General features: G+C 40.4%; 15 protein-coding genes across 24 annotated transcripts in view; 3 read left to right on the top strand and 12 right to left on the bottom strand.

Annotated features, from left to right (window-relative positions):
• Positions 1-3297, bottom strand: part of LOC115595615 (alpha-(1,3)-fucosyltransferase 9-like) — a 7744-nt gene extending 4447 nt beyond the window's left edge. Inside the window, exon 1 of the mRNA XM_030440286.1 lies at positions 3240-3297. The gene's annotated coding sequence lies outside the window, so the exon portion shown is untranslated. The remainder of the gene's footprint in view (positions 1-3239) is intronic.
• Positions 3298-4133: 836 nt separating this feature from the next.
• Positions 4134-8284, bottom strand: LOC115595611 (alpha-(1,3)-fucosyltransferase 9-like). Its single transcript, XM_030440282.1, has 2 exons — positions 8228-8284; positions 4134-6743 (listed from the first exon to the last, which is right to left on the bottom strand). The coding sequence occupies exon 2, from the start codon at positions 6734-6736 to the stop codon at positions 5591-5593; it is 1146 nt and encodes a 381-aa protein (XP_030296142.1). The 5' UTR covers positions 6737-6743; positions 8228-8284; the 3' UTR covers positions 4134-5590.
• A 3741-nt stretch (positions 8285-12025) lies between these two features.
• Positions 12026-15319, bottom strand: LOC115595612 (alpha-(1,3)-fucosyltransferase 9-like). Its single transcript, XM_030440283.1, has 2 exons — positions 15292-15319; positions 12026-14431 (listed from the first exon to the last, which is right to left on the bottom strand). The coding sequence occupies exon 2, from the start codon at positions 14422-14424 to the stop codon at positions 13282-13284; it is 1143 nt and encodes a 380-aa protein (XP_030296143.1). The 5' UTR covers positions 14425-14431; positions 15292-15319; the 3' UTR covers positions 12026-13281.
• Positions 15320-21815: 6496 nt separating this feature from the next.
• On the bottom strand, positions 21816-23836 carry LOC115595614 (alpha-(1,3)-fucosyltransferase 9-like). The gene is made up of 2 exons (XM_030440284.1): positions 23819-23836; positions 21816-23117 (listed from the first exon to the last, which is right to left on the bottom strand). Exon 2 carries the CDS (start codon positions 23108-23110, stop codon positions 21968-21970), a length of 1143 nt encoding a protein of 380 aa, XP_030296144.1. The 5' UTR covers positions 23111-23117; positions 23819-23836; the 3' UTR covers positions 21816-21967.
• A 2947-nt stretch (positions 23837-26783) lies between these two features.
• Positions 26784-31471, bottom strand: LOC115595610 (alpha-(1,3)-fucosyltransferase 9-like). Its single transcript, XM_030440281.1, has 2 exons — positions 31390-31471; positions 26784-29563 (listed from the first exon to the last, which is right to left on the bottom strand). The coding sequence occupies exon 2, from the start codon at positions 29554-29556 to the stop codon at positions 28411-28413; it is 1146 nt and encodes a 381-aa protein (XP_030296141.1). The 5' UTR covers positions 29557-29563; positions 31390-31471; the 3' UTR covers positions 26784-28410.
• A 9765-nt stretch (positions 31472-41236) lies between these two features.
• Positions 41237-42395, bottom strand: LOC115595616 (alpha-(1,3)-fucosyltransferase 9-like). Its single transcript, XM_030440289.1, has one exon. The coding sequence runs from the start codon at positions 42292-42294 to the stop codon at positions 41254-41256; it is 1041 nt and encodes a 346-aa protein (XP_030296149.1). The 5' UTR covers positions 42295-42395; the 3' UTR covers positions 41237-41253.
• A 9426-nt stretch (positions 42396-51821) lies between these two features.
• Positions 51822-57090, bottom strand: LOC115595961 (alpha-(1,3)-fucosyltransferase 9-like). 2 transcript variants are annotated; one of them, XM_030440810.1, is made up of 2 exons: positions 57065-57090; positions 51822-54270 (listed from the first exon to the last, which is right to left on the bottom strand). In XM_030440810.1, the coding sequence occupies exon 2, from the start codon at positions 54261-54263 to the stop codon at positions 53151-53153; it is 1113 nt and encodes a 370-aa protein (XP_030296670.1). In that variant the 5' UTR covers positions 54264-54270; positions 57065-57090; the 3' UTR covers positions 51822-53150. The 2 variants fall into 2 exon arrangements, with proteins under 2 accessions (XP_030296670.1, XP_030296669.1); XM_030440809.1 differs by lacking the exon at positions 57065-57090 and adding an exon at positions 56567-56688.
• Positions 57091-59199: 2109 nt separating this feature from the next.
• Positions 59200-63856, top strand: depdc4 (DEP domain containing 4). Its single transcript, XM_030440808.1, has 9 exons — positions 59200-59336; positions 59953-60376; positions 60525-60676; positions 60794-60989; positions 61118-61368; positions 61519-61661; positions 61877-62002; positions 62120-62198; positions 62374-63856. The coding sequence occupies exons 1-9, from the start codon at positions 59213-59215 to the stop codon at positions 62571-62573; spliced, it is 1695 nt and encodes a 564-aa protein (XP_030296668.1). The 5' UTR covers positions 59200-59212; the 3' UTR covers positions 62574-63856.
• A 1146-nt stretch (positions 63857-65002) lies between these two features.
• scyl2 (SCY1 like pseudokinase 2) lies at positions 65003-77547 on the top strand. 2 transcript variants are annotated; one of them, XM_030439858.1, is made up of 19 exons: positions 65003-65164; positions 66918-67114; positions 67248-67405; positions 67837-67981; positions 69136-69285; positions 69392-69613; positions 70137-70253; positions 70359-70484; positions 70626-70802; positions 71114-71125; positions 71330-71452; positions 71724-71837; positions 72010-72142; positions 73105-73223; positions 73382-73482; positions 73707-73776; positions 73874-73951; positions 74067-74189; positions 74902-77547. In XM_030439858.1, exons 2-19 carry the CDS (start codon positions 66932-66934, stop codon positions 75517-75519), a joined length of 2769 nt encoding a protein of 922 aa, XP_030295718.1. In that variant the 5' UTR covers positions 65003-65164; positions 66918-66931; the 3' UTR covers positions 75520-77547. The 2 variants fall into 2 exon arrangements, with proteins under 2 accessions (XP_030295718.1, XP_030295719.1); XM_030439859.1 differs by lacking the exon at positions 71114-71125 and having other exon boundaries at positions 65004-65164.
• Positions 77548-77604: 57 nt separating this feature from the next.
• On the bottom strand, positions 77605-84261 carry LOC115595418 (uncharacterized). Of its 2 annotated transcripts, none has more exons than XM_030439863.1 (12): positions 83902-84261; positions 83779-83815; positions 82425-82554; positions 82076-82220; positions 81867-81987; positions 81700-81778; positions 81481-81592; positions 80451-80556; positions 80239-80314; positions 79934-79994; positions 78943-79057; positions 77605-78819 (listed from the first exon to the last, which is right to left on the bottom strand). In XM_030439863.1, exons 1-12 carry the CDS (start codon positions 83902-83904, stop codon positions 78758-78760), a joined length of 1047 nt encoding a protein of 348 aa, XP_030295723.1. In that variant the 5' UTR covers positions 83905-84261; the 3' UTR covers positions 77605-78757. The 2 variants fall into 2 exon arrangements, with proteins under 2 accessions (XP_030295723.1, XP_030295722.1); XM_030439862.1 differs by having other exon boundaries at positions 79934-79997; positions 83902-84258.
• A 477-nt stretch (positions 84262-84738) lies between these two features.
• LOC115595417 (uncharacterized) lies at positions 84739-92067 on the bottom strand. Of its 2 annotated transcripts, none has more exons than XM_030439860.1 (10): positions 91945-92067; positions 90966-91060; positions 90673-90877; positions 89473-89617; positions 89269-89401; positions 89052-89172; positions 88866-88944; positions 87786-87888; positions 87584-87707; positions 84739-85408 (listed from the first exon to the last, which is right to left on the bottom strand). In XM_030439860.1, the coding sequence occupies exons 1-10, from the start codon at positions 91958-91960 to the stop codon at positions 85347-85349; spliced, it is 1083 nt and encodes a 360-aa protein (XP_030295720.1). In that variant the 5' UTR covers positions 91961-92067; the 3' UTR covers positions 84739-85346. The 2 variants fall into 2 exon arrangements, with proteins under 2 accessions (XP_030295720.1, XP_030295721.1); XM_030439861.1 differs by having other exon boundaries at positions 87584-87704.
• Positions 92068-92888: 821 nt separating this feature from the next.
• LOC115595747 (uncharacterized) lies at positions 92889-96784 on the top strand. Of its 2 annotated transcripts, XM_030440548.1 has the most exons (4): positions 92889-93070; positions 93550-93643; positions 94511-94598; positions 94691-96784. In XM_030440548.1, the coding sequence occupies exons 1-4, from the start codon at positions 92998-93000 to the stop codon at positions 95417-95419; spliced, it is 984 nt and encodes a 327-aa protein (XP_030296408.1). In that variant the 5' UTR covers positions 92889-92997; the 3' UTR covers positions 95420-96784. The 2 variants fall into 2 exon arrangements, with proteins under 2 accessions (XP_030296408.1, XP_030296409.1); XM_030440549.1 differs by lacking the exon at positions 94511-94598 and having other exon boundaries at positions 93045-93070.
• On the bottom strand, positions 96706-111793 carry epyc (epiphycan). 3 transcript variants are annotated; one of them, XM_030440544.1, is made up of 10 exons: positions 111586-111793; positions 108791-108989; positions 101147-101321; positions 100405-100809; positions 99753-99923; positions 98820-98954; positions 98149-98307; positions 97854-98056; positions 97665-97760; positions 96706-97461 (listed from the first exon to the last, which is right to left on the bottom strand). In XM_030440544.1, exons 2-10 carry the CDS (start codon positions 108980-108982, stop codon positions 97291-97293), a joined length of 1707 nt encoding a protein of 568 aa, XP_030296404.1. In that variant the 5' UTR covers positions 108983-108989; positions 111586-111793; the 3' UTR covers positions 96706-97290. The 3 variants fall into 3 exon arrangements, with proteins under 3 accessions (XP_030296404.1, XP_030296405.1, XP_030296407.1); XM_030440545.1 differs by lacking the exons at positions 99753-99923; positions 100405-100809 and having other exon boundaries at positions 111586-111789; XM_030440547.1 differs by lacking the exons at positions 98820-98954; positions 99753-99923; positions 100405-100809 and having other exon boundaries at positions 111586-111786.
• Positions 111794-113634: 1841 nt separating this feature from the next.
• On the bottom strand, positions 113635-119921 carry kera (keratocan). Of its 2 annotated transcripts, none has more exons than XM_030439334.1 (3): positions 119682-119921; positions 114809-115683; positions 113635-114685 (listed from the first exon to the last, which is right to left on the bottom strand). In XM_030439334.1, the coding sequence occupies exons 1-3, from the start codon at positions 119867-119869 to the stop codon at positions 114516-114518; spliced, it is 1233 nt and encodes a 410-aa protein (XP_030295194.1). In that variant the 5' UTR covers positions 119870-119921; the 3' UTR covers positions 113635-114515. The 2 variants fall into 2 exon arrangements, with proteins under 2 accessions (XP_030295194.1, XP_030295195.1); XM_030439335.1 differs by lacking the exon at positions 119682-119921 and adding an exon at positions 116869-116995.
• Positions 119922-126738: 6817 nt separating this feature from the next.
• On the bottom strand, positions 126739-131324 carry lum (lumican). 2 transcript variants are annotated; one of them, XM_030440749.1, is made up of 4 exons: positions 131306-131324; positions 130942-131025; positions 129113-129991; positions 126739-128199 (listed from the first exon to the last, which is right to left on the bottom strand). In XM_030440749.1, the coding sequence occupies exons 3-4, from the start codon at positions 129984-129986 to the stop codon at positions 128045-128047; spliced, it is 1029 nt and encodes a 342-aa protein (XP_030296609.1). In that variant the 5' UTR covers positions 129987-129991; positions 130942-131025; positions 131306-131324; the 3' UTR covers positions 126739-128044. The 2 variants fall into 2 exon arrangements, with proteins under 2 accessions (XP_030296609.1, XP_030296608.1); XM_030440748.1 differs by lacking the exon at positions 131306-131324 and having other exon boundaries at positions 130942-131054.
• Positions 131325-140438: the final 9114 nt, after the last annotated feature.

Raw genomic sequence — 140438 nt, 5'->3', positions numbered from 1 at the left:
GCACCAGGTCGGAGAGTCAGAGGAGTGTCATCTTGAAAATAGGGCAATGACTCACCGGATAAAAGGTAGACTTATTAGCTTAAAGAAAACTTATAATAGATTTTATAAGTTTGATAGACATTCGCAAAATATTGATGACCAGCTAAGGTTATGTAACATATCAGTAGCTTAATTAATTGGGCCCGGTGCCAACTCAACTTAGTGTCCCTAACGTGAGTAAACTAATTGATAGCATTGAGCGAATATATACACGCCATGATGTAACTGCTGACTGCATTTTCAGATGAGCTTGTTCAAATATTTCTCAAAACCCAGAAAAATTCCTTGTTCTGAGCCTGGGTGCAATCTTTGCCACTGATTGTACAGCCCCATCAAGAAATTATTATTGTCATATTTATTGTTTTTTAAATTTATTTTATTGTTATTATTTTCTATTTTTACATTCAGCCTTTAAAAAAGCCCTTTTCCATGCCAGCCATTCAACAAAAAGGGGGATTATGCTGGGCATAAAAGTAAAATCTGCAGTCAAGTGTCATTTGTTTACGGCGCCACGGCTCCCTGGAGAGCCTGCCCCCGCTGCTGAAAAAAATCCTAGAGGAAACACTGTACTGGACATGTATTTGCGCAGTATGTGATACAAAGGTGTCCTGGGTGAGTCTGACATGATGAAAAAAGTCCTGGCATACTAATATGCCAAAACTAATAAATGACTTAATGTCTCCACTTCCTTTGGAGTTGGTTACAGAGCAGAACAGGTTGCACTACATTAATGATTGACCCCACCAACTAATGGGCTGCAAAACTGCTGGTATTATTGGTAGCTCCAAATAACTGATTTAATGTTTGCTGGTCCCCTGGATAATCTTTCTCCTGGCAGCGCTGGGTTTCAACAGCTGCTTTAAAAAAAGGCGTTTAATATGATAAGCAAAACAACGCTATAGAGCCTGTTGGCAGGATGGTAGAACAAAAGGGATTTAAGGATTTAAGGAACTCAACTTTCCAGTTCTTTTCATCTGTTAGAGCAAGTCTTATGTAATTGTAACAAAACTGAAAAATATCTGGGGCTCTTCATTACAGATCAAAGGTCAGATGACGTTAACATTTTTTATTTTAAATACACATGTTTTCAATACTGGTTTATGAGGTTGATACAGGCTTCCTCCTATAATGCCTATAGACTGATATTGCTTAATGGGGTGATGTACTGCACACAAATTGTTTTGTAGTGAAAGATTAAATGCTTGATTATGAAGTCTGTTGTTTCAGCAAATTTGCTGAAGGAATCGTTGTCATGCCGCTTGCTATGTAACAGCCGTTATACAAATATATATGTATTGTGAAATATATACACTCCAGTCAGTCAGCAGATATACAACTGCAACTGTTCTAGCGCCGTTATTTTAGATTACACTACATTGCTCGGCTTTGACCCCCCACCCTGCCTCTGATTGGCCCGTCAAGTAATGCCTCATGGATGAGAGGTGAAACGTCTTTGAGAAACTGAAACAAGTCCTGTTGTCTCCGATATAGCACTTTGAAGTAGAGGGGGAATTATCGACAAAAAAGGGAGGAATCGTTACATGGTGGATAGAAGCACCAAAACTGGTATAGATACTCTTTAGGATGTATCTCATCATTTCAGAAGGGGTGCCCAAATGTTCCAGTCCATTAAGGTCATTTTTAAAGGGAAAATCCAAGATGGCTGCCAAAAAAGACCCAAGAGTAATATAATATTACTTGGCTTGGAAATTATGCTTTATTCTCCCAATTTATTTTTTGCATGTGATGTATATAGACCACTATCAAATAATATGTGCAATATATACCATGAAATTAATGTTACATGGCTTTTAAACAGCTTTAAAGAGCAAAAAATGATTTAAAAAAACAGTCAGAATGAGAAGTCAACAAATGAATCCTCATCTGAGTGGGAAATTATTTGTAAAATAAACCATTTCACAGTACGACAAGTGCAGTGCAGAAAATGTGTTCTAGATTGTTTGAATTACATTATTCAGTATAGGGTGCTCTGACTCGAATATTTGATACACTGATGGATATTTGATGGATGGATGTTCTATTCAACCCAAGGGAAATGTATACATCCAGCAGCAGCATATAACTGACCAATGTGGTAAAGTAAAGAAATCTACGAAGCTGCCTGTGTATAGTGATATTAGTGCAAAAGAAAAACATAAACACATAGAAAAGTTCTATTTGTGTCATCCCAGCTGCAGAATTAAGTAGATCTTCCTCACTGTGTTGTATAGGCTCTCAGTACACCTGTTTGTCACTGTTGTTTGGATGTTACTGCTCGGATGAATGTGGTCGGGGCAGTGACATCAAGACAATCATGAAGCACAAAGGTGGTAGCCTCAGGCGTGACCCATACCTGTTTATAAACCGGTTTTGTGACTTTTTTGGTCTTTATGCAGTCGCTTAGCATAACAGTGATTCATTCAGTGAGGCCAAGGTGGGTGTACTTTTAGTAATTCTGGCTTTAAGTCGACTTGCTTGAAATCTACAAGAATGAGAAATCAGGCTTGGTGTGCTGTCTCGCTGTGAAAGAAGAGACCGATGATAAGAGGAGAGCCTTTCCTCCTGTAGCAATATTTGACATACATATTTTGTTATAATATTTCACAACAGCCACAACAGTTGTTTTGGTTTGTTTCCTCATTTGTCTACTCAAACTGGATGAATCAGCCACTTTCCCCTTTTTTTTTTTAAGTACTATTTTGGGCTTTTATGGCTATATTCAAAAGGTCATATGACAGGAAATGGGATGACGCACAGCTAAGGGCCGCATCAGTCTTGAACACTAGGCCGCTTCAGAGAGAAAAAGGCCTCTGTACATGGGACACACGTACTACCGACTAAGCTACTTGGTGCTAGCAGCAACATACTTATTAATGTCAAACAAGATATGTCTCAGAGAATGATAAGCGAGTAGCACCAATACTACAGCAGTCACCAGGTAAATTATTGACTTCTACGATGACTGTAAGATGCATTAAATTAGCGGCCTACAAAGCATAATGCACAAATACAGATAAAAAACAAAAAGACAATAGGTTTATCATCCATCCAGTTACCTCAATTTAGATTCTATCATAATAGAAACAAATCCAGAGCTTTTTGGCATTACTCTCAATTGAGTTCATGTCACTTCAGACATGTAATATAACATAAACAACACACTTTGAAATATTATTGTTGTGGAGGCCCTGATAGCTCACCTAGTGTGCTTCTCATGTATGGAGGCTGAGTCCTCAGCAGCTGCCGGGGTTTGACTGCAGCTTGTGGCTGTTTGCTGTAAGTCTCCCTCACTTCCGCTCTCTCTCTCTCTCTCTCTCTCTCTCTCTCTCTCTCTCTCTCTCTCACGCTTTTTCTGTTTGATTCTACTGGCTGTCCTGTCAAATTAAAGGGATAGTATGTGTTTTTTGAAGTGGGGTCATATAAAGTGCATATCTATAACTTTAACTGTTATAGTTTTTTTTAGGTGAGCCTTGTTTTAGGTGGTTAAATTTCGCTTTTTCTCTGGACCCCGTTCACTGCATACAAAGCTGAGTGTCTGGGCTGGAGCGGTTCTCTACTTCTCCAAACTGAGGCTGCGCTGATCGGTGATTACGGTAGGGAACAGATCGACTATAGATATGTACTATATATGACCCCACTTAAAAAAGTATCCCTTTAAAGGCCAAAAATAAGCTAATGTCCACTATGACTCAGTGATGAACTGACTAGAATTTGGTGACCAGGGGTCAGAGATCATGGTCAAACTGACCTCACAAGACACATTTTTGCACATGACTCAAAGATTATTATGGTAGTTATGACAAAAGTTATATATTATTTCCTCAAAAATGTTGCAGATATGACATTTCCATGTCCAAAATGACATGTGGGGCAACACATTTGAAAATATTTACACAACCGTTATTATCAAAATGAAAATACATGTAATCAATTATTTATGCATTTTTTTGTCCAACTTATTATACATTTGGATATTGTACATAAAGGTTAGGTAAGAAAAACCTACTGCATATTATCTGACACCACCAGTTACATTTAGCCATGCAGACAAGCTTTGAAATGATGTTTCAACACTTTGACCAATGCCAACAAAATTCCATCCACCTTCATTTTATTAAAGGTTGCAGCAGTAATAGCAAAGTACATGATAATTAATTATACAACAACATTATATGACCTTAGATAACAACAACAGAGAAAACAATAAGGAATATGTGCAACTTCATACCACAACCACAGAATCCAACGTCACATTCACTGCAGACTTTCTGTTACATTTTGGAAATATCACAGCTGGCTGCATTACCTCCTCCAATAAATAAGTAAAAGCTACAATATGTATCTTCCCCTGACCACAGTATAGGTCACATAACACATTACTTTACCCTTCATTAAATTAGAAAAACTATACAGTATATTGTTCAAAAATTCCCCTCAGCCCTGAACACACTTTGGCAGCTGTTGTTCTCAGAGAACATTTCAAAAACACAAGTGCCCATTTTGACAGTCATACCTTTAAATTCTTTCAAGTTATATGACCACATGTTAGATGGATCAGAATGAACCAATTTACAATACACCAAACATTCTGTGAGGTAATTATTTTCAAAAAGAAAGAAAAAAGCAGATAACTGCCTACATTCAAATGCCTTCATCGTGTGGATGAGTCCCCAAGATTCTATAAGCATGACAGGAATAGTCCCCATTTCAAGTACAACTACTTTACAGGCCCGCTGAGTATGTAGTGCTAAACTGTAATCTGTTTAGTTTTCAGAAAAAAGATTACATCCCTTTGTCTGGCAGCATTAGATGAAGCAGTGATAGATTTTAAGACCAGCATAATTCTCCTACTGGTAGAAATAGATGTGAATGCAATGATGTCAGACCTGTTAGCATTTAAAGCCAAAACTGAATCTGCTGTACAGCTTTAAGTAGGCAAGGTCTTAAGGGCCGTCCACAGGTTGTTGACTTTATGTTGCTGATGTCTGGACATTCATGAACCGTAATGGAGGAAAGAATAATTATCACTACAATAATCAAGTCAATTAAGAGGAGACAAAAACAGAGCTGTGTGCAGAAAAGTGAGTAGGGAAGGCGGACTACCTGTGGATGAATCCAAACGTGAGTCCAAACCTCAACCATAACAAAATCAAGAAGCAGCCATTGTATTGGTGTCGTCACACCTAAACCACGCCTGTAGCTGCCAGTAGTTCCCTGAAAGGACGCTGATTGGTCTGAACAATTGTAGCTTGACCAGCCTGAGTGAGTTTTTTTTTTTTTAACAATGTGCAGATCAGGACATTATGTTGCAGTTCGGTTTGTCGAAAACAGGGATATTCAAATTCCGTTCCTACATCATGACTATTTAGGTAAAGAAATATTCCAAGGTACAATATGTAGATTTTTGATTGTGATTGATCATAACATCTTTAAAATGATTCACATGGCATTCACTTTTGTTCGTAGAAAACTGAGATAATTCAGGTGAAATAGCTGAAGTTCCAGCTTAAAATGCAGTTGGGCAATTTTTTTTGTTGTTGGTTGAGTTCTGTTAGCCCCAGTACCATTTATTAAGCCCATGAAAGGCTTGATACCCCTTGTTATGCTGTAAGTATCTACAGGCTTCACAAGCATGGGTGTGGCCAAATGAAGATCGTTGCACTTTAAACCTGTTGGTCCAATCAAAGTATGCTGTGTACTCTGTGTCGTTTTTGTCGAGGTACAGCAGCCTGTCTGCCAGCTCCTTTGGTGTGGAAAAGTCATCAACATGAATGAAAGAATCTCCTGGGACATGGTTCTCATAGTTTCGTCTCGAAGGGCCCATAACTACTGGTACAGTACCTAACTTCATTGGCATGTGTATCTTCTCTGAGAGGTAGTCTTGGTAAAGTGAGTTTTCAAAGGCAAGGTAGAATTTACAACTAGAAACTATACTTGTATACTCTTGGTCATTTACATTTTTACCAAATGCATTTCCATAAGTGTGAATCTCAATGTGTTCTTTCATTTCATCGTAGAACTGAACTCTCCTAAACTGTGTGTTCCAGTTGCTCACAATCCAACAGACCAACTTGTCCTTAACTGGCATTTTGAAACTCTCATCTTCAGGTGTCACAGGCTCCAAGTTCCCATAGGATACAGGGATATTTGAATCAAGTCGATAGGCGGATGTCAGGTTAAATAAGTCATCAAGCTCAGGGATTAGAGGTGAGTTTGCAGGTGACTCCATATTGTACCACACCCATTTCTGAAACCATGGACGTGGCTCTTTTGGCATGTTTTCAAGATTTCCATGAATGTCCCTGTGGTGGATGAGAACCCCGTGGGCTTTGTCGAAAAGGGCCTTGTCGTCAGTCAGTTGGCATTTTTTGATGTTGAATTTACTGCAACTCAGCTCAAACTCATAGCCAAACGGCCACATCCAGATCAGTACGATTGTGTCAGGCTCAGTGTCCACCTCTTCAACCTTGATCTCCTGGGTGGGATTGTGGTGCAGCTCTGTGGAACAGTTTGATTCTTCAGCTGCACACAGAACTGGAGGACAGGATTGAAGATTTCTGTCCGCGAAAATGTTAAAACTGGGAAACTTCATTTCAAAGTTGCTATATGTGAAGAAAAGAGTGACAAAACACAACACCAAGAGGCTGCTGAAGACATATGGGCGTAGAGTTGTCCACTGGCATGGTGGGGTCGACATGGCTCACCTTTGGAGAAAGAATAGATCCATTAATTGTAGAAAGATCTTTTGATACAGCAATTAACTGTGTCATCATTTACATAGGATGTGGTTCAGCAAAGAACAGATGTTCAGTATTGCGCTGCTATTGTTTCTGGTATAGTATACACAGTGCTTCCCTTACAACAATTTAGACAATACTCGAGCCTCCATACTAATACACTACACTGGAGGACGGACATGACGGGCTCTTGTGGCAGATTTAAGGAACTTGATGTCCAGTTAGTAATATGTGAATAAACCACCTAATAAATAGGGATGGGAGAAATAATCGATTTTTAGGTGCATCGTGACTCGGACGTGGACGATTCTGAATCGATTTACAAAAGTCAAAAATTGACTTTCTAAATGTTAATTGACAAAGTAATGTTGATGGAATGCAAGCGGCGGAACTCGTAATTGCCGAGGTGCCGCACCCGGACAGTCGATGGTGCGCACAAAGCAATAAAACATGAGATGGCTGAGCGCAACATTCAACCAGCAGCCTCTGCTTCAACAGGAATCTTTGAATCAGAATCGAATCGAACCATGAGATGCCAAGAGATTCCCACCCCTACTAATAAACAGGAGAAAGAAATGATGGATTAATTACAGCACTTGCTGTATCAATGAAGGTTGTTATCTGCTTCTGCACAAGTGTTTTTTTTTACTGACCATTTTATGAATTACAAGTTAAGATACAGAGTTGTGAAAAATCTTTAAGAAAGACCAAACAAGAACAACCAATAACATCAACATTAAACATGAGCAAACTTACATTTAAGAACATAAGTAACTGACAGAATAACTGAACAATAATTGCCTCAAAAGGAGTCGGACCAAGTGAATGTTATGATCTGATATCGTCGTGTTGGTGGTCTAAGTTTTGTTGCTCCATGACCATCATTGCAACTGACCAACAATGTTTTTGTCGTGTCATAGCTTTGTGACCAGGCGATAACAGCCTCAGAAAATGTCATGACAGCTCGATGTGAAACAAGGAATTGAGATCAAGTCACACTACTCGTGTTCACTGCAAACACTACAGTACATGATCCAACCAATGTCTTTTTTTTGTATCAATATACAACAGTTACCATGTAATTCCTCCAAGCTTACAATGTAAATTAGCTGTAGAAATCCATACATATAAAATACTTACTATTGGTACTTGAATGTAGGTAAAGCAGGACTGGGAATTAGGAATTTAAGAGGAAAGAGGAAAACCAATTACACTGTAAGTATTTTTGTACTGACTGTTGAATATTGCCTTTCAGTTTTGCCAAAAGTGGGTCTTTGTGCGCTGTGATATTCCCCCCATGTTGAGTGAATGTCTCCACAAATGCTTCCTTGTTTCACACAGAAAGTCACCATATTCTTCAGATAGTAGAAACATTTACAAAAATACCCCACTGAATATCTCAAAAATTGTATTTGAATTCTAGCCTGTACTTGATTAGTTTAAGGGCTTACCAGCATCCGTCCTCCACAGGTGTCTGTTTGATGAATGACAGCCTTTGCTAGTTGCTCTAAACAGACAGCAACCTGAAGGTGGATGAACTGGTATGAAATCCTGTCTTGCATGAGGAAGCACTTTTTCAACCTCAGCCATATGATGTTAGCAACAAGCCTTTGCAGATGTAAATAGATGTCTTTGTTTTCAACAAACACAAGCTGATATACTGCCATAACTTAAAGGATACACAGTGGAAAACACTTTAGTTCTTTTTTTTTTTACGATGTTGCATGGATTGGTGCGACTTCACTGTTATTAAATGAATGATTTCCCTCCAAAATATCACATCAGCATCTTTATGCATGAAAAATAGGGTGACCGTAGTTTCACCATCTACAGGAACATGAATTCAACCCAGAGAGGAACACACTGGACATATATTTGCGCAGTATGTGATACAAAGACGTCCTGGGTGAGTCTGACATGATGAAAAAAGCCATACTATGTCCTGGCATACTAATATGCCGAGACAAATTAATGACTTAATGTCTCCACTTCCTTTAAAGGTGGTTACAGAGCAGAACAGGTTGCAATACATTAATGACTGACCCCACCAACTAATGGGCTGCAAAACTGGCGGTATGATTGGTAGCTTCCAAATAACCAATTTATGGTTTGATGGTCACTTGGATAATCTTTCTCCTGGAAGCGCTGTGTTTCAACAGCTGCTTTGATAAAGGCATTGAATATGATAAGCAAAACAACGCTATAGAGCCTGTTGGCAGGCTAATAGAGCAAAAGGGGTTTAAGGAACTCAACTTTCCAGTTCTTTTCATCTGTTGGAGCAAGTCTTATGTAATTGTAACAAAACTGAAAAAATATCTTGGGCTCTTCATTGTAGATCAAAGGTCGGATGACGTTAACATTTTTTATTTTAAATACACATGTTTTCAATACTGGTTTATGAGGTTTATACAGGCGTCCTATAATTACTGTAGACTGATATTGCTTAACGGGGTGATGTACTTTGTAGTGAAAGATTCAAAGCTTGCTTAAAGCTCCTGTTTGTAAGATGGTAAAGCTGACGCTTTGGGTTTCCCAACTCGTCAGATACTGACGCTTTAGGATTGTGGGTCGGGTCTTCCACTGTCTGAAAGCGTCAGTATCTGACGAGTTGGGAAACCCAAAGCGTCAGCTTTACCATCTTACAAACAGGAGCTTTAAGAAGTCTTATGTACAAATTTGCTGAAGGAATCGTTGTCATGCTGCTGTTGAAAAATTAAACAAAAAAAAATTAGATAAAGGATCAGGTTATAAGTTGATGGCATCAAAGCTTACTGTTATGTGAAGATATTCTCATGTTATTGCTAAATACAAACTTATCATGTCATAATACAAAACTTATCTTTTTATAATGTGACTGTTGTGACATAAACGATTTCACAGTATGACAAGTGCAGTGCAGAAAATGTGTTACAGATTTTTTGAATTACATTATCCAGTATAGGGTGCTCTGACTCAAATATTTAACACACTGTTGGAGATTTGATGGATGGATGGTTTGTTGGATGGATGTTCTATTCAACCCAAGGGAAATTCCTACATCCAGCAGCAGCATATAACTGACCAATGTGGTAAAGTACAAACATCTACGAAGCTGCCTGTGTATGGTGATATTAGTGCAAAAGAAAAACACATAATACACATAGAAAAGGTCTATTTGTGTCATCCCAGCTGCAGAATTGAGTAGATCTTCCTCACTGTGTCGTATAGGCTTTCAGTACACCTGTTTGTCACTGTTGTTTGGATGTTACTGTTCGGATGAATGTGGTCGGGGCAGTCACATCAAGACAGTCATGTAACACAAAGGTGGTAGCCTCAGGTGAGACCCATACCTGTTTATAAACCGGTTTTGTGACTTTTTTGGTCTTTATGCAGTCGCTTAGCATAACAGTGATTCATTGAGCGAGGCCAAGGTGGGTGTACTTTTAATAATCCTGGTTTCAGGTCGACATGATTGAAATCTGCATGTATGAGAAATCAGGCTTGGTGTGCTGTTTGCTGCTCACTAGGGCTGAGTATTGTTAAGAACCTCACGATTCGATTCAATTTCGATTCTTTAGGTCGCGATTCGATTCAGTATTGACTTAAATGCTTCAATATCGATTCAGTAATAAGTGGTACTAAACAAATAATTAATTAGAGTACCTTTTGATAATTTTTTAATTAAAAAACGTCATCTTAAATTATAAATCTTTCCTCCAGGAAGTTCTAGTTCGAATTGAAATGTAAACAATGGTACTCAATGTGTTTAGTTATAAAATAGCGCAACCATAGTTAAGCTAAGAAAGTGCCATTGTTTCTGGGACTGACATAAACATAGACATGACCGCGGTCCCTCCGCCCTCCAGCTAGACACAAGGGGATAAACGTCGACACCGACCCCCCCCCTCTCCCTGGAGGAGAGTGCTACTCGCCGGCACACGGTTCTTAATGTCAGGGTGAGACCGGCTGCACTGGGAGTTTACAGTCTCCGAAAAAGCGGTGTGTCAGACATCGGCTACCTGCCTCCGCAGCTCCGACGGTGTTTCTGAGGTGCATCACCCTCCGACCCTCGAGCCTCCAACTGCTGGAGGCAGGGGCCGAGAGGTCTGGCGAGGGACAGCAGGTGGAGCTTGCCCGAATCGAGGATTTTATGAATCGATATTGAATTGGGAAAAAATATATTACAATGCATTGATGAATCGATATTTTTACCCACCCCTACTGCTCACTGATGGTGTAGTGCCCCATTTTTGTCTTTTCTATAGGAGGCACATAATTACATTCAATCGCTGTGAAAGAGGACACCAATGTAAGAGGAGAGCCTTTCCTCCTGTAGCAATATTTGAAATACATATTTTATTATAATATTTCACAAAACAGCCATATTGAGCCAGTTAAAATGATATGTGCAGTGATAATTTGTTTTGGGAGGTTTTGGGAGACAGGCAACCTATTCAGTTATTATAGTTTGTTTCCTTCTTTGTCTACTCAAATTGAAAAAACCGGCAACCATCTCCTTTTTAAGTACTATTTGGGGCTTTTATGACTATATTCAAAGGTCAGCTTGGGGATATGACAGGAAATGGGATAACACAAAGCTAAGGGCCACATCAGACTTGAACACTGGGCCGCTTTAGAAAGGACAAGGCCTCTGTACATGGGACACACGTACTACTGACTAAGCTACTTGGTGCTCGCAGCAATGAGTAGCAAAAAAACTACAGCTGGGGTTTGACTGCAGGTTGTGGCTCTTTGCTGTAAGTCTCTCTCTCTCTCTCTCTCTCTCTCTCTCTTTCATGCCTTTTCTGTGTGATTCTACTGGCTGTCCTGTCAAATTGAAGGCTAAAAATAAGCCAATGTCCACTATGACTCAGTGATGACCAGAATTTGGTGGCCAGAGGTCATTGTCAAACTGACCTCACAAAACACATTTTTGCACATGACTCAAAAATTATTATGGCAATTATGATAAAAGTTATATATTATTTCCTAGCAAATGATGCAGATATGACATTTCCATGTCCAAAATCACATGTGGGCCGACTCATTTGAAAATATTTGTACAACCATTGTTATCAAAATGAAAATACATACATGTAATCAATTATTTATGCATTTTTTTGTCCAACTAATTATACATTTGGATATTGTACAATAAAAGGTTAGGTAAACATAAGCATACTGCATATTATCTCACACCTCCAGTTACATTTAGCCATGCAGACAAGCTTTTAAATGATGTTTCAACACTTTGACCAATGCCAACAAAATTCAATCCACCTCTATTTTATTAAAGGTTGCAGCAGTAATGGCAAAGTACATGAGAATTAATTATACGACAACATTATATGACCTTAGATAACAACAACATAGAAAACAATTAAGAATATGTGCAACTACATACCACAACCACAGAATCCAAGGTCATATTCACTGCAGACTTTCTGTTACATTTCAAAAACACAAATGCCCATTTTCACAGTCATACCTCTACATTCTTTCAAGTTATATGACCATGTGTTAGATGGATCAGAGTGAACCAATTTACAATACATCAAACATCCTTTGAGGTAATTATATTCAAAAAGAAAGAAAAAACCAAATCAACGTCTACATTTAAATGCCTTCGTCGTGTGGATGAGTCCCCAAGATTCTATAAGCATGACAGGAATAGTCCCCATTTCAAGTACAACTACTTTACAGGCCCCCTGAGTATGTAATACTAAACTGTAATCTGTTTAGTTTTCAGAAAAAAGATTACATCCCTTAGTCTGGCAGCATTAGATGGAGCAGTGATAGATTTTAAGACCAGCATAATTCTCCTACTGGTAGAAAAAGATGTGAATGCAATGATGTCAGACCTGTTTGCATTTAAAGCCAAAACTGAATCTGCTGTGAATCTGTAAGCAGGCAAGGTCTCAAGGGCCGTCCTCATGTCTTGACTTAACGTTGCTGATGTCTGGACATTCATCAATCGTAATGGAGGAGAGAATAATAATCACTACAATAAACGAGTCAATTGAGACGGGACAAAAACGGAGCTGTGTGCAGAAAAGTGAGTAGGGAAGGCGGACTATCTGTGGATGAATCCAAACGTGAGTCCAAACCTCAACCATAACAACATCAAGAAGCAGCCATTGTATTGGTGTCGTCACACCTAAACCACGCCTGTAGCTGCCAGTAGTTCCCTGAAAGGACGCTGATTGGTCCGAACAATTGTAGCTTGACCAGCCTGAGTGAGTTTTTTTTTTTTTAACAATGTGCAGATCAGGACATTATGTTGCAGTTTGGTTTGTCAAAAACAGGGATTTTCAAATTCCGTTCCTACATCATGACTATTTAGGTAAAGAAATATTCCAAGGTACAATATGTAGATTTTTGATTGTGATTGATCATAACATCTTAAAATGATTCACATGGCATTCAGTTTTGTAAGTAGAAAACTGAGATAATTCAGGTGAAATAGCTGAAGTTCCAGCTTAAAATGCAATTGGGCAATTTTTTTTTTTTTGTTGGTTGAGTTCTGTTAGCCCCAGTACCATTTATTAAGCCCATGAAAGGCTTGATACCCCTTGTTACGCTGTAAGTATCTACAGGTTTCGCAAGCATGGGTGGTGCCAAATGAAGATCGTTGCACTTTAAACCTGTTGGTCCAATCGAAGTATGCTGTGTATTCGGTGTCGTTTCTGTCGAGGTACAGCAGCCTGTCTGCCAGCTCCTTTGGTGTGGAAAAGTCATCGACATGAATGAAAGAATCTCCTGGGACATGGTCCTCATAGTTTTGTCTTGAGGGGCCCATAACTACTGGTACAGTACCTAGCTTCATTGGCATGTATATCTTCTCTGAGAGGTAGTCATGGTAAAGTGAGTTTTCAAAGGCAAGGTAGAATTTACAACTAGAAATTATACTTGTATACTCTTGGTAATTCATTTTACTACCAAATGCATTACCATAAGTATGAATCTTGATATGTTTTTTCATTTCATTGTAGAACTTAACTCTCCTATACTGTGTGTTCCAGTTGCTCACAATCCAACAGACCGACTTGTCCTTTACTGGCATTTTGAAACTCTCATCTTCAGGTGTCACAGGCTCCAAGTGCCCATAGGGTACAGGAATATTTGAATCAAGTCGGTAGCTGGATGTCAGGTTAAATAAGTCATCAAGCTCAGGGATTAGACCTGAGTTTTCAGGCGACTCCATATTGTACCACACCCATTTCTGAAACCATGGACGTGGCTCTTTTGGCAAGTTTTCAAGATTCTCTTGAATTTCTCTGTGGTGCAAGAGAACCCCGTGGGCTTTGTTGTAAAGGGCCTTATCTTCAGTCAATTGGCATTTTTTGATGTTGAATTTACTGCAACTCTCAGCAATGTTGTAACCAAATGGCCTCATCCAGATCAATACGATTGTGTCAGGCTCAGTGTCCTCCACTTTGTCCACCACTGCAGCCTCCTGGGGTTGATTGTGCTGCCCCTCTGTGGAACAGTTTGAGTCTCCAGGTGTATTCAGAACTGTAGGATGGACTTGACGGGCACTCGTGTCAGATTTCAGGAACTTGATGTCCAGTTTGTAATAAGTGAATAAACCACCTAAAAAACCCAATACAATGAGGCTTCTGAAGCCAAATGGCCGCATAGTTTTCCACTGGAGAACTGAGGATGGCATGGCTCACCTTTTGAGAAAGAAAAGATGGATTAATTACAGCATTTGCTATATCAGTGAACGTTGTTATCTGTTTCTACAAGAGTTTTTTTACTGACCATTTTATAATATACAAGTTAATATACAGAGTTGTGAAAAATGTTTAAGAAAGACCAAACAAGAATAACCGATAAATTCAACATTAAACGTGAGCAAACTCACAATTAAGAACATAAGTAACTGACAGTAATACTGAACAATAATTGTCTGAAAAGGAGTTGGACCAAGTGAAAATTATGATCTGATATCGTCGTGTTGGTGGTTAAAGTTTTGTTGCTCCATGACTATCATTTTAACATCATTGCAATGTTTTTTTCGTGTCAAAGCTTTGTGACCAGACGGTAACAGCCTCAGAAGATTTCATGACGTCCCAATGTGAAACAAGGAATCGAGATCAAGTCACACTGCACGTGTTTACTGCAAACACTACAGTACATGATTCAACCAAAGTCTTTTTTTTGTATTAATATGCAACAGTTACCATATAATTCCTCCAAGCTTACAATGTAAATTAGCTATAGAAATCCATACATATAAAATACTTACTATTGGTACTTAAATTTAGGTAAAGCAAAACTGGGAAGTGAGAATCAGGAATTTAAGAGGAAAGACGAAAACAAATTGCACTGTAAGTGTTTTTGTACTGACTGTTGAATATTGCTTCTCAGTTTTGCCAAAAGTGGGTCTTTGTGCGAGGAAAAATTTTCCTTGTTTCACACAGATAAGTCAGCATATTCTTCAGATAGTAGAAACATTTACAAAAATATCCAACTGAATATCTCAAAAATTATATTTGAATTCTTGTCTGTATTGATTAGTTGAAGGGCTTACCAGCATCCGTCCTCCACAGGTGTCTGTTTGATGAATGACAGCCTTTGCTAGTTGCTCTTAACAGACAGCAACCTGAAGGTGGATGAACCGGTATGAAATTCTCTCTCGCATCAGGAAGTGGTGCACTTTTTCAACCCCAGCAATGACATCAGCAACAAGCTTATTTTAAATTTTACAATGTTGCATGGATTGGTGCAACTTCACTGTTATCAAATGAATGATTTCCCTCCAAAATATCATATCAGCATCGTGATGCGTGGAAAATAGGGTGACCTTAGTTTCACCATCTACAGGAACATGAATTCAACCCAGAGAGGAACACACTGGACATATATTTGCGCAGTATGTGATACAAAGATGTCCTGGGTGAGTCTGACATGATGAAAAATGTCCTGGCATACCAATATGCCAAAATAAATTAATGACTTAGTATCTCCACTTCTTTTGGAGTTGGTTGCAGAGCAGAACAGGTTGCACTACATTAATGATTGACCCCATCAAGTAATTGGCTACAAAACTGGCGGTATGATTGGTAGCTTCCAAATAACCGATTTATGGTTTGATGGTCCCCTGGATAATCTTTCTCCTGGCAGCGCTGGGTTTCAACAGCTGCTTTGATAAAGGCGTTGAATATGTTAAGCAAAACAACACTATAGAGTCTGTTGGCAGGGTTTAAGGAACTCAATTTTCCAGTTCTTTTCCTCTGTTAGATCAAGTCTTATGTAATTGTAACAAAACTGAAAAAATATCTGGGGCTCTTCATTACATATCAAAGGTCGGATGACGTTAACATTTTTTATTTTGAATACACATGTTTTCAATACTGGTTTATGAGGTTGATACAGGCGTCCTCCTATAATGACTGTAGGCTAATATTGCTTAACGGGGCGATGTACTGCACACAAATTGTTTTGTAGTGAAAGATTAAATGCTCGATTAAGAGGTCTGATGCACAAATTTGTTAAAGGAATCTTTGTCATGCTGCTGTTGAATCTTAGTTAAGGTGGTGTACGATATCAGTCGCCCCTGTGGAAACATTGGTATAACTGTCTTATTGCAATGTTTTTTTGTTATTTAATCTATGTATTGTACCGTGACTGTGTTGTATGCTGTTTTAAAAAAAAACAAAAGACTCTGACAATGAAGTTGAACTGAATATGTGAGATAATGGGACTCAATTATAAATGTGTCATTCATTCATCTGGATCACGTGCGTACTGAAGTGTACGGACACCAGAAACAGTAAAAATAGTAAAAATAAAGAATCAGGTTATAGGTTGATGGCGTCAAAGCTTACTGTTATGTTAAGCTATTCTCACATTATGGCTAAATACAAAATTATCACATCATAATACAAAATGTATCTTTTTATAATGTGACTGTTGTGACATAAACCATTCCACAGTAAAACAAGTGCAGTGCTGAAAATGTGTTATAGATTATTTGAATTACATTTTTCAGCATAGGGTGCTCCGTATCGCATATTTAATACACTGATGGAGGTTTGATGTGTGGATGTTCTATTCTATCCGAGGGAAATTCATACATCCAGTGGCGAAATAACTGACTAATGTGGTAAAGCACAAAAATCTACGAAGCTGCCTGTGTATAGTCATATTAGTACAAAAGAAAAACACATAATACACAAAGAAAACGTCTATTTGTGTCATCCCAGATGCAGAATTAAGTAGATCTTCCTCACTGTATCGTATAGGCTCTCAGTACACCCGTTTGTCACTGTTGTTTGGATGTTACTGCTTGGATGAATGTGGTCGGGGCAGTGACATCAAGACAGTCATGTAGCACAAAGGTGGTAGCCTCGGGTGAGACCCATACCTGTTTATGAACTGGTTCTGTGACTTTTTTGGTCTTTATGCAGTCGCTTAGCATAACTGTGATTCTTTCAGCGAGCCTGAGGTGGGTGTACTTTTAGTAATCCTGGTTTCAGGTCGACATGATTGAAATCTTGTGGATGAGAAATCAGTCTTGATGTGCTGTCTGCTGCTCACTGATGGTGTAGAGCCCCATTTCTGTCTTTGCTATAGGAGGTATGTAATTACATTCAATCCCTGTGAAAGAGGACACTAGTGTAAGACGAGAGCCTTTCCTCCTGTAGCAATATTTGAAATACATATTTCAGTGTTTCCCCTACTATTGTACAGGCCTGGCGGGACGCCAGGCCAAGGAGACCTGCCACCAGGCCCAAAAAAAATCAAAATGCCAAAAATAAGCCAATTATCAATTTATGTATAAATCAATAATCATTTACATTAGGAGCACCTCCGTGCAGCGCAACGCGAGTCAACCTGCTTCGTTGCCTAGTAACGATGCGAGTACTGCTGCTGAGAGCGCGGGCATATATTCTGGGATGTTTAAGGTTTGTTAGCTATCCAACTATGGCGCCGCCGAAGAAAAGAAAAAATATCGCTGGTGACAGACAACTTAATATAAAGAATTCTTCTGCCAGACTCCGGAGCCAAGGAAAATAGATGAAGGGAGAGTAACAGAGGCAACTCCAGAAAAAATGATAGGTGCAGGTGAGACGGAAGAAAGGAGGGCAGATTGCAGTGGAGAGGGGGGGTGCTCGAGGACCGTTACTGCCCCTGACACCGGTCCGACTGCCGACACCTGTCCAGCGGGTGACTGTGGGCCTGGACCAACTGGTAACGTTGACCCAGAAAAAAAAAATACAGCTAAACACAGAACATCTGGCTGCGATCCCAAATGGCTTAATAACCATAACTACAGCCCTTGGTTGTACCACACTCCCCATGGTGAGTTTACAATTTGTTGTTTAGCTTATATTTTTGTTCTGATTGAGGAGCTTCTCTCTCTCTCTTTTTTTTTTTTTTTGGTAAGCAATAATGATGAAAATAACACAGACAATAGGCCAGTTTTCCCAGGCATTGTCAAAAGTATGTAACTCTGTTATAATAAAATTAAAAAAAAAACGTATTTGTTTGTTAAAAAAAATATTTATAACTGATAGAATCTCAATTATGTGTAGGGATGTTTTGTCACTTATGCCGTCAGCATAAGCAGCCCGTTAAAAGAGCACCATCCCAGAGGGTTTTCATTAAGATCCCTTCTGCAATGTACAGAAAAGATGTGCTTGATGCTCATATGGGTTCAGACCACCACGCTGCAGCCTTTCAGGCCCATGCAACTTTGATTAAAGGTTAGATTAAGCCTAATGATTTCATTTAAGTGATATCATTCAGCAATATAGGCCTACAATGATTTTTAATGTAAATGTTTGTTATTGCTGTATTTCGCATCTCGTCTGTTTAGGGTTTTTTCGGTGGGTACCACCAGGCCTGAAAAAAAATTCAGGGGAAACACTGTATTTCATTGTAATATTTCACAAAACAGCTATACTGAGCCAGTAGAAATGATATGTGCAGTGATAATTTGTTTTGGGAGACAAGCAACACTATTCAGTTGTTTTGGTTTATTTCCACCTTTGTCTGCTCAAACTGGATAAACTGGCATCCATCTCCTTTTTTGAAGTACTATTTTGGGCTTTTATGGCTATATTCAAAGGTCAGCTTGGCGATATGACAGGAAATGGGATGACGCACAGCTAAAGGCCGCATCAGACTTGAACACTGGGCCGCTTCAGCGAGGACAAGGCCTCTGTACATGGGACACATGTACTACTGATTAAGCTAGCTGGCGCTCACAGCAACATTCTTCTTAATGTCAAACAAGACATGCTGCTTGTCCAAGGGAAGGGAATGATAAGTGAGTAGCAAAAAAACTACAGCAGTCACCAGGTAAAGTCCTCAGCAGGTGCCGGGAATTTACTGCAGCTTGTGGCTCTTTGCTGTAAGTCTCCCCCCTTTCACCTCTCTCTCTCTCTCTCTCTCTCTCTTTCATGCCTTTTCTGTGTGATTCTACTGGCTGTCCTGTCAAATTAAAGGCCAAAACTAAGCCAATGTCCACTATGACTCAGTGATAACCAGAATTTGGTGGCCAGAGGTCATTGTCAAACTGACTTCACAAAACACATTTTTGCACATGACTCAAAAATTATCATGGTAATTATGACAAAAGTTATATATTATTTCCTCACAAATGATGCAGATATGACACTTCCATGTCCAAAATCACACATGGGGCAACTCATTTTGAAAATATTTGCACAGTCGTTATTATCAAAATTAAAAAAACACATGTAATCAATTATTGATGCATTTTTTAGTCCAACTAATTATACATTTGGATATTGTACAATAACAGGTTAGGTGAAAATACTGCATATTATCCCACACCTCCAGTTACATTCAGCCATGCATACAAGCTTTTAAATAATGTTTCAACACTTTCACCAGTGTTAACAATCCACCTTCATTTTATTAAAGGTACAGCAGTAATGGCAAAGTACATAAGAATTAATTATACGACAACATTATATAACCGTAGATAACAACAACATAGAAAACAATTAAGAATATGTGCAACTACATACCACAACCACAGAATCCAAGGTCACATTCTTTCAGACTTTCTGTTATATTTTAGAAATATCACAGCTGGCTGCATTATCTTCTCCAGTACATATGTAAATCAAAGCTACAATATGTATCATCCCCTTACCACAGTATAGGTCACATAACCGATTGCATTAACCTTCATTTATTTATAAAAAATATACAGTATATTGTTATAAAATTCCCCTCAGCCCTGAACACACTTTTGCAGCTGTTGATTTCAGAGAACATTTCAAAAACACAAGTGCACATTTTCACAGTCATATCTCTACATTCAAGTTTCAAGTTATATGACCACATGTTAGATGGATCAGAATGAATTAATTTACAATACATCAAACATCCTGTGAGGTAATTATATTCAAAAGAACGAAAAAAGCAAATAACCGCCTACATTCAAATGCCTTCATCATGTGGATGAGTCCCCAAGATTCTATAAACATGACAGGAAAAGTTTCCATTTCAAGTGCAACTATTTTACAGGCCCGCTGAGTATATAATTCTAAACTGTAATCTGTTTAGGTTTCAGAAAAAAGATGACATCCTTTAGTCTGGCAGCAGTTGATAGATGATAGATAGAATCTAAGACCAGCATAATTCTCTTACTGGTCAAAATGGATGTGAACGCAATGATGTCAAACCTGTTTGCATTTAAAGCCAAAATCTGTACAGCTATGAGCAGGCAAGGTCTTAAGGGTCGTCCACACCAAGAATCACAACTATCATGGTGTTTTCCGATCAACAGCAAAACATTTTGCGCATCTAGATTACATCCCAAGCCAATGAAAAGACGTGAATAGGAGCAAATTTGTCTTTGTATGTTCTGGTAGGTGTGAATGCAAATGTACAACACACACAAATGTGTCAGATGCTGTGTCAAGAAAGCATCTACATCCACACTCATGTCTTGACTTAACGTTGCTGATGTCTGGACATTCATGAAGTGTAATGAAGGAGAGGATGATAATCACTACAATACTCGAGTCAATTGAGACGGGACAAAAACGGAGCTGTGTGTAGAAAAGTGAGTAAGGAAGGCAGACTACCTGTGGATGAATCCAAACCTGAGTCCAAACCTCAACCATGAGAGGCAGCCATTTTCTTGCTGTCGTCACACCTAAACCATGCCTGTAGCTGCCAGTAGTTCCCTGAAAGGACGCTGATTGGTCCGAACAATTAAAGCTTGGCCAGCCTCAGTGATTTTTTTTTAACAATGTGCCGATCAGGAGAATATGTTGCAGTTCTGTTTGTCGAATATAGGGATATGCAAATTCTGTTCCTGCATCATGACTATTTAGGTAAAGAAATAATACAAGGTACAATATGTAGATTTTTGATTGTGATTGATCACAACATCTTTAAAATGATTCACATGGCATTCAGTTTTGTGCGTAGAAAACTGAGATAATTCAGGTGAAAAAGCTGAAGTTCTAGCTTAAAATGTAAAGGCAGGAACACACTGGCCCAACCGTTGGACGTCTGAAGCGTTTGGAGAGACTCGGACGAGAACTGGAACAAATATGTTTGGTGTGTTCAGCTGCGTCGGAAGCTTTCGGAGCCACGCGGATGTTGTCGGATCCGACTGAGCATGCAAAGTCTGAGGAGGAGGGCCGTCGGACGTCTGAGCCATTGGATTCTCTGATTGGATGTGTGCCAGCTGAATGGCCGTTCTGATTGGCGGTGTGCTAGCGAATCAGCGCGATGTGTGGGAGGGACGGAATACTGTGTGCGCATTGTTTTTCTATGCGCTCCGTTCCGTCATTCCCCGTTTTCATGTCTTGCAGTACTGGCACCAGACTAGTTGTTATGTCCGTTCAGGACGAATTAATTTGTGTTCGTTTGGTAATGCCTCGCTGCATGTTTAGTATGCAGCTGTTTTTAGCGGAAATAGTTAAGTTTCGTTTTGATCGAAAGTAAAGAGAGTTGCGTGCACAAGGCTCTCGTTTACAACTCACAACACAAGCGCCACCCGCTTATTGCATCTCGCGCAAGCGCAGAACGTACACGCTACTGTGGAGTAGGCAGCACGTCGAAGCGGTGTGTTCAATGCCGCTTTTCTGCCGAATGGGTAAGACGAGAGGCAACGGAGTGGTCGGAGAGTGGTCGGATAAGGCAGTTGGACGTCTGGGCGGTGTGTGGGGGCCTTAAGGTGGTGAATGCTTTTTCTTATTGTTTGAGTTCTGTTAGCCCCAGTACCATTTATTAAGCTCATGAAAGGCTTGATACCCCTTGTTACGCTGTAAGTATCTACAGGTTTCACAGGCACTTCCCCTGCCATAAATCTCATCTTGTACTTTAAACCTGTTGGTCCAATCAAAGTATGCTGTGTACTCGGTGTTGTTTTTGTCGAGGTACAGCAGCCTGTCTACCAGCTCCTTTGGTGTGGAAAAGTCATCGACATGAATGAAAGAATCTCCTGGGATGTGGTCCTCATAGTTTCGTCTTGAGGGGCCCAGAACTACTGGTACAGTACCTAGCTTCATTGGCGTGTATATCTTGTCTGAGAGGTAGTCATGGTAAACTGAGTTTTCAAAGGAGAGGTAGAATTTACAACTAGAAACCACTTTTGTATAGTCTTGGTCACTCAGTTTATTACCAAATGCATTTCCATAAGTGTGAATCTCAATGTGTTCTTTCATTTCATCGTAGAACTGAACTCTCCTTAAATGGGTGTCCCAGTTGCTCACAATCCAACAGACCAACTTGTCCTTTACTGGCAATTTGAAACTCTCATCTTCAGGTGTCACAGGCTCCAAGTACCCGTAGGGTACAGGAATATTTGAATCAAGTCGATAGGTGGATGTCAGGTTAAATAAGTCATCAAGCTCAGGGATTAGATCTGAGTTTTCGGGCGACTCCATATTGTACCACACCCATTTCTGAAACCATGGACGTGGCTCTTTTGGCAAGTTTTCAAGATTCTCTTGAATTTCTTTGTGGTGCAAGAGAACCCCATGGGCTTTGTTGTAAAGAGCCTTGTCTTCAGTCAAGTGGCATTTTTTGATGTTGAATTTACTGCAACTCTCAGCAATGTTGTAACCAAATGGCCTCATCCAGATCAATACGATTGTGTCAGGCTCAGTGTCCACCACTGTGTCCACCACTGCAGCCTCCTGGGGTTGATTGTGCCGCCACTCTGTGGAACAGTTTGAGTCTCCAGGTGCATACAGAACTGTAGGACGGACTTGATGTGCACTCGTGTCAGATTTCAGGAACTTGATGTCCAGTTTGTAATAAGTGAATAAACCACCTAAAAAACCCAATACAATGAGGCTTCTGAAGCCAAATGGCCGCATAGTTTTCCACTGGGGAACTGAGGATGGCATGGCTCACCTTTTGAGAGAGAAAAGATGGATTAATTACAGCATTTGCTATATCAGTGAACGTTGTTATCTGTTTCTACACAAGTGTTTTTTTACTGACCATTTTACAAATTACAAGTTAAGATACAGAGTTGTGAAAAATGTTTCAGAAAGACCAAACAAGAATAACCAATAAATTCAACATTAAACGTGAGCAAACTCACAATTAAGAACATAAGTAACTGACAGTAATACTTAACAATAATTGTCTGAAAAGGAGTTGGACCAAGTGAAAGTTATGATCTGATATCGTCGTGTTGGTGGTGAAAGTTTTGTTGCTCCATGACTATCATTTTAACATAATTGTTCATTTTGTATCATTATACAACAGTTACCATGTACTTCCTCCAAGCTTAGAGTGTAAATTAGCTATAGAAATCCATACATATAAAATACTTTCTATTGGTACTTAAATGTAGGTAAAGCAAAACTGGGAAGTAAGAATCAGGAATTTAAGAGGAAAGATGAAAACAAATTGCACTGTAAGTGTTTTTGTACTGACTGTTGAATATTGCTTTTCAGTTTTGCCAAAAGTGGGTCTTTGTGCGAGGAAAAATTTTCCTTGTTTCAGCATATTCTTCAGATAGTAGAAACATTTACAAAAATATCCAACTGAATATCTCAAAAATTATATTTGAATTCTTGTCTGTATTGATTAGTTGAAGGGCTTACCAGCATCCGTCCTCCACAGGTGTCTGTTTGATGAATGACAGCCTTTGCTAGTTGCTCTTAACGGACAGCAACCTGAAGGTGGATGAACCGGTATGAAATCCTGTCTTGCATCAGGAATTGCTGCACTTTTTCAACCCCAGCAATGACACCAGTAACAAGCTTTTTTTTTTTAATTTTACAATGTTGCATGGATTGGTGCAACTTCACTGTTATCAAATGAATGATTTCCCTCCAAAATATCATATCAGCATCATTATGCATGGAAAATAGGGTGACCGTAGTTTCACCATCTACAGGAATATGAATTCAACCCAGAGAGGAACATACTGGACATATATTTGTGCAGTATGTGATACAAAGATGTCCTGGGTGAGTCTGACATGATGAAAAATGTCCTGGCATATTAATATGCCAAAATAAATTAATGACTTAATGTCTCCACTTCTTTTGGAGTTGGTTGCAGAGCAGAACAGGTTGCACTGCATTAATTATTGACCCCATCAAGTAATTGGCTTCAAAACTAGCGGTATGATTGGTAGCTTCCAAATTTACCGATTTAATGTTTGCTGGTCCCCTGGATGATCTTTCTCCTGGCAGCGCTGGGTTTCAACAGCTGCTTTGATAAAGGCGTTGAATATGATAATCAAAACAACGTTATAGAGCCTGTTGACAGGCAAATAGAACAAAAGGGGTTTAAGGAACTCAACTTTCCAGTTCTTTTCCTCTGTTAGAGCAAGTCTTATGTAATTGTAACAAAACTGAAAAAATATCTGGGGCTCTTCATTACAGATCAAAGGTCGGATGACATTAACATGTTTTATTGTGAATACACATGTTTTCAATACTGGTTTATGAGGTTGATACAGGCGTCCTCCTATAATGACTGTAGGCTAATATTGCTTAACGGGGTGATGTACTGCACACAAATTGTTTTGTAGTGAAAGATTCAATGCTCGATTAAGAGGTCTGATGCACAAATTTGTTAAAGGAATCTTTGTCATGCTGCTGTTGAATCTTAGTTAAGGTGGTGTACATCCAGTGGCGAAATAACTGACCAATGTGGTAAAGCACAAAAATCGACAAAGCTGCCTATGTATAGTCACATTAGTGCAAAAGAAAAACACATAATACACATAGAAAAAGTGTATTTGTGTCATCACAGCTGCAGAATTGAGTAGATCTTCCTCACTGTGTCGTATGGGCTCTCAGCACACCTGTTTGTCACCGTTGTTTGGATGTTACTGCTTAGATGAATGTGGTCGGGGCCGTGACATAAAGACAATCATGTAGGACAAAGGTGGTAGCCTCAGGTGAGACCCATACCTGTTTATGAACTGGTTCTGTGACTTTTTTGGTCTTTATGCAGTCGCTTAGCTTAACAGTGATTATTTCAGCGAGCCCGAGGTGGGTGTACTTTTAGTAATCCTGGTTTCAGGTCGACATGATTGAAATCTTGTGGATGAGAAATCAGTCTTGATGTGCTGTGTGCTGCTCACTGATGGTGTAGTAACCCATTTCTGTCTTTGCTATAGGAGGTGCGTAATTACACTGAATCGCTGTGAAAGAGGACACCAATGTAAGAGGAGAGCCCTTCCTCCTGTAGCAATATTTGAAATACATATTTCATTGTAATTAGGGCTGTCAGTTTACTGCGTTATTTAGATTAATTAATTACACAGCAAATTAACGCGTTATAAAAATTAACACAGTTAATTCTGAGATTCTGAGTGGCAATTCAATGCGCGAGCATGTTCGTCACTTCCCACCTGCGTCGCTAGTCAAAGCAGGGTGACAACAGACATCCTGGACGCGACTCAGGGGAGCGAGGCGAGCACATTGTTGCTAGGGCCTTTGAACGGCAAGTTTGTTTATAAAAAGAACGAAGATGGGACTATCAACAAGAACACGGTGATTTGTAGCTTTTGTAAAAAAGAATTCGCCTATCACCGAAGCTGCTCCAGCTTGACTTATCATTTAAACGCTAAACATGTCGGGATTGAGAGTCTGCTTAAGTGCCTATTTGAGACTCAGCCTTATTTTATTTCTGAATGTTATTTATATAAGTGTATTTGTATAGCATTTTTGAATAATGCACCTGGCCTAATTGGTTTGCTGGGATGTGCTTGACCATTTTCTTTTAAATTTCATTTATGAAACGCACTTCACCAATAAAAATGTGGATTTCAGATCTTCTCTTCTTAGTGTATTCAATTGATTAGTCATGCAATACAATTTTGTAATGTCCTAGAATTCGAATTCTTTATCTGGGTACCTTTAGCAGATATGAGATTAAAATGCGATTAATTAGATTAATTAATTACAAATCCTGTAATTAATTAGATTAATTTTTTTAATCGCCTGACAGCCCTAATTGTAATATTTCACAAAACAGCTATACTGAGCCAGTTAAAATGATATGTGCAGTGATAATTTGTTTTGGGAGACAAGCAACCCTATTCAGTTGTTTTGGTTTATTTCCTCCTTTGTCTGCTCAAACTGGATAAACTGGCAACCATCTCCTTTTTTGAAGTACTATTTTGGGCTTTTATGGCTATATTCAAAGGTCAGCTTTGATGACCAGAATTTGGTGGCCAGAGGTCAGAGGTCATTGTCAAACTGACTTCACAAAACACATTTTTGCACATGACTCAAACATTGTTATGGTAATTATGACAAAAGTTAAATATTATTTCCTCACTATTTATGCAGATATGACATTTTCATGTCCAAAATCACACGTGGGGCAACTTATTTGAAAATATTTGCACAGCCGTTATTATCAAAACATGTAATCAATTATTGATGCATTTTTTTGTCCAACTAATTATAAATTTGGATATTGTACAATAACAGGTTAGGTGAAAATACTGCATATTATCCCACACCTCCAGTTACATTCAGCCATGCAGACAAGCTTTTAAATAATGTTTCAACACTTTCACCAGTGTTAACAATCCACCTTCATTTTATTAAAGGTACAGCAGTAATGGCAAAGTACATAAGAATTAATTATACGACAACATTATATAACCGTAGATAACAACAACATAGAAAACAATTAAGAATTTGTGCAACTACATACCACAACCACAGAATCCAAGGTCACATTCTTTCAGACTTTCTGTTATATTTTAGAAATATCACAGCTGGCTGCATTATCTTCTCCAGTACATATGTAAATCAAAGCTACAATATGTATCATCCCCTTAACACAGTATAGGTCACATAACCGATTACATTAACCTTCATTTATTTATAAAAAATATACAGTATATTGTAAAATTCCCCTCAGCCCTGAACACACTTTTGCAGCTGTTGATTTCAGAGAACATTTCAAAAAACCAAATGCACATTTTCACAGTCATATCTCTACATTCAAGTTTCAAGTTATATGACCACATGTTAGATGGATCAGAATGAACTAATTTACAATACATCAAACATCCTGTGAGGTAATTATATTCAAAAGAACGAAAAAAGCAAATAACCGCCTACATTCAAATGCCTTCATTGTGTGGATGAGTACCCAAGATTCTATAAACATGACAGGAAAAGTTTCCATTTCAAGTGCAACTACTTTACAGGCCCGCTGAGTATATAATTCTAAACTGTAATCTGTTTAGTTTTCAGTAAAAAGATGACATCCTTTAGTCTGGCAGCAGTTGATAGATGATAGATAGAATCTAAGACAAGCATAATTCTCTTACTGGTCAAAATGGATGTGAACGCAATGATGTCAAACCTGTTTGCATTTAAAGCCAAAATCTGTACAGCTATGAGCAGGCAAGGTCTTAAGGGTCGTCCACACCAAGAATGACAACTATCATGGTGTTTTCCGATCGACAGCAAATCATTTTGCGCATCTAGATTACATCCAAAGTCAATGAAAAGACGTGAATAGAAGCAAATTTTTTGTGTGTGTATTCTGGTAGGTGTGAATGCAAATGTACAACACACATAAATGTGTCAGATGCTGTGTCAAGAAAGCATTGACATTCACACTCACGTCTTGACTTAACGTTGCTGATGTCTGGACATTCATGAAGTGTAATGAAGGAGAGGATAATAATCACTACAATACTCGAGTCAATTGAGACGGGACAAAAACGGAGCTGTGTGTAGAAAAGTGAGTAAGGAAGGCAGACTACCTGTGGATGAATCCAAACCTGAATCCAAACCTCAACCATGACAACAATGAGAGGTAGCCATTGTCTTGCTGTCGTCACACCTAAACCACGCCTGTAGCTGCCAGTAGTTCCCTGAAAGGACGCTGATTGGTCCGAACAATTAAAGCTTGGCCAGCCTCAGTGAGATTTTTTTAACAATGTGCCGATCAGGAGAATATGTTGCAGTTCTGTTTGTCAAATATAGGGATATGCAAATTCCGTTCCTACATCATGACTATTTAGGTAAAGAAATATTCCAAGCTACAATATGTAGATTTTTGATTGTGATTGATCACAACATCTTTGAAATGATTCACATGGCATTCAGTTTTGTGCGTAGAAAACTGAGATAATTCAGGTGAAATAGCTGAATTTCCAGCTTAAAATGTAAGTTGGCGAATGCTTTTTCTTATTGTTTGAGTTCTGTTAGCCCCAGTACCATTTATTAAGCTCATGAAAGGCTTGATACCGCTTGTTACGCTGTAAGTATCTACAGGTTTCACAGGCACTTCCCCTGCCATAAAAATCACCTTGTACTTTAAACCTGTTGGTCCAATCAAAGTATGCTGTGTACTCAGTTTTGTTTTTGTCGAGGTACAGCAGCCTGTCTGCCAGCTCCTTTGGTGTGGAAAAGTCATCAACATGAATGAAAGAATCTCCTGGGATGTGGTCCTCATAGTTTTGTCTTGAGGGGCCCAGAACTACTGGTACAGTACCTAGCTTCATTGGCGAGTATAACTTCTCTGTGATGTAGTCTTTGTAAACTGAGTTTTCAAAGGAGAGGTAGAATTTACAACTAGAAACCACTTTTGTATAGTCTTGGTCACTCAGTTTATTACCAAATGCATTTCCATAAGTGTGAATCTCAATGTGTTCTTTCATTTCATCGTAGAACTGAACTCTCCTATACTGTGTGTTCCAGTTGCTCACAATCCAACAGACCAACTTGTCCTTTACTGGCATTTTGAAACTCTCATCTTCAGGTGTCACAGGCTCCAAGTGCCCATAGGGTACAGGAATATTTGAATCAAGTCGATAGTTGGATGTCAGGTTAAATAAGTCATCAAGCTCAGGGATTAGACCTGAGTTTGCAGGCGACTCCATATTGAACCACACCCATTTCTGAAACCATGGACGTGGCTCTTTTGGCATGTTTTCAAGATTTCCATGAATGTCCCTGTGGTGGAAGAGAACCCCGTGGGCTTTGTCGTAAAGGGCCTTGTCGTCAGTCAGTTGGCATTTTTTGATGTTGAAATCACTGCAACTCAGATCAAACTTGGCACCAAATGGCCACATCCATATCAATACGATTGTGTCAGGCTCAGTGTCCACCGCTTCAACCTGGATCTCCTGGGTGTGATTATGGTGCAGCTCTGTGGAACAGTTTGAGTCTCCAGCTGCACACAGAACTGGAGGACAGGATTGACGAGCTCTGTCCACGAAAATGTTAAAACTGGGGAACTTCATTTCAAAGTTGATATACGTGAAGAAAAGAGTGACAAAACACAACACCATGAGGCTGCTGAAGACAAACGGGCGCAGAGTTGTCCACTGGCATGGTGAGGACGACATAGCTCACCTTTGGAGAAAGAATAGATCCATTATTTGTAGAAAGAACTTTTGATACAGCAATTAACTGTCATCATTTACATGGATGTTCAGTATTGCTGCTGTTGTTTCTGGCATAGTGTACACAGAGCTGCCCTTACAACAATTCAAACAATACGCTGGCCTCCATACAAATACACTTCACTTGACCATACTAAATACTGAATTAAAGCTGCAGTCTGGAGTTCTGAGAAAAAAGGACTTAGTTTGGACTTAGTCAGAATATTTGAATGAGTACAGCTGGCAGGTCCCTCCTTCTTCCTCTACCACGTTACCATGGTAACAGAGGATGCCAGATAACCAAGATGTCACATTCAAACAACAGCAACAACATAGCCCTGATTGTTGTCTTTCTGATCAATATAAGTAAATTACAATGACAAGTGCCTCATGCCGAGTCACTGTAGTAGCCCGCTTAACAAACAATATTCCTCACATTGTGGTAGACAATGTTACCAGTAGAGTAGAGTTACCAGATAATCATTACCCTGTGCAACATTTTTGCCATGCTATTTCTGAAGCATGAGTAACGTTATTTCTCTATATCAGTTCAACCACTTCAGAACGTACTGAACGTTATAACTGCCCAGTCACTTGAAAAACACTTTTTCTAACAAGTAGCCATAAAGGTAAACATCGGAGTTAGCATATGCTGCCAGCAGCATATGCACGAGAATGATTGACACTTCTCAGACACTCCCCTTGGCTCAGATTGGTAACGTTGATCTGGGAGCGGTGGGTTCTTGCATTCAAATTACAGCTACTGGGTGGAGCCAAGTCTTATTCTACTATCAGATCATAATGACAATTTGGTCATGCACTGAAACAGTCCAGCATGGAGCAGAGGATATATTAAGAGGTATAAGGAACCTAAGTGAAAGTCAATACGGGGCAACTCTTAGAGAAACAAGACATTTGTAGATAGAAACACATTAAAAAAGCAGGGGGGTCAACAGATAATTAGAATAAGGCTATAATCACAATAAAAATGTTCTTTCAAAGCAGAAATCTGGTCATCTTTTTGGATTGATTTTATTGTTATTATTCAATTTTGTTTTATTAATGTATCATCCCGCAACATATGAAAAAAGCATAAAGATTAAACATATGCCAGAAAGGTATCACAAAAAAAGCAATGAAGTTATAAATCAAAAGCCTACAAGATAGAGGCACAAAATAGACCAGAGCAAATGCATTAAAATGAAGTGTGTTTAAAATGAAACTTTGCAAAGGTAGAGTTGCATGTTCTAAGATTGTTACTGAATATGTATGATGACAAAATCTTACAAATGTATGCTGGACGTGAAAGCGCTTTAAAAGTAATGATGTTGAAGTGAAACTTGAAGCTCTTCACCTGAGGGCAACAATGGGAGTTATCTTTCCTGCTTTGTTTATACGATGAGACAATGAGAGAAGCACCTAAACAAGGAGTTACAAATGTCCATTTGAAAATTATATAAAAATAGAAGAAATACCATGCTCTGAATTAGAGAAAGATAAAAAAAAATGTAATAAAAAGAAGAGGAAGAAGAAGAGCATATTTCCCATGGTGATACATTATCCTCACTTCATTGTTTTATCTGTAGTTATTGTCAGGATTTTCTCTTTCATTTTTTTGTTTTTGTTAGATTGAACTACTATTATACTGATGACTCACTTTCTGATACAACGGTTGAGAGAGTAAAAACAAAAATGACTTAAAATTTTACTTTTAACTTTTAAACTTTAAGAGGTTGATAAAACAAGATAATCCATTCCATCGTGAGAAATCATTGAGGTACAGAGCAACAAACTCACCTTGGAGCAGAAAAAGTGCAGTAAAAGGAAAAGTAGAAGAAGTAGACCTTTTTCTGATAGTGTGGATCCTGTAAATGGCAGATCCACAAGGAAGCTTCCTTCTCCGCTTCTCTCTGAAACCTGAGTATGAGTCTCAAATGCCCATCCTTGTTGCACGAGTTCACACCTTAGTGTTGTGATAGGATGTTTTACACCGTCACCTGCCTATGGCTGTTGTTAGTGACACGTTGTTGCTGTGCATTCACACCGAAATTTGACCACGATGGTAAACAGAAAAGAAAATACAGTTTACTCTAGTTTCCTGTTCAGAATCAAGTATAAAGAGAACTCAGGGAAGCAGGTGGAAAAATACTCAGATGAGATTTAATTGTATTCAAAGTTCACCTTTTGATTTTGGGGAAGTGAATGTACAAATACTTCTGTCTTGACACAGATATATAGAATGATTACTTTCTCCAGGAGGTGATATGTAAAACTTGTGTGGTGTATTCAAATAGTGTTGGGCTGGTCAGACATGCTGCTATGTTTTCCTGAAATTGTCATATGCACTTTTATATTTTCCATTTTGAATGTACAGTACCCCAAGAGGTGAACATGGCAGTGAAAATCTACATTACAGTTGGTGAACCAGTCCCGGACCAGAGCAGCCCGATGGAAACTGACATTATCCCAGATGACAACAAACTGGGGCTGCTCTGGCCCATCCTGGACTACTGTGTCATGAAGTGTGTCCAGAAAGCGAATAATGAGGGCTGTGTTGTAGGGACAGAGGATGGAGAGGTGATTAGGGGTGGGGGGAAAAATCGATTCACATAAGAATCGTGATTCTAATCATCCCCAATTCTGAATCGATTCATGAACTTCAAAAATCGATTTTTTATTGACGTTCTCCCGTCTCTCTGTGCGCCCCCACGGGCTTCTGTACACAGCATTGCAGCAAGCTTGGGAAAAAAGGGAAAAAAAGACGCGGCACAACTCTACTGTGAAGAGGAAAAGGCAGCTAGTCTAAGCTTTTATTTAGGCAATTTTACATACCTGCAAACTTGTCGCTTTTCTGCGAGGGGGGGTGGGAGACTTGGACGGGACATGGGCGTGTACCAGAGATTATCAGTGAACTGCCGCTGCGAACATGAGCGCACCTGAAGGGAGCCTTGAATTCGATAAAAACAACTTTTATAAAATCTCTACAACTCATTTTCAAGACGTGTGGATGATTCTGAGGTGAGGCGACAGACTGGAGGATGAAGGTAAAGTACGTTGCATTCTCTGTCAGAAAGACAACAAATTTGTCTTCAGAATAAGAGCTTTACATTGCACCCCACTGGAGTTTAGAACTTGGTTCTTAGCGGGGGGCTTTTAATTGGAAAGTAGCGACCGTTAGTAGCTTGCCGCTACAACAACAAGCGGACAATGAAGACAGCTACAGAGACCGAGGAGACGCTAGCATCTCCTGGATCTCAGCGGCTGTCCAGTTGCTCATCTTGACGTCCGCGGATGAAGTGATGCACTGACTGCTGTGATCAGCTGTTTCCTGGTTTTAAAACTCCCCTCACCCAAACTCACCCATCTCACGCAATTTCCGGAATATCGACGTCTAGGATTTAGATCGCAATGGAGTTGGATAAAAGTGTTCCCTCCGAGGTGCTAAATTGGCTGACCAGGACAGACCTCCAATTTACCGGCTTCTGTCTAAATTCGCGGACCGACCCGCAAAAAGGATGGTCAAATTGGCGGCTTGCTGCCCAGTATATAAGCAGCTATTACAGTTTTTGCTGAATGCTTACACACATGTTGCAGACTTTGGCTCACTGTGTCATAACTTAACACACAGGTCGAGTAAGACACAGCACATGGAGATAAACTCCTAACTTATACAGCAAAATGAAACTCTTGAAACAAAACCCAACAATCCCATTTCAAAACTGTTTTTAGCATCAAAACATTAAACACATGCACCTTTGTTTGCACTCTTTCCTAGCAGCAACAACACACAGATGTGCTTTATGCAAAACACAGCTGGATTCAGTACTTTGGATGGTTTTTGACTTTAAAAGTCTCATACATTATTTTTTTTGAAAGATTGATCCACTACAGTTGATCTAGACACATAAAAACAAAATGGAGACACTTCTGGGTTTTTTTTTTTGTTCTTCAGGTTTTTGCAAAAGTAAAAAAAAAAACAAGAAACAAAGATGTGGTACAACTAGAATGTTCTACAAAACATAGTGTTGTAAGGGAACTATTGGAAGACATTTAGGCTATAGATCATTTGGCATTTGGCCACATCACCTCATCCACATCACTGGCATTGTCCTCCCTTGCCAAGCAACGGGGGAAATATCGCCTTGCATGCCGTATCCAACCCTGTATGGACCTCACCTCAATGTTGCTGCATCCCTCTTCCATGGCTTGTAGAAGAGGCATGCCGGCATGTGGCTGACGGTCATAAAATTTCCAGCGCCATGCTGAAAAGAACTCCTCAATTGGATTCAAAAATGGGGTGTATGGGCTGCGCAGGTAGTAAAGTGGTAAGAGCGCATGCCAGTACGCAGTGGACCCTGGTTTGAATGCAGCCAGAGGACCTTTACTGCATGTCACACCCCCTCTCTCTCCCCTTTCCTGTCTATCCACTGTCAAATAAAGGTATCTATGCCTCAAAAAAATCTTTAAAAAAATGGGGTGTATGGTGGCAAGTTGAGTGCAATAAATCTATGATGGTTGATGAACCAGTCCCGGACCTGAGCAGCCCTATGGGAACTGACATTATCCCAGAAGACAACAAACTGGGGCTGCTCTGGCCCGTTCTGGACTACTGTGTCATGAAGTGTGTCCAGAAAGCGAATAATGAGGGCTGTGTTGTAGGGACTGAGGATGGAGTGGTCCTGCTGTTGCTCTTACTCTCCCTCTTCCTCTTTCTGCCTCCATGTTTCCAAAGTTGGCACAAAGGATCTGAGCTCACATCAAGTGTATTTGTAGTGCTTTGAATAGATGTGTTTTCCCAATGATTGCATGAGTCTTCCTTTTTGAACAATGTGTCTTATGTAAAAAACAGTGTGTAGCGTTTTGCAAGAAGTGTGTTGGAGAATTTCAAACACAGTGCAAACCATATATTGATTTTGCAGGGTTGGTGCTTTTGTTTAGGGAATGGTCACCAAAGTTAGAGGTTGTGATGCTTTGGGCATAGCAACCACTTTTAGTGTTTAAGCGTTAGGCAAAAACTGTAACTATGCAAACAAGGGCAGCCATGCACTGCAGGCACAATGTCAAACAGAAGTGCACAAAAAGAAGGTGCAGGTCATAACATCCACACACAGTGTAGCCAGCACCTTCCTTCCAAGCAGAGAGACAGCAACTTTTTCAAAACCAATATTCATCTAGTCAAAACACACTCTTTAAGGGCTTGCGTTTTTCATTCTGCAGCAGATTGCGCTATTAAAGTTGTGCTGTTGCGCATTTCATGAGAGAAGTTCTCATTTCTTATATAGCATAATGTGACCATAGATAGATACACCCCCCCATAGTGTGTTAAGGCCATAATTTGCCTTAACACACTATGCATTGTATCAATTTTTGAATCGAGAATCAGCTGAATCGAGAATCGATTTTGAATCGAATTGTGACCCTAAGAATCGGATCGAATCGAATCGTGAGACACCCAAAGATTCACATCCCTAGAGGTGATGCAGTGTCACTGTTGCCTGCTCCCTTTCTTCATCCTCTTTCTCGTCCTGCTGCTGCTTCTTCCGCTTTCTGCCTCCATGTTTCCAAAGTTGGCACAAAGGAGCTGAGCTCACGTCAGGTATGTAGTGCTATGGCGTAGACTGATTGGTCTACAATTAGATTTTAAATGTTTTTATTTGTGTGATTCAGTGTGCTTTTCCAATTTTAGTTGTTTTGTATTTTAAATAGATGTGTTTTCCCAATGATTGCACAAGATTTCCTTTTTGAACAGTGTGTCTTATGTAAAAAACAGTGTGCAATGTTTTGCAAGAAGTGTGTTAGAGAATTTCAAACATAGTGCAAAGCATATATTGTGTTTGCAGGGTTGGTGCTTTTGTTTAGAGCATGGTCACCAAAGTTAGAGGTTGTGATGCTTTGGGCATAGCAACCACTTTTAGTGTTTAAGCATAAGGCAAAAACTGTAAAGTACATTTACTTTAGTACTGTACTTTAGCAAATTTTGAGGCACTTTACTTGAGTATTTCCATTTTCTAGTTCTTTACACTTCCACTCCACTACATTTTGCAAAACTTATAATGTACTTTAGTCTCACTACATTAATTTGATAGCTTTATTTACTGGTTACTTTTCAGATTGCATGCTGCATTAGAGCCAAATGTGTGCATGTTTAAATTAATTAGTTTGGTCGGCAACCAGGTTTAAAAAAAAAAACAAAAAAAAACCCTCGTTCCAATAATCAGAAAAATGCTGAACATGGGATCTGTTAATTGGCCAGGCCGATTGACCTATAGTATACAATACATGCATATGAATATATGTATAATTTACTTGAGAGTTTTATATGTACTTGCATTTTATATTACGTTCATTTTTTGTCAGAAAATTACTTTCTATACATGAGATATCATTCAATATCAGATGAGACTTTAAGACTTTTAAGTAGGGCTGTCAGGCGACAAAAGGATTTGTAATTAATTAATCTAATTAATCGCATTTTAATCTCATATCTGTTAAAGGTACCCAAATAAAGAATTCGAATTCTAGGACATTACAAAATTGTATTGCAGGACTAATCAATTGAATACACTAAAAAGAGAAGATCTGAAATTTTTTATTGGTGAAGTGCATTTCATAAATGACATTTAAAAGAAAATGGTCAAGCACATCCCAGCAAACCAATTAGGGCCAGGAGCATTATTAAAAAATGCAATACAAATACACTTATATAAATAACATTCAGAAATAAAATAAGGCTGAGTCTCAAATAGGCACTTAAGCAGACTCTCAATCCTGACGTGTTTAGCGTTTAAATGATAAGTCAAGCTGGAGCAGCTTCGGTGATAGGCGAATTCTTTTTTACAAAAGTTACAAATCACTGCATTCTTGTTGATGGTCCCGTCTTCGTTCTTTTTATAAATAAACTTGCAGTTCAAAGGCCCTAGCAACGATGTGCTCGCCTCGCTCCCCTGAGTCGCGTCCAGGATGTCTGTTGTCACCCTACTTTGACTAGCGACGCAGGTGGGAAATGACGAACATGTCTCGGTGCTACCGTAACGTGCTACTGCCAAGTAGCCTACGGATCATTCAATGGGCCAAATTTAAAATGCTCGCGCATTGAATTGCCACTCAGAATCTCAGAATTAATTGCGTTAATTTTTATAACGCGTTAATTTGCAGTGTAATTAATTAATCTAATTAATGCGTTAAAATGACAGCCCTACTTTTAAGCAAGTACTGTTTGTATGGGCGACCTTCACTTTAACCAAAAGTAATATTTCTACACGATCTTTACTTTTACTCAAGTATGTTATTTTGATTATTTATTTACTTCTTGTATATTTTCTATTTTCTCTCCCAGCTATTCCTTTTCATTTACTTACTCACCTGTAGTACTTTTTGTTACTTATGTCACAAAACAACAAAGCATAAACCAAAGATGGTTGTATTTTTTATATACTGTTTGCTTCACAATAAAAATATTTGCAGAGACTTTTACTCAAGTATGACTTCTGGGTACTTTATACAACACTGATATTGATATTAATATTTTTAAAGCTCACCTTACTATGTAGTCAAAGAGAAAAAAATGAAACCCGCCAGTGACCGTTCACACATAGCTGTTAATTTGTAGAGTATACAATATGTTATAATATTTAAATAATTTCCCAGTCTGGGATCATTAAAGTAATTCTATCTATCTATCTATCTATCTATGTGGAGCCAGGGCCGCTTCTGTCTTTTTTGGGGGCCCTGTTTTGTCAAACTACAATGGATAGATTCCTAACCCTTTTAGGTGATCCACAAAGATGCAATAATCTATTACATTTTAAGAGGAAAACATCTTAAGTTGACCCACCCTAGCAAGTAGAACTGATAGAAAATTATAATACAAGGTAAACAATAGGGATCCTCTATAGGTCAATAAATGAAACAGATGCAGTGTTCCTCAAAAATGTTTATTTAAAATTGTAAAACATTTTTAAACTTAAACATCCTGGTCGGTGGTGCTGAAGGTGGCCGAGCTGCTTCCTGGTCCGCGGCTCCAAAATATTGCAGAACTGATCCTGCAAAGACAAAACTCCTCAGGTTACCAAGCAATGTAGATCCTAAGCAAGTATTCATACTATATAATTGAGTTAAGTTACACTAAAGCAGAAATCTGTTTTTATATTAAACATTGCAATATACAGCCCAGTTTCTCTTTGAAGCATGCATCCAATTTAAAAATTGATAATGTTAAGCAGTTTTTCGACACATTGTACTTGTTAGAGTTATAAAACGAAGATAAATGACTGATAAGCACTTTGTGATACTGGAGGAATATTTTTATGTTTTGTGGACTACTTGTGCCTAACTGTTAATACGGTCTTAAGCTTTATTATATGGGTCACATATAGTATAGTTTACTTTACTTTAACTTTTTTTTATTATGATTCTTTTGAATAAAACAAGGTAATACATCAAAAACATAACTAAACTGTAGGAATGTAGGCAAATTTGTTCAAATTATATGGTCAAAATAAATATTCTCATAAATGTGTTAAAGAAAGATGCAACTTACTCAGTAGAGTTAACAATAATCCACTACCACAATAGTCCATAAAAATCCACAATAGGCCTTATATGTATAAGTGTTGTTTAGCACTCTTCACATTAGAGACTTATAAACTGCAGGCAACTAAAATTGATAAATTAATCATAAAAATAATCCTAAAGTAATGGGACGTGGCAAATATTTAACAGCAGAGGAGGTCTATGACGGAGCAGCAGCTCCAACTGGAAGAGGATACAGCAGACATGACAGACATCTGACTGACAACACACCCTCCCTCCCACATATAATGCCAACGTGCTGGACCTGCTATAATTCACTAAAACTGGTTTCACTTCAGTCATTCAGTCTGATGGCATTCACATGTGATACATAGTGTACCATATAGTGGTGTGGGGACCCTATTTACCCGCATTGTCCGCATATAGCAAGAAACGGCTCTGGGTGTAGCCCTTAGGAGGTGCAGGAGGAAACCAAGTCACAAGTCGATGTGAATTTGAATTGCAAAATTGTAGCCCTCAGGAAGTGCAGGAAGAACGAAAGTCAGCATATTTGAATTGCAAAATTCTTAATCTGATTATATCAGCTCATTTGTGTAGTGCAATGGAATATTCCTTGTCAAAGTTCCTTTTCTCATGTGCTCTCCTGTGCTCCATTGCTTGATACCATTTCAAACTGTGCCAAAGTGGTTCCACAACTACCTGACTAACCGTTCACAGATTGTCAAACATCCTGGTAGATCCAGTCATTGCTATGAACCGCGTCCCACAAGGTTCTTCCGTTCAGCCTACAAAGAATAATGTGGACATCGACATGGCCATTATCTCTTTGAGTTGTCTGTCTGTCTGTTTCATCCTTGTGAGCGCAATACCTCAAAGAATGCCAGGAGGGAATTTCTACAAATGTCCACTGTGACTCAGCGAGGAACTGACTAGAATTTGATGGCCAGAGGTCAGAGTATGGAGTTAGAATCATGCCAAAAACTCACACACATACACAAAACGTGTTTTACTCACGCCCAATGATTCACAAACAAACTCAGTGTGGTTTGCAAATACAAAACATTTTTCGCAAACTAATGCATTTTGTTTTGCAAATAAGAAATGTACCTATCAAACAAATAAATCATGCTTCAGAAACAAATACAGCATGTTGTGTACATACAAAGAAACATATTTCTTTAAGTACAACAAAATATCCTTCAAGTACAAACTAAAATCTTACAAGTAAAAAAATGAATCTTTCAAGTACAAACAACAATTCTACAAGTATGAAAAACTGGCACTAATTTTCCGCATTGCTGATCCACGGCCTTGAATAAAATAGAAAAATTAAAAACAAAAATTTGGGTGGAAAAAAATCGTCCTGCCAGCCATAATTGACTCAACATCAAGTTTACTGGCATTTGTTTTACATATCTGAAGGCATTTGTTTGTGGATCAGCAAGGTGGAAAATTTGTGCCAAAAGTGACGTGACAGTGGTAAAATTTGGACAGTTTTCGTACTTGAAGAATTGTTTTTTAGACTTGAAAGATTTAGTTTTGTACTTGAAAGTTTTTAGTTTGTACTTGAAGGATATTTTTTTGGACTTGAAGAAATATGTTTGCTTTGTATGTGTAAAACATGCTGTATTTGTTTCTGAAGCATGATTTATTTGTTTGATTTGATTTGATTTGATTTGATTTGATTTGATTTGATTTGTTTGATTTGATTTGATTTCTCATTTGCAAAACAAAATGCATTAGTTTATGAAAGATGTTTTGTATTTGCAAACCACACTGAGTTTGTTTGTGAATCATTGGGCGTGAGTAAAACACATTTTGTGTGTGTGTGTAAGGTTTTGGCATGATTCTAACTCCATATCAGAGGTCAAGGTCAAACTGATATCACAAAACACATTTTGGACATAACTCAGAAATTAATATGCTAAGCTATGCTATGCTGGTGAACTACTAAGAGTAATAATAGACGGATACGTTGAGGGGATCGCTATCTTTATTCCTCATTCACATCCTCTGTACACCTTTTCTTCTCTCTTTTCCTTTCTCTCTCCACCTTCCCTCTAGCACCTCTGATGGCTGGATGTTGTAACTAGTAACCACATACTTCATATGACGAACACGACATCTCCCCCTTTCAATAATGCTAACTTCTTCCATAACAGAACACTTCAAACTACTTACTTCAAAATGCATAAATAAAAGCAATATTAGCAACCAAACAGTATCAATGTGTACAATATATATATATATTTTGTAACATTACAACCAACTGAAACACAATTTCTAGCCTATGTAGGCAGGTGGCCCCTGATAGGTCTATCCCAGAACATAGTATTTGGTCCAAGCAGGGGAATTTCTAGTAGTGCAGACAGATGTGACGCATTCCATGGGACTCTGGTACAACAAGGCGGTAAGTGCCTCTGACAATACAGTCATCCACAATTGACAGTTCATCACGTATCATGTAATAAGGCTGAAAGGTGAGAGTCTATGGCCAAGGAAGTCCAGGGTAGTCTGGCAGAAGAGGCATTTTTTGATATTTAAAGACAGCTTCCATATTAATGTCATGATCTGCCTGTGAGGAGCCATAGAGGATGACATCGTCCAAGTATCACTGTACACCCTGCAACCCACTGAGAATGTGTGTCATCATTTTTTGGAATGCAGCAGGGGCGGAGCTTAGTCCATAAGGCACTCTGCAGTACTGATATAGACCATCATGTGTAATAAAACCCTCTGCTCTCCGTGTGCAATTCCAGTTGATGGTAGGCACTTTTCGGGTCCAAAGTGGAGTACATTCTAGATCCACGCAGCTCTGACAGCAAGTCCTCATTCAGTGGTAGGGGGTGGCTGTCAGGCACCACTGCTTTGTTAGGACATTATGTTGCAGTTCAGTTTGTCGAAATCAGGGATATTCAAATTCTGTTCCTACATCATGACTATTTAGGTAAAGAAATATTCCAAGGTACAATATGTAGATTTTTGATTGCGATTGATCATAACATCTTTAAAATGATTCACATGGCATTCAGTTTTGTTAGTAGAAAGCTGAGATAATTCAGGTGAAATAGCTGAAGTTCCAGCTTAAAATGCAATTGGGCAATTTTTTTTTTTGTTGGTTGAGTTCTGTTAGCCCCAGTACCATTTATTAAGCCCATGAAAGGCTTGATACCCCTTGTTACGCTGTAAGTATCTACAGGTTTCGCAAGCATGGGTGGGGCCAAATGAAGATTGTTGCACTTTAAACCTGTTGGTCCAATCAAAGTATGCTGTGTACTCAGTTTCGTTTTTGTCGAGGTACAGCAGCCTGTCTGCCAGCTCCTTTGGTGTGGAAAAGTCATCAACATGAATGAAAGAATCTCCTGGGACGTGGTCCTCATAGTTTCGTCTCGAAGGGCCCATAACTACTGGTACAGTACCTAACTTCATTGGCGAGTATATCTTGTCTGAGAGGTAGTCATGGTAAAGTGAGTTTTCAAAGGCAAGGTAGAATTTACAGCTAGAAACTATATTTGTATACTCTTGGTCATTTATATTTTTACCAAATGCATTTCCATAAGTGTGAATCTCAATGTGTTCTTTCATTTCATCGTAGAACTGAACTCTCCTATACTGTGTGTTCCAGTTGCTCACAATCCAACAGACCAACTTGTCCTTTACTGGCATTTTGAAACTCTCATCTTCAGGTTTCACAGGCTCCAAGTGCCCGTAGGGTACAGGAATATTTGAATCAAGTCGATAGTTGGATGTCAGGTTAAATAAGTCATCAAGCTCAGGGATTAGACCTGAGTTTTCAGGCGACTCCATATTGAACCACACCCATTTCTGAAACCATGGACGTGGCTCTTTTGGCATGTTTTCAAGATTTCCATGAATGTCCCTGTGGTGGAAGAGAACCCCGTGGGCTTTGTCGTAAAGGGCCTTGTCGTCAGTGAATTGGCATTTTTTGATGTTGAATTTACTGCAACTCAGATCAAACGGTACGCCAAATGGCCACATCCAGATCAGTACGATTGTGTCAGGCTCAGTGTCCACCGCTTCAACCTGGATCTCCTGGGTGGGATTGTGGTGCGGCTCTGTGGAACAGTTTGAGTCTCCAGCTGCACACAGAACTGGAGGACAGGATTGACGAGCTCTGTCCACGAAAATGTTAAAACTGGGAAACTTCATTTCAAAGTTGCTATATGTGAAGAAAAGAGTGACAAAACACAACAACAAGAGGCTGCTGAAGACATATGGGCGTAGAGTTGTCCACTGGCATGGTGGGGTCGACATGGCTGACCTTTGAAGAAAGAATAGATCCATTATTTGTAGAAAGAACTTTTGATACAGCAATTAATTGTGTCATCATTTACATAGGATGTGGTTCAGCAAAGAACAGATGTTCAGTTTTGCGCTGCTATTGTTTCTGGCATAGTGTAAATACACAGTGCGGCCCTTACAACAATTCAAACAATACGCGAGCCTCCATACTAATACACTACCAGTGTTCCCTTAGATTTTTTTGTAGCAGTGGTGCCCTGAGTCAGTGACCGAGCAACACTAGGGGGTCCAGGGGCATGCCTGGGTGAGAAATTTTGAAAAATAACCCTTTAAATGGTGACTACTGGTGAGACTTTTGAAAAAAAATGGACAGATTGATACTTACAAAATGAGTCCCATTCTTACAAATTACATAACAATCAACAGATTCAAGGCATCTGCTAAAACCAGATCATCGTACAAATGTGCCTTGAACTGGGCAGAAACAAAGTTTGTAATTTGTGTGAATTTTCAGCTTTTTCTTTGATATTCATCATAAGCCTTTTAAAAAAAAAGTGGCACAATGCGGAAACCTATTTGTTGAATTGAATTTATTTTAATAATGATAATGATAATAATAATAATACATTTAATTTTTATAGCGCCTTTCAGGGTACCCAAGGACACTTAACAAAATGGAACAAACAAAACAAAGAATAAATGGATAAACAAAAAATACATATAAGATAAAAAATAGAAAAGTTGATTGATTTGGCTGGATCTAGAGCTGATAGGCCTTACTAAAAAGATGGGTTTTTAAGTCTCTTTCGAAGGTCTCCAGAGAAGTCTGTTTGTGGATTTCAGCTGGGACAGTGTTCCAGAGAGTGGGGGCTGTCACAGAGAAGGCTCTGTCGCCAAAGGTTTGAAGTTTGGTGTGAGGGACGGAGAGCTGGTGTGTGCCTGATGAGCGCAGCGTTTGGGACTGGGTGTAGGGGTGGAGGAGGTCAGACAGATATTGGGGGGCGAGGGAATGGAGAGATTTATAGGTCAGGAGGAGAATTTTGTAGGTGATGCGTGATTTAACTGGGAGCCAGTGAAGGCGGATGAGAGTGGGGGTGATGTGTTGCCAGGGCTTGGTGCGGGTGAGGACCCTGGCAGCAGAGTTCTGCACATACTGGAGCCTATCCAGGGTTTTGGAAGGGAGCCCGCACAGGACTCCATTGCAGTAGTCCAGGCGGGAGGTGATGAAGGCATGGATGAGGGTCTCAGCCACAGGTTAAGAGAGGGAGGGCCAGGGTCTGGAGATGTTTTTGAGATGGTAAAAATCTGATTTAGTAATGGATTTTATGTGTGATTGGAAAGATAGTGTGGAATCAAGGATGACACCCAGGTTGCGGACTTCCGTGGATGGGGATATAGAGCAGCCGCCCACATCCAGGAGAAGATCTCCAACCTTGTGGAGCAGCGCCTTGGAGGCCACAATCATGAGCTCTGTTTTATTGGTGTTTAATTTGGGTAGATTTGATGTCATCCAGAGTTTTAAATCATGTAGGCAGTTGACGAGTGACTGTGGGGGTAGCTGGGTGGATGGTTTGGTGCAGAGATATAATTGAGTATCATCAGCATAAGAATGGAAGTCGAGACCATGTTTGCGAATTATCTGACCAAGGGAGAGCATGTAGATAGTGAAGAGGAGGGGTCCAAGCACAGAGCCTTGAGGCACGCCCTGGTTGATTGGAGCTGAGGTGGAACTGGAGTCTCCAATGGTGACAAACTGTTTCCTGTTTGTTAAATAGGACTGGAACCAGGAGAGCGCTGTACCGGTGAGACCAAGGTAGTCAGATAGGCGGGTGAGGAGGATGGTGTGGGAGATTGTGTCGAAGGCTGCAGAGAGGTCCAGGAGGATCAGAATACTGATGTGGCCAGTATCTGCAGTGATGAGGAGGTCGCTGGTGATCTTGATGAGGGCAGTTTCTGTGCTATGGCGTGCCCTGAAGCCAGACTGAAGGGGTTCATAGAGCTCATGGTTGGAGATGTGTTGCTGGAGTTGGGCGGCAACTGCTCTTTCTAGGATTTTGCTTAGGAAAGGAAGGTTAAAGATTGGCCGGTAGTTATGTAAGTCATCTGGGTCCAGACCTGGCTTCTTGAGGATGGGGGTGACTGAAGCTGTTTTGAAGGTGGACGGTACAATGCCAGATTCTAGGGATGAGTTGATAATTTCCATTATGAGGGGGCATTGGGCAGGCAGTGAAGATTTCACTGGAGTTGTTGGCATGGGGTCCAGAGAGCAGGTGGAGGCTTTTGCCTGGGAGACCAACTTAGCTACAGAAATAGAGTCCACAGGAGAGAAGGAGGAGAGGGAGCACTGGGGCAAGCAAACAGTGGGAGGATCAGCCATCTGTGTCAGAGGTGCATGTGGTAGGGGGGTGGCAGATGCCAGGAGTTGCTGGTGAATGGTAGCCACCTTTTCCTGGAAGAAGTCCAGGAACTTGAAACAGAGGTCAGGGGCACCAGAAAGCTAGGGGACATCGAGAGGGCTAAGGAGCCGGTTAATGGTGGAGAATAACATTCTGGGGTTATTTTGCTGGTCTCCAATGAGAGTGGTGTAGTAGTTTGTTTTAGCCTTGGAGAGAGCTTCTTTATAAGACCTAACGTGGTCTTTGTAGGCTTCATGGTGGACAGTGAGGCCAGATCTTTTATAGAGCCTCTCCAGGCAGCGACCAGTAGTCTTAAGGGTGCGAAGTTCAATGGTGAACCAGGGGGCAGAATGGGTAAATGACACAGTCCGGGTTTTAAGAGGGGCAAGCGAGTCAAGACCCCAGGAGACAGCAGTATTATAGTGGGCCACCAGCCCATCCAGGGAGGATTTTAAATACCGCAGCTTATATACTGCTGGTTTGGAGTCAGTGGGCCACATGTCATGGACACCATTGACAAAAAAATCACAATTTCTACATATTAATATTTATGTAAAATAGAGGAAGCACTAAAATACAATAAAAACGGTGTGTCTCATTTCTCCAGTTTACTAATACAATCTGCTGCTGGTTTGGAGTCACTGTGCCACATGACATGGAAGATATAAAAAAAGAAACTGCAATTATTTTGTATTAATATATTTATGCTAAGTAATTTAGACTTCAGACTTTAGACTTTTTTATTTATTTAGTGACGGTCCCTTAACCAGTTTCCAGCGATTCAGTGCGAGGCTTTGGGAGGTGAGCTAACCGTCCTCCTGCTGCTAACACTGGGCGAAAATTCACATCTGGGACACAAGTGAATATCCGCCGAATATCCAACCTAAAACTAACTTCACCCTGGTGAGTACCGTTTTGCCTTGTAGTGTGGACAGCAGGTCTGAGGGGCTTCAGACGGCTCTGTCAAGTTTACCTAGCTAGCTGCTAGCAACTTTTAATGCAAGATAGCACCTGGGATCTAATGAATGTAACGTTTATCCAACCAACGCAGTAATAAGTATTAATACGCAGTTAATAAAGGATCTAAAGGATAATTATTTGATACTTGTTTTTATTATAGCCTAAGTTTGGCTGCATAACTATACAAATATTGTTGTCTGAATCACATCTGGCTGCGATGAGTCACCTGTTGCAGCCTTTGAATGGGATGACGAGGGTTTCAGTCACTCAACTTAAACGGTGACTTGTAGAAATTATACAAATAGCAGTAATGACAGTAATAATCGATTTCAAGGTAACTTAGGGTGTAGTGCTTTCAAAGTGTGCAACTGAAATTCGCCATTCGCGTGTGATATTAAACCTACTGAAATCATGTCTTTTTTTGCAGCAGCGGCGGCGCTGACAATCCAGCAGCATCCGCCACAGAATGCATGTAGGGGAGACACTGCACTACGCTGGAAGGACTTGAAGGGCTGTCATATCAGATTTTAGGATCTTGATGTCCAGTTTGTAATATGTGAATAAACCACCTAAAAAACACAACACAATGAGGCTTCTGAAGCCAAATGGGAACTGATAATGGCATGACTCACCTTGGAGAAATAAAAGATGGATTCATTGCAGCATTTCTTTTTTTTTACTGACCATTTTATAAATTACAAGTTAAGATACAGAGTTGTGAAACATCTTTAAGAAAGACCAAACAAGAATAACCAATCAAATCAACATTAAACGTGAGCAAACTTACATTTAAGAACATAAGTAACTGACAGAATAACTGAAAAATAATTGCCTGAAAAGGAGTCGGACAAAGTGAATGCTATGATCTGATATCGCCGTGTTGGTGGTCTAAGTTTTGTTGCTCCATGACCATTATTGCAAATGACCCACAATGTTTTTGTTGTGTCATAGCTTTGTGACCAGACGATATCAGCCTCAGAAAATTTGATAACATCTCGATGTGAAACAAGGAAGTGAGATCAAATTACACTGCTCGTGTTCACTGCAAACAATACAGTACATTATACAACCAGTGTCTTTTTTTTTTTTTATCAATATACAACAGTAACCATGTAATTCCTCCAAGGTTACAGTGTAAATTAGCTGTAGAAATCCATACGTATAAAATACTTACCATTGGTACTTGAAGGTAAAGCAGAACGGGGGGTAAATGTTAAGAATTTAAGAGGAAAGAGGAAAATAAATTACACTGTAAGTATTTTTGTACTTACTGTTATAATATTGCCTTTCAATTTTGCCAAAAGTGGGACTTTGTGTGCTATGATATTCCGCCCATGCTGAGGGAATGTCTCCTCAAATGCTTCCTTGTTTCACACAGAAATTCACCATATTCTTCAGATGGAATAAACATTTACAAAAAATATCCCACTGAATATTTCAAAAATTATATTTGAATTCCAGTCTGTACTTAATTAGTTGAAGGGCTTACCAGCATCCGTCCTCCACAGGTGTCTGTTTGACGTTGACAGCCTTTGCTAGTTGCTCTTAACAGATAGCAGCCTGAAGGTGGATGAACCGGTATGAAATTTTATCTTGCTTCAGGAAGTGATGCACTTTTTCAACCTCAGCCATATGACGCCGGCAACAAGCCTTTGCAGATGTACACAGATGTCTTGGTTTTCAACAAACACAAACTGATATACTGCTATAACTTTAAGGATACAGAGTGGACAACACTTTAGTGCTTATTTTTTTTTACTACGCTGCATGGCTTGGGTGCAACTTCACTGTTATCAAATGAATGATTTCCGGGACCTCCAGTCTGTGCGGAGCCATGCGAAGACGTGTTTGAGCCCAGCTCTTCGGTAAACTATTAAAATTTCAAGAACAACGCCTTAACCTTCGTGCACATTTGATCTGGACTGAGGCAATTCAGTTTCTGTTCGACTGAGAGGGTAAATAGCTGTTTATTAGTGAACTACTTCCAAAAATGCCTAAAATCAAAATGCTTGGAACCTCGAAGGCCAAGAAGCCAACAACAAAGCTAATGCGAGCGCGCAACAAGCAATATTAGAAGCCATCAGTAAACTCAGAGAGGAAGTTATAGAAAAAATTGCAAGTACTGCTTTTGCCCACTCAGTCCAACTTCGCGGTCTACAGGACACCGTAGAAAAGATGGGCGCCACGGTGGTGGCTACAGTGAGTCGGATGACAGAGTTGGAATCAGCAGTGAGTGGCCATTCCGATGCTATTAGCACTCTGGAGGCAGAGATGCTAGCAGTAAAGAGAGAAGTGTCTACTCTAAAGGAGCGGTGTGAGGACACGGAGGCGATGTCCTGCCGCTGCAATGTCCAAAATCATGGGAGTGAACGGGACGGGAGAACGGCGAAAGAAAGTCGGACTTTTGTAACACGTCTGCTGAGAGAGACACTGGCCCTCGATAAACCCCTGCTCTTGTACCGAGTGTACCGCAGTCTCTGCAGCAAGTCTCTGCAGTTAGCGAGGTATGTTGAGTCTAAAGCCAGGCTTCCCTGTACTACAAAGGTGGCTCTCTTTTAACCCGGCTAGATCACCGTGGTAACTTATGCTTAGCTCATAACCTGGTCCCGACCAGGTTATGTTCAGAATTTCAGCTTAAAATCGGCTATAAAAGCGCCGCTGTTTCACTGTGTAACTCATTCGGAGATTGCGTCACCATTCATTGAGAACCTGGTGGACCTGGGAGCAAGAATAATTCGGGCAGCACTATGACGTGAGCGGCTTCTTTGAGATCGCGCTGATCCGCTGGCATTTCCTGATGAAATTCTCTATGAGCGATACAGATTTTCAGCTGAGGGAATACGGTACACTCACTTATTGAGCTGAGTGTCAGGAATGCCACTCGAAGAAGCTGTGCGCTCACTGTCGGGCAAACTGTTTGTGTAGCCCTTCGTTTTTTTGCCACGGGAACCTCCTTACATTCAGTTGGTGATGCAGAAAATCTGAGCAAGAACACACACTGACAAAATGATGGGGCAGCTTGGCTTACATACCACTTTGAATGATGTTTTTGTATTTGGCTCTAACTTGCTGCCATGTCCGACTGCTGCTTCCACATCTTAATAAAATGCAATATGAAATATTAATTAGGCCAACCTAGTATTTATTTGTCACAGATAATGAGTAAAGTTAATTATTTCTTTGATGTGGCCATGAATAAACTGATGAACTGATCAATGTTTCACCCGTTGTAGGGCAGTGTACGCCGAAACACAAATCTTACAGGCTTGAGCTATTTTCACTGTCAAAAAGGTCTTTATTGTCATTGTACAGGGACAGTAGCTACATTTGCTTGTTCATCCCGACACAGTGATACAAAAAAAACACTGATCATTTATAGCCGACGCACACTCAGCCTCGCTTTCAATAAAACACACACGCGCATTCTATAACTGAGATCAGTAAAATGTGAAAACAATATAGACATCATTCAAAAATGAAAAAAGATAGTTATTGCTTCAGTTTATTTATATTTTAAATTAATGAGGGTTAATATGTAAAAGTTGCACAATATTGAGCTTTCAGAAATTAAAACACTATGGGCTTAATATAATATTGATCACAATATTAATCATTGTTAACTTACACATTTACGTCAGCAATTTTAGGCATTTACACGGTGAGCAATTTTCTGCCAGCAGCCCTCCCTCGCTCTATTGGCGGCGACAGTGTTACTTTCTGATGGTTTCTTTGAATTCTTCATAGTCCTGCATAATAAGAATCTGCTCATCTTGAGTAAAATATGTGGCCCAGGATCGATCCATTTTCGCACGGAAGTAGAATAATATGACGTCCAACACCCCCTTTTACATGTACGCGCGCAGAGCACAAAGCAGAGAACCGGACTTGACAAAGTAAGTTGATAACCACCGTCGCAGTACCGTTTAACTCTGTTTGGGGACTTGGGGCTTTGTTGAGCTGCAGCATGAGCACAAAGCCTGGCTATGTTGAGCCCCCTTCGCAGTACAGGCCTCTGGTCTGGACCAGGTTTTTCTAAACAAACCTCGAGTTTCTGTCTGTCTCCGCCATCTTTCAGCCACACATGGTATTTGATTTCCTCATTCATTCAGTCAGCAGGCGAGTTTTGGCGTAGTATAGTTCTCATTGATCATTGCAAAAATCAGTCAGTAGGCCTACATTAAAAGTTATATTACGTGGCAACAATTTTCACTACCATGGCATGTCCTTTTGATAATGATCCGGTGGATGAAGGTGCAGCATTACTGCGCAGAGAATTAAATATTCGTGGGGAGATGATTATCAGACCGCGCATAGATGTTCTTGCATTTCCAGACAATTATCTTTTTGAGCGGTACCGTTTCACGTCACAGTCCATCATTTACATACACAACCTAATCCGTCCTTGCATTTCCAACATTACCAACCGAAGTCATGCTCTCACATCCCAGCAGATATTGTGTGTTGCGCTGCGTTTTTTTGCAAATGGGAGTTTTTTTATACAACGTCGGAGATGCAGAGCACTTGAGCAAGGCAACTGTAGCAGAGCAGTCAGAAAAGTGTGCCTCGCCCTGAAACGGCTACTGCCCATCTTTATCATTTTCAGCTTCTCTGCCTCCGTTAGAGGTGGCGGTGCTGGGCCACCACCCGTTTTACGGGCATCTGCTTTCTTTCTGTTGGCTGAGTAGAAGTCTGTGTTAGTTTAAATAGGCTTAATTATTTAACAGAACATGATATAGATGAGAAGACATTTATATGTGTGAAAACAGCATTATGTTGGGGGTTAAACCACTGTACAGTCAAACAGCCACTTAATATTTACTTTACAATGTAAAACATGACCAAAATGAGGTACCCCCATGAGATTATGCCGAGGTCTAATGTTTTTATGTTTCATCTTAAGCTGCTGCCAAGTGCGCTTCTCCCCCTCAGGTTTGCACCTAAATGAAATAAATTAATAGGCTACCACTCAAGCAGTTTCCCCCTGTAATATTATTGTGATTGCAAAGGACTAGGCTACATTTAAACTTACGCATTAACCCGAGCACCAATGTTCTCCCACGCCTTCTCCCTCTCTTTTGCTGCTGCAGCGGTGTTACACTTCCTTCTAAAAACATGCTCAAACTCACCGTATGAGCGCATTAATATTTCCAATTTCAGTGGGGTGAAAAACGTAGCCCTCCTCTTCCCTGTTGCCATGGTGACTCGTCGAATCGGGACTCCATTGATGCTGTCTTTTTATACTTGTGGTGCACGTGCTTAACTCCAGGTTAAACTACTCCGAGTTGATCAAACTAACTCAAATCAGCTGTTCTGGAACCGAAAACTCAGAGTCTCCTATCTCAGAGTAGATCAACTCAGAGTTCAGGGTTAGACTCAGAGTTTGTTGAACCTGCTTTGTGAAATGGACCCCTGATGTGGCATAAAGCAGCCCTTCCCACCTGTTAAAAAGACAGACGTGCTTTCGTCCACTTTGCATTGATCCGTGTTGTAGAAGGTACCTACCTTTTCCGGTAGAAGTTAATGTCAATGTTAATGTTGTGTTTTTGTTAATGTGATTGTGTTTTGTTTTTTGTGTGATAGTGTTTTTGTTAATGTTGTTGTGTTTTTGTTTTTGTAATTGTGTTTTTGATAATGTTGTTGTGTTTTTGTTTTTGTAATTGTGTTTTTGTTAATGTTGTTGTGTTTTTGTTTTTGTAATTGTGTTTTTGTTAATGTTGTTGTGTTTTTGTTTTTGTGACTGTGTTTTTGTTAATGTTGTTGTGTTTTTCTATTTGTGGTTGTCGTTTGCCCTTCAGGGCCACCGTAAAAATCACATGTGGGGCAACACATTTGAAAATATTTACACAACCGTTATTATCAAAATGAAAGTACATGTAATCAATTATTTATGCATTTTTTTGTTATTATTTTATGTTGTTATTTTGTTATTTTATTATTTGTATAATTATACGTTTGGATATTGTACATAAAGGTTAGGTAAAAAAAAACATACTGCATATTATCTGACACCGCCAGTTACATTTAGCCATGTAGACAAGCTTTGAAATGATGTTTCAACACTGACCAATGCCAACAAAATTCCATCCACCTTCATTTTATTAAAGGTTGCAGCAGTAATGGCAAAGTACATGATAATTAATTATACGACAACATTATATGACCTTAGATAACAACAACATAGAAAACAATAAGGAATATGTATCATCCCCTTACCACAGTATAGGTCAAATAACCGATTACATTAACCTTCATTTATTTATTAAAAATATACAGTATATTGTTATAAAATTCCCCTCAGCCCTGAACACACTTTGGCAGCTGTTGTTCTCAGAGAACATTTCAAAAACACAAGTGCCCATTTTGACAGTCATACCTTTAAATTCTTTCAAGTTATATGACCACACGTTAGATGGATCAGAATGAACCAATTTATAATACACCAAACATCCTGTGAGGTAATTATTTTCAAAAAGAAAGAAAAAAGCAGATAACTGCCTACATTCAAATGCCTTCATCGTGTGGATGAGTCCCCAGGATTCTATAAGCATGACAGAAAAAGTCCCCCTTTCAAGTACAACTGCTTTACAGGCCCGCTGAGTATGTAATACTAAACTGTAATCTGTTTTGTTTTCAGAAAAAAGATTACATCCCTTAGTCTGGAAGCATTAGATGGAGCAGTGATAGATTTTAAGACCAGCATAATTCTCCTACTGGTAGAAATAGATGTGAATGCAATGATGTCAGACCTGTTTGCATTTAAAGCCAAAACTGAATCTGCTGTACAGCTATAAGCAGGCAAGGTCTTAAGGGTCGTCCACAGGTCGTTGACTTTATGTTGCTGATGTCTGGACATTCATGAACCGTAATGGAGGAAAGAATAATTATCACTACAATAATCAAGTCAATTAAGAGGAGACAAAAACGGAGCTGTGTGCAGAAAAGAGTAGGGAAGGCGGACTACCTGTGGATGAATCCAAACATGAGTCCAAACCTCAACCATAACAAAATCAAGAGGCAGCCATTGTCTTGCTGTCGTCACACCTAAACCACGCCTGTAGCTGCCAGTAGTTCCCTGAAAGGACGCTGATTGGTCCGAACAATTGTAGCTTGACCAGCCTGAGTGAGTTTTTTTTTATAACAATGTGCAGATCAGGACATTATGTTTCAGTTCGGTTTGTCGAAAACAGGGATATTCAAATTCCGTTCCTACATCATGACTATTCAGGTAAAGAAATATTCCAAGGTACAATATGTAGATTTTTGATTGCGATTGATCATAACATCTTTAGAATGATTCACATGGCATTCAGTTTTGTTAGTAGAAAGCTGAGATAATTCAGGTGAAATAGCTGAAGTTCCAGCTTAAAATGCAATTTGGCAATTTTTTTTGTTGTTGGTTGAGTTCTGTTAGCCCCAGTACCATTTATTAAGCCCATGAAAGGCTTGATACCCCTTGTTACGCTGTAAGTATCTACAGGTTTCGCAAGCATGGGTGGTGCCAAATGAAGATTGTTGCACTTTAAACCTGTTGGTCCAATCAAAGTATGCTGTGTACTCAGTTTCGTTTTTGTCGAGGTACAGCAGCCTGTCTGCCAGCTCCTTTGGTGTGGAAAAGTCATCAACATGAATGAAAGAATCTCCTGGGACGTGGTCCTCATAGTTTCGTCTCGAAGGGCCCATAACTACTGGTACAGTACCAAACTTCATTGGCATGTGTATCTTCTCTGAGAGGTAGTCTTGGTAAAGTGAGTTTTCAAAGGCAAGGTAGAATTTACAACTAGAAACTATATTTGTATACTCTTGGTCATTTACATTTGTACCAAATGCATTTCCATAAGTGTGAATCTCAATGTGTTCTTTCATTTCATCGTAGAACTGAACTCTCCTATACTGTGTGTTCCAGTTGCTCACAATCCAACAGACCAACTTGTCCTTTACTGGCATTTTGAAACTCTCATCTTCAGGTGCCACAGGCTCCAAGTGCCCATAGGGTACAGGAATATTTGAATCAAGTCGATAGCTGGATGTCAGGTTAAATAAGTCATCAAGCTCAGGGATTAGAGGTGAGTTTGCAGGTGACTCCATATCGTACCACACCCATTTCTGAAACCATGGACGTGGCTCCATTGGCATGTTGTCAAGATTTCCATGAATGTCCCTGTGGTGGATGAGAACCCCGTGGGCTTTGTCGAAAAGGGTCTTGTCGTCAGTCAATTGGCATTTTTTGATGTTGAATTTACTGCAACTCAGCTCAAACGGCACGCCAAATGGCCACATCCAGATCAGTACGATTGTGTCAGGCTCAGTGTCCACCGCTTCAACCTGGATCTCCTGGGTGTGATTGTGGTGCAGCTCTGTGGAACAGTTTGATTGACGATCTCTGTCCGCGAAAATGTTAAAACTGGGAAAGTTCATTTCAAAGTTGCTATATGTGAAGAAAAGAGTGACAAAACACAACACCAAGAGGCTGCTGAAGACATATGGGCGTAGAGTTGTCCACTGGTGTAGTGAGGACGACATGGCTGACCTTTGGAGAAAAAATAGATCCATTATTTGTAGAAAGAACATTTGATACAGCAATTAATTGTGTCATCATTTACATATGAGGTGGTTCAGCAAAGGACAGATGTTCAGTATTGCTGCTGTTGTATCTGGCATAGTGTAAATACACAGAGCTGCCTTGACTCATACCAACTCATAATCAATTGACCTACAGTATACAGTATATGATGCGTATGATTTACTGTTATTTGTACTTTAATATCATATTACATTCATTTTTTTGTCAGAAAATTTATTTTACTGTATCTTCAAATGAATTTAAATGCAGAATAATGGATGTAATCACTGCCAGCTGGTTGGGAGATATAGGTTAAGGGAATAGAATAAATAAATAAAAAAATTTAAAAAAAGAATTACGAGCCTCAACTTTGAACACTGACTCCGCCACTCTTTCTCACACACCAAAAGAACAACGCATTCTTCCCATTGTAACGGTCAGCTGTTACCAAATAGTTATGTCGGTTTACCCAGCCTCTTCTAAGTTCAGTATTGTGTACACACCGTGTAATGAAATGTATCTTTATATTTACAGCTGCTATTGTGATCTGATTTGTTGTTGTCTAGTCTTGTCTACAATGCTGCCAGTTGGACCCTGTATTGGCTAGTTCTCATCTGCAAAAGAGATTTTTCCTAGTGAAATAAAATTGGCATCGCAAGATCTGCTTGTCGTTGCAACTCAAGAGTGCAGAAAATGGCTGAAACTGGGAAACGGTAATCTGCAACAGGCACTCTCACATGCAGACTCAGAAGGTGAAAACAATACCAGCCATGATGTAAGGACCGGTAACTAGAGTGGTGCCTTATTTAATCTAAAATAAATGAAACACGGCAAAATGAAGTTGAATGAAGGTCAATCCTGATGCCGTGTCTGCAAAATTCAAAGTGCTTAAAGGTTACAGATCTGAAGTCAGTTGTCATGAATAGTGAAAAAAGTAGAAGGTTAACGGGGACAAAAGGACTTCGGACCTGTCGTCATCACATAACATTAATTCCCTCACCCCATGTTGTTACCATTCAGTTAGCCATTCTGTTTTTGTCTTGATTTAGTAAAAGTAACTCCATTCATATTTTGTGCTGTGTCAAGTATTTCAACTACTTTTTGGGTCATTTTTTGTAGTTTAACTACTCAATTTACAAACTACAATTGTGGCCAATAACATGATTTTTTTATATATATAAAAGAAAGACCTATATAAAATACATTTTATTTTATTTGGCTTTTGTATTCGTGTTGTGGCTTTTGTATTTATGTTGTGGCTTTGGTATTCGTGTTGTGTCATCAAGCGATTGTGCTCTGGCATCTAGTTCTAGTGCCTAAGTGTTAGTCCCTCTGAAGTTCCTGTTCCTGTTGACTATAAATGTCAGTTTTTGTTCTTTTAAAGATAAAACTTGAGTTGCATTTTTGCTGGCATCTGAATTTTTTGTCGGCTATTATATATTTTGTTTCATATACACCATATATATATTTCTTTAACACAGAGTTAAATGAGTATAAGTAGTTGCTAAAGCTATGTATCTTTGTCTTCCTCTGTCTGTCAGTGTTCGTCTCAGGCTGGGTAGAGCTGACTCGTTCTTCTCATCAGACTGCATTCACCTGTTGATCCACATACTTGTGGTCAGCTGCCGTAACGAAAAAGTGTGCACAACTGTACTGTGAGGACAAAACAAGCTTTTCCCTTACAGCCAAATTATTTTTATTTCAAATCATATCACAATCACTTAATCAAACAGATCACTAAATTGTCAATAGTGAATTGATCTTTTGGCGTATCAATGAGCAAAATCCCAAAGCACCCTCCTCAAGTCCAGACTGCGTGCGTGTTTATTTTCCTTGGTCAGTATGGCCAGCACATGGTGCTTCTCAGATATGTCTTAATTAGTTTAATTTTGAGATGGATGTTTCGGCGCTTGCAACAGTTACAGGTAGAGTAAGAAATTGTTTAATAGCCATGGCTACATCTGGCACACTAATATAGAGTGGTGCTTTATGAACAGAGCGTGTGCCAAATCTTGAACTGAGCCAATCTCGATTTCTTTAGACAATATCATGACGGGGGGGCAGCACGTATTGGATGCGGGGATGTACTTTACGGCCCAGCTTGTGGTCCATCTACACTGGTCACCAAAACTACCTATCTTAATAATTGTGGTTTTAGTAGAGGTGCAGTTCTGTCAGCCGAGTCAGTGCCTATGCCGGTGTCTACACCCACAGTGCCATGGGCGTCTGGTTTGTCTTTAGAGCCACAAAGAGTGTTTCTCACCCTAAGCTTGTCTCTCTGGAGGAGTTGTCGGAGGACAGGATGCTGGCAAAACTGCGGGCAATCATGGACAATGTCTCACACCCCCTCCACAAAAGTCTGGACGAGCTGAAGCAAAGCTTCAGCAACAGACTCATTCAACCCCCGCTGCCTAAAGAAACGGCACAGGAAATCATTCCTACCTGGTGCCATCAGTTTTTATAACGCTCACCCCAAAACACGCAAACCATTTTTGCACTTAAAATAATTTTTTGCTGTAAATGACATTGCACCTTATCCTCTTGCACTGTATGTTCAACTTACAACTCCTCGATACCTCAACATTTTTTTATTTACCTGAATCATTTTAATGTATGTAGTACTTTATTATTATTTTATATTCTATATAGTCCTTTATTGTTTCTATATTTGTTGCTTCTAGATATTTCCAAAAAATCAAATTTAATATATAAAAAATATAATTGAATTGAAGTCTTTTAATAGGTAAGATTAAGTGCTTACCTGTGTCTGCTCTCCACTGCGGCAGAGATATGTTTTACACCCCCCCCTTCTTTTTATATACACTTCTTAAGACTGCAGAACCGGTATGTCACTTCTAATCTATTATACCGGTTCTGCAACTGCCTGCGTCCTTACTTAATTGTAGTTCCTGAAGCATGATGCTTTCATTCATTTTTATCTATTTCATTATGCTACAAAGTTTGGTGCAACTTCATGGTTTTTGCAGGAAAGCTTGTATTATAAAAAAAAATCACACCAGCATCATTATTTACGGAAAGGTCCTCCAGAAATGGGAATCCAACCCAGACAGGAACATACCGGAAAGTGAACTGTATGTGGAAACTTTCCATCACGTGTATTGCGTGCCTGTGGTCTGAAAGTGGGGAGGGACTGTGAGGAAGTTGGAACACATACATACATTGGAATAGAATATCTTTATTGTCATTGTAACAGATACAACAAAATTAAGTGCAGTCCTTGTTCAGTGCAAAACATCTATTTGAGGTAGTATTATGTATATATAAATACATAAATAAAAACTACTGTATGCATATTAACGCAAAAAACACATCGGAGACACATCCATACAGACATCCACATTCAAAAATTGCACATCTGACAAAAACTTGACTTGTCTAGCATTTTTGTTGTTGCTGCTGGAGCCAGGTCATAGAAACCTATTATCATTATTTTAGTAACTTACACATTTAAATCTGATATACAGTGTGATGTATATCTATAACAAACTACACGTCCTTTTGCATCTGCTGTGAACTACACCAGGCTCTTTGGTCTGAGGGTTTTATGAATTTTCAGATCTTAAGGCTGTATGGACTAGCTGACCAGCAACCCCGACCACCCCTCCCTCCCCACTGCCAAGAGGAAAGATGTTAACCGAGAAAATAAGCAAAAGCTGATTTTTATGTGCCACTGTTTTATGCGGTTGGAGCACAGATAAAGCTGTGTTGAGACAAGTGAGACAAGTAATACTCGTGGTACACAATCATTAGCAAGCTAGACCTGTTTTTGGTCGTGTAGCAATGCCTTCATGGAACCACAAATGAAACAAAGGAAGGTCACACAAGGTGTAAGGATTACACAACTGAACATTCTTCACAACGTGAGAGATGGTGGTAGTGGTAATAGAGCAGTTTTGTTCGTGTACATTGTCTTTCCTTTGTTATTTGTTCTGCTGTGTGACGAAGTTCTGTGTAGCTTTGAGTGGTATTCCATGCAAATCTCTCAACAACTAAGATAGGATAAGATTGGCTTTATTTATCCAACAACGAGGATTTTAAACAAATTAATGTGTTGCAACAGCTTGAAATGCAACAGTGCATGGAAAAAGTCAGAAAAATATGCATAAAGTTAAATAGAGTATAAAGAGAAAATGTCAATGCTCAACAAGTGAGTGGGGATGGATTGTTCAGGTAGCCCTTGAGTTAAACAACCATAAAAAAAATCGAGTAGATTTATTGTTTAAAGCTAACGAAGTAGTTTTGGTGCCTAAATTTAACCACATAATTTTCATTCCTAAACCTAGCCAAGAATTTTTTCATGCTTTTCGTGCCTGAAGTTAACCCAATAGTTTTGGTACCTGAACCTGACCAAAGTGACACTGAGAACGGAATAATGTGTAAATGTTTGGATTCATATCAGACACGAACCCTGGTCTCCAGATTCCCCAGATCTCAATCTGATAGAGCATCTAAAAGACGTGCTGGAGCAGGTCTGATCCAAGGAGGCTCCACTCCCCAACATACAGGACCCAGAGATCCACTATAAAACGCCCTGGTGCTAGACTCCACAGGACACCCTCAGAGGTCTTAAGTCAGTGTCTTAACAGATCAGACGTGTTTTTGGAACCCTAACCCTAACCTTCACAATATTTGGCAGGTGGTCATAATGTTATGCCTGATCAGTGTATGTCTCAATGCTGCATAAAAAGCTGGAAAAACGAAAACAACAGCTGTGTAAATACCCTTGGGTGTGTCATGTTACTGTTTATACATTGTTTTCTTTTTAAAACTAGTCCCATCTTGTCAAAAAGCAATTTAAAACGCAGTTTTTCTTAGGATATTTAAATTGTATACGGCTTGCAATGTGTCGTGTTGCCTGTGGGGGGCAGCAGCGTGCTTCCTGTCGATTATGTTTAGTAGAAGAAGAAGGTTGTTGACGTCACACGGAGAGCTCATGATGGCGGTTGATTTGACTCCTCGGTTCAGAAGGTTGAACAGCCAAACAAGAAGTTTTCGTGAGAATATACAACATGGTAAGACCCGAAAATGAACGCTAAATATGTCTGAAGTTAGCTAATATCTCTTTTTGTATAAATACAACCACGTAAACAGCACATGTGTGTAATTAAAAGCGAAGACGCGGTGGAGTCTAGCATTGACAGATCAGTTAACGTTACGTACGTTATCACGACTCTGTTTAAACCGTTGAGTATAACGTCATTTGGTGAACAGTTCTTCTAATCAAGAAGTTTACAGACATTGACATTGGATATTTACTTTAAGAAAAGAAGCGGTACAAACTGTAAAAACACTCTGTTGCAAGTAAAAGTCCTGTATTAAAACGTATAAAAGGTACGCGATCTTTTGCAAGTTAAGCTTTACGTGGGGGGAAACAATGTGCGTGACTGCTTTACGTTCTTTATTAAACGTACGTAACCAGAGTTGTGCAAAATACCCCAAAATCCTACTTGAGTGATTGTAAAGATATCGTTTGTGCTTCATGCTCACTCATACTTTGAGACAGATCTTTTTGTAACTTCTTTTTTTTTTATTTTTAAGACCTATTAAAAGTAATTCGAAAACTTTTTATGCCACGGCAGTCACAGCCATTTTCAACCCCTTTTCTTTTAACTCCTGGTCCCCCGTTAGGTTTCTCTGGGCCCTTTGGTGCCACCCAGCTGTGGCACAACATCATCCAGGCTCTGCAAACCCAGGTGGAGGTGCGCCGTTGTAGAAGGCATCTCCGCGTTCATGCTGAATGCTTCACAGGCTCAGATGCCGTGGATGCCGTCCTCAGTTATTTGATGCAAAATGTGGTGTTCTGCACAAGTGAAGTGTCTCGACTCAAAGCTGCCCGGCTCTGCCAGGCTCTGATGGAGGCCAAGGTGTTCGAACCAGTGGGCACAAAGCTGTTTCGCAGAGACAAGGAGGTGACCTTCGAGGACAGCAGCTGCAGCCTCTACCGTTTTCTGGAATATGAAGTGTTACACAATTCTGCCATGAAGGAGTGCAGTAGCGACACAGAGAACGCGGCACCAGAGGAACGGGAGATGAAGAGGAAGAAGAGCTCTAGGTTGGTTTTAGTGGTCATCAACTTACTTATTATGTTAAATATAGACATGATATGATACTGCCATATAGCTCAAGTTATCATCTTTGATTCAGCACCCTCTACACATTGTGTTCATTAGTCACCATAAAACTTTGTGTTGTCTGTGAAGGACGAAGGAACTGAGGACGATCTCTAATCCCCTCGCTGTCGGACCTTCAGACAGGAGGGTTGAGAGGCTGCTGAAGACCATCAACCTGCGACCAGCCTTATCTCAAGCTTTAAAAACAACCCCCACTACCTCTGCCTTTCTGTCCAAAGCTGGTAAGCCTGATCTTATCTGTCAGTATTTGGGTGTGATGGGTGCCCAATATAAAAGACCAACAGTCCATTACAGTTTGTGCTTTTCTCTCAAATATTGTTTTCCTCTGTACTCCCTAGTGGTGGATGAGGTTTGGAAGCAGCAGACACTGCTGCAGCTGCTGCAGACAGTAGAGGTGCCCATGCTGGACTGCATCCTAACTTCTCCTGCCAGGGGTCAGCTCCAGGCCTGCAGAACTCCTCTGGCAGCTCAGGACCTGGTTATATCTAACACATGCCTGGAGAGAGAGCTGCCGGACACCCTTAACCTTCCACAGTCAGTGCTGTGATTAATATTTCCAACCTTTTTTTTTTTCTTCTTGCATTGTAGATAGCTGATCATATTCCTGCATTTAAAAGAAATATATAATTCATGTGTTTTGTTTCGCTGCACTTTGTTTACAGGTTGGATGGCTGGCTGTCTGCAGCAGCAGACTGCTTGGAGCTCTTTCCAGACCAGCTGATCGTGGTTGCAGGGGAACAGCTCAGCCAACAAGGTGGGGGTGCCTTTTTAGACGATGGCAAGGCAGAGCAGATGGAAAGCCAGAAGAGACTGCTCTTTGACACTATTGCCAAGTACTACAGTGGACAGGAAAAAGCTCCACTTCTCTCAGGACGCCACCTGGACATACATGCTGCCATTCTGGATTTGCTGGGTGAGACAAGATAAAGATACTATGATTTCACAACCAAAGCATTCATTTTCTGTCTCAGTTTTGTTCCTGTCCTGAAGGTCAGTTTTGTTTCTCCCCAAGATGCTATTCCTTTTCCACCTCCAGTCTTGACCACATTTAGTTTCTTTCCAGATGAAGGGAAGCTGCAGGAGGCTGTCAAAGCATCTCAGTTGTGTTTGCGACTGCTGGAGACGAGCGTAAGAGATGAACTGAGGAGACTTCTGGCTTTCATGGACACAGCAGCTCACCCAGACGCTTATCGTCTTCAGAAACAGGTAGTTCACCTCCTTCACCGAATCATAGTCATCTCTAGTCTTTTGTGCACATAATTTAAGAAATCTTAAGAATTCCTGTTTATTGAAAATAATAGGAAGAAAATGTAGCGTTCGAAACCATCTTGCAGCCTTTTTTTTTGGCATCATATGTAAGGTTCGATCACTGATGTTTGTGTTAAAATCTATTGTTGACCATATCCTATATTTGCTTCCAGATTAATAACAGGGCCTTGGTCTGCCGCACTTTTCAAAGGGCGATTGTTCAGAATAATGAACTCACTCGAACCCAAAGTGAAAACATGGTGCTGTTTCTCATGGACAATAGCACTGAGCTCTTCAAGGTACACTTAAATGTTTTAATTAATGCATCATTACATTCTTCTTTAAAGACAGCAGATAGGGTTCACATGTCCCTCAGCATCTTAATAGATCTTTCTTTCTTCCTGCCGTGAACACAGACTCCTACATCCCTTATTGAAGCTGTGAGGAGGACACTGAGGACAATGCAGCAGGGAAAAGACCCTGACTCAATTGCCAGTAAGTTAAATACAACAAATTATTCACACATTAGACCACAACCTGAAATAACACTCAGGACACTCATTGTATTAGAAATGACCACATGGTGGCACTATTGCTCCAGAGCCCACCCAAATACTAAATACATGCTGCAGTCAAAAACTGATGCTGTCTTCTCCATTGTGCGTTGCAGCGTTCACCTTCTGCCAGCAGGTGACGCCACAGGAGTATGAGGACCAGAGAGAGGCTACCACCTTGGAGAGCCTCAAACAGCTCCTCTGTGACATTTCTTCCGGCAGAAGCATGCCTGTGAAGGAGAGGAGGAGGCTGCTCAAAGAGTTTGAAAAGCATCACCCCGTGGTCTTCCTCCAGCATCTCTCCTGCACCTTCTGAAACATGCAACTGAAGGGTGTTGCTTCTGCTTCCTGGATGCACTTCACAAGGCCAGTATGCAGAGGTACAGCGCTTACACTGGAGTAGGATAATATTTTAATTAAACCTGCTGTCTTTGTAATTTTGAATACTTTGAAAACTGGCACTTAGTCACACCTCTAATCTCACCTAATGTTTAGTTCAAGAGAGGGATTGACAGCCTCCCCAAATTCCTTTAAGTCACAAGAGGCCTTTAAGAGTTTTATTTGAAGACATACTGTTATGTCTTTTCTCAGTTTTGTTCTTATACTTCTTACTGTCCTGTAGCACAAGATGCATTAACTGTCAGATAAATATAGCAATCTGATGAAGCATTAATTAATAAAATAATTAATTATAGTAGTTTTGCACTTGTTTATTGATTAATATTTGTGCATGACACTAATCGTTTGTCGTAAAGATAATTCATGTTGTTTGCGTTGTGTTTTGACATAATTGTAGAATACAGTACAGTTAATGTGAAGTGTGAAAACTTAAAAGGGATTATTGACAACTAGTGAACAGCTCATGGACTAATGAATATTCCTTTTGTCTGTTGGATCAAACTAATGTGTATCTTGAAGAGATATTTATGTTTGGTTAATTTGGGGCTTTGTAGATGGAACTTTGGTTTGTAGGAGTAATGCTGTGCACTTTTGATCAAGCATTTATATTTCTGCAAATGAAGAACAACAATATTATTGCAGCCAGTTTTTTTTTTGTTTGTTATTTTTTCATTCGACGGTAGCAGCTGTAGGTTGTCAAGGATAAACACTGTTAATTGCAACGCTAATGTAGCCGAATATTGGTTTAACAGTTAGAGATGAAGATTTTAAAATGAAAGCTAATATGAAATTAAAGAAGAAAGGGTACAATAATGTGTTAGAATAACTATAGCTCAGGTTTCATCTGCTTCATATTATTTTTAGAGGTTTAGGCAAGTTTTTAATACCAGTATCTTGGTCAAATGTTTTATTGTAACTTTTTAGGATTTTACTTGAAAGTTGGACATTATGTTTTTTGATGGAAGATGCGTAATAATTATGACTTATTTTAGCCTACTAATTTAATCTTTTGGTAAATATGAAACCAACTTGTGAGGCCGAAAGGTAATTTACAGTCAGATCTCATGTCAGTCAGCATCTTTTGTACTTTAAAGACATTGAAATTATGTTAGAATGCACTTTACGATGCTGCAACATGCTTTATTTTCTCTTGGAATAACGAGTTTAATAAAAGACTAATTAATGTCTTGTCAAACAAGACTTGGCTGTTGTTTCTTTTTGTGCATGATTATTTGTGCAGTCTGTGGATCCTTAGTGGTTCTGGATCCAGAACTCCCTGTAAATTTCTTCACAATTTATAAATCCGGCCCCTCGTTACACCACCTTATGTAACCCATCAGATCTGGTGACCTTAATTAAGGTAAGGTTATTTAAAATTTCAGGTATGTTGCCACTTCAAATGTTTCAAGTGCTACTGCATATGTGGAAAAAGTAGTACAAAGCCTTTTGTGGCTGCAGGGGATACTGCGCGTAATCTGAAAAATGTCCTCTGGTGACGTCACTCAGTGGCTAAATTGCATTGTGGGTAATGTAGGCACCATGTTTGAAGAGCGGCTCACTGGTCTCACATTACACTTCTATAACTGTTTGACTCATTATGGACAGTTTATAAACAAACAATATGCAACAAAACCAGAGATCTCACCTTTAGTATTCCACACAAACCTGGCATCCACATTACCCACAATGCAATTTAGCTTCTGAGTGACATCACTGGAGGCAATTTGTCAGACTACATGCTGCTTCTTCTGGAACCTTTTTATACTACTTTTCTACACATACGCAGTAATATATAATATGGATATGCAATAAAAGTAAAATAAGCGATATGTCACAGAATGAACAATCAAGTCAAACTCTAGATTATGCTACTACTTTTGAGTTGTGTAGTTTAGTGTCATATGGATGTAGTGGAGTAGAAAGTACGATATTTCCATCTAGAATGTAATGAAGTAGAAAAATACTAATGTTGTACAAATACAATTGGTACAGCAACTGGATGTAATTAATTATTTTCCAGTACTGTCAGGAAATGCCTGTCACATGCTTTCCAGGCTTTCGCTGGAAACATTTTTGGCCTCATCTTCCATCATTCAGCTTGTTAACAAGTCAATAAATTACTTTATTTGTAAATTTTTATAAAAATCTGCTCAGTTAGTTATGGTGTCTTATCTATTAAAATTTGTCAATGGTAAAACATTCACTGGAAGGGAATTCAGGATGTTTTCTGTGTGTATCGATACATTTGATGTACGATTTATTTATTCATAGTGACAAACTGTTAAAACACACACACACACACACACACAAAAACAGGTGACGTTGATGCACCTGACTCCATTAAAAAACCCGGAAGTGGGGTTGTTCATTCACTAGCGTTCCAGGCTAACTCATTTCGTATGCTCCTGGAAGACATGGGGGCTGTGTTTCACAGCCAGAACTGACAGCGCTACTGCTGAGTGTCTACTGCTACAAGGAAATACAACTCAGAGCCCTTTTCATATCAAGGTAAGCAGCTGGAGGTTTTCGTGGTGACACTTTTGTACTCACAGTAAGACGGTTGTTTGACTGTAATGACAGTAACGTCAGTGTCTTCTTGCGCATTGTTGGCTAGTTAGCTCGGGTAGCTACCATGATCTGTTTGTCTAAAAAGTCTTTCACGGCAGCAGACGGAGGCACACGATGATGTCAGCCTTTAGGTAGATGAGGGGTTAAACGAGGGGTTTTGGAAGGTAGCCGTTAACGGTAACTGTGTCACAGTGCGTTACTGTGCCAGTTTGATGAGTGCGCACAGGCTAAACAAGACGATTAACTTGGCTAACATCGAGCTGTTTCCCAATCAGACCTGACAGTCATCGCTAAGAGACAAACACAACATTGACATACCCAAACCCAACGATACATTTATTATTTAAACCCCACACGAGTAGCTTGACAAATCTTAACCGTGTTAGCAAGCTGCTGTTGATAAACTGCCTGGCACCCTGGAGGCTAACTAGCTAGCTGGCTAGCTAGCTAACAACTGTGCTAGTGCAGGTGCTTTTGGTGAGGTGATGTCCAAAACGATGCTCTCAGTTCACATCTGTTTGTCTGGCCACCAGCTAGCTAACAGCTAATAATGGGGGATGTCAGTTTTCGTAAAGTGAACTGACATAAGATAAAGTTATGTGACATTAATTCTTCAAACCTGTTGCAGATAATAGCTTTTAACGGCCTCATGCTAGAGCGAATATTTAATGATGATAATGATTTAGATGAATATTTAGGTATTTTATTGACTTCTTTGGCGTGTATTTGTGGCTTATATCGTCTGCCCATCAAAAGGTAAATAAATGATGAGCAATGACACAGTTATGCCGCAATATTGACAAGTGAGTAGAGCAGATTTTTCCTATAATCCGGACAGAAATCCAGCAACATCTCTCTGCACAGTTCATATTAATTCGAATTAAACTTTTCTTTTTGGGTGGATCTGAAGGGAACTGAGACTGACATAAAAAGTGAGAGAACTGACAGCATCGGCTGCATCAATTATTGATCGATTTCATAACGCTGTGCAGTGTGCACCCTCAATTTGGCTCTTCACAGATACTGTAAGTTGGGCAGCTTGAAGAAGATGCTGTTTAATACCGTGTATTAACGTTCGCAAGGATTTCTCATTAACAGAATAAATTGAGGTGGGTGTTGGCATGGCATAGGTTAAGATTCATCGTGCTCTGAGCCATTTATTGCATTGCTTAACATATTTTTTTTATGTGAGTGAATCATGCAAACTGTACTGCGGGCATCTCAATAGCCAGAAAATTGCTTATTCAACTGTGTTGCAGTGCAGTGAATTAAACATCAAAGTACTGTAAGCCCTCTTAATCAAACCCGGAATAAACTGTTCATGTAGAAATAATTGTGCTCTATGACCATCGGCCTTGTTCTTTTGACTGACTTCCTGTTGCCTAACATGCTGTCAAGTCACTGAAGGATTTCGAAAGAGCACCTTAATGTGGTGTGGCTGAGTTTTGGGGACGGCTCAGGCTGTTACGTTGCTTATTCTCCTCAGCCGTCACAGACAGGACACTGGTGGGCACTTTGATGTGAAAATATTCAGGCAGGTGCGTTAGAGTGCATGTCTAATGGATTGTTGAAGGTCTTTGCTTGGCTGGAAAGGGTTTTGGCCTCAGCCTCTTTCAGGGATTGCGAAAAACCTATGCTTGTTTTGAATGACTCTTTGTTTAAGTATCCTGATTGGTATGTCATACACCTTCAGCTGCCAGGTGAGGCATGAACATGGAGTCTATGCTGAACAAGCTGAAAAGCACCGTCACAAAGGTGACGGCGGACGTCACCAGCGCTGTCATGGGCAACCCGGTGACGAGGGAGTTTGAGGTTGGACGACACATCGCCAGCGGGGGTCCTGGCCTGTGCTGGAGGATCTACAACGGCACCAAGAAGTCCACCAAACAGGTTTGTATGCTCCAGCTCCAAATCATAGAAGTTTCGATTTGATTGATAGGAGACTGAGTGTGCTTGTGCTGTTTTTGAGGATGCTGTGACACTACAAATGTGCTTATTGTTGTTTGGCTTCGAAACCCTCCAGGAAGTGGCAGTGTTTGTGTTCGATAAGAAGGTGGTTGATAAGTATCAGAAGTTCGAGAAGGACCAAATAATCGAGTCGCTGAAAAAAGGAGTGCAACAGCTGACCAGACTGCGTCACCCACGTCTCCTGACTGTGCAGCATCCCCTGGAAGAATCACGGTGAATAGTGCACACGCACACACACACACGCACAAGAAAACCAAGGGCAGATTCAACGAGTCAGAGCTCAAAGAGAGGGGCTTGACACTCGAAGTAAAAAATTGCATAACAAATCTATTTGTCGGCCTCTGTGTGTGCGTATGCGAGCAGAAGCTGTCATGATCAAAAGCCTCAGTAGCCTGGTCTCTGAATTATGCATGTCCCCTGTGGGCAAAACAAGGTTGAGGCTGTCTTGTGCCTGTTTTTCCTTTTACCAGCCCGTCTTTGTTAAACTTGCACCTCTGGCTGCTCCAAATTCAAAAACACTTCTTTCTGTCCGTTTCTTTGCTTTCACTCGTGTTATGAATCTTGAGTCTGTTCAAGAAGAAATCAACATTTAACATGCAGTTGTTGGCAGTCACACTGATGCTTTGGCTGTGTTTGTCCCTCAGCGACTGCTTGGCGTTCTGTACTGAGCCTGTGTTCGCCAGTCTGTCCAACGTGATGGGCCACTGGGACAACCTGCCCAGCCCCATGCCCAACGACATCAAGGAGTACAAACTCTATGATGTCGAGACCAAGTACGGCCTGCTACAGGTGAGAGTGCACACGGGTTTGGTCACATATTTTAGAAATGTTCACAAATACAGATCAGTTGACTTGTAAATAGACTTTTATGGCGTTGGCTATGGTGTTTTTAACATACTGTGCACGAAACTACTTTTTTCACATTTAATTCTTACAGTACAGTATTCTTATTTATTCTTTACCATTCTTTAACTTAGTTGTTCCCTTTGTGTCGTCCCTGATCCTTGCTGTATGTCTGTCTAGTGTAAGAGAGAAATGTAAGCCAGAGTAACATTCCTTGTCTGTGTACACATACTAAAGAAACGTCCATCACAAGTTGCCCAGTATGACCTGATGTATTTAAAAGCAGTATTTCCTCACCAGCAATCCAAAGCCAGAAAAAAAGATTCAGTACATTATCAGAAAGAGACGAAGAAAAACACATTTTAGAAGTTGGAAAGAGTGAATCTCAGACCTTCTGGCAAGTAGAGGTTTGGGAGTTTGAGATCAAATTCCAAAACATCCAAAAGGTGCAAGTGTGTTGTTTTTTTTTATGAGGTGCCCTCTAGGTTGGTGTATCAGGAACCTTTTGCTCAATTAAGTTGGGTAGAAAAATACTTGAATCTTGCACAACACTAGTTCTCACACAGGAAATGTTTCAGACAATAGGGATTTTAATAAAGCTGGAAATAAAAGACATATTTATTGTAGAAATGGTGTTGTTGCCCCTGTCAGTCGTCTGTACACATCATGTATGAGACAGTCAGATGTGTATAATGTATGATGAATTATTTATTCATGAGGACGTGTTAGTTTGTTATTAAGAGCACACTAACACGTACTGTGTCCAATACACCTTCAGATTGCAAAGCAACCGCAGATTCTTTTTATTAGCGTTACGACAACTAACTTGATTTTTGGGTATCATCGTTTATTTTTTGTTATTTATGGCCGATAAGACTAGAAAACGCCTGCAGCGTCTACCACAGAAACTTTTGTTGAAACATTGTCATACCAAAGCCGAGACGTGTCGGATTCAAATTAACGCCTTCACACTATCTTGCGAGTCTGTTAAATGTCAGACTGTTTACAGTTTATTGCAAAAACGAAGATGCCTTATTGTCCGTCTGGCTCTAGTTCCCCCTGACATTTATACATTTTTCTCTCTCTCTCTCTCTCTCCAGATCTCCGAGGGTTTGTCCTTCCTCCACAGTGGCGTGAAAATGGTCCACGGGAACTTGTGTCTGGAGAACATCATCCTCAACAAGAGCGGAGCCTGGAAGATCATGGGCTTCGACTTCAGCATCTCCTCCACCAACCCCTCAGACGCTGAGGTGTGTAGAGAAAGGATTTTTGTCCCTGAGTATAGTCTTGACAGGCAGGACTTCACTGCCTTGAAGACTCAAGGTTTTCATTCTTATGTTCTCGTGTCCTCTTCAGCCTAAGTACACATGTAAAGAGTGGGAGCCCAATCTCCCTCCGCTCTGCCTCCCCAACCCGGAATACCTGGCCCCTGAGTACATCCTGTCCGTCAGCTGTGACTCAGCCTCCGACATGTACTCGCTGGGCGTGGTCATGCACGCCGTCTTCAACGAGGGCAAGCCTGTTTTCCAAGTTAACAAGCATGACATTTTCAAGAGCTTCAGCAGGCAACTGGACCAGGTAAAAGATCACACACCTTTTTAATGAAATTGTAACAACTGTACTTTGTAATCACACTCACATGAAATAATAATAATATAATGATGCCTTCATTTGTCAGGGTGTATTGCTCCTCTTGAGAAAACACTCACATGGTGCTACAGTCGGGGCCAAGCAGCATCTGGGAATTATTGTCTTTCCGCCCCTTGCTAATTTTTTCCATTCCTCATGCTCATCTCTCTGACAGCTACAGCCGTCTGCTCAGATCTGTGTCACTGTCCATCCGCAAGCGTAGGCGGCTGTCTTTTCCAGATTTGATATGAGTGGCAAAACAGAAACGTGTTTGAAATAATCCTGCTGAGTGTGATTTGACACACTCCGGGGTTCGCTGTTCCAAACGGGGACTTAATATATTCTTAAAAAATCAAGTCTTGGAGCAGATCATGGCTAAAAATGGTGCACTGTTGCGCAGGAGTGTGTTACTATTACTATTCCCCTCTTGTCTGCTCTGTTTCCCATTCTGTCTCTGTTTTTCAATCTTCAGCTGAGCACCATGAGTCCAGCCCTGTTGAACAAGATCCCAGAGGAGGTGCGGGAGCATGTCAAAATGCTGCTCAGCGTCACGCCCAACGTCCGTCCAGATGCAGACCAGATGACCAAGGTTTGAATTGTAACAAAATGTATGCAGATACAAAGAAATTGATATTTTTTTATAAAATGTGCCATAAAATCTTGTTTTTATTCTGTTTTTTTTTGTGACATTCAGATTCCATTTTTTGACGACGTGGGTGCCATGACCCTGCAGTACTTTGACTCCCTCTTCCAAAGGGACAATCTGCAGAAGTCCCAGTTCTACAAAGGTCTCCCCAAAGTGCTGCCCAAACTACCCAAGGTAGTACAACCAAATGTCGTGGTTGCATTTTCATTTTCAGGTGTACATCCTATGAAATGTCTGGGGACATGTACAGTGGTGAGCTAAGCGGTCAAAAACCAAACCCTACTCTTGGCTTCATTCTGTTTCTTCTCCTCTCAGAGAGTGGTGGTGTATCGAATCCTGCCGGCGCTGACCTCCGAGTTCATCAACCCGGACATGGTTCCCTTCGTGCTGCCCAACGTGCTGCTGATCGCCGAGGAGTGCACCAAGGACGAGTACATCCGCCTCATCCTGCCCGACCTCACGCCTGTTTTCAAGCAGCAAGAGCCAATTCAGGTAGAACACAGCACTCGGCATATGCGATGTGTGTGCGCACGTTTGTTAGACAAAGTTGGGTTGTCGTGCGTTAACACTACCTTTCTAATCTAAGCATGTGTTGGTAAGCTGAACATGCGCTCAATCACTGACATGATCCTTTAAAAAAGACTCAGAAAAGTGAGATTTTCCTCTGCATGATGTTTTCTCCCTTTTGGCACGTTTGACATTAATCAGATAAGTATAACCGAGTTAAGAGATCTGTTTGTGCTCGACCTGTCATTTTATCAAGACTTGTCTCTCTCTGTATTTTTCTCTCCATGCTCCTTCAGGCTAGTAATATGGTGAGTGGTCTCTGCTGATTCGCCCCAGTCACACAGCTAGTTTGTGCGTTGTGTTGTCCGTAACACTAAAAGCTAAACTAAACCTGCTGAAAGCACTGCCTGTGTTAACGTCCACTTAACGCTGTACTCATCTGTAGAAAATGGCAAAAAAAATTCTCTTCCTTTTCACTTTTATTTGCCTGACTGGGTGCCTGTATTGTGCAGATCCTGCTGATATTCCTGCAGAAGATGGATCTACTGCTGACCAAGACACCAGCGGAGGACATTAAGAACAGCGTGCTACCTATGGTCTACAGAGCTCTGGAGGCCCCTTCTGTACAGATCCAGGTAAGAGGGAGTGAAATGGGGCCAAAAGTATTTTTAGGCCTGTTTTGAGATTTCCGGGTGCTTTGCTGCTTTGACACCTCATCTTTTGAAGTAAAAACACTGTCAGAATAGTCATCTTCACTTCATTGATGTATATTTTTATCATCCCACTTGGAGCGTTATTTTTTCCACCCTCTGTGCTCCGCGCTCTCTTATCACCCCGAGAGCACAGTGAGAATGAATGCTCATGGCATCATAAAAATGTCACAACATCTTATCTGTGGCCGAGCAGGAGCTGTGCCTCAACATCATCCCGACGTTTGCCAACCTGATTGACTACCCGTCCATGAAGAACTCCCTCATCCCTCGAATCAAATCAGCCTGCCTACAGACCTCCTCGCTTGCTGTGAGTCTCCTTCAGCTTGTACCTTTCAGGCTGCATGCCTGTGCACAGATACAGGTTTTTTTTAGATGTCTCACTATTGTCAAATACCAACTGATATGTCAAAATGTTACCTCTTTGAAACTGTGGATTCATGTTTGACTCTATGTATGCATCTTTCCTGTGCACTATGTAGGTACGTGTGAACTCTCTGGTGTGTCTGGGGAAGATTCTGGAATATCTAGACAAGTGGTACGTCATCGATGAGATCCTGCCCTTCCTACAACAGATCCCCTCCAGAGAACCGGCAGTACTCATGGGCATTCTAGGTAAAGAAACTAAAAACAAATTCACACCAACAGCTGAGTAACGTTTGCTTAACGCTCTTTATTCCGAAACTTGTAGGAAGGTTTTAAAGGCGTGTTGTCTTTTTTGAAAAAAAAGGTGCAAAAATACACTTCCAGAAAATTGAAAACTGAAATTAATGACGTATAAATCAGTGTATTCAGGGACAATACATGTAGGGCCTCATTACATCTTGTCTAATTTGCATTCCTTATCCCTGGTTTGGCTTTTGATTGAACTTTTGATTGACGCTCGCAATAAAAGAGACAGATACCAGCACTGCTACAGGCAGTGGTTGTATCAAGAATGACTAAGGACTAACGATGACTGATAATACCGTAACTATGAGCAGACAAATGATTTTCAGACTGTCCAATTTCAGACGAACAAATCATATACATTGAAAATAACCATATCTAAGCTTGAAAATGTTGATATTTAATGAAAATCACATCAGACCTCATTTAAAAAAAAAACGTAAATATCTGCGTTCCTCTGCAATACTCGAAAGCCATGAATGACTAAGATGAGACTAAAAGTAGAAGTTAAAAAAGTTCAAATCAAGTGAAACTTTAACCAAGCTTCAGGCTGTTTACACAAAGCAGAGGAGAGGACAAGAGAGGTTCTAATTAGAGGTTCTAATTAGAGGCTGTAAAGATTTAACTTGTGTATATATAGATCCCAAAAAAATGTACTTTCATCTTTTTTTTTCTTTTATAATTGACGGCGTTGTAACTGTTATACTGCAGAAACACATCCTTTAGTTCTCTTAATTTCTAGCCATGATTGTACTGTTTCTGTAGAGGTGCAAAGCATCTTTAACTGCATATAGTGCAGTGAAAGATGATATAACAGTGAGTAAAAATGTGGCTGAAGCAGAGCATTGCTCAGACATTACTTCAGTGGTTCAGAGGGTTTAATAACTTTCCCTTTCCCCTCTCTTTAGGAATCTATAAGTGCACCTTCAGCCACAAGAAGTTGGGCATCCCCAAAGAGAATCTTGCCACCAAGAGTCTGCCCCACCTGGTCTCTCTTAGTATAGACAACAACCTCAACCTTAACCAGGTAATACACTCTCTAACACACATACACACACCTTTACATTTTCTTCACCTGCAAATCTGTGAAAAACACGTTGTTTACTTCATCTTTAACACAATTTGTATGATCTGCTTGATTGTATTTAATGCAATTCCATGTTTCATCTGTGTTCCGTGTTTCAGTTTAACTCGTTCATGATGGTCATACGGGACATGCTGAGTCGTATGGAGACTGAACACAAGACCAAGTTGGAGCAGCTGCACGTCATGCAGGAGCAGCAGAGGTCTCCGTTTTTATTCTGTCTGATGAAAATGTAAAACAGTTCTACATATTAATGAGGGTTTTATACGCTGGAACATCTGGGGAAATTGGATCTGTCGTAGGAAGCAATTAGCTGTTGATACTGGCACCATCAATAGGATAAATGGTGCGACTAGCCAGGCTTGTCTGATTCCCTTGATTCAAATTCCTTCTGTTTTTGTTGTTTATTTTCATCTCTTTCTACAGGAGTATAAACATCTCAAACCCAGGGAGCCAATCAGAGGAGACCAAGAGCCCACCTAGCTCTGGGAACCAGGTAGGAGGTCGATTTAATGACAACAGCGGTGTACTTGCCTAATGAATGTGTCTGTGCTGCAGTGATTCCAATTAGACTTCTGTCCTCTTGCTCTCAGATTGATGATATCTTTGGCAGCAGCGGGGTTAATGGGAAAGAAAACGGATCTGCAGCAGCCGCCCCGCAGCCTAATAGAGTACGGAAACAATGTCATTCCTCATTTACAGTTTACACAAATCTTCACCTTTGTCCAATTAGCATGCGGTCCAGTTTGTTTACGGTCTCTCTTCTCATCCTCTGCATCTCCCCAGATGTCTCTGACTCTAGAGGAGAAGCAGCGCTTGGCTAAGGAGCAGGAGCAGGCAGCCAAACTGAGGAACCAGCAACCACTAGCACCACAGACTGTCAGACCAGCCTCCGCCAACAACTCAAAGGTAACGCCTGAAAACGTCCGTGTGCATAAACAAATGCTCGAAGACGCATGGTGTGTCTTACCTAGGGTCACTGACGACTATGCCATTGGTAGACGATCATCAACTGTATTTGTATGGATCAACAGATTATTGGTTTTATTCCCTAACAACTGCCATTCACATTGCGTAATTCTTCGGTAAAAAGATAGGGGTATTTTACAAAAGGGTTTGTCGCAGGCGTGGTGGCCTTTTGCAGCTCAGTTAGGCAAGTTAAAATAATATTCACTGAAAATGAAGATTCCAGAGAGACAAAAAAACACCTTTTAGGGATTCAGTAATAAACAGCAAAAGATGGAATTCTGTTTTTTACTCAATTTTTTTCTCAAATCTGTCTCAAGTGAACCCTCTCTCCAAACAAATGAATAAAGGATCTCTGGTAATGTTACCAGTTGTGTTCAGTTTGGTTCACCCCCCCATGAGTTAACCTTCTGTTAAAAATAAAATTAAAAACTCAATAAAGAATCTTTTGAAAATAAAATAAACCCAAAATCTTCCTGTGTGGACTCTGAAGTTTTTTTTTCTCTCTTCGATTGCATCCAAGTTAGCAGAGGTGACAAGAAATGAAATATTATGAGAGTTGCTGATCCTGCTTTCTGATAGCTCATTTAGATTGAATTTCCAACTCAAAACGGAAATCGTGACACCCCCAATCCTTCTCCATTTTATGTTGCAGACTAAGGACCTGACCAGCAGCCTTCTCAACAACATGACATCTCTGAACAGCCTTTCCTTGGTGAACCCACCGCGACCATCCCCAGTGCAGGGCACCACCATCGCTGCCTTCCCCTCCCCCAGCCCCATGATGGGCCCCATGGGCGCCCCCGTCTCCAACGGCTTCAACCAACCAATGGGCTTTCAGACTGGAGGCATGGGGATGGGCATTCGCCCCGCAGGCCCCGGCCTCTACGGCGGCATGGCCACCACCACCAGCACCCCAAACTTTGGAGCCCTCACGCAGAATCAAGGACAGACGAATAAAGCCCCCGACTTGTCAGCCTTGGACAGTCTTTTTACACCCAGCCAGCCCAAAGTCACCCTCAACCAAATGGGCCCAAAGCCTGCAACCAACACCCCTTGGCTAAATCAGTTTAGCTCACCCCAGAACACTCAGACTGCGATGCAGGGCGCGCCAGTAGGAATGGGAGGAGTGCCCAGCGGGTTTGGGATGCAAGCAAACCCTTTTTTCAGCCCGCAGAACTTTTCTCAACCTGCTGCTGCTGCTAGCCTGAACCAAAGTGGAATTAAACAGAGTGCGTCCGTCAACAATGATCTGAAAGACTTATTCGGCTAAACTTGCATTTAAAAAAAATAAAGAGATGCCAGTTGAGTATATTCCTTTAATAACTTTGGATGGATGAGCCTTGAATTCTTACAGAACAAAAGACTGAAAAATCCTTTCTAGGGTGTTGCTGTGTGTATTTTTAATCCGACCTGGTTTAAATTCTGACTCTCGCTCACATTCAGCTGGCAAATTCCATTTGTACTGGACCAGAAGGACAACCGGTTGGGGGCGGGAACATCTTCTTCTTCTTCTATGCTGTGTTCTTTAAATGCTGGGGGTTTCCTACTGTTTTGTATTTGGGAGTCCAAAAAACACAGGTTGGGATGAATCCCAACTGAGTTTGTTCAGGAAGGTTTTGTGTTCATATCATGAATGATTGGATGGATGAAGTGGATTAAACAGGTATCTTCAGAATCGGCACTTAAAATTGGCAGAAAAAGATGACGGGGGGGAGAAAAGTGGCTCAGTTTCAGGCTTCTGCACTTTTTTATTGCTTCTCCAGACTATTTGGGGATTTTGCTGCATGTCTAAAGTGATCATGGGGTTGGCTGTAAAAAACGAATGCAGCATACATCAAAATGCCTGAGCCCTGTGGGAGGTAGCTTTGAGTGTAGCACCGACTAGCCTGCAGTCACTGATCTGCATCCAGGAGGCTCCTCCGTGGAGAAAATCTGAGCCTCGCTGTTTCTCTGCAGCACCAGAAACCTCCATTTCTCTGACACAAATTGGACCGTTGATTCAGTCCGGTCGCCATTTTTGGACTCAATCTTTCTATCGTTAGCTTTTCTACGCCTGCAGAACTCCATTTTTTTTTTCATTCCTTGATTTGACATCCGTGCAAGCTTGTTGAAAAAGGGTTCAGTTTTGTCTTTCTTTGGTGACAAAAGCTCATCCGTGTTTCTGTGAATGGCCGTATGAATGACTTATCTGTGGAGTAGCTATTACAGCAGTGTCCTTTTTTAACAAGATGCTAATGTCAATGAACGAGGACCATATGCACTGCTTAGGCTATCGTGCCTTACGCGGGTACATGTGTAGAACTAGACAGGCAGCAATCATCTGTTACTCAAGTATTAATACTTTTTCTCTTTTAACCAGCTGTCTGCTCTCACATTTGCTTCGTCACGTTACTGAAATTGACCACAGAAGATCTAAAGTTTTATTTTTTATTTTTTTTTAGCATCTCTCCTAACAATGATTCCATTTTTTTATTTCACACATCCAGCCGCATTCTCTCTGATGAGGTATTTAAGAGGCTCTGAAATCCTCCCCGTGCACCATTTCTGTTGATCAAATTTGTACGATGAAGAATTTCACTCTATATTTTGATTGCTGTCAGAGGACCTGTTCTGATGACAATATTATTATTATTATTATGATTATTATTATTATTATTAAGTGTAAATATATAGTTATTTAAAAATGGATTGCTCTGTGAGGGCCTTGGCATTTTTATGTCCTTGTGATAATGGTTAAGAGGCCTTAGATGAGTCGTGTGCAATAATCCTTATCGGCCGTGAAGGTTGCGTATCGCGTCTGTACCTTCATCTCCGCTGACCTACAATAACTACAAAGGTCCGTCAGATTTTTCTAAACAGCTTAACATCGATGTGTACTCATTCTAAATCTTACATTTGCGAAGATATCTGCACCATTTTAGGGTTTTTAGCTGCACCTTGGTCACACTGTGTTTCTGCTGACAATGATTGTTGTTAACATGCTGAAGTGTAACGTCTTTTACTGGGTTCACTTTTTTTTTCCCTCTATGATTGGAGCATTTCCGCCTGTAGATTGACGTGCAGTACATGGCAGTTTTCCGATTTCATCGCACAGTGAATGTGAGCTGTGGTGCGCGTGTCACATATCCTGGCAGAACCCCAAAGCAGAAAAAGTAAAGCTTATTCTTCTACGAGATTGTTTGTATACCACTGCTGTCATATTACGTGTAGTGTGGCCCTTGTTTTATGTGTTGAGATGCTGGTCTCTGAGGTGGTCCAATGGAAAATCTGTACATATAAAGGAAAGTACACAATCTAATACCTGCGAACGGTGGTCGTTTATTCGTGTGATGTGTTTAAAACACTACATAAGACATTGGAGTTAATGTAACTTTTAATTTAGGAAAGAAAGACAAGCTATAGGGCGAAGATAACGTGACAGTAATAATAAACATTTTAAGATACATACACATTTTTCGCACACTATTTGTAGGCAGTGTTTAATTCAAGATCCTCCTCCACACAAAATGATCTTTAAGGTTTGTCTGAAATGTTTTTTTGCAGGGAAGAAAAGTATAATTACCACATTTAAAACTTAAAGAGGTATCTTGGCAAAAGGTAAACATTAGTTTATTTTTACATGTGCATTGTTTGCAAGGCAGTATTCCGTCATTATCAATTTAAGATTCACTAGATGGCTACATAATATAGTTAATTAGGCAGGATTGTCTGAAACAATGGTAAACAGCCCTTTGTTTTGTCTGTGTCAAAGTGTGTTTCCCCTTTAATCTGCGTTTCCGTGAGGACTTTAGCTTTACGCTCTTTATCGTCGGGCTCATTATCTAAAACAGTGTTTCCCAAATTGCAGTCCGCTGCCCCCTGGTGGGCCTTGAAGGTCACTTACAATACATAAAAAAATAAATGTATTCATTTTCAATTTAGTTTCAAATTACGATAAAATATTCATGATTAAATATTTACATTTAGAAAAGTTATAACCGATAAAAGGGCGTTACATTACTTCATCTTAGCCTTGTGTTGCCTTGAGTTGTGACTAAAAGATTTTCTGAGTTTGGGAATGGCTGGCGCCTATATTACCCACAATGCAACACGGCCACTGGCAATTTTGTTAAGACGTTTGGATTAGTTAGGCAAATGGCACTCTGGTAAACACTTATTTCTTGCACCACATCCATCTGGTACCACAGAGGGCTTGCAGCTTTTTTCCCATATGGAATATTTCTCCCTAGACTTGTGAACAGACTTTAATATTAGTGAAGTTCCCCTTGAACTTAACCCCTTTAAATAAATAAATCTTAACCCAATCCCTAAACCCCACCGTGGAAACAGAAGAAAACACTATTCAAAGTGGTGGGAAACACACTTCAGCACAAGAGAGGTACAGTGTCTTGTAAGATAGTAAACCTAAAATGCATTCACAACAAATTGGTAGATGCTTCAAGAAATGCAGAAACCCTCGCATCGTTTGTCAAACGTCTAAACTGACTTGTAAAACAGTCCTGAACCATTCACTGGTTGAGTCGTCGCACTGATCTGGTGGTGTTTGTGGACAGGTTCCTCTGAGTCATGGCTGCAAAACACATTTAAATTTGACATCACCACGTTATAGTGAAATCTTTATATAGTAGCACTAGAAGACATATTTTTTTTTAAGCTTGGACCAAAACTGTAAGCGTCCATGTCTGAGGCTCACCTGAGAAGTTCAGCTCATAGTTGAAGCTCTTGGTGGTAAACTTCGTGGTGCCTGACGGGTTTAGCTGGTACTGGAGCTCGATGTCCTGACTGGACATGCTGCACCGATGATTATTCTACATAACAAAGACAGAAACAACAGTCTGACGGACAAAAAAATGATGGGAAAATCCCATGAGCTAGGAACCACGGTGATGCTAACTTCAGGGTCAGCCTACAAAAACACATCATCGCCATACCACTCTATACTGACTAGTTTTTTTTAGCAATACTAGCAGCATGGGTCAAAATTAACTGAACTTTGTGTTAAATGCTAATTAGCACATGTAAGCACGTGCTTAACCAAGGTGTTGAATAATTGCATGGTAAACATTATAGCCTACCTGTTTAATGTGAGCATGTTAGCTTTATCACTGTGAGTGTGTCAGCTATGGACGTGCACAACTAGTCAACTCGTCGGTTAAATGTTGCTAGCCATGCTAGTAAGCAACAGAAATGCTAATTGGTTAAACTTATTATTATTACTAATATTATTGTTTTTTAAATTAATTAATATTTACCGCTTTAAATCACATGGTGATACAATTTGCACTTAAATCTCATGTCAAATGCTGCTCTGTTAAAAAAATAAATAATAGCATCCTTAGCTCTTTAATGTTACATCATTGTTTAGCTGTTGCATCTAAGATGTTAGCATCAATATGTATACTAAAATATATGCAGTACTGTTTCAGACAATGTTTAACCTTATGGTTTTTGACTGGTTTCTTGGTAGATATCTGCTAATGTAAGACAAAAACTTGCATTTAAACGACAGCGAAATGAATTGTTGTAGCATTTAGCTTAAACCACTACTGTAGCTACAGAGTAAAGTCTTGTGAGGCTGCTAGCATGGCAGTAGACTGTTGCATACTTATACTGATTTATTGGATTTACTGCTCTTCGATTGCCGGCGTTTGGCAACACGTCAACAAAAGAAACCTGTGACTTACTTTGGAATAATCTTTCCATATTCCGTCAATATCCTGAAACTGCCACCTGGGTGTGTCCCGACTGCTGCGAAGAAGAATTTAAGTTGAAAACATTTACAGTTACACAACACACACTGGGTATATGATAGACCAAAATACTTTTATAAGACAATTATTACTCTACTTAAGTTGGATAAAATTAAGGTGTAAATGTTTTTTACCTCACATTTATTAATCTGTTAGTTAAGGTGAAAGTTACGTATCCTTAAATTGCACAGTGTCTTATATGGTGGTGTTTTGAATGTTTCCAGGGTAAATAAAGGCACCTGCTGTTCTGTTGACTGTCCGCAGTCCTCCTCACTGTTCGCCTCGTCCCGATACTGTCATTGACTTGATGCATTGCTACGATGAACCAGTGCACACAGAGCGACAGTTCAGTGACAATTCAAACTGCCATCCTCACCAAAAATCAAAACATTACATTGTCTGTCTGGTTTTTGCTCAAGAGCAGCTTTGTTGGTGCCTGGGTGCACATTACCTGAGAAATCCAGCGTGTAGGAGAATCTCCCGGCCCTGAAGCGCAGCTGGCCCCGCGGATCCAGCTGGTACTGTCTCTCAATGGCAGCGCTGTCGAACGAACACGCCTGCACACACAGACACATCAATAAACTGTACAGAGCAGAAGGGCTGCACAAACTTTTCACAAAGGGGGGAAAAAACTGCAACTTAAACAAACATATAGAAGAAGCCCATTTCTGTCAGATGAGGAAAACTAAGCCTTTATAAGAAAAAAAGTTTCCATGTTATGTTATAATCATGAGATGAATGTTGACTTTTCGTCTCATAATTATGACTTTTTATCTCACACTTGTGACTTTTTTCTTATGAATGTGACTTTATATCTTATCAATATGACTATCTTAAAATATGACTTCATATCTTATAAATTTGACTTTTTATCTCATGCTTGTGACTTTTCTCTTATAATTGTGACTTTATATCTTATAAATATCACTATTTATATAAAAATATAACTTAATATCTTATAAAAATGACTTTTTATATAAAAATATGACTTAATATCGTATAAAATGACTTTTTATATAAAAATATGACTTAATATCTTAAGATATGACTTAATATCTTGTAAATAAGACTTTTTATCTCATGCTTGTGACTTTTTTCTTCTAATTGTGACTTTATATCTTATAAATATGACTTTTTATCTTAAAAATATGACTTAATATAAAAATATAACTTCATATCTTTTAAATATAGACTTTTTATCTCACAAAGATGACATATTCCCAGAGTCGTTCTTTTGTCCAACCAACAGCTTGAAAAACACTAACTCTCTTCATTTACTTTCATAAATATTTTAAGCAAATTGTCACATTTAAGAGGCCGTAACCAGCAAATGTTTGATACTCTTGGCCTTTAAGAAGTCTGAAACGATTAATCAGTAATCAAACTAACAGGCAATTATTTATTTCTTTGATCGACTAATCGTTGCGGCTTTAGTTTTCATTTAATATCCTTCCCCACTCCTACATGAAATTGTTGCTTACGTGCGCCTGGTATTCTGTCCACACCCCCTCGTCTCCCATGAACTCCCACTTGAAGCCTCCGCCGCTGAGCTGTGAGGAGGAAGCCGAGAGAAGACCTGAGGTGGCGTAAAGGCTGCGGAGACATGTTCGTGCAATGTTTTAAACATGGAACTGGTGTTTTCAAGTCGCAGACAGTGAACAAAATCCTCCTTTTGCCTGGAAAAATAAAATAAATCTCACCTCCCTGTGTTGGATTTGAGTTTCGGTCGCCTGCGTACTTTCCTGCGCATGCCTGAGTTGCAGTTTGTTTGGCTCATGGCTGCCGATAAAAAAAACCATCAGTTAGGTTTCGACACAGACACACATTTAATGAGGTTAAGGTCACATTTGTTGGAAACATCACGCACTGGAGAAGTCGAGTCTGTAGCCTATGGCGCCCACGGTGAAGCTGAAGGATCCCTGAGGGTTCAGAGCGAACTGGCGCTCGATGTCTGTACTGCTGACGGAGGCGGACAACACGTTGGCGCTCTGAGGAAGAGGAGGAGAGTGAGGAGGCGCTCAGAGTCTGGAAATCACAAGGATCTAATTAATTTTTAAGGGTCCGAGCTGTCCTCACCTGGGATCCATATTCAAGCCACAGCTGGTCGTCTCTGTAGTACCAGCCGACGTCCTCCGTCTGGCCCAGAGGGAGGAAGCTGCGTCTCTGCACCTTCATAGCTGAATTCGTAGTCTGCAGGTTATCAAAATCTATGACCACCGGCCTGCGGAGGACAAATAGCATCATCATATATTAATATTCCCTTTTTTCCCTTTTTCTAGATACTTTTTCAAAGGCTGGTCAGAATTTATAGTCTAAGAATCCGCCCAGATCACGCCGGAGTGCTTCCTGGGTAAAATACAGGAACTTTAAGATCAAATTTTCGGTTTGTCAAACAAATAAATAAGTAAAAGTCACCAACACCGACCCATGGATGGTGTTGATGGTCATCCTTTTGGCTCCAGGTTGGCAGTAGTGGGTCTCGATCACGAGGTCGTTGTCGATCCGCAGCCACTGCTGACCGACCAACAGCTGCCACTCATAATGTTTCTCATCGGCTGCAAAGTAGAAGAATATGGGATCTCATGACGGGTTCATGTTTTCTTTTAATGACACACATACATATATGATAAAATGGACTTCATGTCCATTTAAAGACAGAGTTTACAAAGTGCTCTGACGATCTCAGGAGGAAAGTATTACATGAATAAACCCTCAACGGTTGAGCTAAACGCCCGAGAGCAAAGTCTGAGGTTGAGTTAAAACAAGAGGGCGGAACAGAAAGTGTAAAAACACAAGATGAGACATCAAAATTGAAAAGAATAAAAGACAGTAAAAGAAAAAGAGACATCACATCAGGGGAATTAAGAACAGAAAAAGAGGATGATAAGTAGATAAATAAAATAAAGGACAGTAAGAAAACAGAAAAAAGGAATCACATGAGAGGGATTGAAAACAGATATTAGAAGAGTAAAAGGGAAAAAAAAGGGCGAAATATCCATTTAAAAGAGTGAATACACATTAAAACAAGTCTAAATAACTGACACAGGTCATACAACTGATCAGAAGTCAGTTCCGGCTGGTTAATGTTTGACACAGACTGTTTATTTCTTTACTGTCTGGGTGTGGAGCAGATTTAAGCAGCTGTTTTATTTTGAAATTGTTACCTCTATTGCTTTGTATATATTGCAGATTCATATCACTATTTTAAACGCACTATAATCTTAATACGTGTTGTTTTACAAGTAATTTATATCCGACCGGTATTCCTCTTTTTGATAAAACATAATGATGATGATCGACATATATATAAATGACAACTATTTCATTCTGTTTGACTCTTCGTTTAAGCAAAAATGCCAATAAATGAACCGCTGCTTATTCTTTAAGTTATTTTAACTCATTCATTAACACTGCACAGGCGTCACTTTGGGAAACTTGGGGCAGCATTTCTCACTACTTCCTGATTTCAAAGTAAAGTACTCAACTGCATCAAATGCAATCAGCAAAATGGTTTAAAATCTACTTTTACACGAGTGGTAATACCCAAACATATAATATATCAGAGTATAACAGTCAAAGGGGACATTTTCTTACTTTTATATTTAACACATTAAGTGGAGTATATTTTCCAGATTACATTTACACACATTAAATGAAGTAACACTTTTAAGGCAGGACTTTTACTTCCTTCAGCTTTGTCCTGATCAGAGAGAGTCAACCACAAGGTCACTACCAGTAATAACACCTTTAACTATCACTAACTTTCGTGTCATACACACCTGGAGTCCCCCACAGGTAATCCCCCTCTTCAAGCTCCTGTAACAACGAATAAAACACACAAACGTCAGACTGTGATCACACCAGGTTTTAACCCAGAGAGTGATTCTGTGCTAAACACTCACCATGCTGCGCAGGAAACACTCCGTGAGACGACACTCTCAGAAAACACACGTCAACAGATCAATACATTTACTTTTCATTCCGCTAAAGCGTTAAAGTTTGTGTCCTTCACCTTCCTGGTGTTAAAGTCTCCACGGCTTTTGTTTCACTTTCGTTTCACCGGAAACAGCGCTCACGCACAAAACAGCAACTGTTGGGCTTTTATTGTGGTGGGGTGATCAAAACATTAATCTTATAGCCTATAATGTTTAAGTGATGTAAATAATTCGGAAAAGCCCTGAAACACAATCGATTTGAGGATGTTGTCCTTTGTATATATTTGACTAAATATTATTGTGTTTTTTCTACTTTATTTACACATTTTATATAATTGTTAAAACATTAAGATGAAGGAAAAGGACAACGGATATGATGCCTTATAACCTCAACTAAATAAATAACAGAATATTTCATTATATGTACCCACAGCTCAGTGTACAGCTATGGAAGCCCATTTGAGTCATAATCAGTCCATCAGAAGACAAGTTTATAGTTAAAAACTGAAACGTATAAGAGATACAGTCATAATTATGAGATAAGAAAGAAGAAAGATCAGATAAAAATCAAACATTGTGAGAAAGAAATTAAACATTTTTAGATATAAAGAAAAAAAGATGAAATAAAAATTCATAATTCTGAAATAAACTGTTGTAATATGAGATGAAGAGTCACAATTATGATATAAAGTCAGAATTATTACATAAAAAGTTGTAATTATGAGATACAAAGAAAAACATGAGATAAAAAAAGTCAAAATTAACATCAAAAGTCATAGTTAATCTGATAAAATAGACTCAACATGGGATAATATTTTTTTATTGAGGCAAATTTTCATCATATTTTTTCTTCAACTGGGATCTCCTCAGTCCATCAGTACAGAGGAGGATACATTTGTATGACGCAGAATAAAAACTTCAAAAGATCCAAGACTAAACTTCAGATCTTTAACTTCAGATCTGAATTAGTGAATCATTTTATATGAGAAGAGGCAGTCTGAAGATGTGCTGCTGAATGTAACACCAAATGTTTCTGGTAGGTTTATTGTACAGTTTGCTTCCTTGAAAACAAAAAATTAATGAACGGCAGTGGGCGAGTAAGTGATACATGAATGGGTCAAACAATAGTTTTGTCAAAGGCAGGTTGGTGTAGTACAAACTGAGTGCAGGTCAATGAGGCAGCTTCAAGTTTTCAATCAATTCGCTGTTTGGCAACGGAGTAAAAGAACAGACGAAAGCCCCTAACCCTTCAGTATAATTTAATCCTTCCCTCAATTTACTGTAAACACAATTTCATACATCCCACAAATCCACCGAACACCCAAAATAAATGATTCTCAGATTAAAGTGATTGTCTGAGCTACAGTATTGCACACGTGCTTCGTCGTCTTTCTTCGTGAGGTCATTGATGCTCACACCATCACACGCTGGATTTTGCGTGAGCGCTGGGTCTTGAGGTTGGTTTGTTTCATCGCTGTGGAGGGGAAAAAAAATATGAAGGAATAAATAAACTAATGATACAATTAAAAGGAAGCAACAAGCTATTATAACTGAGACTCCTCATGACTGTATTAAATTATTTCCTTTGACTTTTCCTGGAAATAGCTACATCATTTGGGGCAAATAATAATAAATATGTATAAACAAAGTCAGACTTATTTTTGGTAAACTTACACTCATACAATTCCTTTAAATTAAATGCTTAACATTTTTGTAAGTATGTGTATTCACTTTCTCACAGATAGTTTAAATCAAAAGATACCAGTTTCATATCTGTATGCTAAATATGTCGTCAGCAGCTACTTAGCTTAGCTTAGCCTAGCTTAGTTTAGCATAGCCTGCCAACTGAAACGACAAAATACACCTTCACGCCCATAGACATACATACATAGACGCCTCATTGAGCGCTGGACCGTACGTCGACGTCGCCGCCATATTGGAGGAGGCAGATCCGCCCCGTGAACTAATACGAGTCAATGGAGTGAACTTTATAAAGCTCCTTCTACAAAGTGCTATAAATTAATGTGTCTCATTTACACATTCACACACATACGGATATATTCAGGAAACAGAGAGGAACCAAAAACAACGTCTGTAACGTTCTCTGAGGATTATAAATGTTAGCTAATCCTCATATGTTCAGTATACAGGTCGGCACCAAACCATTTTATAATGTTTTTATGAGTGTTTACAGCTGCTAATGTATGTAACGCTGTTACTGTGATGATACATGACAGTTAAATATTCAATCTGTCCATAATAACCACATCCTGACATGCAAATGAGACATCTGTCCGCCATACTGTCAACTTGGTTAATCTAATTTAACTTTATATGGACAACTGACTGCATAATATACGAATCAGAATCAGAAATACTTTATTGATCCCCGATGGGAAATTCAAGCGTTACAGCTGCTCCCATTCAAAGTCAAGAATATGCAGAAAATACTACTACTATGATTTCACTAATAATAATGTTGAAAACTATATATGGTGCATATTTATAATAGTAGCCTGCTGATACTTCACTTTTTTTTTTTACCATGAAATGTTATTTTATACCATATTTGTCATGGTGTGTATCTCTTCACTGCTGTTGCAGTTTCTCATCTTGATTTGCAGACTTTATTTTTGTCGCCATGATATTATTAGTCAAAAATCACTGTATTTATAAAATGACGGTGTTTTTGATTCACACAGATGCCACATTTGCATGTCAGGATGTGGTTATTGTGGACAGATTAAATATTTAACTGTCACGTATCATCACAGTAACAGCGTAACATACATTAGCAGCTGTAAACACTCATAAAAACATTATAAAATGGTTTGGTGCCGACCTGTATACTGAACATATGAGGATTAGCTAACATTTATAATCCTCAGAGAACGTTACAGACGTTGTTTTTGGTTCCTCTCTGTTTCCTGAATATATCCGTATGTGTGTGAATGTGTAAATGAGACACATTAACTTATAGCACTTTGTAGAAGGAGCTTTATAAAGTTCACTCCATTGACTCGTATTAGTTCACGGGGCGGATCTGCCTCCTCCAATATGGCGGCGACGTTGACGTATCGCAGCAGCGGGCCAACCCGCTCAATGAGGCGTCTATGTATATATGTCTATGTTCACGCCCCTCCAAAGTTTAATAATTGACTAAAGAACAAAAGAATAAATAACAATTTGTTGTTGTGCTGGATCTATTTCCTTGGCCGGGTGCAGTGACTTCTGGGAAACGGCCTACATGTCTTTCCTTTCTTTGAAGGATTAAAGAAACAAGATACAAAGTGTTAATCGGTAAACTCCCGTTATGGAACGAGCTAGGCTAGCTGTTTCCTCATCCTCAGGCTTAATGCTAAGCTAAGCTAACGTCTTCTAGCTGTGGCATCATATTTAGCGTAGAAACATGAGAGTAGTATCCATTTTGTGTATTTCCCAAAATGTTAAACTACTGATTTATGTTCTGGTGCAACATGGAGGGTCTCTGAGTCCGTGCACAGCAGGTCACAACATGCTAAAATGCTAACTGTGTCACACAATTCAACATAACGTGAGGAATTAAGCACATTTGCAAGACATTTTAGGAACTAGTGAACCTGTAAAATAAAGCATTATCATTTTCTCTCATAAAAAAACATGACTCAACCTCCAAAATCCAGCTTGTAGGCGTGTCCTTTCACTTTGAAGACCATGCTGCCGTTGGGGTTTTGCTGGTACTTCCTCTCGATGTCCTCGCTGGTCGCCGAGCATTCAGTCTGAGTGCCGCTCTGCTAAAACAAGGCCACTCAAATCGTCAGAGTTTTGTTTGAGCGCTATTATGTAAAGACAAATAATCTCTGATAACTCACCCTGCGCTTGTAGTCGTGCCACGCGCCGCTGTCTCCCTCGAACTGCCACTTATGTTTGGTGCCCAGAGAAACACTGCTGAGATCCGCGGTCACCTGAGAAACTCTGGACATCGAGACAGAATGCAAATGTTAACGTCGTTACAAAGGAAGAGTTCGAGATATACATTTATTCCACACCCACCAAGAATTAGATGAGAATATTGAAACCACTACCACGTAAATTTGTAGCTCCCCTGCTGAAAAAAGCCAACATAGACCAGCACTAAAACCAGCACCAAAACACAACATGTGCTGGTCTTGCTAGTGACTGGGATATCTTTTATCTAGTTATTAAGAACAATTTACATCAATTTGAGAATGTTTTACACAGTCGTCAACAGAAAGGAATCTAAGATGGAGAGAAATCCACCAGACTCCCTTAAAAAATCGCTAAATTTTGTGAGTTCTTGATTTAAGAGAGACTTTATCAACTCTGTGAAACGCTGTCAATGACAAATTCTGAATTATTTGAGTGTCCTTGTAAATTTGGCATATGTTACACAGTTAGTTCTTTCTGTTATGTGCAAAAAAACTTTGCCGTCCATTTGTCCAAGTGATGCACAAGTTTATTTGCGTTAACGGGGAAGTGAGATCTGATTGCCCGTCCCCTTGAGATAGGATAGTAATCTGTGTCAGATATTCGGTCAGTCCATCCTTAGAGAAGGATTCCTCCTGTGTGGCTCTTCCTGAGGAGTCTTCTATCTTTTTTCCCTCGAAAAGGTTTTTTTTTTCAATATTTCAAGTTTTCCTCACTCAAATCGAGGGTCTAAGGACAGAGGACGTCATTCACTGTACAAAGTTTGTAAAGCCCACTGAGCTATTTGAATAAAATCGATTTGATTTGATTTGACCGTACATTGATAATAATAATGCAGCACAGTGAAGATACAGACAGTTCACAGAGGATGTGGTGGTAATGGCAGTAAAAATGCATGCAGGCCAGCCCCATCTACATGAAAATATAAACAAAAAAAACGTACATTCAACTATGACTCTGGGAAAAAAACTAACAAGCGAGAAAAACCCAAAATCCAAACTCACCCTGCCGCTGCCTGCTGCTGTCGGTAAGACGGCCGTCGAGTGACTTTCCTCTTTTTTTTTTTCCCCACCTGCCTCATTTCTGACAAACGAAAAAAAAGAAAATCAGGCTGGTGTCCGAGAAGGAAACGAACGATGTTGTACATGAAGAATGTTGCATGTGAAGGCTTTTTTGCGAGCGTGCTCCACCTCTGAATTTTATCTCCAAGGTCTCAGAACCGATGTTGAACGTGAAGGAGCTCTTCGGGTTACTCTGGAACTTCCTTTCTATGTCGGAGCACTTCACAGGATTGGTGTTGCCCTTCGAGTCCTGTTCACAAATTAAAAAACATATATATCATCAACAGACCGGACAAGAAGATAAAGAAATCGAGACAGTAAAAAACTCGCATCACACTCCATCTACCTTGTCTCCGTACTTGTGCCACTTCCGACGCAGGGTGCAGTACCAGAGCCACACCGTGTTCCCATCGTCCAGCCGTCTCACCTTTAGATCTTTCCCAATCACCTTCATCCTGTTGAAATCGATACTGACCGCCCTGTAGAGGCAGACTGAGGGTTAGATCAATAATCAGCCAGTTCCCGTCAACGTTTAAACGTGTGTTCTTACCCGCATGGTGTGTTGTAGATTTTGATGCTTTTGCTGTGGGGCAGGCAGTACTGGGCCTCAATGACGTGATCGTTATCGATGTTCTTCCAGCCATGTCCGTCGTTCAGCTGCCACTGGTAGTATCGGCCATCAGTCAGCTGCAGGACTGGATGGAATAAATACACAACAATGAGTTTTTGGTGCTGAAAAACACAAATTGAGATAATTATTTATTTGTTAAAGGGCATTAAAGCTGCACTAATCACTTATTTCTGGACTCTGACAGGTGATGGCATTCATGATGAACCCACAGAGAACATTTAAATGCATGAAACCACTGGATATTGATAACGAGATGTCAGCACATCTTCCAATTGTGTTTGCTGTAATTAAAAAATCTCTTTTCTTATGAGGTAGACAACACTTCAGGACATTCTGCATCCAAAAACAATATTCTGAACAAGTTGTCAGGACATTTTCCAGCTGTGTTAGTGACAACAGAACCAGAAAAGCCAAAACATAATCTTTTCCTAACCCCAACCAAGTGCTTCTTCTGCCTAAACTTAACCAGACCATGAGCACAGCGTTGTCGATCAATAAAATTTAAAATCGAAAACACTAATCAAATCAACGTTATGAGGTTATGATGTAAAAAATATAAAGATATTTTGTTTTGTTGGTTTGTCTCACTGTCCCGTGGCGGCAAAATAAAGAGAGCAGCTTTAAGTTATCTAATCTAACATCTGTATCCATCATGTTTCAAACCGGACCAACAGGTAAAAAGCACAAACTGGATATAAAACTACCGTCATGCTGTCTCAAAATAAAATGTGAAACTCGCAGATATCAGTGATGGTTTGTCTGTTTGTCATAAGCACAGACCTCTGACTTTACACTGTCTTTTTTCAACCTTGCATTTGTTATAATAGAGACTTTGCTGGCTGATTACAACAGGGGTCCAAATTAAACATCTAGTGAAGAGGCAACATTTCAAGATGTAAACTTTAAACTGTTTAAAATTGTATCCAGTATTGTATCCAACTTCTACCCATTTGGAGCAAACTGGTCAAATGTTCAGAGTAGACAGAAGAAAAATATGTTAACTATTCAAAGTGTACAGTATATTATCAAATGCATATTTAGTCTGATGATTTATGGAGTTTAAAGTGTAAATGTTTTGAAATTAAGATGTGGATCAGAAGTAAAGACCATCCATCTAACCTTCAGTCTCCTCCTCATCACTTGTCTGGTGTGAAGCCCCGTCTCTGACGTCAGAGGACGCTGTGTCGTGGTTCAGCTTACATTTAGACCCGTAGCGACAACTTTCTGTCAGCGAGTACTTGCAGACGTGCAGGTACGAGCACCTGGCGCCGTCCCGGCAGCCACCTTTGGCGTTGTAATACCTGCAGGGCTGTCTCACAGGAGACTTTGAAAGAAAAACACAGAATATGTTTGAATGAGGTAGATGTAGTTATAGCTGTGTTCTCATAAATGTTCCCCGTCCAGAAACAAACCTGAGAATCGCTTTCCCCTTCTGATCCGTCTGACTCGCTGTCTGACTCATCGCTGACGTCAGACTCCGCCTCAGAGATGTTTTCCTCTTCAGACTCTGGAATGTCAAGTGTTTAGGAAAGCCTTTTAAGCTCAGCAGCTACAGTGTAAATGACATTTAAGGACATCACAATATCATAGGGGTTCCCTTTGTTTACATGTGGCGGACCCTGCCACCTTTCCAGCCTCAAACAGAAAAAAGATAGAAGACCTTATTTTCCTCTGAGAACGGCTTGTTGATTTACTTATGATTAAAATTAATATCTCCGAGTTTGTATCATTGCCTCATTAATATTACAAATATTTCAGTTCTGAGATTGGATTTCTTCTACAGTTCCCCGAACACACATGATATTCTCTCTGGTGCATGTACAGTTGATCTGCTGCCCCCTGCTGGGCAATTACAAGTTTTAGTTTTTGACTGCATGGTCATGATCTACCTGGTTGGAAAATACTTGAGAAATAAAAAGCTAATGAGGGCACCTTCAATTTAACACCACGTCAATGAGATATTACAGTAAAGCGTGATTTTAAACCCACTATATTGATGTCGGTCTATTAGTAGTTGTAAGTAGATCCTGCAGAGAGAGAGAGAGAGAGAGAGAGCGAGAGCTCCATTTTTAAAGAAACGAAAGTGAAAGTTTTAGAGTTATCCAAGTAATCACGGTAACATTAAATGATTAATGTGTACAGAACACTTGCACACATTACTGCACCATTTCCATCGTTTCCTCCCACTAATATCAACACTTATGTTGAGTTTTGGTTCGATATAAAGATCCGTCTCTGAATGTCTCATGTAAATAAACACATAAACAGACACACAGTGGACACAAACAGCTCTTATTATGAAGGGAAACCAGGAGGAAGTGTTCACAATGAATTTAACACCGCAGATAAATAACAAAGCGCAGCAGTATTTAGCGTTTAGAGAGTACTTACGGTGAGCAGTCGCCATTCTTTGGTTTGCAACAGCCTACTTTCGTTTCATGATTCTATTTTTCAGATAAACTGCTGCCCCACCCACAGCTGCTGTCTGCCAAGAGGCTGGCTCTGCTGAAGTGCCTCAGAGCAACAACTCCCTCAATCATGGGCTTTATAAATCCCCCAATTCCTGAACACATTTAATTATCTCTATTATTGTATTACTGTATGAATTGTACTGTTGTTTGTTTATCTTTCATCTAGAATTTCTCAATTTCTCTCTGTAAACGACTTAAAAATATATATAAGTAAAGTCATTATTATTATTTTTATTAAGTTAAGGAGTGCAGGAGTTTATTGGTGTTTTAAGAAAAACTCATGTTTAAATTGTATCTCTTGTCTTTTGTCTTAATTTCTCTGAAAATGAAATCATCCTGGTTATTACAGCTGTCTCTGCAACACACTAATATATACTATAAGATCTTTTATTGTGATTCATTATGTAATTCATTCTGTGGAATGTCTTTTATCCGGACCCTGAGTCTGTATTAAAGTTTAATTTTAGTTGAATTAAAATAAATATAAATAAATGACAGTGTACTTGATGATAAACACAGACATATAACTGAAAGAAGCAAAACAAAGCTAAACAGAGCTAAGTAAACATAAACATACATAAATATAAATATATGTATACATGGTAAACAGCACACACTGTCTATAAAAAGGTCATAATTGTATGGGTGATGTAAAAAAATATACAAATCAATCAAAGAATAAACAAATTAAATTTAGTAATCAATTATAAGACCAGAAAAACAGGGTGGAAAACACTAAAAACTGCAGTCTGATAACAAGAAGCTGGAGTACACGAAACAACCACAACGCTGGTTGGCGGTAGTGAGCTCATTCCACCGTTGGCGCCACCCCGTACACAGAGGGCGTTGAGGGCGCTCTGGTAAAAACACGCGAAGAAGAACATAGGGTCCTTCTGGAGCCGTAACGACCGAGCGACCTTTTCCTACGAAGGGTACTTGAGGAAAAAAAAGGACGAACAAATAAATAGGGAAAATGGAATTTAAGGATCACGATTACACGAACAACGGCTCTGATAGAGTCAACCCCATGGAGTTCACTTATAAAAGTAAGTACGGGCGGCAAGAAACGTCAAGTTTTAACGGAGCTAGCTAACGTTAGCGAGGGCACCTAGCAAGTAGGCTCCATGATGGAAGTACCCGAGAAGCACGCTTTTCACCCAACAACATGCTTCAGCCCGATCTCCACTTAGAATGGAGGCTGTGTTTGTAGTGTACACGAACGAATAATGACACGACATCAAACCAAGATGATAAACCAGTGGCTAAAAGTTGAGTTGTTGTGAGCTAACACCTGTTGCAAAGTTCATCTAACAGGGTGATGTCGTGGTAGGATAAGATGGTGATGGTGTCTCACCTGAGAAAAAAAGGGAAGAGCCAAAGTATCCTGTAGTCCCATTAAATATTAAAACAAATGCTGACAACTGAGGTCACTAAAGGCTGAATCACAGTCTGCTCGCTGCAAAACAACCAGCACTGATTGCATGTATTACACTTCTAACTACCTGTTTTCTTTCATTCTTTTTAGTGAGCTCAAAGGAAGTTGAGGACTTTGTGAAGCTGAGGGTTACAAATAAAAACCTCTTCTCTGGGAGGAGAAACACTTCACTGTGGGCATGGAGGTATGCTGACAAGTTTACTGTGTAAAAATACAAAACAGATGCATGAACACGGAAGGAAGTACCATGATGGGGGAATTCTACATTCAGATTGGAAGTAGACCTGGAACAGTGAACTGATTATTCATCACAAACTACCATAATCATCCGTTTATCAGTTTGAAAAATCTATCGAGAAAAAAGGAGAACAATATTCTCTGATTCCAGCTTGTTAAATGTGAATCCTTTCTGATTTTGTTACTCCCATATACAGTGTAAACAGAATTTCAAGACGTTTCAAAACACCTCACCTCAGGCTTCAAGAAACACAGACAGACTTTTCCACCTTTTTTTGACACTTTATCGACAGTGACAACAATCATTAGTTGCGGTCCTACTAAGAAGTTCTACATTAAGGCTGTGCCTGTTTTTGTCTCTCACATTTTAACATTTTTTGTAACATTTTAACATTCTGTCACATATTTAAGTTTTGAAAATGTTATTTGTATTATTTTAACAACTTATTTTGATGTCTGTTTCTGTTTCCACCCTCTTTGTTTTTGCTTGTTTTAATGGTTAACCCATTAACAGCCTGTGCATACCAAACACAATGATTTTGTTTTTGAAGATGAGTTTCTAATTGATTGATTTCTTTGGGTCGAAAATAGAGAAAGAGTTCCCATAGCTCATATGACATACTATGTGTTAAAAATATGTGTTAATATTTACATGCAAGAGCCGAAATCAGTGACTTGAAAACAATAACCGCGACAATAATTAGATAATAATAAAAGCTGACGATACATTATCTGTCGATCAGCTCACAGATAAATCACCTAATTGATTCAGCTCTTGTGTTTTAGTGTGACATTAACATGACTGTATTTTCAGGGCCATCCTGAAACATATGGGCTTGCAGCACATGATGACTCACAGACAAGCATCCAAAAAATGGGAAAACTTGAAGAAAAGATATAAGGTGCAGTTTTTTGTTGTTGTTGTTTTTTAAATTTATTTCAGCGTTTTGACAGATTTCCTTCTCCATTCCTCTCCTTCTCTCTGCCTCCTCAGGGGCTGAAGAATCCTCCAGATGGGGTGAAAGTGTTCCCTGAAGCATGGCCTTACTTCAGGCTGATGGACGACGCCATGCAGGGTCGGCTGGAAGGCAGCGCCCCGATCCTCAAGGCGCACCCCAGCGACAACTCCGATTACTTACCCTCCAAACCCAAGAAGAGAAAGGTGTCCATGGTGATGAACTCAAACGCAGATTTGTTGGTTGGCGTGCCGGAGATTGAGGTTTCCCTGAACGGAGATGAGGAGCTGGAGGAGGAGGAGGAGGCAGCTGCGGCGCAGCGTGGTGGAAACCAGGAGATAGATCGTATGATGCTAGAGGTGGACCAAGAGAGGGACATGATGGATAGCGAAAGACAGGTGATGGAGAGGCAGAAACAGGTGATGGAGAGGGAGCGGCTGGTGCTGCAGAGGGAGAGAGCCGTGCTGGACAGAGAGATCGCCGCTCTGGACCGAGACAGAGCCTCGCTAGAGAGGGAGAGGGCGATGATAGAGAGAGAAAAGGCGGTGCTGGAGAGGGAGAGGGCGATGGTGGCGAAGGACAGAGATGCTGTGAGCAGAGAGCGGCTGACCCTGGATCGAGACAAAACCACGCTGGAGACACCTTCTGTACCCAAGGAAAGGACCGAGGGGGAGACAGAGGATGGCGGCCAGGCGTCAGACTCGGACATCATGGACAGGAGGGAGCGCTTCCTCAACTTGTTTGAAAAACTTATTGAAAATTTTTGACTCATGTGGGTTTTTTTTTGCACAAAACCTTCCCAGAGGCATTGCCACATTCAAAGTACACGTCATACTTAAAGGAACAGTTCACCCAGAAATGAAAATTCAGTCGTTATCTACTCGCCCCATGCTGATGTTGAATGTTGGGGGAAGTTTTGTAGTCGATAAATCATTTCTGGAGCTTCACAGCAAAACAGTGTAAAACAGCTGAGGAACATATGAGACATTTTTAACACGTATAAACCGGACAAAGGAAAATTGCTCTGTACAGCTCATCCGTGTCTGAAAGAGCTGATGTTATTTACCACATTTTTTAAAGCTGAAATGTTCACTGTAGCTGCTAAGCTAAATATGTTAGCGCACACTCTGAAGTCTAACCAAGCCAAATCAAAACCAAAACTAGACCTTAGATTGGTTTGCAAAGACAATATTTACAACCTCCATGTGCGGTCAAGCTCATGCTCCCACTTCACATAGTATGTGCAAGCGTTGACAATGTCTTTTCAAATCCATTTTGGACCTCTGGTTCTAACAGAGACTTGGATTTTGCCAGATGAGCTGTTTGGAGCCATTTTACTTTATTTTAAAAAACATCTGACAACAAGTCTCTGATTTCAGTTGTTTTAGGAGAATGCTGTTTTGCTGTGTAGCTCCAGACATTTTTGGATGGCCCCCCGAGTCTTCACCCAACTTTCCATCGTAGATAAGAACTGAATCTTCATTATTAGGTGAACTTTTCCTTTAAATGCTAACCTATGAGTTGTCAATGAAAACGGTGAGCCACTCCTAGTTCGGAGAGGTCTTCAAAACAACTTTATTCACTTGTGGTTATTCCATACAGAGCACACAATAGCAAGCTATTAGCATTATTCTTAACCCCATCCACAATCAAAATCAACAACCCCCGCCCTCCCAAATCAAACAATAGTCTTTATTTGATCGACTCAAGACATTAGAGTCTTTGGTTTAAGCTATTGTGCACGGTTGAAAACATCACTTTTTGAAATGTAATATACCAAATATTGCAGTTCATGTAAAAAAAAAAAAAAGGTTTGTTTTTTTCCAGAATATATATTTTTATATTACAGTACAGACTTTACAACAAATGATTGTGTTTAAATGCGTCTTTTATTGCATTAGATACTCAATTTTACCTTTCATTAAGCTTCAGCTTAAATAAGTTTATGCTAGTATACATTTCCAAAAGTGTTAGATTTGTCATTAATATTAATATTATTATTTTTACAAAACAAACATATTTAAACAATGTTACTGGTTGGTGTTTTTTTTTCTTTCTTGCCAGTCATGAACAGACACTGAACAGAAACATACATGCCACGTGAGGGTTTTTAATAAACTGATTTCTCCAAATGCCACCGGTTGTTTACTCTTCATCAAGTCGTGGAACAGTTTGGCTTTTGAGAAAGTTTGTGTGTGTGTGTGTGTGTGTGTGTGTGTGTGTGTGTGTGTGTGTGTGTGTGCTTTGTATGTGTGTGTTCATGCATTTTGGCGAGTGAGGGAACGAGAGAATGACTGTTTCAGTGTGTATGCGTGTGTCGCTGTGTTGCACCTGGCAATAATATCTGTAAAACAGGAAAGAGTTGTAGAAGACCAGTTTATATGTGCTTTATCACCAGAATCTGACTCGTAATTTGTGTTTGTGGATGTTTATGTAACATACATGTCCACACAGAGTTTTACTGATCCGTAGTATTCATCAGCAGCATTTTTGAAATACATTACTGTAATAAGAGGAGGTGAAAAAATTGGTATGCATGTCTGCGTGTGTGGCCGTGTGTGTGTCAATATGTACAAAAGATGTGTGCATGTGGTTGTGAGTCAGTGTGCAAGAGTGTAGGTAATATGTGTCTGTGTGGTTAGATGAGATCCCCGATGGGTATACGCGGCAGGCAGATGTAAGCCTGCGGGGTCCTGCTGAGGTTGATGGGGTTGCCGTCCAGACGGATGTCCTCCAGTGCGTTCCTGATGTAGTTGAAATCTTTCAGGTTGCAGAACGTGTCCTCGTGCATCATTTGAATATTGTTACGCTGCAATCAGAGACAGAGGAAGAAAGACAATGAGATAACGCCAGCAAGTTTGGAGCGGGAGCTTCATTAGCAGATGTCTAATAAGTTAAAGATTTTGATATCAAATCTGAACTATGAAGAGTTTTAACCCAAAGAATCCAAAGAACATGTTTCTTTCAATGTTCACCGGTGGCTGATGAGATATGAGGTCTGAGCAGATGTACCTGTAGGTGTAGAGATCGCAGGCTGTCTGGTAGAGGCACAGGGATGTAATCAACGTGGTTGTCTGTTAGGTACAGGTACAGCAGGCTCGTCATATCCTGGAGACAAAGAGAAAACATTGAAATCATTATTGTCTCGTGCCTGTAGATGCCAGCACTGTTAAAGAAACCTGTGATAGAAGCTGTGCATACCTTGAACGCCTCGTTGTGAATGCCCTTGGTGCCGATGTTGTTATGGCTGGCGTCGATCAGGGTCATGGTCTCTGGGAGAGCAGGCAGCTGTGAGATGTGATTTTCTCGAATCACCAGCTCCTCCAGCTCGGGCAGAGCCATAAAGGCTCTGTCATCGACGGACGTTATCTCGTTGGCGGTTAAGTCGATCCTCTTCAGCTTGTCTGAAATGAGAAAGGTAAATATATGACAATTGAATGCCTAAAATCCATCCTCACATTTGGTTCCCTGCTCTTAATGTTCATTTAAAACATACTCAGGAAGGCGAAGTCGGACTTGTTGATCTTGGTGATTCTGTTGTAGCGGGCGTAGAAGTGAGTGGTGTCTTTGGGAAGAGGTGGCACACTATCCAGCTTCAAGTCATCACAGTAGACCGAACCACCAAGGCACGTGCACAGCAAGCAAGTGGGCATACCTGGAGCCCATGGAAAAGAAGGAGACGAAGGGAGGGAGGGAGGATAAGTAGAAGTAAGAGGTAGTCAATGAAGATCTTTCTCGTCTGATTAAAATGTCATCCCCAAAACTACATAATGCACCTTTAAATGAGGGTAGGAAAACCCACAAAGTTAGCTCTAGCATAGTGTTGAAAAGAAGATCAATGAATAACTCAATAATATTGTTACCGTGAATTCTTTCGGCCACTATAAACATGCAGTGAATATCGTGATATCGTCAGCACACATTTGAGTTTTGCAAACATTTTGGTGATCACAAACGTTCCCGTAGAAATTAATAAACTTTGGGTTGACTCATATATGTACACAGAACTATGTGGCAATGAGGCGTAACACTCAAAAAGACAAAACAACAACAGGTCCGAATCCAGGCCAAAGTCAATCAAATGGTGTCAGGATGTGAAGTTCCGGAAAGACCTGAGGTTTCTAACAAGCTCCTCTGATTTCAATGCCTGCGTTGTTCGGTACTGACCTTTCCTGTCAATCACAGGCTCATCGGGCTCATCAGGTTCACCAGTGTCTGGTGTCAATCCGGAGCCCACTGACCCTTCTACAGTGCCAGCACCCTCCTGAGGGGTTTCTGGTGTAGTCGGAAGCAGCCCCTCCTCTTGTTAGAGACAAGATTAGGTGTTAAAGAAACAGGTTAGATCAGCGTGGACATGGAACAGGACGTCTGGCAATCAGTAGCCCACTGTTTGCCGCAGTGATAAGTTACATACGGTATATTAGCTTATTAGCAGTGTTAAACAATTGTTTGTGGGATTTTACTGATGGATTGAAGTTAAATGAAAATGTGTTAATAACATGAAATGTGATCTGCTGAGTGGTTACAGACAAAATGCTTGTTAGCAAAGAACAAAAAAAATATTTTGAGTAAGCCAGCTGAAATGGTTGGTCCTTAGAGTTTCAGTTGCGTCCATGGTGGCCAACCAGGATAGAACAGTGAACAGGGAATACATTATTATATGAGAAAGGTTCCTGCAATTGTAACTCATAACTAATTTCTCAAGCAATGTTACTACCCCTTTTCCACAAACAAGGTGCCAATGCTGGAGCCAGTTCTTGTACTATCGGAGCATTTCTGTGTCCAAATATTCTTGACCAGCAAAATCAGCTCCACCCCAGTAATTTACAGGTATCCTGTAGAGCTAATAATTCCTGAGGTTCAACAAATAAAGGTGATAGGAACTGGATAAGAGACTGGAAGAGAGTACTCTAGCTTCCAAAGCTGATTCACAAGAAGAAGTTGGTTCGACAAAAGACTGATTTGCTCCCTGACCCAGCTTTGGCACTGGCACCTTGTTCAAAGTCTTCCCTCTTTGATATACTTCCTTGCGTGTGAGGTACAGTCTAGTTTTTACCCTGCCATCAACATATCTCACACAAGACTAGATTGTATACTGACCTTTATCAATGTCAGGCACCAGAGTTACCGTAGTAACCTCTGTGTCTCCAGAGCCAGAGACACCAGAAGCCCCAGAAGCTCCAGAGAACCCGGAGGTTCCTGAAGCTCCTGAGAACTCCCCAGAAGCACCTGATGCCTCGCTGGGGATAGTCTCTGGTTTGAGCTCCTCCTCTTGTTAGAGCCAAGGTTTGGGGTTAGGAGACATGAGATTAGGAGGGCGAGAGGTGAGATGGACCATCAATCAACCAGTTAATCAATCAATCTCACACACATTTTAGATGTTACAGAAGTTTGGAAGAAGCATGATTATGGAAAGCACAAATTCAGTGACACACGGTGGAACTAATACGTAAGAAGTGAAACAATCAACATTTAACACAGTTAAATGGAATTTAAGAAATTAAGTCAACATAAATCACATAGATTAAAGTTAGGTTAAGCGATTCTGTCTTGAGTCTTGTCGCCAGGTTGTCAAATACCGATGCTTTGGTTTGGTATTCGGTCGGAATTTCAGCCCAAAGCATCAGTGTTTGACGACCAATGAATGAGACTCAACAATCAACCGCAAATCTTCCTACAGAATCGCCTTCCCTACCTTCAAGACAGGTTATCGCTACACAGATCAACATATCTGCTTTGTGAAAGAACTAACCTCCGGATATCAATGTTATCCCTGAGTCACCGGACTCATCCCCAGAAACCCCAGAGCTTCCAGAGAACCCAGAACCAGACTGGTCACCAGACCCTCCAGAGCCCAGATCAATGGAAATCCCTCCAGAGCCAAGATCCCCAGAGGCCGATCCTGACATATCCCCAGATATCAATAGATCCCCAGATAGCAAAAACTCCCCAGATCCCCCAGAGCTGAGGAGCTCCACAGAATCACCAGAGATCAGGACAATGTCACCAGAACCCCCAGAGGCACCAGAGACCAGTAGGTCACCCGAACCTCCAGACCCAGAAACCCCAGAAGCTCCCGAGGCCCCAGATCCTACGGAGCCCCCAAAATCCCCGGATACATGAAGGATGTCAATGGGCGTCAGACGCAGCTCCACCTCTTGTTAGAGACAAGATTAGGGATTAATAAACAGACAGGTGACACTGAAATGGATCACACGATGATGATTAGGTTAATGATCAGAGACACATGGACACTGTGATTGAAAAGGACACATTTAACTATGAACAGCTAGTTAAATGGAAGACATGCACATGGAAAAGATGATTGTTGACGATGATTTTAGGAACAGATTAGTGTTTTTTCGGGGAGTGGTGCTGCCTGGACAACTCCACAGGCCCAAAGAGCAATGGCCCCTCTTAAACGGAGAGAACTTTGGATATCAAGTGACACTATTCATGGTTGTGCAGACCTAAAGGTGTGTGCTTTTTCAGACCTTTCTGTGTGTCTGGGCCCATGAGAACCCCAGAGCCCCCTGAACCCTGAGGGATGAGCTGTGGTTTCAGGGGCATCTCCTCCTCCTCCTCCTCCTCTTCTTGTTCTTGTTCTTCCAATGAGGCTTCGGGTACAGGGTAGTTATAGTCGGGTGGGGCCAGTGTTCCAATCTCTATCTGAGGGAAAGACAGCAGCAGTGAGTCAAAAATGGATGAGAATTTCACTCGACCATCAGAAAAGTCTTATTTGATCTGACAAAGGTCATCTGTGCATGAAATAAAACTATAAAAACTGGTCAAAGTTAGCACTTTGCTTTGTGTTGTTTCCATTTTTGCTCATTCTCATCAGCTTTTGCTCTAAAATGAACTAGGTAGCCTACACTTTTCAGGGCAACATGCATAATGCTACAGCTCAGTGAAAAGTGGCAGTTTGTTGGGTCGAGGGAAATTGAAATTGGAACAACAGCATTTTCCCTATTTAACAAGATTATGAGAGTCATGGCTTTAGATGCACTTTTATGACAATGTAAATGTTGAAACCCAAAATTTAGCCTGTAAGTGTATTACCAACTATCATTTCAACTTTAACCTTAGTTAACAAGGTGTAAAGGCATTAACATTTTAAACATACTTTAGATGTCACAGTGATTTCTGACAGCACACTTCAATGAAACCGTAAATTCCCTTTTGGTTGCAAAAAAAGGAAAGAAAGCAAATATTCAGACAGAGTACAGAAAACGGAGGATGGATTGCAGTTAAGCATTCATCACAGATGTTTTTTCATTAATTTCCTTCACTTCTTCATGTCTGGATGTAAGATGAAGTGGTTCTGGGACCTCTTTACTGCATCTCATCACCTCTCAGTTCTCCCTTTCTCTCTCTTTGATTAAAAAACAGTCAAAACCCCCAACCCCCAAATCAAACAACAGGAGAATCAACTCTCTCTATGATCTGACATGACAGCTGTTCAACTTGATCCAGAACAAGATCAGCGTCTCCACTATTTCCCCCACTAGATGGCAGCAAAGTGACCCGTTTTCCATACCAGCATTGACCACTCGCTATGAAAGGCCAAAGGGAACATTTTCACAGCAGAAACAGCTGGTGACCACACTTGGCACCAAACATTAGCACTTTCTGAGTGTGCATTTAATTATGCAATGTGTTTTCCATAACAACAGCGACAGATATCTTGCCATCCGATGTGCCACGGGGAAAAAACATCTTTAATTTTAGATTATATATGGATTCAGTTATTTCCCTTACCGTGAACTCATTAGTAATGGAGGGATGTTTACAAATTACTTTTATGTGAGGGCAGGAAATGACATTTTATGGTTCTGCCTCTATTGAAAGGTTTTGAATTCATTCCTCTGTGTGGAGAAGCAACATGTATTTAACATATTTATTTCAATATATAGGAACCGCGCTACAGTATATGCCTGACCTGGATGTAGAAGTAATACCTGAGTAATGTATAGTTATTGTGCAAGAATATTACTTTGGTAAAAGTAAAAGACTGAATTCATTTTCTGGCAATAAATGTACTTAAATATCAAAACTAAACTAAAAGCAACCAACTAAAAGTAACTAATACATATATTTAACTGTATATATGTACTTTATACCCAGGGTGACTAATGATACAGTTACTAATTACCTTTTAAAAATGTAGTCAGTATTGTCATCCAAATATTACAATATCAAATTCATGTATCTGGATTACTTTCTGTTACTTCTGGATTACTTCAATATCCAACAGACTTTTAGTATTATGGCTTTTAATCTAATCTTAATAACGAGCGTCTTTTCTTCTTGAATGAAACTTTAATCTAATTACATCTTTCTCATTACATGCATTCTGTCACTCCTCAATCCTGTCAATAATCAGCCTGTCTGATTACCAGATCAGATATTTTCCAGTCATCTGAATCAGTGCGGTCTTGTTTCTTTATGTGCTACTTTGGCTGTGACGCTGTATGCAGTCTGCAAAGTAACTAGTAACTAAAGTTATACAAATAAATATAGTAATAAAGTACAAGATTTGCCTTATAAATGAAGTACAGTGGAAGTTTAAAGTACACGTTGAGTAAATGTACTTTGTTACATTCCATCACTCAAAATGGAAATACTCAAATAAAGTAGAGATACTGCAAAAATGTGCTAAAGTCAATGTATATATTTACGTTCCATGATAGGTTTAGGGAGCGCTTTGATACAATTTAAAGACTAGACAAACTAAATCTGAGGAATTAAGTACACAACCATGTTAACGTCTCTTCTACCTCGTTTGAAAATATCAAATTACTCGATAAACTGCAGTTTAGCACCTTTGTGCATCAAGCAGACCAGAATTTACGTTGAGAAATAAATTCAAAGACAACCCTGCCAAAACAACCAAGCTTTATGAATTACAGTGCTCTTCGCCTCCCTCATTAAAAGCGTCAGGTATATCCATCTGCTCTTATAATTGCATTTGCAGTCACTGCAATAACTCTGTTTTGGTATGTGATCAGCCTGCAGTTCAATCTTCCTCCAGACGAGGGCAACGAACCCCCACACACTGCCACAGGTAACACCTGACACTCTCTCACGGCCAGCGAGGCGGACTCAACCCTCCAAAAGAGGGAATGGTCCTTGTGGAACCAAGACTCACATGGTAGCTGCAAGAATCCATATTTTCGTCTTTTCAGCCCCTTTCAACCACAGAACTCAGATGTCAGCAGGCCAAATATACGAGTGCATATCAGTACAGTCATGCAAGTCAAAAAATAAAACAGCCTCTAAAAGACGGGTTACAAGAAGTATAACTGACTAAAAGTCATGCAGAGAATTTTAAATGCAGCAATGAAAAGATGCCCAGCACTGAAAGTCACATTTTAAAGCTTGGCAGGGAGACAGTTTGAGATACAACAAGGTAGGCCATTGAACAGCCCTGCACAGAGTTAGCTCGCTGCAACTCTCCCCTTCATTTCCCCCTTTCCCCAAAGCAAACATATACACCCGAGGGGAAAGAAGAGGCGAAAGGCTGGCAACCAAAAATACTGAAAAAAAAAGAGCTCTGGAAGCAGCATGGGAATACAGAATGAACAGGGAGAGATGGTGAATGTGAGCATCAGGCTGACGCCAAATGTTATGTTGCTGCTGTAGGTTAAAGTTTATCAGTCAGTAGATGCATTCAGCCAGGTATGTCAAGTTTCAGCAACTTGATCTTTCCAAAACAATCTCACACTGGTTCAGCAGCTGCTCGCTTAACAGCAAACAAAATGATTTGACGAAGTACCGTCAACCACGAAGGAAAAAGTCTTCCGTCTAATTAAACGCCATGTGGCAAATTTTGAGTCACGTTCATGCTTGACTGTGAAAGCAGACCCCAGCAGAATCTGTGCTTTGTAGCTTAAAGGAAAAGTTCAACATATTGGGAAAAACATGTATTCTCTTTCTTAGTGAGAGTTTGATGAGAAGTTTGACAACGGTCCGTCGGAGGAAGTGCAGGAAGTTACTGCACCCGATTAAGAAATATGTCACATTTCTTCATTAAAATGTCTAAAAAAGACGACACCTTTCTTCTATATTTCGTTAAGTTTTAGGGTTTCAAGGTAACAGTGTGTTTCAGTTGGTCGCCTATCACTATTGTTCAAGAGTGAGAGACAGAGGAAGAAAGTCGGTGAGCGAAACTAAGTATAACACAAATAAACGAACATTTTGGCCTGAGTAAATCCATTTTCATTGGCAATAGATTGTATTTACGCCGCAGCCATTTACCTCTGAACATTGCCTCTGACGCTCAGTGTGGGAAGTGCAAATATCGTACCACTGTATTCCAGGTTGCAAGTCAAAAGTGCGAAAGGAATATGACAATTTGTTGTAATTTCCCTACTTCCTGATTGATCAGCAACGGAAAAGATGATGGTCAGTGAAAGTCTGGAGGGACCTCGGGCCACATTTCAAGGTAAAACAACATATCTGATAACCCATCAGCTAAAGGGTTGGGCGATAGAATTGATCTAAGCCTTTCCCATCTTATCATGTCCAACTATCAAACAGAGGTGTTAGCTAGGAAGTGGTTGACTGCTAACGTTAGCTGTTGTCTAACAGAGGCGAACAGGATTGATCAAATATGTTGTTTTACTTCGAAATATGGCCGACATCCCTCAATTTTTTTTATTATCCAGTCTTTACAGTAGCTGATCAATGAGTAAAATAACAGTTTGTTAAATATCCTGACTTTTTTGGACTTGCAAACTGGAACAGAGCAGTAAGACAGATGAGCTACATCAGAGGAAAATGGCCGCCGTGTGAATATGGTCAGTGGTGACCAACATGTTGGTTTAAGACTTTTTAATAAATGTAATTAGCGATCTGTCGAAGTAGTAGTTGGCAGATGTCCTTACAATTGGGAAAGAACATTGCTCCCAGTTTCCAGTCTTTACGCTAAGCTAAGCTAAGCTACGCTAAGCTTAGCTAAGCTAAGCTAAGTTAACTGGCTGCTGACTGTAGCTTAATCTTTAATGCACATACTTGATAGTGGTATCTATCATCTCAGAATTCACTGTATTTACAAGTCATATTATTTAATATGAACATACATGACCATGATACTATGGTGTAAATGTTATCTCACCAGCCGTTGTACAAATAAAGTTAAACATTCAAATTACCAGCTGCAATTACCAACTTGTTCCTGAAATCCGAATCAAGACAAAAACGATCGAAGATCATAAGATGCCTAACTTAGTCTAAACTTTTTCGGAGTGCAGCGGACTGCTTGGATAACACTGAAGATGAGCCTTAACTTCTCTGAAAAGAGACAAGCCCCGAGGAGAAAGAGCAGAAATACCAACAGATGGATGTGGAAAGTAAAGAGTCAGCATTCCAGAGGCATGGAGCTCATCATCGCTTCATTTCTCCCCTGACATCTGATGTGTTTGTGTGTGAATAAAATCCATTTAATCCTCTCTCTTATTAGGCAACAAGTCTATCTGAGGATCTGCTCTCTCACCTCTGACTGCGCTGTCAAAGCGACACAAAGTGACAGATCTGAGCAATATGCTGTTGTTTGCTCAGGGACGAGGAAAGGTTCCAGTAACTCTAATTGTTCTGTTTCTCCCCTTCCTGCTCCCACAGACTCCCACAAAATCTTATGCAATGTGCTGTGTCACATCCAGCCTTGTTAAACACAGAGACTTTATCAAAGCCATTCGCCTGCAACACATTACAACTTTCCCACACTGAGCACTGTCATGTGTAACACTCGGCTGTAAATCTTCGGGCACCAGAGCTCATTTTAAACCTAAAATCCAGGCTGTGGTTGTACCTTTTCACCATGGTGCATGACACCATAATTCAGCGCTCTATTTTGTTTCTTCTGCGAGATTTGGTCCAATCTGCTAAGTCTGCATTTGATTGTGGGTTTGGGTTTAGATAACAGCGGTGGTGTGAGTTCAATCCACATCAGGTTCAACTTAAAATCGCTGGAAGCCTGCTGAAAATCCAATGTGGACTGTTTGCCTCGTGCCGTCTTGACACCGCCTTGGCTTAATTTCCTTGTTACAAAGAGGTATAAATGGGAACATGAAGCCTTGCTAAAGCTTGCCATGCCAGCGTGCCCTGCAGGGTTGCCACATCACAGTCAACTTGAGCTGATTTAAAGGATCTACTGGAATCCATCATCCAGACTTTCTGCCGACTTTGTTCTCTGCTCATCTTTTAAAAAGCTGTGGTAGAAAAGAAAAGAAGTCCCAGAAGGTGCAGCAATTCTTCAGTTTTGCTCATTTTACAGCATAATTTGAGTATCCAGTAAAGGCATGCCACATTTTTACAACAAAATGATTCCATAGGAGCTTCAAGAAAGGAATATTACACTCTATTTTCTTCTACACACCTGCTACTATTCCAAATTCTGCAATCTGCACTCACAAAACACCAACATGTTTGGTTAAAAGTTGTTCCTTCGTCAATTTCTGCAAGCAAATAAAAACATTTCCATCACCGGGGCATAAATACCGCTTGACTCTATGAAAACTACTCCAGATGCAGAAGAATTCAGCCTGTGGAGGTTCTAGGGCATGTAAGCTAAATGGACACTGGCCGAGGAATAAAAGTGAAATATTTTGGCTAAGATCACTCATAAAATTGGAAAGCAAGTTGCCATTTTCCAAATGGCCGCTGTGAGTGTCAGCGGGATGTCTGTCTGCTCCATGAACCTAGTGACCTCGGTTCAAAACCAGCCAGTTCACCAGTATTTCACTGCCAACGCCGTGATTTGTGTAAACTTCTGGGGATGATATCAACCTCCATGATTTAAAACCTGAGTTTACATTTACACATTTTCCACTTTTCCAAAACACAGTTCCTTGAAAGTTTGTGAATTCAAGGGCAAAAAAAGGCCTTTATAGTATTTAAACATAGACATGGGTCATCAAAAGTTTTTTTACGAGAATAATAACCTTTTAGTGAACAGGCAGCCCGTCCTCACAAGAAAAACGTCCATTTACAGTTGACCAACTGCAAAAGCAGCTTATTACAACCCATAGTGACATTTCTTGCTAGGTGGTGCCCTCCAGTGGTCATAGTAATTATTGCAGCAGCAAAGGAGGAAGTCAGATAAAGTCGAATCAAGAGCTACAAATCCATGTCCGGAGGAGGTCAGGGATGGATAGTCGGGTCAAACAAGCACAGAACTCATCAATGGACTGTTGTACGTGTCCGGTGTGAAAGCAAGAGTAAATAGTGATTTATATTACGACCTGGCTCACGTAAGGAGGATAGTCTGTCTCTGTATGAATATCAGAATATTCTTTCATTATAGCTCATGTTGATTTCGGAGTCTCAATCCCAACTCGTCAAATACTGATTGTGGGTTGAGTCACCAGCCATCTGAAAGCGTCAGTATTTGAAAATCAACTCTTTTACAAATAGGAGGTTTAAGTTACGTATTCTTGGTTACATATATTTCTTAAGTTTCTTATGTTTACCAATCACTGTTGTTGCTTAAGCCTAACCATAGCGCGAGACAAAGATTGTGTGTGGGTGCCGCTGGTAAGCTCCAAGCGTCATGTTGGTTTTGGAACGGTGATACAGTATAAATCGTTTTGGCAAATAACCTAATCAGTCTTTGAGGTATGAGGATGTGTCGTAAATAGGCCGATTCTGCCGTCTGAAGTGTTTCCTGCAGTTCTCTGGCATCACTGTAACACCACACAAGTCCATTAGCTTCTGCAAAGCCTGCCAGTTCTTATGAAAATTCTTAGCTTTGTAATTAACCTTGATCCGTACCTCAAACTATGCCATGTTGGGTAATGGGTATGAGAGGGTGCGAGAGACCCTCTGAACATTACAATGAAATGTTTGTTTTAAGCCTCCTTTTGCCAAAATGTGTGCAGTGGTAACAATAAAAAGTAAATCTGATACATCTCATCAAGGGAGTCTGTTGATTTTGTAGTGAGAAGCAGTAATTTACTTGAAGTGCCAACACAAACTATGGATCTCGCTCTCTCTGATTGCAGTGAGGAATGTGTCGTACTGACAGAGAATAAGTGCATCATAAGAAAAAAAAAGTGTTTCCTCAGTAATGAAAGTTGGAACTGTAAAAAATCAAGAGCTTCTTCTCTTGTGCTGACTGACTGACCGATTCGGTTTCTTACCTGAGGATCGTCAATCGTCAGCCCATCGTCGTAGTCATAGATATCCTGGTTCTCGGAATTTAAATTGTCTAGATCCACATCGTAGTTGGCGCTGTCGTATGAGTCCAAGTCCACTTGTCGGGAAAATCTGGGGCCGGCCACCACCGCTTTGAGGACGAGGAGTCCCAACACGAGCCGCACGAGCATCCTCATAGTCCACCTTGATGCGGGACAGAGAGATGGCAAGTCAGACAGTGGATGTCCATTGAAAGATATACAGTTGTTGAGGCAGCACAGGATATTTCATGGTGTCACAAGTTAAGTTTGCACATTGTTTTTTATTCTAATTTGCTTCATGTAGCTAACAAGTTGCTAAGTTGAAAAAGGAACAAAAATGTATTCAGCTATCTATTCAAATAAAGCTCCATAGGTGGACTTTAACAAGGCTTGTCTTCATGAAATATGGGCTGTAAAAGCAGTCTACTGTACTTGGACCAGGGCCTGACATTGGGTCACACCACTAAGGTCAATGAATTCATTACTGAGGTGCCGACAGCTTGAGGGATCGAAATATGAGGGCCTCTTGCCTCGTTGTGGCTCGAGGCATACTGTTCCGGGGGGCAGCCATCTTGGCTCAAATCAACGCTCGCCTGCGGTGTGTCAAAGGTCAGAAGTCAGAGTTGATCTGATAAGGAACCATGGGAACGTTTCCTTCAGTCTGCAGGGTGAAACACAAATCTGCTTTCAGCCTGTAGGTTTTGGGGGTTTTGCTTCTTCTCCAATAACACACCGTTAAAGCTACTTTAAATTCCTGTGTTTTTGGCCGTTGCTTTAATTATTTTCCCCAATCACACCAAAAAGGCTTTGGCCTGCAAAATTCTTGGCAAGAAGCTTGAAATGAGGGCGCAGACAAGAGGGTCTTTCTGTGCTTGAATCTAAAATTAGCATGTATGATTTTCATTGAGAGCTGATCTTTTATGCGCTGCCCTGACCCAGATAGCTCCTGTTCATAAGCTTGTTCATTTCCTCAGTAGCCCAGATCAAGCCGAGCTTAAAGAGGTTGATTTAGTTCAAAAGTGAGAATCCCTTATGGGAAGTGCTAATAAGATTAGCATATGTTAATTACTGCTTAATTAGCCGGCAGAGCTGACTTTAGCCTTAGGAATCAATCAATGTGTCAGCTGGGAATTTCATTGCACACTAATAGCAGGTGTAGCCACATCTGAGCTGGTGTGAGATAGAGGAAGGTGTCAAATCCAAAACGAGGCAAGAAGAGTTGAAAGAAGAGTCCTCCAGGCCGGGGCAGAGAAACGGAGAGCGAGGGGGGGAGGGAGGAAGGGAAGAAAAGATGCAGAGACGTGGACAAGATGTTGGCCCTCAGGGTTAGATGGAGAGAGTGAGGAAAAGACTGGGTGAGAGAGAGAGAGAGAGAGAGAGAGAGAGAGAGACAGGTTTCTGACTCACTTACTCGACCCCTCGCCCTTTACAGAGGGCCTTTATGAGGCCCGCTCGCTGCCTGTCTCAGCACTCAAACTCCAAATTCCTCCGAGGTTTGTGGACAGGATGGCAGTGAGTTACGGCTGCAAGGAAAAGCTTCATTCAGCAGTGAGCGTGCTCAAACACACACACGCACACACACACACACACACACACACACACAAACGCACACATTCACACATTCGCGCACACACTTGGAAGGACACATCCTCGCATAGATGCACACTCTGTCTTAACACACCTATCTTTCAGAGGGAGAAAACTGAGAAACCTCCGCTGCTATTTTTGGGGGGGGGGGATGAGGACAGATATAAAACAAAAAAAGAAAACACGTTCACGGGCTATTTAAGTCGTGAATCTAATCTTTGTCTTATGCAAATTATGCAAATCAATAATGCCATTGTCTCTTGGAAGTGTGCAACGTAAACTGATTGCACCCTGTTGAGAAAAGCTCGGTTAGCATCCTCGCTGAAATAGGCTTTTCTGTCATGAGGGTATGAAATCCAGCATGGTCACACTGAAAGAGGGACTATACTAAAGACAGAGGTGTGCTTTTATACAGGCCATCACAGTGTACAGTGTGTTGAAACTGTGTGTGTGTGTGTGTGTGTATGAGTGTAGCCTCTAGACTACCTCCGTGTTATGCTTGGCTCCGCGTTGGGCATTCCTGATATCCAGTGATTCTACCTTGTTTCCGCAAAAGCCATAAACAAACTCCACAGACGTCCCTTTGCTACAAGCGAAGCGGTAGCCGGCGTGTGTGTTTCACCAAAAAAATAAATAAATAAATGTTTTAACAAATAAACACATTATTCTATTCTGAGAGAAAATGTAAACCTTACCCTCACAAAAATAAGACTCTCATCACAGTTTCTGAACTTTGCGGAAGTTATTTTTTTCTTGCAAAAGTTGTCAAAAATACTTTAACACTCATCAAATCTCCAGAGGCAAAATTCACCTTTCTTGATCAGAAAACAATGCTGTCAAAACTGCAAAATGAGTCACCAAGGCTGTCACTAATCCAAAAAACACCTGTCCAACACACACACACCTGAATCACACCTACAAAAGCTTTAAAAAAACTACCAGCCAACAAGAACGCCAGAGGACCACAAAGACATCCACATTTCAGTAACCTGCGGAGCCCCCAAAGCAAATCCCAGAGTGAAAATAAAGCAGCTGCACCACCAACCAATTAGCCCAAGTGGCCTCTATGCAAACCCTGAATTGCAGTGTTTTTTGGAGGGGCAAGTCGAGCCACTCTCCCTGCACCAGAGAGCCACTGAGCCAGCACGACAGATAGCACCAAGAACGCTTACCTCTGTCTCCTGCTTTCCCGAATGGTCCCTTCAGCCGTGATGGAGATGCTGAGGGCTCCGGGACTTGGCCAATGGTGAGAGGTCGCGCAGGGTGCCTTGAAGAGGGAGGGTTGGTGTGTTTAGTGTGTGAAAGGTGTGTATATGTGTGTGTGTGTGTGTGTGTAGGTCTGTGCGCTGTGGCAGACCTGAGTGCCCTGCCGCTTATGTGTGAAGGTAGGCACTGAGACTGATTGGACCAGAGCAGATTGCTTTTGGTCACTCGCAGTGCGCCCACCCCACACTGTACACACACACACACATGCACGACCCTGTCAAACACTAACACACACACACATCAGACACAGAGAGAAAGAGAGAGCGAAAGGCCCCCCAATGGCAAAATACCTTTTTTATCCCTTACAAGATATCCTTTATTTTTCTAAGAGTGTGGCTCAATCAGACTGAAATATTTGTCCGCCTTTTCCTGAGGTGAAACTCTGGCATGTGTTGCTTTCATGTATGGGGGGGATCTACGGGGCCCTTGTACACAATGGGAGCTCTGTGAGGAGCCCCTGTTAGCATGGTGGTGAGAGGAAGTCCCCGCTTGGAAGAAGGCCTCTGCCCTCCCTTTCGGTTGAAGCTGCTTTCTCTTTGCGCCGTCGCTTTGCTAAACGCTCTGCCCTAACATACAGATCTGAGTTCTGTCACTGGAAACCATAATTGTCTGGAGTATGAGCTGATCTGGGGAGGTCAAGGATGAAGAAACCCAAGAAAAATGGTCCTTGCTACACGCACTTGTAGACTGTCTGTAGTGTCCATTGTCCAAACAAAAAATAGGGGACACACACACACACACACACACACACACACACACACACACAGCTACTGGCTAGCGTTACCCTGTCAGCTTTATTTGGCTCCGATTTTGTCTCAACTGGCCCACCGCTCTCTCTCCCACTCCCATGGTAACTCTAGACCTTTTGATGAGTGAGGGGAAAAGGACGTAGTGGGAGTGCCAGACATCCCTCTGCACCTGCCATATAAGCTGGGATTTATATTCAGGGTCTTTCTCCTGCCAAGCATTCTGAAAAGGCAAAGAACTGAATAAAATTTCATCCCAACGTGATCTCGACACAATGATTGATGCACACACTATATGACCGAGTATGAGAGGCCTTGCGGAGTTGAGTCCAATCTGTGGAAAGCCTTGGTGTAATAACTGACAGTTAAATGGAAATGTTATGCCAGCAGAAACATTGATTATGCTTGATCGTTTTCTTCTCGAGGTAGAAGTTTCTTGATGTGACTGGCAAGTTCAAACTTGTCTTTCTGTCCAACTTGTTTTTTTTTTTTTTACCACTGAAAATCTGGAGTGAAATTGGGCCATGGGTTGAAGTAAAACTACATATTTGATATCCAATTTGCTAATGTTAGCGTTCAACCACTTCCCCGGAACCGGTTTGATTACACCCGGTGTGTTTCTTAATGTGTACAAGATATTGGTTGATCGAGCCAATTTATGCCTTTTGTTGTGGTATCGTGTAACAGCATTGAACAGTAAGGAAGTGGTTGTCGATGTAAAGACTGGATTACTGTGTGGTAGACCTCACCATCAACTGGACATCAACACCATCACCAAAGGCATCTACTGTATGTTTGTTCGAAGGTAAAATTACGATGTACAGTCACATTATACAGATGCCACGATCTTAATGGACACATCACATTGTATAGTCACATCTTAGGTTAGCTAAAGTAAGCAAAATGCTACCTACATGGCAAGCTAACATGTAGGCGTAGCTAATGTGTAATATTTAGAGGCCATTTAGAGGAGTAAGCCTCATGTCGGGTCACCAACTTCAGCCATGTTTGTTTGCTACTTCTGTGGCAACATCAAAAAGATTTTTAAAAAGACAGATGGGTTGGCCAACACATCCCGAAAAACTTTTGTCAAATGAGAATTCCACAAATGTTATCATTATCATATATGGCAAATATTTATAATCATGTTAAGTTCATGTAAACAGCTGAAGTTATTTAAAACATGACAAAAATAAACAAGGGCACATGTTCATTTTCAAAAGTTTTATTCAAATTGAAGACAATTCAAATCAAATCTCTTGCACAGTTTATTCAGAAAAATAATAACCAGAATTAAAAAGTGAGTTGGCATTTGTTTTAAAAACTGTTTTTACATTATTTCTGTATACGAAACAGTAAGGAATATTGGCCATGAATATTCACAGGACTGTCAGGTTTCTACTCATTTTTTCGCCAATATTAAATAAAAAATAAATTACCTACAGTAAATATGTCTATTTGAAGAATAGAGTAATTAATAAAAAAAGGAAATAAGACCACAAACCTAGAACCCAAGACCATGAAGTTGGCTTCAAGTCTACGAATATAAAGCAAAGGTTTTCCTGAAACAATAATAAAAAAAATACAATCGATCTTATAAGCTCTGCCTCCTTCTCAAAGAAGCATAATGACATGAGTTCTGAAAGAGCTCCAAATGCCATTCATACATATTGTCCTAAATCACTGTCATGCTAAACTATATTCATATTTTATTCTGAATGGTACATGCAGATGTACCAACGTAAGGCACAGCTAGTGGTCAACAGATTGCAGGCTCAAATAAAGCCTCTAACCCACCACTTCCTTGACAATTTTTTACTGTCTTTAAGATTTTATTAAAACTCCACTGAAAATTCTATATTCTCTGGAACTGGAAAGCACTTTTTCCTAAGTCGTGGCAGTAAAACAAGTTGGTGCCAACTACCGTCAAATATTTGAACGTCACAAACATGCAAATAATACTAATGTCACCATTTCTGTTGCATAGATTCACACGTTATTTATCAGAGAAGTGTCCACAATATGAAGTCATAAGAAGTCATCCGAAATTGGAATTAGCTTACAACACTCTGATTGGTTTTGTTTGCTCCTTAGATGACAATGGACCTGAGGAGACGGAAGCACAGAATGACGTCACTGGGAATTGGTGGCTTGATCTCGTTGCCGTCCAGTCTGAGGTAGCGCAGACGAGGAACACTGTCGTTGACAGTTTCGTCCACAGTTTCAACGGCCACAGGACAGATGTTGGAGCCACTCACACCTGTAAAAACACAAAGGGAAGTAACATTATAAAACTGTAATAGCATTACATATTGCCTAAACGAATTAAGCACTATAATCACAAAAAAGCAATATGTGCTTTGGGAAAAAGGCCATGACTTACTTTTGATATTGTTGTGGTCGAGGTGAAGGTGCTCGAGTCCTGAGGGAATGAGGGGAACCTCAGTCAGCTGGTTGTGGGACAGCTGCAAGTCCAAAATGCTGGAAACATTAAACACATTTTTGGGGACTCCACCGCTGCCAAGCTTGTTGTGGTTGAGCCTCAGAAATGCCACTTTTGGCAAACCTTTGAAGTAGCCAGCTGGGATCTTCTCAATGTTGTTGCCGTCAAGGAAAAGCTGGGTGGTGGTGGGTGGTAAGCCAAGAGGCATACTGCTCAGCTGATTCTTGGCTAAATTGATCTGAACCAGATTGCTGAGACCCTTCAGGCTCACCTCAGTCACTGCATCATCCATCAGCTTGTTCCCCTGGAGGTCCAAGAGGTTTAGCTTATCCAGACCAACGAAGACACCAGCAGGGATCTTGGAAATGCGATTGCGAGAGAGTCGTAGGTGCTCCAGGGTGGCTGGCAGTGGAGATGGCACAGAAGACAAGAGGTTGTCATCCATGTAGAGGTGCGCCAGTTGTGGCATTGCATTAAGGACCCCTGCTTCCATTCCCTCACTTGTGATTTTGTTGCGGTTGAGGTTCAGCCAGCGCAGGGATGTGGCATTACGTAGGGCATCTGCTGACAGCACTTCAATTAGATTGTTCTGCAGGTACAGGTACCACGTGTATGGTGGGATGTTGGGGATGCTCTTCAGGCCTTTATTGTCGCAGTAGACAGCACGAGGGAAGTTAGAGGGGCAGCGACACTCTTTAGGACAGGCCTGGATCTGGGCCATAAATTCCTCATATTGCATGTCCTGGCCAAGAACTGGCCCAACCAGGCACAAGATGCAGAGAAGACTCAGGAGAAGTGCCATTTCGCTGTGCAACCTATGATGGAAAGGAAGACAAAATATCATTATATACAGTTGTGTAATGTACTACACAGTGTTAATCTTACAACAGGATAGGGCATAGAGACATCTGGAAGTTGTAGACACCCATGGTAAAGAGGATCAGAAAAGATGCAAAGGATTGGGGACTTTGAGGAATTAGGAGCACACTGTCTATTTCGTGATTCTATATCGACAGTCCTGGTGTGGCCTTTCCCACACAACAGTCACTTCCAATCTACCGGCTAACATCCACCAAAGTGTTTACGAATGAACTCGTAAAAACTCTGGCCCAAATTAGCCACCACCAGAGTACGCAGCCTACTCTACCACTAATGTCATTATCATTAAATTCCAGTGGCAGCTGCCAACAGAGCAAAGTCAACTGCTCTTTCCGGGTCACTCCTTTGCCTGCCAATGACAGGTAAAGCTCCACTGAGAGGACGCAGAGCCAGGTCAACTTTAATAGCATTAGGATAACCTGAAAGCTCAGACTTGACAACTTTGCATGTCAGTTGTAAGATGCATACATGCTTTGATGCAACGTATACGGATAACGGATACGCCTGCCACACATCTCTGAGTCCATCTGTTTTGGTTTGTACAGCTGATACAATGATTGATGCAATTAAACACATGCACAGATTCCCTTGAGAACTGAATTCTTCCCCTTTTTAGAAACAACAATTCAAGGCCAGATGGCCTCGTCCTAACCACTGACAGGGGTAAAGGAGGAAAAGTGAGATGCAAAAGATGGGATACATTATATGCTATGTAACAAGGCAGCGCAAAAAACAAAAAGAGAATCCAATGAAAACAAATCTGAAGTCAGCTCTACCACCTTCCATCCACCCATCTCTTGAGGCACTACTTGATTCCTCTCAGCTTTCATCTGGTGCTTGTTTAAATTCTTGATGCACTCCACGTTTGTCTGGAACTCATTTTGGATAGGCCACGCTTTTCCATGGATGGCCTCACTTCAAAGACAAAGCCAGCACACCTGTTTTAAGAGTCATGCCCCTGCTCTCTCACTGTACAAGGGTCACAACTCCTTGACCTAGTGCAAATGGTAATAGCATGATCCATGCTTCCATAAAGATAAAACCCAAAGCTGCATGACAAACATCTACCATATTACCGTCCACATGTGTCAATGTCATCGCCTCCCAAGAACCCAGCTTACCTGAAACTCCGTAGGTTCTCTCTTGTCTACGTCCTTTCTCAGCAAGCTATCAAGCGTAGTCCCAAATGATGAAGCTGTACCTCGCACTTCCCTCTATTTGTACCAGTGGCTGTTCATTCAACCCGTGCCAGCTTGTCAATCATAATGACACCAAAGCTTCTCTTGGCTTATTAGAGTCTCCCAAGATCAAAGGTCTGGAGGTGGTGTATAGTGTGCTAAGCCTTTTCAAGACTTGAGACATGGCCCACTTACAGGCTAATGCAATCCTACCTGTTCTTTGTTTGCTGACTTCCACATGGACAACCCTTCCTCCCTTGGCGGGCATGCTTGATCTCCACTCACAAATCCCTCAGAATCCTTTGCTGACCTTTGCGCTAATTTTGTGCTACCGTCGTCCATGTAGTGATCACCATTGATTAATCTGCTTTATGCGAATTATAAGGTCTTGCAGTATATGGAGTCAACAGAGAATGTAGGATAAAGAAAAAGTACACAAATTCAGCTCAGCTCAACTTTTTAAGGACACCTAACTGGTGTTTTTTGAAGACTCCATCAAGCCTGCCTACTAAGATTGTAAGCACACAATCACTAAAATTGGACTATTTGACAATAAATTTGTCTAAATGGTTTGGTTGGATTTGATGCAAGTGTAAACAGTGAGGAACAGTTGAGATGAAAGAAATCAGTCATGAGGGTTTTCTTGCACACATTAGATCCAATAATACTGGCCTTGATTTGAGAAAATGCAGACCATTTACCATTTACCACCGCATATTTGAGCATAATTTGTTGGTATTCGAGTTTTATCATGGCTTTAGTTTAATTTATTTTGAATTTATACCAAGAGGCTGTTGATTGAACCAGATTGAAGGCAGATCTGTGAAATCAGTGGCTTCAAAATACTTTAAAACACTTTTTGGATAAAGTGAAGCCTCGCTAATATCTACATTAAAATCTGAGGGAACTGCAAGATGCTAAGAAGCAAAGAGCAGGGAGCATGCTGGCAAGGTTGTCCAGCACAAAGGTGATGCACTCTCCGTAAGTACAAAACATTTTCTTCAGACAGATGTAATAGTGTTATGGGAGGGAGGTCAGACCTAATCTGTGGGGATTTAACTGCAAGCTGATTGGGCAAATTGTTTTTGTAGAAGCTCGCTAAGGTCAGGTGCCTTTTCAACATGCCCTGCATGAGGTTGCGCTAATTTCCAGTGATGACGGCAGCGGACTGAATGCAGCGGGATAATCCCAGCTGAGTTGTGTGAGGATAGGGGCAACACTTATCCATGATCAACCGTGCAATCCCATTAGAGCTCCTCCTGTGTTTGCCACGCTGAATTTGTGAACAGGGGTCATTCCTTTACACATGTTTGTAATCTTGTACGATCAGTTACACATTGACAAGGTTGTCCTGAGCACACGTATAGGAACTGTGCGTCAAAGACAAATCACTAGCTTGATGAATGGACATGTGATGTTTGTATCAGTCACTGTACTGTCCTAACAGGCTTGACTTGTTAGCAGGCTAGCCTTAAGTGACTTCTCTTCTTTGCCTAGCCAACCATTCTCCCTTCCTTTATCTTTCTAATGCCAGTACATTTTTTTGAACCCATGATTAACTAAAAAAGACAAATGTCCTGTATCTGGGCATACTGTTGCTCTGCAGAGGCTACTGACCATACAACTGGCACGCAGCTCAGTTTGTCAAGCAACTGGACAGCCGGCTTGTAATTTCCTAGAATGTGCTTCCGCTGAGCCTTTCTACCACCATTGCCAACCAACTTGTAAAATGTTTTGGGATAAAATCAAGAATCAAGTTGTCGATCTGTCACTGACTCATCTGTCTTTTTACAGCCTCCTTAGGACAAGTATTCTAGGTGTGAGAAATGTGAATTTAAAGTTTAAAAACTGCGATTAATGATGTGTAAAGAACTGAGTCATGATTACAGTTAATTAAAGTAAAACTGTGATTTGATACACCCCTCCACTCACACCACAACACAATAGTCATTTATAAAGTGTCAAGATTTACAATTGAATGACCTAACTGTTGAAATGCGTTGAGTCAGGGCTTGACAGATCTGTGCAAGATGGAATAAATATTACTGAAAACAAATGTTGTCAAAAATCCGCCTGACAGACTAAGGAGAAACACATGCAGAGGAATATGATAATGCTAATTTCCTGCCAGGGGCTTTGTGTCTGAGCCAGCTATGTTAATTACACAACGGGTTGTATTTGCACTGCATCGGTTTTTGCGGGCTCGGTTCCAGCAGATGGCTTTTGCTGAAATCCACTTCATGACTTTGAATCATTTTGAAGAGTTTGCATGGCTTACTGCATCCCTAGTCGTGAGAGCGACTGTGTTTATGGATAATTATTATGTGTAAAAAAAAGTTTGGAAGTAAGAGTGAATTTCCAAACACGTGTGTCATTTGCAAACTTTGAAAAAAACCACAGTTGTTTTTTTTCTTGGTTCATTCAATTCCAGGTGTGAGCTTGATTGTAAAACTGCACCAAAAGGTGTCTATTAAATTCGCTTTTCTATCTTTTTCTTGACGTGAAGCATCCAAATTCATTAATTGATCTGCGACTGGAAGAAACAGACAAAAACACTGCATCTAAACACTTTCAAAGCCTCACCACTTTCACCTGCAAGTTCTCAGACAGATGCTAGCAAGGTGCACCACATCAAAGGTAAAGATAATTCCAATCAGATGTAAACCATCTGAAACATACACTGCACCGTCCCTTGTCAAAGCCTTCGCCTCCTCCTCTCTCAAACAGATTTATTATTAAAGACAAATCATCTTTACCTGCTTCTCCAGCTGGTGTGAGTGGTCTGCATGCAGCCAGGTGAGGTCTGGTCCCTCTGCTTCTCCAGTGATTTGCTCTGATGACTGTCCGCAGTGTCAGTGGCTCTGCTGTGGTCAGTGCTGCAAACCAGCCCAGTTAGACTCGAATAGTTGTTGGTTTGATTCCCCAAGGGCTGCACCTTGGACATGTACCAGTTAAACAGAGAGGATGGAGCATGTGTCGTTGGTGGGAGGACGGTTGTGTGTGAGTTGGGATGTCCTTTCAGAGTTTTGTCGTGCCTACTTTTCTGCCAGCCCAGCAGTTTTTACCGCCTCTTTCGTTTGGTCTCCCCTTTTTTTTTTTTTTTTTGTGGAGATTGAAGTCATCAGTGTCGAGGGTTAAACTGCTGTCACTCCACCCATATTAACCATTTGGTCTGCAGAGGATGATCTGCTCCTCACCCCTTTCTCAGGGGGATGGGTGCATAACCAGTTTACAGGCCTTGGGGAGTGTTTACTGAGCTGTCAGGTGAGGCTCACTAGGAGCTTAGAGGGGTTTGCAGACATTCACACCCAACTTTTTTACAGGAACACTCCCTTTTTTTTTACAAGCCAAGTCTTCTTTTTGTAGTTTTTCCCATCGGGCCTATCACTGATATATTACACACTGACGTAATGCTAGCGAATTTACACCGGGTCATTGCCAGACGCAGCTTCACAATACGACACTGTCTAGTGTGGTAATGCAGGAGCTCCAGACCACAATTAAAGTTAACCACTTATTTAGAAGTGAAAGTTAAACTATGTTTATAGTGACTCAACTGTGAGATATCGTGGAAACTCTTAATGCCAGAAAACCTGGAAAGCATTTATCAGACTAGTAAGAGTTTTGTGTGCATTTCTAGTTTGATGTTTGCCAATATTTACTCAAAGGCATCAACCCAAAAGAGACAAAGATCTAAATCAAACCGTGTGCACATTATTCTTTCAAGCACACCAACCTACTGTCCTGTTGTTTCAGGTGCGACTGTTTTGCCATCACTATGGTCCCGACAACAAATATTGGACGGATTGCAGACATTCATGATTCTGAGATGATCACTGCTAATGACTGTAATGCCATGAGGTTGACATTACAACTGTTGGAAGGATCAGAGCATGGATGCCAAACCCGGACATCATTGCAAAATCTTTGTCCGAAGCTGCCCAACAAGTCATGTCCGACATGACGGGTTGGGCAGCTTCGGACAAAGATTTTGCAATGATGTCCAAATAAGTGATGTCATTAGTGCACCTGAGAGGCAAATCAAAAGAGGCATCAAAACTGATGCCGGGATCTGGACTGTATGTGAGCTGTGACTGCGGTAACAACTGTGTGACAGGGAAACTTTGAAGATTCAGTTCCTTGTGTAGATGGTTCTTGTTTTCTGCTAATCACTAGCATTCACCATCAGCTCAGAGCTTCACATAAATTCATGCTCGCCCCCCCTCCCTGTGGCCATTTTGATGATACAGTATGAGTCACTTGTGCAGCATCAAAGATGTGATCCCTCACTGGTTTCCCACTGTGGATGTCTCGAGGAGAACTGGCTACGAAGACGGTGGCTTTTCTCATGCTTCCGCTCTGTTGGGCCCACAAGCACACGCACGTCCGATACATCCACTGGCGGAGCCAGCTCACTTCCTGTTGGTTCCCTGCACACATGAATGGGATAAAATAACCTTATTAAATGAAGACAGCTGCTCCTTTTCCAGTGATTATGTATGGATTTTTGGCATGATCTTACGTCATCCAATGAATGCAGAAGTTGTCATATTCTTTTTTGGGCCTTTTATAGATTTATTGATAGGATAGCTAAGAGATGACAAGGTGGGAGGTGACATGCAGAAGGGCCACAGGTCAGACGCAAACCTCGGGCTGCTGCAGCGAGGACAAGGCCTCTGCATCGCTGTACCACCTGAGCTTATGGACGCCCCGAAGTTGCCATATTATGCGCCGCCACTATCCTCGCCAGGGAAAATTTTTTGAGGAAAGCAGGAACATGGCCAGGTGCTGTTCTTAGTTGTTCTTCTTTGGTCATTTCTGCTCAACAAATATATGAATTACTTATTGTTCAAAAAGACTACATTCATTTTTTATATTGATACTCCATCAGGATCTTGAGGAGGGATGCTTCAGTCTTTTACCTCTGTCACTCCTCCCGGTCATCTTACCCCCGGTTCTCATCTCAGCTCTGTGCGTGTCTACTTAAGGCAGCAGATGTGACATCTGGAGCCCATGTCCACACTTTTGGGGACAAGGGTGAGAAAAAGTCAAAACGTAGAAGATATGTAGAGAGAGTTTCAAATAAAACAGGGTAAGGAAATGTCCAACAGCAACCAGGAGAGAACAGAAACACTGATTGAACAACTGGAGGGAGATATTAGAGCCCAGATCAGTGTGACGCTGGATGGACACAGAATATTAATAAAGATAGAGATAAAGAGACAGAACAGCTGGAGATGGTCTGGACTGAAGGACGTTCTTTGGAGTTGGGCTGCCAGGGCTGCAACAGCTGATTATACTTTCACCTATCGTCTCGCACAGGAGGCTGTGAGGCTTAGGTCTTTATAAAGGACTTTATTGTCTAGACACGAGCAGCAGGAACTCCATTCAGGATTTGAATAAGGGCGACTCTGGAGGAAGAGGAGGAAATTGTCCTAGATTGAAAATCGGTACAAATGGCAGTATAAAAACAAGTGAAATGTGAAAAAAGCTGTTAAAACAAACACGTAACATGTTGTAATGGTAGTGAAAGTGAGTAGACTGCTAATACCTTTACCCCCTGACTTGTATTGGATGGCATGGTGGAGTGTAGGGATTTTAAATTACCTCCCAGCAGCCTGTGATAGACAGACTGAGTTTCTTTCACATAAGTGGGTCAAATTTGAAGTTTAACAGGACTTTACAGCTGGATCTCATTGCAAACACCAGCAGGAATCAAATGGGACATCTGGAAGCCATTTAGATAATAACCATAAATGCCACGTATCTAATCACCAAACTTACTGTCTTTAAATAGTGTCTGCTCTAATAAGGAACTCTTGACTAATACTCGTAGAGAGAACTCGTGGCTCCAGCACATGTGGTGAACATCAGCTAGGATTAGCGTCGCTGCTACAGTTAGTGCACAGGTCCGCAACTGCGCTCTCGATACTGTAAAAAGAAGCGATTGTAAAGTACACACTCGAGGAACAACTATGAAGCGTGCCTCTGATTTATCATCCAGTGTCAGTGCGTTCATATATCACAAAGGACATTTCAGAGGATGTAACAGGAGGCTGCGGTGTGAATGAAACATTTTATACTGTCAGCGATGACATATATCTGTCTTTATTGTCTCGAGAAGGGAAGGGATGAGACCAAAATGATGAAGACTATAAACTGCGTCATTTCAAAACTTAAAATGGGTACAACTTAAGTGTTAAATAACTTTTTGATGTGGCTTTCAGACTTTATGGACACTGATTACTTTGGAACACATGACCTGATAATGAATAGCAGACTTTTAAGGCCTTTTTCTGATGATGTAGGCGCAGTTTGGTTTAGTTTAGTGGCCATACTAAAGAATATAATGCAACACTTCAAGGAAAACTGTCTGTTTCTCATTTCCACCAACATTTCTGTGATATGGGTCATATCACATTCTGATTATATGTTCTAACTTTAATGTCAGGAGGAGGAGGGGATGACAGTGGTGAGACAGCTGACAAGTGAGAGACCGCTGTTAGAGGTGGCTTTTCAACATTAGTTAGTGGGAAACCCCTGCATTTTTTTGGGACAAGAAACCACTGTTCGAGACGGCTGTTCAACAGCAGTTACCAGGAAAAAATAGATTTTTATGAGAGACCAGTGTTTTAGATTGTGTTTCAGGATGTCTTAGCGGGAAACCACTGGATTTCTTTGAGGAGAGACCATTGTTTGGGATGGCCTTCAATATTTGTTGGTGTGAAACCACTGGATACTTTTAGGGAGTTGCCACTGTTTGAGATGGCCTTTCAACTTTTCCTAGTAGGAAACCACAGGAATTTTTAGATGCGATACCACTGTTTGAGACAGTGTTTTTAGTCATTGTTAGCATGAAACCACTGGATCTTTTTAACCTGTGACCACTGTTTGAGATGGGGTTTCACCGTTTTGTAGTGTGAAACCGCTGGTTGTTTTTGTCAAGGGACAGCTATTCAAGATGGTGTTTCAGCGTTTCTTCACATGAAACGATATTTTCCAGGAGAGACCATTGTTTGAGATAGTGTCTCAGCATTAATTGACAAGAAACCACTGCATATTTTTGACTGGAAGCCACTGTTCAAGATAGAGTTTCAGTATTTCTAAGAGGGAAATTACTGGATAGTTTTAACAAAGTACCACTGTTCAAGATGGCACTTCATCATTTGTAAGCATGAAACCACTGGATATTTTTAACAAGATGTTGGGACATCTTCCAGCTGTGTTTGTGCCGACAGAACCAGGTAAGCAAAGACATAAAGAGTTTTCAGCACTGGTTATTGGGAAAACCACTGAATGTTTTGGATGAAAGACCACTTTTAGATAATGTATTTCAGCATTTCTTAGTATGAAACCACTGGACATTTCCTATGAGAGACCACCATTGGAAAGCAGCATTGAAACATTTAGAAGCATGAAACCGCTGGATATTTTGAATGAAGCTCCACTGTTTAGTATGGGATTTCAAAATTTGGAAACATGAAACCACTGGATAGTTTTAATGAGAGACCACACCTCGATATGGCATTTCGACATCTGTTAGAGGGAAACTACTGGGTTTTTGTGACAAGAGACCACTGTTTGAGAAAGCATTTTACTGGAAAACTGGACATTTCAGTCGTGTTTGTGCTGATATAACTGCGTTAACCTAAACATGATCTTTGACGAACCCTAACCAAGTAATTCTTTATCATAAACACAAAATGGAAAATTTACCAAAAAGAAACATATTTGTGGTTTGCTGAAATGTACAATGCCAACATTTATTCTGGCTATTGGGTTGTTCTTACTGGTAAATTGATATTGGTAAATGCAGAAACCAAAGAGATGGGATGATTTAACCTTATTTTTCCTCCTGGTACACCAGGAAACAAACATTCTCTTACAATCATAAAAGCACTTCATCCTCACGACCAAAAAACAGAAATCACTACAATTGCTATCTAATTGTTTTTAAGTGTCCTGTTGGGATGCAAAACAGTGGAACTGTGGTTTTCTCTGAAGGAAATCAGCCATGCTAATGCAAACCCTTTCATTGTACCTGAATAAATCATTCTAAGAAATAGTTCAGTATTGGATTCAAAAGAAAACAGAGGGTTTTAGAAAAATGACAACAATTTTATCACTATTGACCACATGTGGGGGCAACGAGCACACAGCCAAGCCAAATATGCAGCCTAAAATGTATCTTATGGAAACAGTACAAGGACTGTCCTTTCTTAAGGAAACTTTAACTGTTTGTACTGAAGCTCAACTGGGAAGCTTTATTGAAAAAACAAAATACTTTGAAATTGTCATGGGACATTTGTGGTTTCTGTCCGAGACAGTTGGAAGGTTAGATTTACACAGAAAATATCTTAAAGCTGTGGTTTTGAGCAAAACCCTGCAACCCCTGCATCCCTCCAGGACCAGTAGGTTTTTCTTTTTTGCCTCACTCTGCAGCTTCATTGAAACAGGACAGAACAGAGATGGGTTCTCTGTCATTACTGTAAATTAATGACTTGAGAGGCACAAAGTGAAATCCTGGGAATACAAGATACAGATTAAGACCACAATGTGTGGCTTCTTAAACACAGTTGGGCCGTGAATGTAAACAGTATACCTGAAAGATAGCAAACGGCATTGGAGACTAAATAAATGAATCTTCCATTCATCTTGAAAACTCAATATTTTCCTTTTGTAAATTACGGGAACACGGCACTATGATTTCATCTCGAGGATTTAGGCCAGTAAGGAACAATTGGAGCCAAAAAAGACAGCACACTTAACCAAGTAAGTAGCACTCTGCAGGTAATCATGCCCTGGTGTATAGCTCAGGTGAAATTGCATTGAAGACATCATAACTGCCTGATATATTGTATTATCTATAGTCTTTTTGTTTGTTGGCTCCTTTTATTCAGCTTCAGCTTTCCTAAAACTAGACTTTATGCAAGATGTTGTTAAAGTTTTCTATCAAAGCTTTGAACCATTAAAGAGCAATAACATTCTTAGCGTACTAGGATTATTAAGAGCAAGTTGGTCGTGTAGTCAGTGAAATACTGTAAATGCAGATTTTGCAGAGAATAGAGTGCCACTGGAATAAGACCTAAAACGTTGAAGAAGCTTTAGCAAATTAGCATTTTTGGAGACTCATCTTGTCATTAATCTTTACATATTGTATGTTGGTCAGTTTATAATAAGGTGTATATAGTTTAATGTAGTAGGAAGTTTAGTAGTGGTGATGTTGAAGTCATGCAACCACGATGCAGTTCGTTTATAGCTGTTAGCGTTAGCGTTAGCTTTTGACTTCTCTCTCTTTATGAAGAGTGGTATGTATTTGTTATTGTGATTATTGTGCGGAACAAAACATGCATCACAAATGTATTACTTTCTACAATAATTCATTATCCAACTGAAAAGTCCCAATGGCTTTTTGTCCAGGGAACCAGGGTGATGCTAACTTCTGGATTCTCTTACAAAATATGTAACTCCTTCAGCACTGTGTACCCAAAATTGGTTACTTTATTTACCTTAAAGATACCACTTTAAAATAAGGAAAACTTTATAAAACTAATATTGTGTAACATATGGATTTATTACAACATCCCAAAAAAGTTGTTACAGATTTATAAAGAGTTAATTTAGGATTTAAACTCATAATAATAAAAACAATTAATTCTAAGTTTTAAAGGATACCAGGTTAAAACGTTATCCTTTAAGGTTATTCAGCTATATTCAACCTACATTTAGTCAGGTATGATGGCTTTATCAGTTTGTTTCTGTACACGCTTAAGATTGATTACAGCAGGCTTAAAAAGCGATATCATACAAATATGTTGGAAATATAGTTTATTCAACTGTTTTTGGTTTCCTCACATTAAATCCAAGTTCAAATCCAGTTACTGAGTCAAAAGCCACAAAGACATCACGATGAAATGAAAAACTAGCGAAAACAAAACTTGATATTCTAATAACATAACTACAATCAACGTGACACTGTTGCCAATGTTGACTTTGTATTGGTAGCATTCATCAAACAGGGTAAACAACAACGTAACAATGAAAGCACCTTAACTGCAAAAGCTGTAGTTTATTATCAAAGAATGGTACCATTGGTTGCATGCAAGTAATGCAAATGTTGTATACAAATCAGCAATGCGCATGACAGTAACAGCTAGGAATCAGAAAGAATTTGACTTGTGATTTCAAGAAAACATCATACTATTATCTCAAAGTTTAGCTGAGTCATTTCAAGGGATAATACCAATGTCCTCTAATCTTTATTCCTCTGAACACCAACATCGACAGACACACCAAAGTCCCACTTAACATTTATTGATTTAAGGAGTAGGACGCCTATTTTGGAATGGAAACCTCATAGTTCAAAGACATCAATCTGTCAAGGAGAAGAGAAGGCAGGACGTGACTAAATAACGCTGGTATTTCCCTTAAAACCACTTTGATTCATTCAAGATGTTGCAAATGTGACTGCTACGTGCTATCTTACATTTGTTCATCATTTATCACATTAGGCTTTATACACTGAAATCTGAATATGCAGTCCTTATTTGCTGCTCTTTTGCACAGCAATAGATTCATTATTGTACCCACATTCTATTATACATGCTAAACACTGGAACATACAAGACAGACAACAAAACAACACACTACTATTGAATTTAGACATTGGAGGCAATGTTTACCCTATTGTGTCTTTATTCAATGTAATAAAATGCTAGTTAGGAATGTTTTAAGTGTGTGTTTGACTATGAATTATTCTCTATTCATAGACCGTTATGTATTTAGTTTTTTCTTCTACTTCATTTGCCTGCATACAATCAGAAAACAATCAGAATACTTCATATTCAGAGCCAAATATTGCAAACACTTGTTAAATTTAACATGTTTTGTTGCAAAAAGATTTGCGGTATCGTATCTCAAATTGGCCCAGCTCTTGGTATACATTTAATTGATCAAGATGCCATTACAGTTGCTCAGATTTGCGTTCTACTTATGTGCAAAGACACGCGGGTCCTACGAAAGGAGCGATACTAATTTAAATCCAGAAGAGTTTGGGCTGAGCTGTGCCATGTTAGTAGATAAGAGGGTCATGGGGATGTCATGGGTTGGAGGGAGTTCCTTATTCAAACATGATATCTGAAGCTTGGCGCAGGCAGTTGGAGTATTCAGGGGGCATGCTGCTGTGTGTGATGTTGTTGGCGTCCAGACGCAGATGCTTCAGACGGGAGAAGCTGGTGATTCCAACATACTTGCAGAAACTTGACAGGTCAAACTCTGTGGAGATTTAGGAAAATTGAGAGTACAGGTTAGGCAATACGGTAGAATAACAAAATACTCAAAAGTTATTTTATACATTTAAACCCACTTATAACGGGGGTCAAGGGTTCTGTTAGTGGACTGTAAGTCCATGTTTTTTGGTGCGCATCTGGTTTTACCCTATTCTGTTGATCAATAGTCGGTGGTGATAATGCAATAAGAAGCGTAATGTAGCAATTTGCATACACAATGGCATAAAGAGGAGGACTGCAAGCAAACATGGATGTAAACAATGCATGATTAAATGGACAGGAAGGAAAGTAAACTTTTGCTAGACCTTAAGGATACACAGATACCTCTTTTCGACTAAAGCGAACCAAGAGTGGATGTTAAGTCACATCATTCAGTCCAATTGCCCAGTATTGTTAGGATCAACTATGTAACTGTGGAACTTGGAACAAATATGACCACACTGACTCTTGCTTTTCATGCCTACATCAGCATCCAAACATAGAACTGTTGTTTTGATTACTGACAGCAGTTAAAATGGTTTGTTTCTCTGCCATGCATAAGTCAGAACAAGTTACACTAGCTTCTTTTTTTTTTTTTAAATGACCGTCATAAGTGACTGTAGCTGGTCCTTGGTCTCGAGGAACAACGCCCCCAACTGCTAACGTAAGCAGTTCTTCGTTTTAGACCAGCAAAGTGTTTGGTGCCACTTCGGAACCAGCTTTCCAGGCTGGAAAAACACAAAGAACTTGTTCCAGAGAAGGAATTGGCACTCTAACTGCCTTGGTCTTGGTGAGACATACTAAATACCACTACATACACTGAAAGAAACAGTGAAACAAGACATTTAAAGTTGAACAATGCTTTTATAAAGAGAGGATTGTAAATGATAAATTAGCAAAGATTAACAGTTGCCACTCACTGTTGATCTCGTTGGCCTGGAGGTACAGCTGCTCCAGCTGCTCGTTGACCTCAGGGATGGACTGCAGTTTGTTGAAAGACAGGTCCAGCTCCACCAGCGATGTGGTGTTGAACACTCCAGCAGGGAGCCCGGAGTCCACCAGCTTGTTGTGGGAGATCCTCAGGTACTGCAGTGCAGGCAGCTTGTTCAGGTATCCTGCTCCGACACCGTCGATGTCGTTGTAGTCAGCATAGAGCATTTCCAGTGAACTGGGGACTCCGGCCGGCAGCTTCTTCAGCTTGTTGTGGCTCACGTCCAGGGACAGCAGCTTCTTCAGCCCTTTGAACGCCCCTGCGATGGCATCAGAGGTCAGTTGATTGTGCTGAAGGTTGACAGAGGTCAGATTCTCTTTGTCGGACAAGAGTCCAGAGGGGAACTTGGTCATCTTGTTGTGCATCATCTTCAGCTCATCGAGGGACTTTGAGGGAGGGATGACTGGCTCCGTCAGTTCGTTGCTGCTAAAGAACAGCTTCTCCAGGACTGTGAGCTTGTCGATCGTGCCCTTTTCGATCTTACCATTGGTAATCTGGTTGTTGTCAAGTACCAGCCAGCGAAGTGTATCGGTAACATTATCAAACACACCTGCCTTGATCTCTTCTATCAGGTTGTTCTGGAGGTACAGGTACTTGATCCCTGTCGGGACGAATGGAACAAACTTGAGCTTGCGGGTGTCACAATACATGGCGCTTGGGAAGTTGATTGGGCACTCGCATTCTTGATGACAATTGGGCCCTGAGGGTCCCAGCATGGAAACAGGCTGGTAGTCGTAGTCATAATACTGGCACAGGGCCACTGTGACCAATGCGGCCAACAGGGGTAGACGGAGAGGAAACATGGCTTCTGGGGATCCAAGACACAGAAGGGAGGGGATAACACAGAAAAGTTAGACAAGACAAGACCAACTCAATAAATAGTATTATATGGATCTGATTTGTTCAAAGAAAAGTGAACGACAAAGGACTCGTAAAACTATAACTTTTAAACGGTTATGCTCCAAAGATGTCAACCTAACAGCCTCCACCCCCTACATGCACCCTATCACCACACCCACTCCCCAGAGTATTTTATAATCGGTCAAGAGTTCATGGAAACCGACTGGAGTCCAGTGAGCCCTAGATTCCTTGATTCAATTACCTGTTTTGAGCCACATCATTACAACTGCAGCTCGAACCAAACTGCAGTGCTCCCAGCGACCCTTCATCTATACATCAGGCACATTTCTACATAAAGCAGCATTGGGAACAATAATGCAACACAGATGTTCAAAAAGTACACAATATATGTACATATACAGCGATGTTTAACTCTTGTTTTACGTGTGAAACACTCAAGTCGAGTGTGATGGTAAGCAAACACATGGAAGAAGGAAGTAAAAGCAGATGTATAATTGAGTTTAGGATCACAACTGTGGAAAATCAAATTCCTTCAGACAATGCAAAACCAGAGTGATTCATTCCAGACCCATGAAAAATGCAGACAGAAGCCGGATCCAAGTGCAACAGATTGTTTTACCAAGACTAAAGTCGCCGAAACTTATGAAACAGTCCTCAAAGGGCGATGTAGATCTTTATAAAACATGTAAGATTTAAGTTGGTTTTCTTAGAATCATATGCAAATCAGTCCAACTTTAAAGCATTTTCTTGATTTCATGCACTGGTATTTCTTGTCTTCTCTGCTGCAGCACTAGCAAGCCCTGCAGTGGCAGCTGGGAGTCCCATCCAGAAAAACAGAAGATAAAGAGGAATAATCAGACAGGAAATCACAAATCCATGCCTCTAATGCGAGCTTACCTGTGGTTCTCTCTCTGTTCGTGTGCGCGTGGGGTTGGAGGGTCAGTAGGTAAGAACAGTGTGGTGTTCAAAAACTGGAAGTCTCTGGAGAAAAACACAGAGGGAAAGAGGGAGAGAGAGGGAGGAGAGAGAGGGGGGGTTAGATGGAGAGACAGAGAGGGAAAAAAGGGAGGGGGAGGAGGGGGGAGGCTTCTTCAGCAGACTGGAGTCAGGTCGTCATATAAATTGAAGGTGTCATCAGTATGAATGTCTGCGGGAGCATCATCCAAAAAACGTCTGTTGACTAACCAAGAGCAGGTGCAACAAGGAACAGCAATATTTTACCTCGAAAAAGCTGAAAACATGTATAATACTGTTACAGTACCTCCACCTTTTCCCAGTGTTTATGCCCTTAACAAACACGACCCACTTCTAGTGCATTCCGGTAATTATCCTCCAAACAACCACCCCCAAAGTTAAAAAAACTCCGGTTGAAATTGGGTAGGCAGTCTGTGGAAAAATCTTGAGAGTAGGAGAAGTGTGGAAAAATGTGAAAATGATCTTTGGCAGCCATTTAACCCAGACTCCCCAGTTACGAAGAAGAATAAATTCAGCTGTAACTCTCGAAGCTGTGAGTAAGGTTTTGGAAAATCTGACAAAAAAAGGTTACGAGGCGGCCAGAAGAAGACTTGCGTAACACTTGACGCAAACATTTCTCCTTCTGTTTTTCGAACAAAGGCACGGCACTTTAGGTAACTGCAGGTTGAGGCTGATCCAATTGATCCCATATGTCTTTGTTATGAATGATCCTACGTACCCCCACATTCTTCCTCCTTACTCACAAATACAGAGGCAGTTGAATAAAATGGACCAGGGTGGGCTTCTACCGAAGCTGGGTGGCTGGGGGAGATAATTAGCCAAATGGTTCTCCCATTTGTTGGTAGACGTCCATCACACCATCACAGCATGCCGGGAATTGACGGCTGGATTCAATTGGTCGCAGTGCGGTCTGCCACTCAGCTCACATACCATCCAATGAGTCCATCTTGGACCCATTTCTCATGTGTGGTAAACTTTCATACCTCACTAACTCAAGATATCTGATTTCCCAAGAAATTTAAGAAAATAGGCTCATTATGCGTTTTTATATCAGAAAATTTGAGTCATTCGACCTCCTATTTAGAATTGTTTTTTCCTTGCTCGCATCCGTAGGCTTATTTGACCCATTAAATCCCTATTTTTTTATTATCTAATTACCTCCACCAATGAGGTTATGTTTTTGCCTTTGTCTGTTTGTTTGTTGGTTTGTCAGCAGGATTACACCACAACTACGCAGCGGATTTCCATGAAACTTGGATGGAGGATGGGTCTCAGCCCAGATTAGACCCCATTAACTTAATTAATATCCAGGATTTCTTTTCCCACTTTCTTTACCATCCCAAAATAGGGCATTTTCAACCTTTTAGTAAATTTCTCAGGGAATAACACAAGGATCTTGATGGAAGAAATAAGAGGTGTTCAAGTCCTGCTATCTATAGGTGATGTGCATCCAAACATCTGTAACTTGCACATATTTAGACAAAGTTTGATTGAGTAAAATGGATCTGTTTCGGCCTTGGCTGAGGTATGCTCTCTACTGACTGCAATTATATTCAGTTTGGGTTTTCATTCTTTAGGTATTTTCCGACAACTCACTCGATGTCTTGCTGTTTATTGTGTCACTTTCGACTATTACTATTGTGTAAGTCTAGCCAAGCTTGTGCAACTAACGCAGCGGTGCAAAAAAAACGTGGCAAAGACGCTGTCGTGAAACTGTTGCACAAACTCTGACACTGAAAAACAATGCGGGGGGGAAGGAGTATGAAGACCAAAACAGTTTGTCATTTCAGTAAACATATACACAAAGCCTACATAATGAGATACCCAGTGGTAATTCCAAACAGTCAGTCATCTGGATAAACTTAAAGCATCTCAGAGCTTGTGTCCTACAACTAGTTCCTCTGTCTGCGGCATTAAAAGCCCTGTACTTAATTCGTTATGACTTTTTTCTGTGTCTGTGAGTCATTTCTGTCTCTGGAACTTTGTTTCTGTATAATAGATAAAAGAATCCCTTAAACTCCCTTTTCTACCCACTCATGCGTCATTCAGTGATAGATGACTGTAGCGTCACAGGAGATGCACCGAACGCCATGTGACCAAGTCATTATCATCGTTGGGTCAACAGTTCAGAGCCCCTAAAAATGCCACCTAACACACCGTGAACTGAGAAACACCAAAGGTGTAAGCAGACCTCGAACCCCACTGTGTGCCGAGTTCCTTCATTTCTTCAACACATATTTTATCATAAATATGTTCTTTAAATGTCTCGAACCAAACTGTAGTAAACTGCAGTATAACTTGACCTGCGTCTCTCCAGATTGGAAAATCAGACAAAATAAACCATACAGTCGGTTGAAATCAGTTTATTTGATGCATGTCAAGTAGGAAGAAGAATATACTGAATATGCTGTTTGTGTTTTCCTATCAAGAATTGTCTGCATGCACAAATACAGACGCAACACATCTGAGTGCACTTTGGTTGTTGATCTAAACGTCAATATATTTATGACGTGTTTACGTGGAACAGATTTTCCAGAAGAACATGATAATAGTCAATATGAGAATTTATCAACAGGCAGTTAAAAGTCATTCAAGACTTGGCATGGAGATCTCGATGTGGTTGCAGCCTTTCCAGCAAGGAGAAAAGAAGAAGGAGGAAAGCAAACTGCTCTGTATGATAAAATGTTAGTATTATTGTTTTCTTAATCCAAAAATGTGGTTTCTAAACATTTCAGGTTATGGTTTAGATAGCTTATCCTAAAAGTGACAAGACGAGAATGTGCACCAGGCACACAGCACCGGACACAGGAGGTTCATCTCATTTTGTTTTGCTGGTGTCTGTTGTTAAAACTATATCAAGACAGTCTGAACCCAAAACTAATTGTGTGTTTGAACAGGAAGTCTAACTGGAGGTCTACTGTTACAAGTTTACAACTTGCACAATTGACTGTTGAATTTATGTCTCCAGATTAAGCAAAAAGAAGGCCGCAATTACTCATCATAGTTAATGAGCCACACCCGGTGCCACACAAGCTGATACAGCACAGCTCCTTAAGATGAGATATTCGCCCGACTTAAAACTGCAGCGGGCGGCTCCAGTTAATTTAGGGCAACTAATTGTAAACCTGCATTAACAGATCAATGGTTCATCCGGGGAACAGCACAACAAGTTGTAAACACTAGACTGACCTGTTAATCAAGCTATCGTGGTGAACAGATGGGAATTTACAAGGTCAGCAGACCGACAGTAGCGATTGTGTGGAGTTTCTGACCACCCGGGAAATATCAACCCTTCTATCAAGCTCTATATGCAGGTAGAATTTTTTTATTTTTTTATTTTTTGCCAATAAAGTTGTTTACTACTGTTGGAGCAGTTGATGAGAACAGTGAGACTGAACAAAGGCAATAAAACTGTGTGCCATTAAACCGAAGCGATGACGTTAAACATGCTTAAGGGGAACAAGGAGCGCTGCAGAACTGTGAAATAACCCTTTGCCTGTTGATTAGTAGCAGAGTCACCAATGTATGTCAGAGAAAAACCCTGGATACTGGCAAATAATTGATAAACTGATTGAAAACTGAATAAAAACATCTTTTTATTGGTCCAGACACGGTTCAGATCCATGCCCTTCATCCGAATGCTGCCCCAAAATATTTATTTCTCTGAGGTAGGTGTGGTTTTACCTCTGTTACTGGCAGTGTTTTGGTGTGAACCCAGACTTAAGTTGTTCCAGACTGTTTGAAGAGCACAGGGCTGGAAAACAGACATTTTGTCATTGTGCTTACTCACTGTGCTTCTTCTCCTCGGACGTGTTGATGTCTGCCGAGTGCTCTCATATCCTTTCCATCGGACCAGATGGCAGACACTGGCTCTCAACGCTGTTATTCTAATACTTTGTTTGTACTCGACTGTAACTTGTTTAATTTCCCAGTGGCGACGCCAAGTAATGAATTATATAAGAACATTCACGGACAATGATGACAGCAGAAACATCGATTCAACTGTTTCCCTTACATGTGACTTGAGTGGCTGACCCAGACAGACTTGATCCATCATTGTTTCCTTTTTTTTTCTTTCATAGGTCAAAGTCATATTCAGTAAAGTACGTTTTAAAGTAAGTAATTGCTGCACCGACACGTCATAGAAGGCCTGTAGTTCCCTGTGGAAGATTACAATGTTGCTGACATGATTTAAAGATACATTAAGCAACATATTCCATATTTATTCAAACTACTGTGGATACTAAAACGGTCATGCTGCCGATGTTGAGAATCAGCATTTCAGTCTGCATGCTAATGTTGCTAACGCTAGCTGGCTAACGTTAGGGACTGTCAATGCTGATGAATCACAGATACAACGTGTTACTCAACATAATTAGGTAACATTTTACAATCAGTCATGTTTTTCAGGAAAAAAGATACTTTATTCTGAAATTCCAGTCCATAAATCATTTCTGGAGCTTTTCAGCAAAACTGTTGCAGCGTTCTCTTAAACAACTGAAGTAGACAGGGACTTGTTTTAAAATGTAAAAAAAACAAGTGAAAAATAAATCTCATCTGGCATAGTTTGATCTGTGGACAATGAATTTCATCTGACTTTCCATCTGCATTCGGGTGAATAATGACACAATTTTCATTTTTGGGTTGGTAATGCCTAAAAAAAGTTTATCTCATATTTGGAGTTTGAATGTTTTGTTACCTTTATGACTGCAACTTGTAACCTTCAGTATCAAAAAAGTCTGCAAATACAGATTTAAAATGCAGATATATCGGAAACTTTGCGAATGGAACAAGGCTGACTTGGAGTTGCATACTTATTATTACATCCTTCTGTAGTGGTGCAGGATATATTTATTTTTTTCAAGAGGTAAACTACACACAAACCCACCAGATAAAAGGGTAAAGAGAGCTCTTTCCACTGTACACACAATTGTGTGCCCTTCGTCTGTAACTGGGGCTGAATGTTTGTTTCTTCGGGGGTTGCTCGCCTCTCACTGTGTTCCTGGCAGCGGTTTTCTTGACCAGACTGAAGCCGTTCCAAACTGATCTGACTGTGGACGCCGACGTTCTGCTGAGTCAGCCTGCTTCACCCCCTAAAATGTGTTCTCACTGTTAATACTATTGTTCTCATAATTTATGTATTTTTTTATTACGACAATGTTGTTCAGGATTAAAAATAACACCAAGTTGTGGAACCTGGAACAAAAAAGTCAGAGGTCTGGGTTTCTTAACAGTCTGAAAGGCTCATGTTTCTGTGGAGATAAAGAATACAGCCCACCGCAAACTTTGTGGCGCCACATCCTCCCTATTATCTTTGATTGTAGTTAATGTGATTGTTGTAACACTGGCTGTGGTATCAATCTGCTGCAAGGTCCACTGCATGTTAGCGTTCAGTGTTGTTTTTAAGGATTGAGGCTTCTGATGAAAATCTAAATTTAATCATTACATTACAAGAAACAGTAAAGGAACTTTAGGTGGATTGTCTACTTTATTTTCTAAATCTATTTATTTATTTTTATTATTTTCTTAATTAATGTATTTATTTATATGTATTTCTTTTTTAATCTATTGTCTACTATTTTATTTATACCTTTATCGTTATCTCTTGTTTCCATTCATGCTATATAACTATTTTTACTTTGCATGGAGCATCTAGAACAAAAACAATTTACCCCCGGGGATTAATAAAGTATTCTGAATCTGAATCTGAATCTGAACTCTATGTCAAATACTTGCCAAGCAAATTCTCACAGTCAGTCTGAGCGCCAGTCTCTCAAAGGTTTTGGAAAGGTTTTGTCGTATTAAATGCATTCGTATACTCAAAAATATATGCTTAAAGTGTAATAAACAGATTAAACAGTGTTACTCTACTCTAATGTAAGACGTTAGCATGGCCAGCTAACTAAACTGAACTTAAGCTTTTAGCTAGCTTACTTTTATTTATATATTTTGCAGTTGCAGGTTATGTAAAAAAGCCTTGGCGCTGACCAGCACATCCACTGTGTAGTATTTCTTCGGGATGAGGAAGTACAACTCTAACCTGGAAATCAGTATTTTTGCACTTCCTGTTCCCTTGTCTCAAAGTCGACAGGTTTTTTTAAATAATTTTTTTTGATTACCTGCTCACCACAGACTCAAGATGTGTACACGTTTTGTTCTATGACATAAAGTACATCATTAAACGTCCTGCAATTTTATAGTAAAACACTGACGTGTCTAAAAAGAGGTTGCTAACAAGTCGCTAAATGACGCTACTGAGGTGGTCACGCACAAAAATGGTGTTGATCTGTGTAGATTATCTTGAAGAACAAAACAAGAAACTGTAAGTATCGCAAACTTTAAGATTATGTTCGGCGATAATCAAAAATGCACTTAATAAATCCCACAGGCCTTTTGTCGAGGGAAGCCGTGCAATGCTAACTTCCAGGCTAGCCTACAAAAAGCACATGGAGCTAATGTTAGCTAGCGACCACCAGAAAGTTAGCCAGATAAAAGTTGCAACAGTTGTCAGTGTAGCTGGGAGAACACAACCATCACCGCAAACGTTTTTGTCATCCTCTATTGCTGTCAGTTACAATAACTTGATCACTCTTCATTTATACTTAGCCGACACTGACCCTACACAATATTTATAATACAGGCTTACAATGTCTCAGCGCATGCAGCTCCATACAGTCAGCTGTTGGAATGAATCTTTATCTTTTCTGCATTCAGCTTTTTGAAATGAAACATTGCCATCCAATTATTATAACCTCTGACTCCCTGCATGATTTGCAGGAACAGTGAGTCAGTCGGTGCTGAATATAAATCACGTATGACACATGAGAGATAAAAACAGGCACGTGTCAGAATGCAGCGCGAACCATCTTCCCTGAAATGTTTCTTCCTCGTCACCACTGCACATAGACACATCCACACATACATAAATAAGAGCACATGAGAACAGAAAAAAAACAAACTTCACGACTAAGACATGCGTGCACATGCTCTGACAAGAGCTGCACAGATGGAGATCCGAGCAAGCATCTTAGCAAACAGGGATATTCTTGGACCTCTTGGCACCGACACACAGAGGCTTCTAATAAAAATCTCAGACAGCACCCAGACACCACCTTCTGTTCCGACCATGTGGCCGCGTGGTAAGCACTGTGCTTAAAACAGAGACTCATCCGAAGGCGGGACAAATCATTCTCTCACCTTTTGAGCGCATGGGCTCACATGTGCGACGGGAGCGGCCTGGCGCTACAACGAGACGAGAAGATCTGCTTAACACACATGGACCTCTGTTCTTCGAACACTTACCTGTATCGCACAAACTGTCTTTTCTTAGGATCCCTTTAAGGGATTATGGGATTTGGTGCAAGCTACCCTGCGAAAAATGAATTGTTGTCACTTAAAACACTCAGAAAGTGTAATTGCAGGGCTCAACACATTGCTGTGGTTGTCGGTCGCAGCATCACGTCGCAGGTACTCAGACAGTTATCAGTGCTTTCTGCGTGTATGCTGCATCTGATCAAGCTTTCGGGTTCACAGTGTGAGCTAACCGTCTGCAAAACTCTGTGAAACATCTGCTTTCCTGCAGAATCTAACCAGTCCTCTGCTGTCGACATGGTGAGGCAGCTCAGGTTACTTTGGTTGCATAAGCGCCACAAGGCCTGCACTTCACCCACCCACACACACAAGCACACGCACACACACACACACACACACACACACACAAACACACTCACATGTGCACGTGAAAACACACACAAAGCTATAAGTGACTGTGCAAATATGCTCTGGATTAAGTCGACGTATGTGCAGACATTTTCCCCCGAATTATCATCTCGTTTTCTTCTGTTTTTTTTTTTACACATTAATTGAAACCTTGCAGACACATTTCAGTCCACATGCACCAACAACACACATAAACACTGGCAGCGGGCCTAAAGCAATAAGTCTAAGTGCTTATGGTGGAGGAGATAGACGTCTGTTCAGGAGATCAGGTTGCACCGTGCTCATGCATGTGTGTGCTTTAAGGCGGAGAGACGGGCGACAGGGCGTGCTGTACTGATGACGGCCACATGGGGGCAACATGTCGAAGTACATTCATGTTGCTGCTGTGCTGAACTGACTCGGAGGCGCTGGGATGAGCGCCAGGTCTCATACACTGATGCTTTTCAGTCTGTCCTCGCCTGCAAGAAGAAAAAAAAAATGAAAAAAAAACCTAAGTCATATCAGAGGGGGAGGATTTTGAGCCAATCATAACTCTTAAATGTTTTCTTTTTTATCATTGCTTTCTTTTTTGGGTAGGTCGTTTGGATTATTTGTAATTTAACTCCGCAAAGTGAGGATTTTAAGTTAATGAGGGAGTTTTTACCTGCAATGTTACCTCAGTTTCCTCCCAATATTTCAACTTCATCTGACATTTTCCCATTCTTTGTTATTGCTTATATGACTTTGACAGCCATTTGATTGGTTTAAGTGTGTTTAACAAGAAGAAAGGAGAAGAAAGCAGTGTGTTGTGGAAGTAATACACTATTCATTTTGGTATTGATTGGTATTAAATTAGCAAACAGTTACAGTAATACTTTTGGTATCATCTTGTCAGTGAAAAATTGAAAAAAGTTGCAATAAAAATAGACGATGAATGGTCGGGGTGTGTGTCTAGTGGTGAATAAAAACATAAAATAAACTAAGAAAATGGCAAAAACTCAAGTTAATACTGATAATAATAACAAAAGTAGTAGCAGTTAAATCAACTGCCCGATTTTTGAAATAGAAAACTTCAAAGTAAAGTTGTGTTGCAAGGGAAAAACATGACATAGATAAATTATTAGGTCGACACAGCCCTGCTGAACACTGAAAAGCAAGATATTTGAATATTAGAAATCAAAGTTTGTGCCGAAAAATGCTGGTATTTTATCTTAAAAATGAATAAAACCTAATGTCTTAACTCTCACGTATTATGTTGAACATTATGTTATTATTTTGTTCATTAGATAGTTTGTTATTGACATGTTTCACTTCTGGGACTCCATAGAATACTACACAATGAAAATGTGAGAAGAACTGGATCCGTGTGACATTAAACAACCTGCTTCCAGAAGGCAGGAGTCTCAACCACAACATGTCTCAAGGGAGCCCCATTTCTTTTTTCCTTTAACCTAAATATTCCCATTACAGCTTTTTTAAACGACTGAGGGATTATAAATCAGCTGTGGCTCAGAGGCCAGAAATGGTCCTTGTGCAAATATTTTCTTTACCAAAGTCCACAAAACCCATTAATATAAGTTAGAGGCCACGGAGGCAGCTGGATCACTCTACCATACGTCTGATTTTTTTAAAAACCCTCCAACTTTTTTCACTCATGGGACCGGGATGTTTTGGTTCTCAGTGATTCACACTGTCTCCCCACATATTGTGTTATCAAACCT

The sequence above is a fragment of the Sparus aurata genome, chromosome 14 (assembly GCF_900880675.1).
Source record: "Sparus aurata chromosome 14, fSpaAur1.1, whole genome shotgun sequence".
Classification (NCBI taxonomy): Eukaryota; Metazoa; Chordata; class Actinopteri; order Spariformes; family Sparidae; genus Sparus; species Sparus aurata.
Note: the sequence above shows the minus strand (reverse complement) of the source record. Positions and strands in the feature narration are given on the sequence as shown.

Coding starts and splice junctions, on each gene's coding strand:
- LOC115595614 (XM_030440284.1), bottom strand. CDS start 23,110: ATGCCATCCTCAGTTCCCCAGTGGAAAACTATGCGGCCATTTGGCTTC.
- LOC115595610 (XM_030440281.1), bottom strand. CDS start 29,556: ATGTCGTCCTCACCATGCCAGTGGACAACTCTGCGCCCGTTTGTCTTC.
- LOC115595611 (XM_030440282.1), bottom strand. CDS start 6,736: ATGTCGACCCCACCATGCCAGTGGACAACTCTACGCCCATATGTCTTC.
- LOC115595417 (XM_030439860.1), bottom strand. Junction 90,878..90,965: donor AAGGGGAAAGCGATTCTCAG/GTTTGTTTCTGG, acceptor TTTCTTTCAAAG/TCTCCTGTGAGACAGCCCTG. Junction 89,402..89,472: donor ATCTACAACACACCATGCGG/GTAAGAACACAC, acceptor CTGCCTCTACAG/GGCGGTCAGTATCGATTTCA.
- LOC115595747 (XM_030440548.1), top strand. CDS start 92,998: ATGGAATTTAAGGATCACGATTACACGAACAACGGCTCTGATAGAGTC. Junction 93,644..94,510: donor ACTTCACTGTGGGCATGGAG/GTATGCTGACAA, acceptor CTGTATTTTCAG/GGCCATCCTGAAACATATGG. Junction 94,599..94,690: donor ACTTGAAGAAAAGATATAAG/GTGCAGTTTTTT, acceptor CTGCCTCCTCAG/GGGCTGAAGAATCCTCCAGA.
- depdc4 (XM_030440808.1), top strand. CDS start 59,213: ATGTTTAGTAGAAGAAGAAGGTTGTTGACGTCACACGGAGAGCTCATG. Junction 60,990..61,117: donor GACACCCTTAACCTTCCACA/GTCAGTGCTGTG, acceptor CTTTGTTTACAG/GTTGGATGGCTGGCTGTCTG. Junction 62,003..62,119: donor ATAGCACTGAGCTCTTCAAG/GTACACTTAAAT, acceptor CCGTGAACACAG/ACTCCTACATCCCTTATTGA.
- epyc (XM_030440544.1), bottom strand. CDS start 108,982: ATGAGGATGCTCGTGCGGCTCGTGTTGGGACTCCTCGTCCTCAAAGCG. Junction 100,810..101,146: donor GGGCCCAGACACACAGAAAG/GTCTGAAAAAGC, acceptor GTCTCTAACAAG/AGGTGGAGCTGCGTCTGACG. Junction 97,761..97,853: donor TTCACAACGAGGCGTTCAAG/GTATGCACAGCT, acceptor CTTTGTCTCCAG/GATATGACGAGCCTGCTGTA.
- LOC115595616 (XM_030440289.1), bottom strand. CDS start 42,294: ATGAAGTTTCCCAGTTTTAACATTTTCGTGGACAGAGCTCGTCAATCC.
- LOC115595418 (XM_030439862.1), bottom strand. Junction 81,988..82,075: donor GGCTTGAATATGGATCCCAG/GTGAGGACAGCT, acceptor CCTCTTCCTCAG/AGCGCCAACGTGTTGTCCGC. Junction 78,820..78,942: donor CTATGAGCTGAACTTCTCAG/GTGAGCCTCAGA, acceptor TGTGTTTTGCAG/CCATGACTCAGAGGAACCTG.
- LOC115595612 (XM_030440283.1), bottom strand. CDS start 14,424: ATGCCATCCTCAGTTCTCCAGTGGAAAACTATGCGGCCATTTGGCTTC.
- LOC115595961 (XM_030440809.1), bottom strand. CDS start 56,631: ATGATTGCCCGCAGTTTTGCCAGCATCCTGTCCTCCGACAACTCCTCC. Junction 54,271..56,566: donor TCCAGAGAGACAAGCTTAGG/GTGAGAAACACT, acceptor TTTTCTCCAAAG/GTCAGCCATGTCGTCCTCAC.
- scyl2 (XM_030439858.1), top strand. CDS start 66,932: ATGAACATGGAGTCTATGCTGAACAAGCTGAAAAGCACCGTCACAAAG. Junction 69,286..69,391: donor CCAACCCCTCAGACGCTGAG/GTGTGTAGAGAA, acceptor TGTCCTCTTCAG/CCTAAGTACACATGTAAAGA. Junction 71,838..72,009: donor TACAGACCTCCTCGCTTGCT/GTGAGTCTCCTT, acceptor TGCACTATGTAG/GTACGTGTGAACTCTCTGGT.
- kera (XM_030439334.1), bottom strand. CDS start 119,869: ATGTCCAAGGTGCAGCCCTTGGGGAATCAAACCAACAACTATTCGAGT. Junction 115,684..119,681: donor CACACCAGCTGGAGAAGCAG/GTAAAGATGATT, acceptor TTTCCATCATAG/GTTGCACAGCGAAATGGCAC. Junction 114,686..114,808: donor CGACCACAACAATATCAAAA/GTAAGTCATGGC, acceptor GTGTTTTTACAG/GTGTGAGTGGCTCCAACATC.
- lum (XM_030440749.1), bottom strand. CDS start 129,986: ATGTTTCCTCTCCGTCTACCCCTGTTGGCCGCATTGGTCACAGTGGCC. Junction 128,200..129,112: donor CCAGGCCAACGAGATCAACA/GTGAGTGGCAAC, acceptor AAATCTCCACAG/AGTTTGACCTGTCAAGTTTC.